Source organism: Doryrhamphus excisus, linkage group LG12, assembly GCF_037039965.1.
Source record: "Doryrhamphus excisus strain RoL-2023G ecotype Guam linkage group LG12, RoL_Dexc_Guam_v1.1, whole genome shotgun sequence".
Taxonomy (NCBI): Eukaryota; Metazoa; Chordata; class Actinopteri; order Syngnathiformes; family Syngnathidae; genus Doryrhamphus; species Doryrhamphus excisus.
The window spans coordinates 2,335,227-2,445,706 of NC_136368.1; the positions used below are offsets into that span (position 1 = coordinate 2,335,227).

The 110,480-nt window shown below is 43.5% G+C and overlaps 7 protein-coding genes across 22 annotated transcripts; 3 read left to right on the top strand and 4 right to left on the bottom strand.

Annotated features, from left to right (window-relative positions):
- Nucleotides 1-528: 528 nt before the first annotated feature.
- On the bottom strand, nucleotides 529-4,511 carry bbs5 (Bardet-Biedl syndrome 5). 2 transcript variants are annotated; one of them, XR_013629584.1, is made up of 13 exons: nucleotides 4,327-4,511; nucleotides 4,128-4,210; nucleotides 3,986-4,051; nucleotides 3,848-3,897; nucleotides 3,416-3,543; nucleotides 2,322-2,457; nucleotides 2,119-2,214; nucleotides 1,855-1,917; nucleotides 1,615-1,749; nucleotides 1,469-1,552; nucleotides 1,060-1,083; nucleotides 817-969; nucleotides 529-694 (listed from the first exon to the last, which is right to left on the bottom strand). XR_013629584.1 is itself a non-coding variant. In XM_058081997.2 (12 exons), exons 1-12 carry the CDS (start codon nucleotides 4,386-4,388, stop codon nucleotides 868-870), a joined length of 1,029 nt encoding a protein of 342 aa, XP_057937980.1. In that variant the 5' UTR covers nucleotides 4,389-4,511; the 3' UTR covers nucleotides 529-867. The 2 variants fall into 2 exon arrangements, 1 of the variants encoding a protein (XP_057937980.1); XM_058081997.2 differs by having other exon boundaries at nucleotides 529-969.
- Nucleotides 4,512-5,034: 523 nt separating this feature from the next.
- Nucleotides 5,035-22,005, bottom strand: col28a2a (collagen, type XXVIII, alpha 2a). Of its 2 annotated transcripts, none has more exons than XM_058081849.2 (37): nucleotides 21,892-22,005; nucleotides 20,868-20,944; nucleotides 20,615-20,752; nucleotides 19,041-19,615; nucleotides 18,924-18,944; nucleotides 18,760-18,819; nucleotides 16,377-16,430; nucleotides 15,748-15,792; nucleotides 15,630-15,656; nucleotides 15,507-15,551; nucleotides 15,039-15,083; nucleotides 14,573-14,626; nucleotides 12,610-12,678; nucleotides 12,445-12,513; nucleotides 12,272-12,340; nucleotides 11,527-11,595; nucleotides 10,884-10,952; nucleotides 10,735-10,803; nucleotides 10,589-10,657; nucleotides 10,189-10,260; nucleotides 10,038-10,106; nucleotides 9,890-9,961; nucleotides 9,522-9,590; nucleotides 9,355-9,423; nucleotides 9,177-9,245; nucleotides 9,027-9,095; nucleotides 8,804-8,872; nucleotides 8,479-8,547; nucleotides 8,324-8,392; nucleotides 8,174-8,254; nucleotides 8,047-8,082; nucleotides 7,945-7,981; nucleotides 6,992-7,549; nucleotides 6,553-6,827; nucleotides 6,243-6,471; nucleotides 5,978-6,169; nucleotides 5,035-5,414 (listed from the first exon to the last, which is right to left on the bottom strand). In XM_058081849.2, exons 3-37 carry the CDS (start codon nucleotides 20,745-20,747, stop codon nucleotides 5,410-5,412), a joined length of 3,651 nt encoding a protein of 1,216 aa, XP_057937832.2. In that variant the 5' UTR covers nucleotides 20,748-20,752; nucleotides 20,868-20,944; nucleotides 21,892-22,005; the 3' UTR covers nucleotides 5,035-5,409. The 2 variants fall into 2 exon arrangements, with proteins under 2 accessions (XP_057937832.2, XP_057937830.2); XM_058081847.2 differs by having other exon boundaries at nucleotides 5,035-5,417.
- An 880-nt stretch (nucleotides 22,006-22,885) lies between these two features.
- LOC131135706 (ATP synthase F(1) complex catalytic subunit beta, mitochondrial-like) lies at nucleotides 22,886-27,536 on the top strand. Its single transcript, XM_058081932.2, has 10 exons — nucleotides 22,886-23,069; nucleotides 23,486-23,659; nucleotides 23,751-23,925; nucleotides 24,640-24,761; nucleotides 24,855-25,039; nucleotides 25,490-25,648; nucleotides 26,583-26,705; nucleotides 26,772-26,984; nucleotides 27,056-27,257; nucleotides 27,327-27,536. Exons 1-10 carry the CDS (start codon nucleotides 22,964-22,966, stop codon nucleotides 27,422-27,424), a joined length of 1,557 nt encoding a protein of 518 aa, XP_057937915.1. The 5' UTR covers nucleotides 22,886-22,963; the 3' UTR covers nucleotides 27,425-27,536.
- LOC131135737 (coiled-coil domain-containing protein 89) lies at nucleotides 26,042-32,303 on the bottom strand. Its single transcript, XM_058081993.2, has 7 exons — nucleotides 32,044-32,303; nucleotides 30,586-31,058; nucleotides 30,379-30,509; nucleotides 29,235-29,371; nucleotides 29,089-29,165; nucleotides 27,761-27,860; nucleotides 26,042-27,680 (listed from the first exon to the last, which is right to left on the bottom strand). Exons 1-7 carry the CDS (start codon nucleotides 32,140-32,142, stop codon nucleotides 27,594-27,596), a joined length of 1,104 nt encoding a protein of 367 aa, XP_057937976.2. The 5' UTR covers nucleotides 32,143-32,303; the 3' UTR covers nucleotides 26,042-27,593.
- A 1,157-nt stretch (nucleotides 32,304-33,460) lies between these two features.
- On the top strand, nucleotides 33,461-90,816 carry lrp2a (low density lipoprotein receptor-related protein 2a). Of its 11 annotated transcripts, none has more exons than XM_058081820.2 (81): nucleotides 33,469-33,975; nucleotides 40,994-41,101; nucleotides 41,263-41,380; nucleotides 42,726-42,842; nucleotides 43,239-43,349; nucleotides 44,516-44,629; nucleotides 44,716-44,832; nucleotides 46,503-46,646; nucleotides 46,726-46,845; nucleotides 46,912-47,040; nucleotides 47,460-47,629; nucleotides 49,189-49,412; nucleotides 50,077-50,283; nucleotides 51,756-51,958; nucleotides 52,037-52,177; nucleotides 52,260-52,463; nucleotides 52,973-53,165; nucleotides 54,031-54,156; nucleotides 54,260-54,390; nucleotides 55,295-55,432; nucleotides 55,502-55,783; nucleotides 55,853-56,092; nucleotides 56,395-56,514; nucleotides 56,809-56,925; nucleotides 57,071-57,451; nucleotides 57,634-57,648; nucleotides 58,745-58,993; nucleotides 59,405-59,616; nucleotides 59,753-59,937; nucleotides 60,010-60,238; nucleotides 60,907-61,084; nucleotides 61,184-61,312; nucleotides 62,416-62,591; nucleotides 63,190-63,333; nucleotides 63,400-63,509; nucleotides 64,496-64,673; nucleotides 64,742-64,955; nucleotides 65,539-65,778; nucleotides 65,929-66,117; nucleotides 66,494-67,414; nucleotides 67,512-67,677; nucleotides 67,766-67,924; nucleotides 68,004-68,293; nucleotides 68,366-68,566; nucleotides 69,548-69,562; nucleotides 69,653-69,688; nucleotides 69,770-70,012; nucleotides 70,524-70,649; nucleotides 70,804-70,923; nucleotides 71,904-72,035; nucleotides 72,552-72,753; nucleotides 72,833-73,128; nucleotides 73,220-73,886; nucleotides 74,666-74,836; nucleotides 74,919-75,142; nucleotides 75,274-75,451; nucleotides 76,310-76,506; nucleotides 76,576-76,821; nucleotides 77,124-77,252; nucleotides 78,318-78,437; nucleotides 79,752-79,868; nucleotides 80,897-81,013; nucleotides 81,093-81,230; nucleotides 81,299-81,421; nucleotides 81,491-81,619; nucleotides 82,673-82,804; nucleotides 83,360-83,491; nucleotides 83,567-83,710; nucleotides 83,772-83,937; nucleotides 84,759-84,887; nucleotides 84,955-85,178; nucleotides 85,246-85,425; nucleotides 86,329-86,448; nucleotides 86,600-86,690; nucleotides 86,765-86,832; nucleotides 87,708-87,825; nucleotides 88,327-88,447; nucleotides 88,598-88,708; nucleotides 89,070-89,186; nucleotides 89,252-89,323; nucleotides 90,150-90,816. In XM_058081820.2, the coding sequence occupies exons 1-81, from the start codon at nucleotides 33,658-33,660 to the stop codon at nucleotides 90,357-90,359; spliced, it is 14,319 nt and encodes a 4,772-aa protein (XP_057937803.2). In that variant the 5' UTR covers nucleotides 33,469-33,657; the 3' UTR covers nucleotides 90,360-90,816. The 11 variants fall into 11 exon arrangements, 10 of the variants coding, with proteins under 10 accessions (XP_057937803.2, XP_078651574.1, XP_078651575.1 ...); XM_078795447.1 differs by having other exon boundaries at nucleotides 33,470-33,975; nucleotides 62,416-62,582; XM_058081813.2 differs by having other exon boundaries at nucleotides 33,470-33,975; nucleotides 41,258-41,380; nucleotides 90,150-90,815.
- rdh1 (retinol dehydrogenase 1) lies at nucleotides 90,324-94,864 on the bottom strand. 3 transcript variants are annotated; one of them, XM_058081998.2, is made up of 7 exons: nucleotides 94,693-94,864; nucleotides 94,430-94,558; nucleotides 93,196-93,231; nucleotides 92,788-93,118; nucleotides 92,317-92,575; nucleotides 91,968-92,131; nucleotides 90,324-91,903 (listed from the first exon to the last, which is right to left on the bottom strand). In XM_058081998.2, exons 2-7 carry the CDS (start codon nucleotides 94,430-94,432, stop codon nucleotides 91,683-91,685), a joined length of 1,014 nt encoding a protein of 337 aa, XP_057937981.2. In that variant the 5' UTR covers nucleotides 94,433-94,558; nucleotides 94,693-94,864; the 3' UTR covers nucleotides 90,324-91,682. The 3 variants fall into 3 exon arrangements, with proteins under 3 accessions (XP_057937981.2, XP_057937982.2, XP_078651578.1); XM_058081999.2 differs by lacking the exon at nucleotides 94,693-94,864 and having other exon boundaries at nucleotides 94,430-94,602; XM_078795452.1 differs by lacking the exons at nucleotides 93,196-93,231; nucleotides 94,693-94,864 and having other exon boundaries at nucleotides 94,430-94,602.
- Nucleotides 94,865-97,084: 2,220 nt separating this feature from the next.
- abcb11a (ATP-binding cassette, sub-family B (MDR/TAP), member 11a) lies at nucleotides 97,085-109,980 on the top strand. 2 transcript variants are annotated; one of them, XM_058081843.2, is made up of 28 exons: nucleotides 97,085-97,094; nucleotides 97,624-97,679; nucleotides 98,380-98,395; nucleotides 98,478-98,535; nucleotides 98,743-98,984; nucleotides 100,672-100,756; nucleotides 100,832-100,965; nucleotides 101,043-101,214; nucleotides 101,292-101,416; nucleotides 101,484-101,658; nucleotides 101,725-101,838; nucleotides 102,218-102,328; nucleotides 102,396-102,521; nucleotides 102,613-102,816; nucleotides 103,009-103,179; nucleotides 103,249-103,438; nucleotides 104,800-104,881; nucleotides 104,956-105,064; nucleotides 105,132-105,299; nucleotides 105,372-105,476; nucleotides 105,567-105,728; nucleotides 106,784-106,987; nucleotides 107,063-107,304; nucleotides 107,407-107,563; nucleotides 108,416-108,613; nucleotides 108,686-108,892; nucleotides 109,223-109,369; nucleotides 109,597-109,980. In XM_058081843.2, exons 2-28 carry the CDS (start codon nucleotides 97,634-97,636, stop codon nucleotides 109,795-109,797), a joined length of 3,951 nt encoding a protein of 1,316 aa, XP_057937826.2. In that variant the 5' UTR covers nucleotides 97,085-97,094; nucleotides 97,624-97,633; the 3' UTR covers nucleotides 109,798-109,980. The 2 variants fall into 2 exon arrangements, with proteins under 2 accessions (XP_057937826.2, XP_057937829.2); XM_058081846.2 differs by lacking the exons at nucleotides 97,085-97,094; nucleotides 97,624-97,679; nucleotides 98,380-98,395; ... (5 more) ...; nucleotides 101,292-101,416; nucleotides 101,484-101,658 and having other exon boundaries at nucleotides 101,821-101,838; nucleotides 102,218-102,272.
- Nucleotides 109,981-110,480: the final 500 nt, after the last annotated feature.

Consider the following 110,480-nt stretch of genomic DNA (forward strand, 5'->3'; position numbering starts at 1 on the left):
TGTGTGTAAACAAAAAAAACTACCAGAAGAGACAAGTGCATGTCAAGGCCTCTATGGGAACAGAAATAAAGAAAATAAGCAACAAAAAAGCCTAAATTAAAGCTGTTGTTCACACACCCAGAATAAAAAAGGACAACATGATGGCCTTCTGGTGGATACTTCTGCTGACACTCAGTGCAATGTCTCCCTCTAGCGGCAATGCCTGGTACTGCAGCACCCATCTCTTTACGGTAGTCTTGCTTATGCTTTGCAGCATTTATAAAAATAATCATGTCAACATGCAATATTGTATACTCGTGTACTGTAAGTCATACTACGTGGAAGTATGCTAATATTTATTTCATTAATTAATTTTCATTGATGTAGATTGGCCTTTTCCCAGAAAGTCAACCTTTCTAGCAAGATGATATAAGAATATTCGTATCTGCATAAATGGACAAAAGTGAATTTCCCCACTCCCAAGCACTGCTGAAGTGCCTTTGAGTAAATCCTAGTAGGATGCAGACCCCGAATTCAAACACATATGACTTCCGATCCCAATTCTGTGTATTTCCATACATCATACTACATCTTTTTTTTTTTTTTTACAATAAAACAGGCCAGATTCATAATTACTATAATAAAAGCTATCATTGCTATGCAAAATGTTTGTCCTTTATCATCACAGTACCTACAAAGAGCAGGCATGGGAAGTCCTGCCATATGAGCAAACTAAAAAATAAATATATTTTCAAAGTTGCTAAGGAAAACTCCCGCAGTCACTTTATGAGGGAGTTGAGGAGGCCCCAAAAGTGACACTCTCAGAAAAGAGGGCACCCATTGAGTGGTTCCCCACCCCAGGAGATGGAATGAACACTCCCAGTCATTTCAGCTCATGACTTCCCAGAGTCCTTGAAGAGTAAATCCATCCTTCAGCTTTTCAATGGCGAGGCCCAGCTCCTCGGAAAAAACTGGTTCTCGGTCTTGTTGCTTAAAACACCAAAGGACACACTTCCACATTAGTATGACATCCTGTACCACAGCACATGAATTATTACCGCTGTTGTTGCGTGACCTCACCTTGTTGCCATCAGCAAAGTAGGCCTGTGCGCAAGCAACGACATGTTTTAGTAAAGGAAAAGGAAAGCATACGGATACACTTTAAGGCTGTATGAAGTCATCATATTACGAGAAGGAAATTTAAGAAAATGGAAATATGAAAAAGAAACAGTAAAAACGGAGCAAAGAAGAGAGCAAAGTTCGGGGGGAGCGATCTGGAATATTACGTTTTCACTTCAAAAATGTTGATTTGGGGGGACAAGTCATTTATTTAGGGGGGAGTGTTTGCCCACCCCCAGGTTGAGTTCCCATTACGCGTGAAGTGACATCAAATGTGATGGGACAATGAATACAAAAATCTACATGCTGGTTCAGATGCTCATATTAAATAGAGGTTGCTGGTCAGATTGCCGAACAGAAAAACACTCACAGTGAAAGCATCCGTCTGCTCATCAGGCTCAATTTCCACGTCATCAGGAGGCTGATCCAGTGTCACTTCTTCCAGCGGTAGCGGCTGCAATTAAAACAATAATCACTATTGCAACCATTTTTTGTTTATAGTTTATATTTCATAACCTTTTCTTCCATTTCGTAGTCCACTCCAAAGATGGGGTTGGCAGAGAACACCTTATGAAGAGAGTTGATTTCTTTGAGAGCATCCTGAAGCTTGTCCACAGGGTCGATCTTAAACCCCAGCACGTAGCCGCCGCTCTATGAACGTTACATACAAGTACAGTACAGTACAGTACAGTACAGTTTATTATCTACTAGCTAGACAACAAAACAGGCGAACCCGTCCTTGAAGCAAAAACTCACCTGGCGGGAACTCTCGATCACCAAAGCCAAGCCAAATTTGGAGTCTCTTATTCGGATGGACCACTTTCGGCGTACACGTTTGAACAATAAATACAGAAAAAAAATCCCAATTAGAAAGAATGACATTATAATGTTGTGAAATTACAGTATAATAAGTACAATAAAGTATAATATAAGGTTGAAGCATTTCTTTAGTTGTGCTCCTTACACATGTCACATTATGTAAGTAATGTAAGTAGTGTAAGTAACCACAATCACACGTACAATCTGGAGGTAAGGAATGCTGACATTGAAGCTCTCGTTCATGTTGGCGTGCCAGACTATCCGCACGTTGGTGATGAAGAAGGTTCCCAGGTTCCCCTAAAAGATAGCATTCAAACATTAAAGCATACAATGATTGATTATTGTAATTCTGACATAGGCTAAAAAAAAAAAGTGAACATGCATTTCAGGGTTAAAACACGTACCTGATCGCTGGACAAATTCCAGACACCGTTGATTTTGTCATAAACTTGCTCCTTCGGTAAGAGTCTCAGGTTTTTGTTTTGAATGAGCGCTGCTCGCAATTTGAGGTCTCTGTACATTTTAGACGTTTCATAGGCCCTGGAAGAAAAACACCCCCGATTAAAAGTATGGTAATGGTAATGGTAATGGTAATGGTAATGGTAATGGTAATGGTAATGGTAATGGTAATGGTAATGGTAATGGTAATGGTAATGGTAATGGTAATGGTAATGGTTTTATTTCATTTGCATCAGATTACAATTGAGTGCATCCCATAATCAGTTCCCAGTTCCACATATCCAAAAGGAGTAGGAAGAAGCAAAGCTTATTAAATCCTACCCCTCCATCTGGTACTTTTACAATCAGTGACTGTTACATTTGTTCACTTCCTGCTTTCCATAATACAGTTAGTTTTTTTTGTTGTTTTTTTTTAAATAATGACCATACAATGACATTATGTGTACCATAGTAAGTGTCAATATAGTGATATATAGTATGTATTTGATATGGGGAATTATGACATCATACCTATGAAACCAGTCAAATTAAAAAGATAATAATAATTTTAATGTTCTGATGAGGTGAAATGACCCATACTGTGCAGGTGAGCAATTCAAACGCTCCTATTTCTTCATCCCTGTGACTGGAACAGACTGTTGTAGCTTTCCGAGGAAGACAATTCACATGGTAATTACGCCAAATGTTCCGTGATGAGAGGGGGGAAAAAAAAGAACACCCTAAAAACCTCATCAGCCGCCTGAAACGGCAGCGACGCAACATTTGAAAAGTGCAGGTTTATCGGTGACCTTTGTGGCGTTACACAGTGTCTGTCCTAACACAGTGCACCTCGCTGGGCCACACCGGGTGGCTTCTCCCACTCTATACTAAGCTTTTCCTGATCTCCGTAGCGGCACACTGGGCGCTCAGAGCATGTGTCCAAATATAGTGCATGTTGCTGGGCTACAGGATGTGGCTCCCTCTGCTCCATGCTCTTGACAACTCATAGCTATTATGTGGTAAGCTAAATCATCTGTGGAGCATTCCCTCGCTGGGTTACCTGTGCACAGCAATGACGGAAGTAAAGAGCCGAGGACTTCCTGGAACCACATTGGTGAAGATGAACTCAAATCTGGTGTTGTTGGACTTGGTCAGGATGTACAGGGCTTCGGTTTGGCCTCTGAGTTTCTGGAAAAAAGATTGCAAGTAAACGTCAGCAAAACAGCAAAATGGGATTCACCAGAACCAGGCAACAAAGCTCAAAGACTGAGCTCAAAGTCTGCCCAGCGTGATGCACTTTTTATTTTCCACAAGAGAATATTGGGGTTTTTTAAAATGGTTGCTTAAAGTAGCCAGTATCATAGTTTGGTCCGGAACCACGTGACCACCATGAATGAAGGATTAGTGCGACCTGGTTCTACAACGCATAAACGTAAGATTCATTTTACAGTATATACATTAAATAAATTAGTCTAAAAATGACAGAACTCACCGAGTAGGCTGTCCTTGTTGTGATGTTTAAAATGGAGTTGTAACCTACAGCTGCAATGAAAATTAAGTTATTGATCGTAGTGATTAAATCCAAAAGAATAGATACCTGTATTGCTTTTTAAAATGTAAAACTACTCACACAAATTGACTCTAGGTAGCGCCAATGAGTGCCAAATAATCCTCAGGTTTGTCACCAAAAGTCGTCCTAGGAAAATCTAATTAGCATTTTTGATAGACATGTAAAAAGTTAACAGTAGTTTATCGTTTGAAGCGTTGACTACCTCGATCGCCGTTATTTCCTTTCGTGTCCTCGATGGAGTCCAGGCAGTCGATCAGAACTTCTCCGGGTCGATTTTTCATCTGCCTGTATGAGAATTGGAGTGATATTTCAGTGTAATATAAAATGTGTATTAAAAAGACCGACGAGCTTGGCTAATACTTGGTGGGCTAATGGTTAGCTAGGCTAGGTGTGTAACCTACTGAGCTGTTATGTCGAATCGAACGTCTCTGTCCTCCCAAAGAGCATCTAAAACCGATGCCATGACCGAAAGTTGTCTCTCATACGAACGTTGTTTAGTGTGGATAAAAAACAACTGTCTAAGTCTAAACGGTCTAAGTCGCTAGCAGATCTTATTATCTGAGAAGCTTCTACTGAGCTACAATCCCCATGGCAACCAGTATTGTGACATTCACGAACGAACCGGTTCTTTTGAACGACTCATTTGAAATGAAAGATGGAAACCGAGTCGCAGGTGGGAACGCCCCCCCCGCCCCCCCCGCCCCCTCCGTCTCCCCGGCGTGGTGCTTACATAAAACGAGTTAAGCCCAGGCCGACTTCTTAAATATTAATAAATATAAAAATTAGCCAAATGAGCCAGTTTTCTGAACGGTTCTTTGAAAGGAACGGTTCACCAAGATCCGGCTCCTCTCAAAGAGCCAAAAATCCCATCTGTAATGGCAACAGACGGCAAAGCAGGAGGACCAAATTTAAGGAAGTCGACGGCTGGAAGTATTATGGCATATTATGGCATATTGTTTTCACCTAAGATGATTGAACGTATTCTTTTTTGGGGTGTTTGGAGGATATCATTGGTGTCCATTTCCACTCAAGTCAAAATATGCAAAATGTGCTTATTTGCCTCATAAAATCTATGGAGCTGACACACAAGAAGGAGATGCAAATCAACACAAGTTTTATTCTTTTATTAATAAAAACAGACTCATCATTTATTCAAATACAGTAGTCACAAACAGCCAATTCTGATTTGAAGCACTTCAACTTCAGTAGACGGTAGAAAAGGTCTTGTAGCTGCCAATGAAACTTGTCTCAGTTCAAGAAAGATCTCACTCACAGATTCAGTCGATGTAGATGTTGTACATTACAGTCGATGTAGATGCTGTCCATTACACTGCATGGCGGTATTACAAAACCGGTCATTTATTTGGTAGAAATATTTGACATGCTTTTAGGATACTGCTGTTTCCCGACTGCTTTGAAATGGAAAAATAGTAATGCTACAGATTTGGTTATAATCTTGAATGCTCAGGTTTTGTCTTCTTCTTTTATCCTGCTGGGAACAAAACAGAACATTACTCAAGCATCATCATCATCATCATCATCATCATCATCATCATCATCATCATCATCATCGGGTCTGTGAATATTCACAGGGCACTGAATTAAAGCAACTGGACTGTAAGGCCTCGAATCCAGGCAGGCTGCATCAGTTCATGTTCTTGTTCAGCTAACTAGTCTTTGCTTGTAGACTAGATAGGCTGGACGGACCAGGGTTGTTCAGCTAACTAGTCTTTGCTTGTAGACTAGATAGGCTGGACGGACCAGGGTTGTTCAGCTAACTAGTCTTTGCTTGTAGACTAGATAGGCTGGACGGACCAGGGTTGTTCAGCTAACTAGTCTTTGTTTGTAGACTAGATAGGCTGGACAGACCAGGGTTGTTCAGCTAACTAGTCTTTGCTTGCAGACTAGATAGGCTGGACAGACCAGGGTTGTTCAGCTAACTAGTCTTTGAGCACCAACTGGTGAAACCTGCTCGGATGAGAGGAGAAACAACAGTCCAGCCGTGATGCATTCACTGCCCTGACGATAAATCCGATAAAGAACCTCCTGTACCTGTTCTCAATCGAACACAAGTCTTCTTGCATTCGTCTTCTGATTTAAAACGGTTGTCATTCCCGGCACAGCCTCCGTACCAAAACTGTGCACAGGCGTTAGCCTGCTTATCGTAGTACCAGTGGATGCTGTATTCCCTGCACGTTCCTTGGTCTAAGCTGAGGTCACAGCGGGAATGGCGAAGGGAGACCTCTGAGGATGAAGTACGCGTTGAGATGCATTGCATTCAAGAATTGCATCGACTGAAATGAATTGCATGCCTTACTTTCACTTTCTGGCGGGACTGCGGGCTTCCACTGATTGGCGTTTAGGGTGGGACCAGAACCCGGGACGGATGAGGATCCTGTTGATGATGATGATGATAAGACGGCCTCATTGGAGACAGAACTTTCCTTCACATGCAACAACGATGTTTTGTTCACGACAGCCACAGTGCTGCCGGCCCTCACGTGGGCTCTTAAATCTAAATCGTCCCCATCCTCATCTTCCACCACCTGAAGTGATACAAGAATAAAAAGAATATTACTCTAGTATATTTTATATATATTTATATTTCTATGTGAATAGTGAAAGACCTGAATCGGGAGTGGATCAGCACTGATGGGCAGCGTAAAAGTGTCACCGCGGCCTCGGCTATTGGTCCTTCTCAGACTTGTTACTTCCTGTTGGTGCGTGTTACCATTGGTTCCATAAGCATTAGGATGGTACCCGTTGCCGTGCTCTCCGTTCCCATTGTTCCCATTCCGACTTAGCCCATTGTGGCCATTCCAGTGGCCATTTGCTACTCGATTGTAGATGAGGGCGCCGTTTTCATCCTCGCAGAACTGGCTGACCAGTTTAGACTCCAGTGCTGAAATTAAAAAATATATATTCAGAGTCAAAATAGGTACTTCCCATGATGTGCATTGTAGTTAGCTTATATTGACTTGTTTTCGCAGGGAAAGAAATATGTGTTCATGTTTCACATAAGGATTGGGAAAAAAAGTGCAAGTCTGATGATTTGAACATTCTCACCTGGTAAGGTGTTGAAATCATCAATCAGGTACATGTGTTCGCTGTCAGGGTCCGACGCAATCAGGTCGAGTTCCCTCAGAAACTCCGCCTGCGTTGGATCGGAAGAGTTGACGATCCCCAGCGCGTACATCTCAATATTAGCAGCATGAGCCTCTCTCACGGCTATGTCAAGTTTCACTGGCTCTCGCTTGTCCGTCTGGCCGTCGGTGATGACGATGGCGACCTTCCTGACTCCAGGCCGTGCGCTGAAGAAGGCCTCTTGGGTGGCCTTCCTGATGGCGGTGCCAGTGTAGGTGCCCTCCCCCATGTAAGGAATCCTTCGGATCGCCTGCTTCACGTGTTCTTTGTTCATGTAGCGGACCAAGTTGAACTCCAGGCGGACATCCAGGCTGTAGAGGACCAGGCCGATTCTTGTTGCGTTGCGTCCCACTGTGGTCCCGTCAACCAGTCGGGTGACAAAGTCTTTGATGATTTCAAAGTTGTCAGGACCGACGCTTTCGGAGCTGTCGATCACAAAGACGAGTTCCATTGGCCTTTCTTTGCACGTGACACCACATCCTGGTGACACCAAAACACTACATTTACCACTTTGATACTCCTTTGTGTATTCATTAGTGCAGACGCTGCCTAAATAGATAGATACGTCTATGCTAAGAAGTTCGATATATTTCAAGAACAGGTGAAAAAGCATATTATTTGAATCAACTTCACTCGCTCCTGTTTTTCCCATTTATTATGTTTTTTTTTACATTTCTATTTCTATTCTATTTCTACTTCAATCTTCTTCTTGGAATTTTGACTTTATAATTATAATATGACTTTATTTTCTCATAATGTTTTTCCCAAAACATGCTAGGTTAATTGGCCACTCCAAATTGTCCATAGGTATGAATGTGAGTGTGAATGGTTGTTTGTCTATATGTGCCCTGTAAAACAAAACACTTTGGACTTACCGCATATTTCTTTAATGAGCTTTATAATGTCCTCTCTCTGAAAAACACGCATCATTTAGACAAGCGCCGTTACAAGGTCGATGTTCGATTCAAGGATCTTACCGTGAGGCCTGGTTCTCCTTTTGTTCCTGCTCTTCCCTGTTATTTGATGAAGGGTCAGTTTGAATTATTTGACGAGACTCCATACACCATCATGTTTATTATCTTGCAAAGGTGTATTTTCACGTACTGCTTCACCAGGAAGTCCAATATCTCCTAAATCTCCCTTGGCACCTTTCACCCCCCTCTCTCCGTGAGCGCCACGGTCACCCTAGGACATGTTACATAACTCAACTCCAATCAGAGTGTTCAAAGATGAACGTGTACTTTACTGTCTTACTTTAGCTCCTGGTAATCCATCTCCCGGTGGCCCTCGATGTCCAGTCATACCTTGGGATCCTGGATCACCCTGAAAACAAGTAAGATTTTCAAAAAATGACATTTTCATAAGTAACAATAACTCCTGGGAAGGTAAAGTGATGATGAAACTTGTACCTTGGGTCCTTGAATACCCTCTCCTGGAGGTCCATGTGGGCCAGCAGGTCCTGGTCTCCCAACATTACCCTTCAAACACATTTTCAGTCAAATCACTGCTGTAATGATTCATATGCCTTTCATTACCTTCCAGAAGTGCCAGGCAGAAAAGCCCTGGAGATCTGGCATTTATGACCCGGAAAATCGTGGATATTTGGTAAAAAAAATGTATGGGCGTATTAATTACTCACATTTTTTTCACCATTTCTTCTTGTTTTGTTACAAAACGTTGACATTTACACATTGCGAAGAAACTGTGTATGAATTAATATGGAAATAATCTCACTGGGGGGCCTTGTATTCCCTCTCCAGGTGGGCCGGGCAATCCTGGTAATCCCCTAAAGCCAATGTCACCCTGGAAAAAGACACAATGGTAATGGTAATGTGACAAACGAGTACCAGGATTGTTTTAAGTTTCAGCATAAAACCCTGATCAGAGCATCCTGACTTTCAACACAAAGTCCAAAGAAAAACATGCAAATTAAGCATCATAAATACAGTAGAGGAACCTTAGGTCCTGGGATTCCTATTCCTTCTGGTCCAGGCTCTCCTGGTAAACCCGGTAAGCCTGGTTGGCCCTGGAAAAGAAACATGTTAACCACTTAACAGTTTAAAGTAAGAGGTTGCTTATTTTCCGGGTTCTGGTCGATGGTACAAACCAAAGGACCAGGGCTGCCTTCGCCTTTTGGGCCAACTGGACCAGGTGGACCGCTAAGACCTCGATCCCCCTGGAGAACCAAAGCACAGGCATGGTCATATCAACAACCTGGGACCCTAATGAGGATAAGCGGGATAGAAAATCGACAATGGATGGACTGGGTTCTAAATATAGTTTACCTTTGGACCTGGAAGCCCAAGGCCTGTTTCTCCAATTGGTCCAGGTGGACCAGAAGGACCTAGATCCCCCTGAAAACAAAACAGAGTGATGATTACTAGTTTTGACCAACGTCTTGTTTAATTGTCTGTTAATCCAGTAGAGTTTTACTGTATGTTGGGTTATTCACCTTTGGGCCGGTTATGGATCGTCCTGGCTGCCCTGGATTGCCCTGTAGACCTGGCACCCCACGTTCACCCTAGAAAGGTTGAGTTTGCATGTGGTTATTCATGAAAGCATCATCATTTGATCCTTCCTACGAGGTATGAGCCAGATACTCATTATTATGCATGTTTGCCGCAAACGAGCATGAAAATAGTACAGCTCGTCATTATCCGCAACCATTTTGAAAGGAAATCCTCATTGGTGCGTAAAACAGGTGTTCTACCTACAATATAAGAATTTTGTTAATATTCAGTTGGCAGTTAATGTTGTGACTGGCCACAACATTAGGTACACCTGCAAAGCTCCAAGTACTCGCTCATCCCTACTTCCTACCTTTGGTCCAGATGGTCCTGAGATCCCTGGAGGTCCATGTAACCCACGAATGCCCCTGAGACCCTGGTCTCCCTACATGGGAATACCATAAACGGAAAAAAAACTTGTTAAAAAAACCCTGCAAACTACCAACGAAGAAGATGCACACCTTCTCTCCTTGAGTGCCAACACCTGGAGGTCCCTCAGAACCTCTTGAACCGGGAAACCCAGGCTCACCCTAGAAGAGGAAATGTAATCTTTAGTCGCTTGATTCAAGTCAGGCAGATAAATTTTAGTTTTGTTGCTGAAAGGTTCTTTACTTTCTGCCCTGGGGCCCCATCTTCTCCTGGAAGACCCGGCAAGCCGCCCAAACCAGCAGATCCAGGTTCTCCCTGTGCCCACACAGATCCATATTTTCATACTGATAGACTCATGAAGTATGGGCTAAATAATTCATATTACACCCTAAATGCTCAATAAATCTATCATAGGCTTTGGGTAAAGCATCACAGTATTTTGGTTCTGTTGTGCAATATACTTGTACACATTTTCTACTGCCAGCCAATCACAGGGCACAGATAGACAAACAACCATTCACACTCACATTCATATATTCACCCACTTCAAATAATTATTAGAGTTGAAATTTGGGAACGAGCAGCCCCTCTCCACTTACCACCTGCTTCTACTTAAGGCTCCGCCCACTTTGCGTTATCTCACCTTTGGACCCGGTTCACCAATGCCTCTCTCTCCTGGAGATCCTTGCTCTCCAGGTAAACCTTGGTCCCCCTACAAAGACATTGTAACACCCATGACTGTTTTCCTAGCAGGCAGTAGTTTCTATAACAAGAATGGTTTCCACCAACCTTCGGTCCTGGCAAACCTTCTCCTGGGATCCCTCGTCCTCCTGGCGGACCCCTTGGACCTTCCACTCCCTGTACAGTAATATGGATCATTCCAGCGATAACATCTGCAATGTGCATGCGTTATGGTGTGAAATGATGAAAATGGAAACCTTGTCGCCCTGGATGCCCACTCCTGTCAGCCCAGTGGGTCCTGGAGGTCCTGCAGGCCCTAATTCACCCTAGAAGCAAAGTATTGAAGACACATTATCATGTCAAAAGAGACACACTCAATGAATAATTCAGTCGGCCTCTTAAGGATTTACCTGTGATTGCCCATATTTCTCGGTTTTGGCATGCACAGAAATATTAAGCGGGCATACATTCACACACGTCATGCATTGGTTGTTAGCTGTGTGTCATAAAATAGCCTCATACAGATTTGACCTACCAACCAACAGTTATATTAATCTTTGTTTTGCTGGGTCTTTGCTCATTTGCATACTAAGAGTGATTGGATGTTTTTGGACGATTAAACATGTTGTTTGTGTCACCGGTGAACAACAGCAACTGAAGAGAAAATGTTTGACTTTGAACGTGAGTTCTGGGGTGGCATCTAATGGTTTTTATTGCAAATGTTGATCCAAAATCAAATGAAAATATCAATGTCAAGCTAGCATTAGGTTTTGGAGGGAAAAGGAGTCAAAATTTAAAAATGAATATGTGTACAAATTTACAGTTTATTGTCATTCACCGATGATTCCGCAGGACGTAAACCCCCCACAAACGATTTAATGGCATTCTGATGATACTCACCCGTTCTCCTTTAAGTCCGACCCCCTGCTGTCCTCTCGAGCCCCTAGGTCCAGGCAGCCCTCGATCCCCCTGCGAAGTCAAAGTATGTCTCGTTAGTTGCCTGGTTGGGTCTTTGCCAAGTCCATATTGTCATCAATGGAGACGGTTTTGAAAAGGAGCGTGTTGGCTCCTGTTACCCACTTACCATTTCATGAGTGGGCCTGAAAGGAATGGAAGTACTCTATTTGTTTTCTTAAACTGCAGTGGGCTTTTTTCCAGTGACTTGCAGCGTTGTCAAACTAGGGTCAAAGTGATTCTGATACTCGCTGGAGTATCTCCTTTCATCTCTTAACTAAGAACCTCCCAGTATTGAATGCCAACTCAGGTGATGGCAACACAAACTAATAAATTTTATATATTTCTAACACTAGAAACCAAATGGTTTGACTCGCTGATGGGGAGGAGGGGGCTAGTTTTAGCTAATGACCCATACCGAGATGCAAACCGTATACTTTTGTACTGTAAACATGGCAGTCATGAGCACACCACAGGAGTGTGATGCTGCAGTACCTTACCTTCACATCATTTTATTCAAAAGTAAAAAAGTAGTGACACAAGTAATTACTCAAGTAAGAGCAAAGAAAAAATATTTTAAAAAGAACAATTTGGTTCAGGTTTGTGTCGTGACATAAATTATGTGAAACACAACATGAAATGTTGCAAAACATCCTGTTATTTTTTAAGAAAAGGGCAAATTAAATGATACCTTTGGTCCAGGAAAGCCCTCACCCTGAGGTCCCTTTTCGCCCTGGACACCTTGTGGTCCTTGGGGTCCCTGTAAAAAAACTAATTCATAAAGAACTGCATGCATACACAAGTAAAAGTCCATATTCATAACATTCATATTACATGACACTTCATTAAAGCATCCAAACTCACAGGTGGGCCGTGTTCACCAAGTCCTGGAGGACCAGGAGGACCTGGCCGGCCGTGGAATCCCATGTCACCCTGTACAATTTGACAAATGTAACGATGATGTGAATGCAGGGAAACCAATGCAGATAAGAAAACAGATCAAGCCAAAAATAAGACTTGGTGACATACTTTCGGTCCTGGTAGCCCAATGCCAGTTTCCCCTTGAATTCCTGCAGGGCCGGGTGGTCCACGTTCCCCCTGTCATCAAACGTAAGTTATCAGTGATCTCATCACAGGTCAGGACATGCTTCAGGTCTTCACATGTTGCAGTGTCTCACAGCTTATGCAACCTTGGCATAAAGAACAAAGCACTTTGCTCTTGAAAATCCTTTACCTTTGTATTCCATCCCACTGTCTTTGCAGTTTGACGACAGAGCCAGTGAACTGGACTTCCACTTCATTAAAAGAACTGTAGCCAACCCTACCGAACCATAATCTCGGATTCCCAATCCTAACCCCCTAAGACTTTCTACCAGCCAAAGAAAGAAAATTGCTGGTAAGTTACTATTGATGCCACAATGATACAGTATCATTTCTATTGTGTTTAAACACCATAGCAAGACTGTGGCAGCTTCCACTCAAAATTGATTTTGTGTTTCCGGATCCTTTACTGGTAGCTTGCAGCACAAAGCTGAACCCCTTTTAAGTACTTGCTAGTATGACCAACCACAGCAGAGGTGGGCCGTGGGTGAAATATATTAAAATAAACCGTTTTAACAGGAACCACAAAAGTGAAACATTACAGAAATGACCACGTTAAAAATAATGTTCAAAATTTAAAACTTTCTTATGCGTTTTAATCCATCCAATTCAGACATATTATATTGTAAAATTGTTGGTCTCGCTTAAAAATGCACTCTTTTAGTTGTATTCACTGTTAAAAATATGATACGGCTTTCATGGAAATACATTTCAAAATATGACACTTTCATGGCTCTTTTCGCCAAAAAGGTTCTCGACCCCTGTTATACATGACACCTGTGATCACTTTCATAGCAAGGAATCTGAACGAGGCCAGACCAGGTGATGTGGGATGATTTACGCCTGTGGAAATGTTGCATACATGTCCTCACACGGGCAAGACACAGATACTTGTCATGTACTGTGCTTTATGTAATACTTCAACTTGCTACAGACACTGCTGGAGGCACTTCCTCGAACAGACTAACTACCCCCCCACCCCCCTAAATATAAAAGCAATGCAAGTAACATGTCATTTATTGTGGAACTGTTACTTGGATTGCATTTGTATAAATTAGCGCTGTCAAAGTACGAGTTAACAGAAGTTTCCTTTTAACAGCACTCGATTAAAGTGTGCTGTAGTGAAAAGTTGGAACAAATATTGATGGGAAATGGAGAAAGAAAAGAGTATTTAGTTTGGTAAAGTTAGCTTCAAAGCTCTGGCAGATGGCTCTTGTAGCAAGACCAAAGTAATTTACTGTGGCTGTGTTTGACTTATCACGGATTACATGGCCTGCCAGAGACTGGAGCAGTGCAGGTATTGTTTTTATTGTCATATAAAGTGCTACCTTGGCATAAGAGTGGCCCAACTAACCAGTGGTTTCCACATTTTTACATCTCTATGATGATTTTTGCTTTGAACTGCCAGCTAAATTGGAGTTCCAGCTGCTATTGACGGGTTTTCAATGGCTGAAGTCCAGTGTTTTGCTTTCGATTTAGCATCGAACTAGCTAGGGGAGATTTTTATGATGTATTGTATAAAACTAAGCAGGAATAAAATCAAATGAATAGCACTAAACTTGTTGCACTTGTGCAAGTTTCATTGACATGTGTCAACGAGTACACTTAAGTTAGTATAAGAAGCCGAGTGAGTAAAAGGAATGGAGTTCGCCATCACTGCATCTACTGTGTCTTGCGTGGAAGTGCACGCAATCCACTGGAACATCATCAAATATTTCCCAGTGATGTTTCATTCTTTTGTTATGAGGATAATGACAGGGAAGATTTGCAAATGCTAACAAAGGGCTCTGTAACAAACTGCTTCCTGTGTTGATCATAAAACTGCGGCCTGTTTCAGTTATTATATAGGAAACATAAATTTGACAGGATGTGTTATTAACAAGACACTAACCTGCTTTCCCTGCGGGCCCGCTGGTCCGACGTCTCCATGTGGTCCCGGTAGCCCCTGCATAGACACAATAGACGCCATTCAAAACTACAAACTACAAAACTGAATGCCAAATAAGCCCCTCTACCTGCCCACACCCACAACCAAAACTTGAAATTATGATTATTTATTCAAAATTTGTACAAATTACTGTTTATGCTGTACATTGTCGTTCATATTTGATGTCATCTATTTATTCTCCACATTATTATTATTATTTATTATTATGTGGGAACATTTCGTTGGCAATTTCACTGCTATGGTCATCCAAATGGGAACACACTGCAGGCAAAATAGCAAACTCATTTTCCCGGGGCAAAAATAACACAACAAGTAACATATGTAACTGCACCACATGGACAATGCGGGTATTGAAATATACGCTTAGACAGTTTATTTCCCTACAATACTGTACTGTACAATGACTAACCTGTAGCCCCCTCAGTCCTCTTACACCAATTGTACCCTCAGGACCCTGCAGGAGGTCACATAAAACATGTTATGTGAAGCAAATGTATGGACCAAATGAAAAAAAAAACACTATACAGTGGTATGAAAAAGTTTGGGCACCCCTGACAATGTATGCAGGTCAAGGGTCAATACACAAATACATTTTGTGTTCCAATAATTAGTGTTCAATAAAACAAGGGTGCCCAAATGTAGGCACCTGTCTACTTTAGTTGAAATAATGATTGCACATTTTCTGTAAATCCTATAAAGTTCATTTCCTGTGTCATTTCACTGTGTTGGTCTGCTATATGAATGGACGATCCATCCCAACAAGCAGTCATTTACAAAGGAACATCTGGAACATCTGGAACATTACCAGGGGAGCCCAAACCTTTTCATACCACTGTATATACAGTATACTGTATGTGGTGGTTTAATGATGTTGTACCCTGTCTCCTTTGATTCCTGGAGTGCCGCATTCTCCCCTTTCGCCCTGTGGACATGTTGTCATTGAGTATTACCAGCTGTTGTACATGCATATCATAAAATGCAATATACATCATCGACTTACCTTATCTCCTTTATAACCTGGTTTTCCCTGCCCATGAACATCATTATTAGTGTTTCAAGTGTATAAAGAAGGAAGGTGCACTGTACAAACTTGAACTGAAAATGTTTGCTTTGATTACCTCAGCCCCTTGTTGTCCGGGTAGACCACCAAGACCTGCTTCACCCTGAAATGTGGCCAAGATACTGAGCTGTTAGACCAGTAAATACAAGTTCATCCAATCTTTAGTCCAGGGGTCCAACAAGGGCCACATACTGACAATGAAGTTTGTGTGTGGGGGGGTATTTGTATGTATTTTTAAATTTCCTAAAAAGTTATTTTTATGATGTATTTATTATTATTTTAATATTAACATAATAATTATAAAATTAGTATAGTTAATATTAATATTATCGGTAGTTAGTGTATTTTGTATATAGTACAGGGTGGGCCAAAAGTAGGGTTTACTCATATATTCAGCATCATTCATCAGCCGTAGAATTACAGCTAACCTAACTATACTATTATGTGTCATACACATCTGCAAGATGCCAAGTGGGGTACATTGTGGTTGCCTGCAACCATGCATTACATGATGTTATTGTGTTCTCTAGCCTGTATCTTCCTTAGAATTGACACATGTTGGTTAACCACATTCACGGTGAAAAATGGATGTCAGGTGTGGAACTCCCTACAAAGTATAAATCAGTTTTTATAGACCCTCTCAGCTACAGAAAAAAAGTCTAGCCATGTGTGTGAAAAGGTGCACACCTTCTGCCCTTTCTGGCCCGGGGCGCCATCTTCTCCAGAGCGACCTTTCTTCCCCTGGAGAATGAAACAGAATCAAAGGTTAAACTGTCTGCTCCTTCATGCATGAAACAATTCTAAGTGCATTTCAATGATGAAAGAACGTAATAAATGAACATTTACATAAGGTGACTTTTAACCTTCCTGTTTTGCTAGGAGTTATTGTATATGTTGAATTAAATGTTTCTCACTTCAATCACCCAAAATGGAGCCAAAGAAAGTTTAAAGTGCCAGTATTTTGAACATAAGGGAAAAAATACGATTGAATGGAATATAGTAACTTATGACAAAACAGGACGGTGTTCTGTCTTGCTGCTATTCCGTGTATTTGGGAACACTCACATCAACAACACATCTGAGGTCTTCAATGAAGGTAAATGTAACCTTAAATGGTCATTTAGATTGTTAATTCCTCATTCATATGCATTTATATACATACGTTGGGCTGGGTGATATTTTCCTGCCACAAAATAAGGATATGCTTGTTTATTTTCAAGTATATTTGACTTGTTGACATTTAAAAATGTCCTCTTAAACCAGGCATTCCTTCATATTTCCTTCTTGGATTGTAGCAGAGCTAAAGAGTTTGGTATAAAAATATTATATTTGATGGTGTCTATATTTATTTACAAAAGAATGGCCCACTTTAATGTAGCCGCTATTTTTAGATGCTATTTTTTAATGTGCATCTTGTATGAAGCTTTAAAATATAAAAGATTATTTATTTTGACCATCAACTTGACACGCACATTTGGCTTTATATCCATATAATATCCACATAATATCCACATTCAACCCAAATATGAGTATTTGGTCCGTGTCGCCCACATTTGCAATACAATACGCATTTTTCAGCCTCCCCCGTCCTTCAAACTAAGTGACGCCATCGCATTCACTTACAAAAACGCAAAGGCAAAAGTTGACATTGTTTACAGGCTGAGACGCTTTTGACAGAGGTTTTGGGGTGAAAGGTTAACGTGCTGACGCGTGAATGTGTGCAAAGCACTTAAGGACGATCAATGTCTATTCTGCTCACAGAGGGCATGAGTTGTCTTGCCCGCTGAGGGGTCGAGGGGTTATTGCGTCTGAGATGCACCTGGATGCGTCAGCGGCTGTCCTGCAGACGCCTTCATGACCATTTCACCAATCAGAGCAATTAAGAGAGCCTCCTCGTCTGAGCGTAAGAATGCAAAGAATCTCTCCGTGGAGTAGGCACCTGGTTAATAACCGCTCAGATGTCTGTCAGCACGGCATCATTATCTTCTAGCGCGATGGAATAAACGCCTGCATGGACTACCGGCCTGACAAATTGCAGATACTTATGCCGGGATGAAAGAAAAGAAGGGTTAAAAAATTTTAACAAAATAAATTTCGTATTTTGCAGCCCCGGGGGCGTGGCAGACGTTAATCTATAGACTGTAACTATTACGTACGGTTCTCTGATTGGTTTATTGCTGCCAGCATACTTACTGTATGTATTGTTCATACATTTTTACAGATTTTGGAACTCGGTGCACACATAAGGCGCATCATCAATTTTTTAGAAAATGAAAGGCTTTTAAGTGCGCTTTTAAGTGCGCTTTTAAGTGCGCTTTTAAGTGCGCTTTTAAGTGCGCTTTTAAGTGCGCTTTTAAGTGCGCTTTTAAGTGCGCTTTTAAGTGCGCTTTTAAGTGCGGAAAAATACGGTATAAAATGCACATACATAACATACAAAACACCCATAAGGCGCATCATCAATTTTTTAGAAAATGAAAGGCTTTTAAGTGCGCCTTATAGTGCAAAAAATACGGTATATAATGTAAAAAAACTGTTAAATAAAAAGAAATACATAAAGAAAAGTTACATAAATGAAAGCAAAGTAGCTTACCAAAGTAGCACAACAACATTTTTACAGATTTTGGAACTCAGTGCACCCATAAGGCGCATCATCAATTTTTTTTGAAAATGAAAGGCTTTTAAGTGCGCCTTATAGTGCGAAAAATACAGTATAAAATGTAAAAAAAACCTGTCAAATAAAAATACATACAAGAAAAGTTACATAAATTAAAGCAAATAAAACATTAAAATTTGGTGCCCCACTCATTTATGTTCTTTTTCTCGACAAATTTCTGTCACTGAAAATATATTGGTAAAAATAATCATGTCGTTATTAAACACAGCTCTTATTATCTCGTGAAGTGGAAGGTGAAAGAGGCATCGTTTGTGTGGAACATGCCTGCAAGCTCTAAAGGTGGGCAAAGGAGCATTTAAGCTGATCAGTCAAACGTGTGGAATTACTGTTCAAAGATTTTTCAAAAGCTATCCTGAGGACACGTCTACTGGTTGTTCCAAAGAAGTTTCCACTCACCGCAGGCCCGCTGGGCCCCCTCTCGCCTTTCTCACAAGTACATTTCTGAGCCAGAGGGCACTGAAAAAAAAAGAAAATGGACGTAGAATGTATGGAACTCAACCTGGTTTCTTCATGAGTGAATGTCAGCATGCAAGCTTGAACCAAAAAAAAGCAAGACTTACTCCTTCATCTGCCAGGTCACTCTGGAAAAAAAAGAGAAACAATATTTCATTGGATATACATATTTGTATATATATACTTTTACAAAATGAAAATGACCAAGAACTACTCATACTCACAATCTTGGAGGCCATTTTCTCCACTATGTTCGTGTCCTGCAGGTTGTGGAGGAAGTGGGAAGTAGGAGAGCTGGCGAGGAGGCGGAGCTGAGCCACATTTGCCGGCTCGTTGGCAGTCCGGGTGATACCAAGAGTGAAGAACTTAATCCCCTGGTTCTTGGCATCTGCGACGGCAGAGAAAATATCGGGGTTCCTCGGGTGGGCGGAACCGTCAGTGAGGAGCACGGCTATTTTGACGCCACCCGAGATGGACTCCTCCAGGTAGATCTTGGTCATGTTGGTGATGGCGTAGGTGGTGTAGGTGCCATGGCCGATGTAGACGATGGGAGCCACGTGGTTCTTGAAGTTCTCCAAGCCCCTCCAGTCGCTGAATCGTTGCTCTGTGATGACGTGGCTGCTGTACTGGAGCAGCGCCACCCGCAGGCTCAGTCTGCGGCCTGTATTTAGCTTCAGGCCGTGGAGTTTCTCCACCAAGTTCATGGAAAACTGCTTCTCCTGCTCGTGGTTGTCCTTGGCACTCTCAGAGCTGTCCAACAGGAAGGACAGCTCCAGGCTGCAGTCCTCATCCAGGATGGCTGTGTGGAGAAACACCAGGAGGAGGTTACCAAACACGACAACTCCTTGCAACGTTCAAAATCCATCGGACTTCAGCAACAAACTGTTCACATGTTCCATGTTTACAAAACACTGCCATATTTTCTCTTCCTGGCTTGGAATCTCTTTTGGAAAGTTAGCTGGAGTGTGAATGGTTGTTTGTCTATATGTGCCCTGTGATTGGCTGGCCACCAGTCCAGGGGTGTACCCCGCCTCTCGCCCCAAGACAGCTGGGATAGGCTCCAGCATACCCCTGCGACCGTAGTGAGGATAAGCGATAGAAAATGGATGGAGGTCACAAAAGTGGAAAAAGTTGTACTGTAATGAGAAATTCTTAATATTCTGAGAAAAAGTAATGTCATTTGAAATGCAGTTGAAATACTATAGAATTCATAATACTATGAAGAAAAAAACATAACAGAGTGGGCATGCCTGGAAGCGGGCCGTGGGTGGTATAAATCTATAAAACAGACCAAGCACAAATCCAGCTGGAATAGGTGCAGATTCTGGAATATCTCGAAAGTTTTCTGTAGGGGGGTTATTGTGTGTAGCTACTCTATGGGGGTCCACAACTCAATACAAAAGGGTGGAAAAATGAGCATAATAGGTCCCCTTTTAAGAAAAAATAAGTTATGTTTTAAAAGCTGTAATATTATGAGAGACAAACTAAACAAAATACACACAATATACAATACACCCGGCGCTACAGTAACATTACTGGCCCCTAGTGACCAGTGTACATTACTGCATGTCACAGCTTAGATGCATTTTTTTAATTAATAATAATTAGCTTTTTTAACAAATGACAAAGTGGAGATGCAGTTTTTTCTTGAACTGTATATAACTTTTGAGCATATCTACATGTGTTGCTGTAAGTTTCCAAAATATCCAAGCGGAAAAGTTGCATCTTTCAGTTGTCACCATGTGGTCCTGCCTACAAAAACATTTGGACAGCTGTTGCATTTGGAAATTGTTCTCACCTTGTCCATCGTAAATAGTTGCAGCCGACGGTTTTGTGCGAGTCTTTCTGTTGTCATGCAGGTCTTGGGCCCTGCCCTCACGAGTCAGTGCTGCGGCCAACAGTACGGATGCAAAAGAGATGAGCATCCTCATCTCCTCTTCCAATGAGAAAAAGCAGCAAGGAACAAAGGAGGTTAATTATTTTCTACTAACAAGTCAAAATACACACATGCAATATTTACAACTGCAGTTTGTAGTGTTTTGCTTCCTTACTGGTGATAGATTGAAGGTGGCGACCTGCAGAAGGACCAGCTGCGGTTATCTCATTGATGGTGTATCAGCAGCAATGTCTGTGAGGAGCAGAGAAAGCGAGAACTTGGAGCAGTCGGCTCGTCTTTTATAAGGTGGAACCACCCCACCTCGTTCAATGGATAGACTCCCTCTTCAGCCTCAGGGCTTGTGAAGACGGGAATATCTTTCCAAGTTGGAATGTTAGGCCCTGCAAATGTTGCTTTGCAACTTTGTGGTTTTACACACACACACACACACACATTGTGAACGTAACATTGCATGGCAGAAAATGCTCTTCCTTATTTTTGAATGCAAAAGTGCAGAAAAAGGGTTGGTAGAAACCAGGGTTTTCAACATATAGTTCAACACGAATGGCTGAATTATTTGCAATTATTTTAAATCATGGCAGAAACCCAGGAGGAGGCTGTCAGCACATAGCCAAATAAAGGTGTAATTATCACAATTTTATAGACAAAATGATACTATTTATAGATGTGACAGAGAGTTAGGGCACGATTGTATTACAATTAATGGAATTGTATTATTTGTACACTGCATCCAATCGTTCTATTTTTTAAAAATGTTAAAAAATGTCATCCAATACTTCTCTACAAGAGAGGAGAAATATGATCTCAGGGAAGAAGTACATTTGAAACACTTATATGCTAGGTATAAGTGCTTCGGTACGAGGTGCATTATTTAAAAAAAAAACAAAAAACCTTAAACTGTATTATGGAAAGCAGGAAGTGAACAAATGTAACAGTTTCTGATTGTAAAAGTACCAGATGGAGGGGTAGGGGTAAGTCTCTCTTATTTTATATTATATTTATAATATTCAGAGCCTGCCTGGGAAATGGTAGAAAATAATTTGTACATACTGCAAATGGAAGCTGTCAGAACTGTTCTCTTAAATGTCGAAAACAAATGACACATTATAAGAATTTGGCAAAATGTCTCAGTGGTAAAACTTGACTAATTAGAATCGATGCATGCATACGTTCCTCACCTGTGAGAGTTGGGGGTTCAAAAGTTTAAAGGCCATAATGGCAATGACCTTTGCATTCCAAGATGACCTCTGCTGCCTGGAGAAACAAAGTGACAAAGTTCATTGTGTTCATGAAAATTAAATTAAATCATGCTGGTCTTGAAAAACCAGCATAGACCAACTACAAGCATGACCAGCAAGACCAGCATATGTTGTGTTTTTATGTTGGCCACTCCAAATTATCCATAGGTATGAATGTGAGTGTGAATGGTTGTTTGTCTATATGTGCCCTGTGATTGGCTGGCGACCAGTCCAGGGTGTACCCCGCCTCTCGCCCGAAGACAGCTGAGATAGGCCCCAGCACCCCCCTCGACCCTCGTGAGGAAAAAGCGGTAGAAAATGAATGAATGAATGAATACAAAATGGGCCTAACACCTGACCCATGTGGAAACCCCCTCAAGACCACCAAACATGTTGATGAGGACCTTCCCATCTGGACACACTGTGATCTATCTAATCATTTTTCAACCAATAAAAGGCATGTTTTGATAAGCCAACTTTGTGTATGTTGTACAAGTAGGCTATTGTAATGTAATGTAATGCAAATGTAGCAAGTAGGCTAATACGCTACACACACTTTCTTTAAATCCAGTGCTTCAAACCTTAAGGTTTACTTTAAGCTACTATGTTTGTTTCCTAAAGCCGGTTTGGTATCTTGATAAGGAGAAATCCCATTTTTAAAAACCTGATGCAGTAAAAGAGTTAAAAGTAAAATTGAAGAAAGTAAAGGATATATAACTTTAGTTTTTCACAAGGGAATGATAAATACCGTTAACTTCGACACTTCCGGTCCTTTCCCTCCTTTTTTAACCTCACCTGAGCCACAGGAATGACAGCAGCATATAGGAGTCTCTCTCTCACCGGAAGCGAAGCGGTCCAGTCTTGTAGGTTGGTTCTTACCGCCACCTTGTGGCCGGAGTGGCCATGCACACAGGACACACTGCGCATGCTCAGGAGTGTCTCCCCGTGAGTCGAATCTGTCCTCTAGCGGCGTCACTGTCCTTCAGCCATCTTAATGCAATAACTAAAAACAATGCTGGGCGCTGTGGGACGCGGCTGTAGTGGTGCTCTGCAGGTTTTTAAGCCTGTTAGCAATTCATTCAAGACTTTAAGCGGTAGACATGTAAGCCTAAATTCGGGTAAGTTGATGTTTTTCTACCGCGGTGGAATGTCATTGCTAAATGTCCTGTGGACAGGCCTCTACTTAGTTACTAACTTATACTGGGATTTTTATTTGGCGTGAAACACATGAATTATAATAGCCAACATTCGTCTTAACGATGGATAAGGACATTTGGTGACGTTATTGCATGTCTGCCTCAATGACCTTTCATTACAAAGTTGTCATTCTTAATGATTGATTGCCTGGGACACTTGTCCAATTTAAATCATGTAAACCGTGTCATTAATTAGGCCTTGGAGGCCAACCAAAAGTTAGTATCACTATATATATATTGCAATATTGTTTTTGTGCAGGTATAATTTGTGACAATTCATCCAAAATACAAGCATGCCACATGGTTGAAATAAAAAGGTTTGATGCCATCCTTTTCAGGGCGGGGTTATGCGAGCCCAGCTGCTCAAGCAGCCTTGGCCAACGGTCGCATCGTGGCTGTGATCGGTGCCGTGGTGGATGTCCAGTTTGACGAAGGCCTCCCCCCCATCCTCAATGCACTGGAGGTGGCAGGCCGTGAGAGCCGGCTGGTTCTTGAGGTGGCCCAGCATCTGGGTCTGAGGCTTTCCAACATGACACTTGAAACAAATGAAACAAATCCCCAAATTCCAAGTTCCTTTTTAATCCGTCCTGTGTGCTTCCTTAGGTGAGAACACTGTCAGGACAATCGCCATGGACGGCACCGAGGGTTTGGTCCGTGGCCAGAAGGTTCTTGACACTGGGGCTCCAATCAGAATCCCTGTAGGTCCTGAGACTTTGGGCAGGATCATGAACGTCATCGGAGAACCCATTGATGAACGCGGTCCGATTAGCACCAAACAGTATGTTTTCAAAAAAAACAGGAAAAAGTTTTTCTTTTGTTTGTGGCCTGGCCATCTCTGTGTGGAGTTTGCATGTTCTCCCCGTGTATGCGTGGGTTTTCTCCGGGTACTCCGGTTTCCTCCCACATTCCAAAAACATGCTAGGTTAATTAGCTAGAAAATTAATTGCCGCTAACCACTCGGCCCAAAATATTGTAATATTCATTCATTCATTTTCTACCACTTTTTCCTCACGAGGGTCGCGGGGGTGCTGGAGCCTATCCCGGCTGTCTTTGGGCGAGAGGCGGGGTCCACCCTGGACTGGTAGCCAGCCAATCACAGGACACATATAGACAAACAACCATTCACACTCACATTCATACCTATGGACAATTTGGAGTGGCTAATTAACCTAGCATGTTTTTGGAATGTGGGAGGAAACCGGAGTACCCGGAGAAAACCCACGCATGCACGGGGAGAACATGCAAATTCCACACAGAGATGGCCCAGGGTGGGGAAAGACAAAATAAGAAGCCAAAAAGTTACCACTTCCACACAAAACAGGAGGAGAACTCATATATGAAAGGAAATTTACAAAGAGGAAGATTAAATACTTGGGTGATACTTCACAAAACATGAGAAAGTAATCAGTGCAGGTCAACACAATAATGTAGTAGTTGTAGTTGTACTATTATTAGTATTTTTAAAATGAAACTTTTTGCTTGCTTGTTTCAGGACTGCACCGATCCACGCTGAAGCTCCCGAGTTCACAGACATGAGTGTGGAGCAGGAGATCTTAGTCACTGGGATCAAAGTTGTAGATCTGCTGGCTCCCTACGCTAAGGGTGGAAAGATTGGTCAGTAGCTCATTTCACCTCCAGGACGTTCTTCAGAAGGCGTTGGAGGAGCAGCAGCAGCATCTCATGGTTGTTTCTACTGTTCCCCATCAGGTTTGTTTGGAGGCGCCGGTGTGGGCAAGACTGTGCTGATCATGGAGCTGATCAACAACGTGGCCAAGGCTCACGGGGGCTACTCTGTGTTTGCGGGAGTGGGAGAACGCACCCGCGAGGGCAACGACTTGTACCATGAAATGATTGAGTCTGGTGTTATTAACCTGAAAGACACTACCTCAAAGGTAACGCCCATCATGCTAGCGTACACTTGCGCATTCTCTCCCAATACAAGAACTCAATCAATACTGCATTTTAATACTTACAATGGATACATAAATATTACAACATTACTAATAGCTACCAGGAGAACCACAGTAAAGAGCGAAGGGAGTTGCCTGCCGTGGTCCGGCAAGGTGCACTGTATTCAAACACATGCCCAGAGCAGCCGGTGTGACACCATAGATATATCTAGCATTCACTAGCAAGATCTCAAGCAAGATCCTTCATGGAGCATTTGATCCAACGTCATTCCTCTTAAAGTGAATGTTTGTTTACAAGTGAGCAGCAGGTCGTTAATGTCACAGGCAGGAGAAAAAATGAGTATAATTGCCGATATTTGCCAGATAATTATCATGCACCCATAAAGTGAAGTGCTGTCTTCTCAGATTGTCATGTGTGTGTGTTGTACGTAGGTGGCGCTGGTGTACGGTCAGATGAACGAGCCTCCGGGCGCTCGTGCCAGAGTCGCTCTCACCGGCTTGACTGTTGCTGAATATTTCCGCGACCAAGAGGGACAGGATGTGCTTCTGTTCATTGACAACATCTTTCGGTTTACCCAGGCCGGATCAGAGGTATGAAACACTAAACGTACATGTACAGCCGACAATTCAGCTTTTTCATCAAATATTTGCTTTAGTACTACAGTCGTGTTTCACTACTTAGCACTTAGAATGTTGCTCCCTCACTCATCACTTTTTAAAAACATTTATTAGTTCATAAAAATAGTTAATAGTCGCTGTTTCGTGTTTTCGATGGCCTCTTAGTGAAAAATGTAATCAAATTGTGTCTTTTTTTTGCTGCATTTTCAAGCAGAAAATGTCTAAATGACGTAAAACACAAATACAGTTTAAGTCATTAAGACCAGCATTCAACTTGTGAATGTAGTATCCTACATCGGGCACTAGGTGTCAGTAATTGTTGGTGAGACAAGCACTGGTGAGACTTGATCCCTGCAACAACAGGCTTTTATTGCAGCTTTAGATGATCTCACAACGGACACAATAACGATAACACAGGCGACTAAAACTCAACTCTGAACCCCTAACATCACTTCCTGTTTGCTACCCATTCTACTCCCCTACAAGGACTTAAATGGCTTATGTTCTGATTATATCTGCTGTATTAGGTAATATAAATGTAAAGGTGACTATGGGGGTGTTATTATATGTCTACAGGGCTCTAATAAAGTTTTCTATGTCATAACTACAGAAATATTCCCTTAGTAAAGAAGTAATGCTACTTCACGAAAATGTACTTAACCCAGGTAGGCGTGGAACCTGTGATTGGCTGGCCACCAGTCCAGGGTGTACCTAAGACAACTGGGATAGGCTCCAGCACCCCCGTGACCCTTGTTGAGGATAAGCGGTAGAAAATGAATGAGTGAATGAATAATAATAAGCAGCAAGTGACAAATTCTATTATCTTTACAGTTCAAAATGTGTAAACTTGTGTGCCCTGTGATTGGCTGGCAAATGAATGAATGAATTTGTCGGACTGTCTTGTCAGGTGTCTGCGCTGTTGGGTCGTATCCCGTCTGCTGTGGGGTACCAGCCCACCCTGGCCACCGACATGGGTACCATGCAGGAACGAATTACAACCACCAAGAAGGGTTCCATCACCTCGGTACAGGTAAGGAGTGAGTGGGTGGCAGTGACATGGAGGCTTCCCCGGACTGATGAAATGTTTGTGCTGAAGGCCATCTACGTGCCCGCCGACGACTTGACCGACCCTGCTCCTGCCACCACCTTTGCTCACTTGGATGCCACCACCGTGCTGTCCCGTGCCATCGCCGAGCTCGGCATCTACCCCGCCGTGGACCCCCTCGACTCCACGTCCCGCATCATGGACCCCAACATTGTCGGTGCCGAGCACTACGACGTCGCTCGAGGTGTACAGAAGATCCTCCAGGCAAGACTTGTCACGTCAGCTTTTTAAGAGCGAGTCAGAACCTGCTCTAACGACTCGCATCGTCGTTTCAGGACTACAAATCCTTGCAGGACATCATTGCTATTCTGGGTATGGATGAACTATCTGAAGAAGACAAGCTAACCGTAGCCCGTGCTCGCAAGATCCAGCGTTTCCTGTCCCAGCCGTTCCAGGTGGCTGAAGTCTTCACAGGCCACATGGGGAAGCTGGTACCTCTGAAGGAAACCATCAAAGGCTTCCAGAACATCCTTGGAGGTAGTGCTTCACCTTCACTGGAATACTCACAGAATTTTCCTGGTAAAATGTATTTTCCCTCCTGTCCAGGTGAATATGATGCCTTACCTGAGCAGGCTTTCTACATGGTGGGTCCCATTGAAGAAGTGGTCCAAAAGGCAGAGAAACTAGCAGAGGAACACTCCTAAACGCTGACGTGTGGAAGGCTCCCGTAATTGTACAGTCTAATTGCTATTTGAGGAACTCGGGGTGTGTTTGTGTTGCTCTGGATGGAGATTAAAGAGGCTCATGGTTTGTGCAGGTTCTTTCTAATTTCAACCAATCGGTGAGATTGGAAGATTGATCAAATCTGCAGGTTTAGCTCCTCAAGTGTCGCAGTATCTTATTTAACTCCCTTTCCTTATGAAGGAGACCACTGCTGTGTTCTTTGAAGGCTTCAAAATCCTGCAAAATATTCATGTCAATGTTCAATTGCTATTGAACTTCTTGTTTACATTTTTTTTTTTAGCATAACAAAAACAAACCTTATTGAGCATCTCGTGCTTAGTCCTGGCTTCTTCAAGAGCCACCTTAAGAAATTTCACTCTCTTATCTGCGTTCACTGTGTCCGCTTCGTGTTTAAACCTGACATGAGAAACAAATAGTGGCTTTATACAATTTGTCCACTCAACAGCACACGTACAGTACAGGTGGTCCTCAGGTTACAAACAAGGTTTGCTCCGCTTTCTTTCTTTACATTATAAAGATATAAAAGCAGCTAAAAAAGAATGCACCTCATGGGACGCACCTATTGCATAGGGTTGTGAACAATAATCGGATATCAGATATCTGCTTTAAGAAGCAAGAGATGTGGTTGCGGCAATAGAGGCCTCCTGAATCCGCCATAAATCCTTTTGATGAATGGTGTTTTTTTTTAATGGTAATGGTTTGAACATGCATCAGATTACAATTGAATGCATCCCATAATCAGTTCCCAGTTCCACATGTCCAAAAGGAGTAGGAAGAAGCAAAGCTTATTAAATCCTACCCCTCCATCTGGTACTTTTACAATTAGTAACTGTTACATTTGGGCGGCGCAGAAGACGAGTGGTTAGCGCGCAGACCTCACAGCTAGGAGACCAGGGTTCAATTCCACCCTCGGCCATCTCTGTGTGGAGTTTGCATGTTCTCCCCTGTAGGGTTTTCTCCGGGTACTCCGGTTTCCTCCCACATTCCAAAAACATGCTAGGTTAATTGGCCACTCCAAATTGTCCATAGGTATGAATGTGAGTGTGAATGGTTGTTTGTCTATATGTGCCCTGTGATTGGCTGGCCAACCAGTCCTCTCGCCCGAAGAAAGCTGGGGTAGGCTCCAGCACCCCCGCGACCCTCGTGAGGAAAAAGCCGTAGAAAATGAATGAATGAACTGTTACATTTGTTCACTTCCTGCTTTCTGAATATAGTTTTTGTTTTGTTTATGAGGTGATATGAGCATCCAATGACATAATGGGTACCATAGTGTCAATATAGTGATATATATAGCACATCATGGCTTTTTAACGTAGTCCTAGCATAGAAGTGTTTCAAATGTACTTCTTCCCTGAGATCATATTTCTCCTCTCTTGTAGAGAAGTATTGGATGACATTTTTAGCTAATTGGTTATTTTTAGCCTTATGCATTATTTTAGCTGTTTGAAGATGAACTATATCAGCAAGTTGAAGTATTTGTGATTTTAGAAATAAGGAGTTAGTATGTTCTCTGTAGGCGGCATTATGAATTATCCTTAATTTTTAATTCATTTACAGGAGTGTTTAACTCCAAAACGCTGTAACCCAAGGAGCGCCTGTATTTAGAAATGGAATCACATTTTACTTTTCCTCTGCTCGTGTCCGGGCTTTCTTTTGCTCCTTATATTGCAACTCCAGACGTCTGAGTTCCTCATGCTTCTCCTGTGGTTACACACATGGGTTGGTGTGAAACGGTGGCTACAGATACACTGCTCCTCGTCACCAACGTACCTGGATGATGTTCTCTCTTTCCACAGAGAGACGCAGAAGTTTGTCTCGCTCTTTGGTGAGGCCGATGATGCTTTTGCTCATGGTGCTTTCCTTCAAAGTGTTCTGCTCCTCCGCTTTATGAAGCTTCAGCTTTAAGTCTGGTGAAAAAGACAATGGCGTACCTCAATGCTGGGTGGAACATCTGGCAAAACTTGGGACTCCTACTGCCCTTACCCTAGTGATGATAAGCAACATAGAAAACGGATGGATATTAGCACGCCTCCACTGTGCTAAGATATTTTAGACACACGCACTACATGGTGGCGCTCTTAGTAACTGTAACTGTAAACCCGCTGTTACTTTAGGGTGTTTATTTCATCCACAATCCTTATGTAAGACCTGAACACACCTGTCTTTCTCTTTTCTGTGAAAAAAAAAGAGGTTGGCTAATTAATGCACGTAATGGCTCACAATTTTTAAGTGCACTTTTCCCTAAAAGCATTCTCAGCAAAACCCATCCATCCATTTTCTACCGCTTATCCTCACAAGGGTCGCAGGGCTGCTGGAGCCTATCCCAGCTGACTACAAGAGAGAGGCAGAGTACACCCTGGACTGGTGGCCAGCCAATCACAGGGCACATATAGGCAAACAACCATTCACACTCACATGGACAATTTCGACTCCAAATTAATTAATTTTTTGGAATGTGGGAGGAAACCGGAGCACCCGGAGAAAACCCACGCATGCACGGGATGAGAACATGCAAACTCCACACAGAGATGGCCGAGGGTGGAATTGAACCCTGTTCTCCTAGCTGTGATGTCTGCACGCTAACCACTCGACCGCCGTGCCTATTGGCAATAATGTATAGGACAATTAAAAAAACCCACTTTTTAGTTTTTTATAAACATTTATGTTTCACTGAAAATGGATTTTCCTTATGTGTTGGAATTTTGTACATTCTTCGGGGGTCCTTGAACAGACCATAGTTGCTGCGAGACCCAAAAGTGCAACTTTATATATACATTTTTTTGAAAATGTTGATCAAAACTCAGGGGAGAATGTCAATGTCAAGCTCGCAAGGCGTGTGTCAAAATTTTTTCACATATTTTCACTCTAAAAATAACGTCAGTGTAAAACAGGGATCTCCCGTCCTGACATTTACCTTTGCACATCTGCTCTGCGGCTTCATGCTGCTGTTGAGACACGTGCAGTTGTTCAAGTAGCGACGCCACTCTGGTTTGATGCTCGCTTAATTGTACATGGGATGCCGTTTCCATCCCTGCAATTTTCTCCCTTTGAAAGAAAGTCATGATCATTTGGACTGCTTGGCACAACTACTGGTTGCTGTTAATCAGGTCAAACGTCTTACAGGTAGCCCTTCTCCTTGTTTGTAAACTTCTCTGTCAACATCTTGACTTCCTGTGTAAGTCGCTCAAGTGCCACCTCTTTATCGTGTAACTTCTGCGAGAAGAGCGAGTCGTTTTCCTTCTGCAGCTCCACGTTCACCAGCTTCAGCTGAGCATTCTGATGTTTGTACTCTTCCATGAACACGATGATGGCTCGACTATTGGCGTCTAAATCCATGAAGCGCTTTTCCACCACCTCCGCTCTCTCCCGTTTTTGCACTACTTCTTTCTGACAGATCTCAAGTTGCTTCTCAAGCTGCGTCTTGGCCTCCTGCAGGGTTTGAGCTTGGAGGAACAGCTCGTCTGATCTGTCCTTCAGCAGGCAGATCAGATTGGCTTGTTCTTTGACTCTGGACTGCAGCAGCAATGTGTCTGTTAGATCTTCCGCAGAGAGGGTATTGCATGCGTCCAGTGTCTTCTGGTTGATGTCCATTAGCTGGAGAGAAAAAGGCAAAACAAGGTGATAGTGGTAAGTGCACAGTGCGCCGCATATCCACACCAATCACAGTCCCATGAGAATTTCACCATACGTTTACTTCACGGTTACATGGCACTTGTGTTTAGGCTTGTCAAGATAGCACATTTTGCGGGTTGATAATTGTGCAATAAATTATCACAGGTGATCAATAATTTCTGCAATTTTTAGACCAATTTATCATTCAGATTATCATCCATCCATCTTTTCATCATTTCACAGAGAAAAGCACTGCCAGGTTTTCATAAGAAGATATACTGAGGCGATTTGTATTTGTTTACATGCTTGCCCGGGTATTTTAAGTTGAGGTGCTGTTTGTTTTTAATATTGCATTTTTATTATTCTAATTTAATATTTACCAGAATTTATTGCATGACGTGATTGTTGAAGCTACCTCACAAGTGTTATGTTATATGTTATTATAAAAGTATCGGATCGCGTATGATACTAGTAATTAAATTACTCGCACTTGGGGGCGGATAGGAACATTTTTCTGTAATACATTTAGTTATTAACTAGTGTAGTGCTTGGTTACCGGAACATAATTCATCCCGGAACGATCGATAGGGGAGTGGTTGCCACCCGGAGGGGTGGGCGCGAGGGACAGGGTTTTTTTCTGCTTCTTCCTGTTGTGATTGCGAGACGACGTTCAGGTCTCGCGAAGCAAAGAGTGAAAGTTAATGTTTGTGAAGCGAATAAAGTCTTCTCCAAAATTCGACACTCCGCCTCAGACTCCAGTTCTTCGGCGCTTCACTAGTTAATTTCGAATAACAGTTGCACCATTAATGTCGTGTAACCTGCTTTGCTTTGTCATTATGCGAGGGCATCTGGGTAAGTGAACGAGTTAACAGAGACCAACACCCGCGAGTCAGACTTCAGTAAAAAAAAAAAGTCAGGAGTTTTGAACAACTCGGTTAATACACGACCATATGAAAAAAAAACTTACGGCAACGTTGAGTGTCAGACCGGAGATGAGCAGTTTATCCTCGGACTTGGAGTACATTTTCCTTCTCACGATTTCGGACTTTTTCCGTTTTGTCGTCATTTTCTGGTCAAGATTTGAACGGGACGTGTGCTACTCTGAAACTAAACCTCCCTTTTCACTAGCTAAAAGTCGCTATCTTAACTCGATGTTTCTCTGTAAGTATGCTAGGTTCGTATAACTTTATACTAGCACACTTGTACCCTTGCACCCTGGTAGTGTGTACTAATCAGGTTTCCCAGGATGCAAGGACGCCTAGCAGACGTCATGACGTCACCGGCTCGTGCCAAAACTGTCCAGTTCTTTGTATGACGTCACCAGTCTGTATCAATACACGTTCATACCCGTATTTACTGTATATTTCTTACAAAAATACACTATGTGGTAACTCAGCACATATTATGCCTGTATTTTACAGAATCAGTGTTTTTATCATGTATGCTATTACCTGCTGGTTATGCTAGGTTACAATGCTCCACCAAATATACAACAGAGAGATGTACAGTGTCTTTTTTCCAAACCCATACCAATAACTACTTCTATCTACTTTTTAAATATATATTTAAATGTATATTTAACTGTTTCCCTACACCTGGAGGTAAGAAGGACTGGAAAAAATTAGGATTTGACCAACTGTACTTGATTAGTCCTAATCAAATATCACAGCATTACTGCTATAGCACATCACCACTACCAGGAGAACCAGAGTATAGCGCGGAGGGAGCCACTTGCTGTGGCCCAGCACGGGGCACAATATTCGGACACATGCTCAGAGCAGCCGGTATGCCGCTACAGCAGTCAGGAGAACCGGAGTATAGAGCAGGAGGAGCCACCTGGCGTAGCCCATCAATGTGAGCTCTATTCAGGCAACTGCCGGTGTGACGTCACGGAGGTCTCAGGCAAACTTTAGGACACAAAGGGGCGGTAATTGCTTTTTTTATCATTATAAATATTATATATATTTTTTATCTTTGTCAAAAGGCTTGGTTCTGCAAAAAGGTGACGTTTAAGTTTCCATATTGACATCTCCAATACATATCCATTCAATCATTATACAATATTTCTGCTTATTTACTCATTCATTCTAAACAGACAGCTAATGTTACTGAGACATGGCGAGTGGATCAAATCAACTTTTGCTTCTTCCTGCTCCTTTTCGGGCATGTCAAAGAAATCCCATTTTTTGTTTGGTAGAATTTGCTAACATGTATATGTTTCTGCAGTTTATGCCAAAGCACCCTGGAAGAAATCGCCAAGACCACACAACCAGTGATACGTTTGTGTTGCTTGGTTGCCATTGGTAACCATGGCCGGGCTGCAATTGGTTTTTCAGTCATGGCATCAAGTGGCATGCAGTATCAGCTTTTGGCCGCGTGGGGGCAGTGTTGAACGTTGTATATACACACACAGAAAGGACCAGCACGTAGTGACGAAAATAGTGTTTATGTTTCATTCATCTTCTAACTTGTTCTAGACGTCATTTGATAGTGATTTTTTTTAACCAAAACCTATAATCTTAAAGTTATATTTATAAGAAAATATAAAGGTGATTGTGTTGTATTGCGTGCGTCAGCAGTGATGCAATGTTTGCGGGCAAGGGGCCGAATGGGAGGTGCTTATGATTATGCAGATTCCAGGGCCCGCCTTGAGGGATTTATCCACAGGGCAGATCTCGGGTGTAGGCGGGAGGGTGAACTTGCACACGCCCCTTTTGATCAAGCAGCGGGCCAAGAAACCAAGTTAGAGGAAATCCAACAGCATCCAAGACCCCCCCAAGTCCCTTCAGCTCCTCCATCTGCACACTGGAGCTGGACGGACCAGCCAGAATGTGGAGCCCAGTACCGCTTCAACTCTTCCTCCTCGTCTTCTGCTGGCTTACCTGGTGCCAATCACAAGGTTAGTGTCTTCATGACCATTGCTCTGCATATACAATAGCTGGTGACGTTTCAATTGGTTGATAGTGAAGATGCATTAAGGTGCATCTGTTCTTGTCAGCTGCATTTGGCCAACAACCAAAACAAGTTATGTATGATGCAAGTACGTAAAAAAGTATAAAAATACTATCTTTTTGCCACTTAGTGTTGAGCACAAAGCCCCCGCTCAGAATGGAAGTTCTCCTGGAGGAACTTTTGCCTGAGCTTTACCGTTGCTAGGTAACAGAGAGGAGCATGTGACTTACAATCTGTAAGCACTGAGAGGTACTGCTTCAAAAAGCTCATTTCCCTCTGCAGACGTCACCCTGCAAACCACAAAACTGGACTCTGCCTCCCAGAACCTTTCTGATGAGAGAGAGAAAGAGACACAACAAATGGTCAAATGTTACTTTTTTTTTTTTTTTCGTTCGTCTCTAATGTTTGCAGCCCAGCTAGATCCTACTTCTCAAATTGTAATCTGCTTTCTTTTTGCTCAACCCTGAGGATGTAAGCTTCTTAGTGTGAATGTGGCTACTAATTACACTGCAGCTGCTGCAGAATGCAACCATTTCCACCTAAGTAAAGCTTGGAGAGCCACTGTGTGGCTTCCAGGTCCCAAAACACACAACAAATCACTTATATGAGATCTTTAGCACATATTTTGCCTTGACTAAATAAAGTAAAGCAACAATATATTGATTCTTCTAGCTAACACATTAAACAAGCAGGTGCTTTCTAATATTTAGTGTTTACGGAGAGTCGAATTTGTAGCTACAATTCTCCATATGACCACTATAGCTACAATTACATATTGCTAAATGAATAACCTCCCTGGCCGTGTCAATAAAAAAATGAGCATTGTTATTTTTGTGATGTTTGATATGGATCCAACACAACTACAACATAAAAAAAAAAACCTCTGGAATTGAAAGATGAACCAAAGCTTACAAAAGGCAACAAGGTGTACTTAAAACATTCAAAAATAAAATAAATGAAACATAAAATAAATTCTTGACTCAATAAAAAAGATTCAATATAATGTCGATAACATTTCAGTAAATGTATTGAAGAGGTAGTAAGATATTTTGTGACGTAAGTATTCGATGGCCAACACCCATATTGAGCCGGGAAAGGATGCATTTTGGCGCGATCATCAACATTAGTCTGTAAAACTTCAATGGTTTCAGTTTGACAGCTTGACACAAACCTTGCCAATACACGCCAACGTGTTTGATATCTCCCTTATCAAACCTATCGTTCTTACTTAAAACATTAAAAATAAAACAAATGAAACATAAAACAAATTCTTGAATCAATAAAAAATAATCAATATCATGTAGATAACATTTCAGTGAATGTATTGAAGAGGTAGTAAGATATTTTGTTACGTGCTTATTGTAGTTTGTGCTTTTTAAAGTATGGGAACTAGGGATGCTCCGACTGATCCGCCACCCAATAGTCTCAGACTATTACCCCCCCGCTTGTGATGTGTCACGTTCGATGGCCAACACCTATATTGAGTCAGGATGCAAGGATGCACTTTGGCGCGATAATCAACATTAGTCTGTAAAACTTCAATGGCTTCAGTTTGACAGCTTGACATAAACCTTGCCAATACACGCCAACGTGTTTAATGAAATAAAACCATTACCATTACCAAATTAAATTCAGGTTTGCATTAATTAGTACAAAAAACAATGTGGCCACAAGTTTTTACCGGGGGCCCTTGGAATTAATGGCTAATGTCTAATGGCACCCCCGGCGAATGAAACCCTGATGGGAGCATCCCTGATGGGAACCATGGATGCGTGGTACATGACAATGCTCTGGCAGTAGTATGTGTATTTATGGTAGTAGTATGTGTATTTCAGTCAGTTTTGGAAGGAAGAGTGATCACACGTTTGTTAAGCGATTAGCAATGTCATTTGTTTTGCTGTGACAGCAGGGGGTACTTTCTCCAGTCTGGCATTGCCCCCCCCCCATTCCCCTACAAAAACAAGGCCCGATAACCTCCAGTAACATATTATCCAGGCCCCGTAAAGCTGCAACATGCTGCTATTGCTAATGCAGTGTCTTACAAAGAGCCAGTCCTTTAACTCTCCACTTGCTTTTTTGGGCTGTTTGGACAACTTTTGTCAGTAAACAGCAATTTCATCGACATTGATTATTGGCTGTTTAATAACCAGTCAAGTACACCGTAAGCGCTTGATGATGTTTCAACATGTTTTGAACAGCTTGTCGTTTGGTCCATCGGGAGACTTGACTGGCCTCCTTGGATTGATTAAAAACACTTTTTGTTGTGCTCAAACTTAGACAGCACGTGCATGTTAAACCTTACCCCTTCCGGCGCACCGGCCTAAATCCTTGCACAACAAGAACGTTGGCACACATGCTGGCCATCTTTTCTCCTACACACCGCAGGGTTTGCTCATTCCGGTGTCGGGCAAATGACTTACAAAAGTTATTCGTTAGGAGTTGCTAGTAGTTACTAGTTACTTTTCCACACAATTAATTGAATTAGCAACTGAATTAATTTGAGACATAGACATAGACTTTCTTTATTGTCATTGCACAATAACACAGCAGTGAAATTGCCATCGAAATGTCGTTGCCTGGCTCCCGTGTAATAATAAATAATAAATAATAAATAATAAATAATAAATAATAAATAATAAATAATAAATAATAAATAATAAATAATAAATAATAAATAATAAATAATAAATAATAAATAATAAATAATAAATAATAAATAATAAATAATAAATAATAAATAATATTATTAGTAGTATATTAGTAATAGTATTGCATTGGGGTGTTGTTAGGGCGTGTAATAATCTATATACAGTAATCCCTCGTTTATGGCAGACCCAACCATTTCTGCTAAACGAGTGTCCTGCGGGCCACATTTGGCACGCGGGCCACGTGTTTGAGACCCCTGTTGGTGCGTTGGTTTTTGAAGGTGGGAAGGTCGGGGCAAGCGCGGAGTTAACGGGGCAAAGAGAAGGCTCCGTCTCCCCAGGTTGGGAGCTCGGTCTTACAGAGGAGTTCCAGGAGGTTGGAGTCTGAGGAGCGAAGGGGACGCGGGGGATTGCGTGGATGGAGGAGGTCTGTGATGTATGGAGGGGTCAAACTGTGGAGAGCTTTGTAGGTATGCTGAATTCAATTACCCGTTCCTAGAAAATGTTACCCCCAAAGTGTGGGTGTCGAACTGCCTCGTGACGACTTTATTTCTGATCATCGTCATCACAAATGTTTTTTTTCATTGGCACGTCCCAAAAGAAAAGAAAAGATGATGTTGAGGATTTTCCAACCAAACGAAGGCTTTAAGTCCACGTTCCATTCAGTGCCCCCACGCCGGTGCCAAAAGCCCCCTCGGGCTTTTCACTGTTTTGTTTGTAGCACTAAGCGCCAAAGTCACTTGTTTGGCAATTGAATTCTGCTGCACGCATTTCCATATGAAACGGGCCACTGCACTTTGCTCAACCAGCAGGGACAGCTCCGGCGCTTCTTGCGGCCAGCAGCTGTTTACTCGATGTCCCCCCCCCCCCCCCCCCCGGTCTGTGTGGAGGTCGGTGCCAAAGCAAGCTGCCATTGAGGAAAGCTGCCATCTTTCAAGGCACCGCACGTGAAAGGGGTCAAGGTGTGGATGGTCCCGTATTTAAATCCACCCTATACCCTCTTCTTCTCCATCCAAAGTGGCTTTTCAGGGTTCCACTTCCACATTGAGTTTCCATCCCTACTGGCGCTTCTTTTGTGCTATTGTGATTCCACAGTGGGGTTTAAGACATACTGTATGTGGGGCTTCATTTGAATGAAAATTCCTTTACTCTTCTTCTCTCTTTGGACAATAGCGAGGCATCCTAGTCCAGGGCAGTGTCCTCTCCTGCTGTGGGTTTAGGTTGCAATAAGAAAAGACAAGGACAAACAAAAGAGAAAGGAAAACACTAACTTACACACAAATGCTCCCACTGGGATTGCTGATGTGGTGGCGATGCCTCTTCTTCAGTGGATGATGGTCTTCTACAGTACTCCATATTGGTATTCCCTATTCGGGGTACCCTCAGGTGACTGATGACACTTTGAAAGATGCTTCTGCAGATGGGTTCCCTGTGGTAGAGCTAGTCTCCAGGATGTTGGGATGCCTACTGCTGTTTACTGTACCTTGGTATCAGTTAGGATGTTCTTCAGAATCTCAATCTGAAGGTTGGACTCCATCGGGGCTGCCCCCCTTTGTCGGCCATTCTGTTCATTACTTTGATGGACAGAACTTCCAGACGCAGCCTGGCTATGGGGTCGGACCTCGCTTGCTTCAGCGAGCCGTGATCTTCAACTCTCACTGGATTGTTTCGCAGCCGGCTGGGATGGGAAGGCACCTTCAAAAGGCTTTATAGGCGGAATAGGTGTGTCCCATTATGTGCATTGCTCACTGCCTCTTTTTTTTTTAGCAGTTTTTATATCTTTAGAACTTACAAAGAAGAGAAGGACGTGTGTTCATGTCTCACATAAGGATTATGAATGAAAAGTGCATACCTCCTTTAAAATGTTAAGAGAACCAAGAGGTCTCCCCAGAACGGAGGTCCAATTCCATTCCAGACCAAACACCAGCAGCGTGATGCATTGATTGGCTGTCAGAGCTTCTCTGAATTGCACATTCTTCTTTGGAATGTGATGGAGTGTTCTGCCGCTCAGCTATGCTGCCTGAACCAACCCAATCCCCCCCCCCCCCTCACTCGCTCCCTCAGAAGATATCAGTGATGGTAGCGTGGTGGTACCTTATCTCCACAGATGACCCTCATTGGGAACATCACGAGAAGAGGATTGTGTAACGTCTTGGCACGCATGTCTCCAGTGGTCCATCAGCAATGCTAACAGCGCATTTCATCACACTCGTTACGACATCTTTTTGGCTTCGCCCTCAATGCTTTGTACTTTTCTATTTATTCCTCGCTACGTTTCAATACCCCGTCTTGATTTGTGTACATGGCACAAGTTTAGACACGCTTCCCTTTGCCACTGAATGAGATGTTTGTTCCGGAACAAGGCCCCAATCAAACAGCCCCCCACCCCACCGCTGCTGTACGATACGAGTCCCACCCAATTTCACACCTCTCCATCTCTAATGCTTCTATGAAAAATAAACATCAACAACACGTTGAAGAGGTTTCACTCAGCACCGAGACATTGGTCTCAGCACTGAGACACTTCATAGAATAACGGAGAGCAGAGTGAGACCTCGTTAGTCATACAATCTTATATACCAGGGGTCTCAAACTCACGGCCCGTGTTGTAGTTCCATGTGCAACTACAACGATAATTACATCACATTTTATATAAAAGGATATCAATTTGGGAACTATGGGCCATTATTTAAAACAATACAGTCAGCAAGCATATTTTTGTATGACTATTTTTCTTTATTATTAGCATATTAGCTCTTAAACTCGCCCACAAACGTTCAGCAAATACAAAATGTGAGCAAATGAGACCTCTCACTCTGACATGTTTTTGTTTATTTGTGTCAGCTCAAAATAAGATTTGTTTATTTATGATACTGGTTTTAAATGTTAAATGTTTGTTAGTAAAAAGCCGATTTAGGAACATTCAGAAAGGATTATTACTAAAGAATTGCCTCAATGCACCTTTCTTTCATAAAATGTACAAATGAAAATACCTAAAACACAGGGCAAGAGTCATAAAACATTTAATCGAAATTGGAAACCTAATGTTATTTCGTTTCTCTTTTAAAAAACATTGAAATACATAGAAATGAATCATTATATTACAGTACATATTATTGTATTGCAATACCTTTGGATGTTTAATGCTATTTGCGATTTGTCCTACTTTTTCGACGGTCATGGAACGCACCGATGCACCGTTCTCCGACGCACAGAGGGCTGTATGGATGTATTTGGATGTATTTTCCCCTTTTTTCTTTCACCTCATACTTGCTCCCGAATGTTGATACTATGCGGGAATGCATAAAGGTAAGATTTGATGACTTTGAGTGCTAATGTGCATCATTGTGGTAGTTCGATGTTAAATGGCTAACGCTTGCTAGCAAAACACTGGACTTCAGCCACGGTCATCACATTGACAGCCCGTCAATAGCAGCTGGAACTCCAGTTTAGCTGGCAGTTCAATGCCAAAATCATCAGCAATGTAAAAATGTGAAAACCACTAGTTAGTTTGGCCACTCTTATGCCAAAGTAGCGCTTTATATGACAATAAAAACAATACCTGCACTGCTCCAGTCTCTGGCAGGCCGTGTAATCCGTGATAAGTCAAACACAGCCACAGTAGATACAAATAACTTTGGTTTTGCTACAAGAGCCATCTGCCAGGGCTTTGAAGCTACCTTTACCAAACTAAATACTCTTTTCTTTCTCCATTTCCCATCAATATTTGTTCCAACTTGTGGCTACAGAGTTACATGCTTCAATCAAACTACGGTGGGGGCCGAGGGTCAAACAGGAGGAGAGCACGTTCATCGTGCATCAAAAAGATTTGCGCCTTTAAAGGAAACTTCCGTTAATGCGTTATTAACGTGTTTACTTTGGCAGCCCGAATAAACACCAAAGTATACATCCAAGTTTGCAAAGCCTGTTATGTTGAATGAAAACAAAAAAGGGGACGTATTGGAATTTGTGGAATCTGTTTGACACATACCTGCATCCACGACTCAAAGGTGGCCACAAAGATGCTACAAAGTCCAGAGCATAAAGTATAAATGCTACTAAATTTTCTCTCAAAATATTACGTTATTGTTGTAAAATGACAAAGAAACTTTTTTCCTCCTAATATTTTGACTTTATTGTTGAACTGCTGATTTTCCAAATGGACCCCAGGTTGCACTTTGACATAATTTAAATGAAATAAAACATTTTCAAAACTTGCAAGGGGCCTCGTTACTCTATTCCATATTCCCTGGTACTGCCAGCTGTACTTCCTTCATCCTTTGAGTACTTGATGCTAAAATGTACTGTGTGTGTGTGTAGGGTGTGAACTGGGGCAGTTCCGCTGCGGGACGGGGCGATGCATCCCGTGGGACTGGCACTGTGACGGGACGTCGGACTGTTCGGATGACTCTGATGAACACGACTGCCGTGAGTTGCTCTTCCCAGCCTGGCAACGCTGTGTTGGAGAGTAGTGTTTACTTTGGATACTTTAACGTTGGTAGTTCTGCATTAGGCCTGAAAATGGCAATAATAATAATAATAAGTGGCTGGTGATACTGAATCTTATTTTTTGGTTCCATTCAGCTCAGGTAACATGCGATGACAGTCATTTCCAGTGTCTGAGTGACGGCGAGTGTATTCCAGATGTTTGGGTGTGCGACGATGAGGAAGACTGCGAAGATGGCTCTGACGAGAGGCAAAACTGTCGTAAGTGCATTGTGCAGTATGAATCATAGTTATTGCAGTTATTATTAATTCATGTCTTACTGCGCCTCTCTAGCCACAGGAATATGTTTGTATTTTACAAATCAACTTCAAATGTTTGCTTTAGAATATTAAAAAAAAACATGCTGAGCAAAAAACACCATAATGTAAAATAACAAAAATATGTTTTCATAGGAGCCTTTTAACAATATAGTTTAAGTAGAAAATTAAAGAAAAAAAAGTGAAATAACAAAAATATGTTTTCACAGGAGCCTTCTAAAAATATCATTTAACTAGAAAATGGAAAAAAACAAAAAACATCAAAATGTAAAATTTACATTTACATTTTTTTTTACAAGAATAAAATCAAATTATTATGAGAAAAAAGTTGTAATCTGACAGGAAAAATTATGAAGAAAAAAGAATGTCATTCCAGTAGGATAACGCTGAAAATACATAATTTTTTGTCATAATAGAAGGAACAAACAAAACGTTATTTTTTGACAGGTTGGGAAAAAGTTATAATATTATGGCAATAAATACAAAACTTTCTAGATCTTCCAGAATCTGTACCTATTCCAGCTGTATTTCCTTGGATTTCTGCTTCCGCCAAATTGGTCTGTTTTAATTTATTCCTCCCACGGCCCGCCTCCGAGCACTGCCACTGCGCTGTGATTGGTCACACTCCCAAACTACTTCCTGACTACTGTGATCCCACTTTCTAATATGGTGGGTGTGTTCAGTGTTTAGGAGCTACTAGCAGCTCAAGATCTACTGGCTGGAGACCCCTGACTTACCGTGGATGAACTCAAAGCTTGTGCTCACTTTTGGCTCACTGTGACATCATAAAGAGGCAGTGTTAGAAAAAAAAAATGAAACCGAGCATTCAAGCCATCCCTTTTCTGAGCAGCCGGTGCGACGCCATGAAGATCTCTGGCAAAACTTCACTTTTCCAACACTGCGGGGTTGCCGTTTTAGGTGGCAGATTTTTTGTGTGCTCGATGGGTTTTGGTACAACTAGCAACTTTTTTTAAGTGAGTTATGACAGGCAGGAGAAAAAAGGAGCATTTGATTTGCTCATCTGCACAGTACGGCGGTCTGGCCTCATTGAAACGTTTCTAACTGGTCAGTCGTCAGTTAAGGTGGGAGCTGGATTGTTGTGATACCATTCCCAGGATAGCAACGGCCTGCAGGGAGTCCAGTTTAATAAGCCCTTTCCTCGTTATCATAAGCGTGATGATTTGATGCAGCTCTTGCAATGGATGTTATTTCATTGTGGAGGTGTAACACACAAATGATTATGTTCTTTCCATGTGCTTATAAAATGTACCTAATGATCTGTCCCCAGCCGGGAGGACTTGCACAAGTGGACAGTTCAGCTGTTCCAGCGGGGCGTGCGTCCCAGCGGAGTACAGGTGCGACCATCTTTCCGACTGCACAGACGGCTCAGACGAGAGAAACTGCGGTAAGTCTTCTTCGCCGAGGTGCTTTCCCCCGTACAGTATTTGCAGTCAGACTCGTGTGGCATTTTAATCAACCTGTTCAGATTAAGAGGCTCGCTGACGGACACAAAACGAGCCACAATATGCTCCTTGTCGTCAGAGGTTGATTGCAGATTCCTGGCTGGATTAGTTAAGATGAAGTTCAGTGTCTTATCTAGCCAATGTCCAAAAAAACGGCATGTTGTACCCACAATGCTACTTTGCACTTTAGGAATTTCACAATTGCAAGAATGCTGCAGCCGTCTGTCGCTCAGCGTTAAAAGTGTCCCGGCTTATCCCTCCCATGCGCCGAGCTTTTCACCGGCTGTCCGGCTGGCATGTGTGCATTATGTTGCTCAGATGATGATCTCATCTTTCAGATTACCCCGAGTGCACAGAGCTTAGATGTGCTAATGGCGCCTGCTACGAGCGGACCCAGCGATGTGACCACATACTTGACTGCCGTGACGGCTCCGATGAGGCAAATTGCAGTAAGTCCGTTTTAGACCTTCAAACAGTCAAAGGTTTTCTGTTGTTTTTTTTTTACATTTACAAATGTTTCTACTTTTTTCTTCATTTTTAAAAATTTTATTTACAATAATATGACTTTAATCCAGGCGGCACGGTGGTCGAGTGGTTAGCATGCAGACCTCACAGCTACGAGACCAGGGTTCAATTCCACCCTCTGCCATCTCTGTTCTCCCACATTCCAAAAACATGCTAGGTTAATTGGCCACTCCAAATTGTCCATAGGTATGAATGTGAGTGTGAATGGTTGTTTGTCTATATGTGCCCTGTGATTGGCTGACGACCAGTCCAGAGTGTACCCCGCCTCTCGCCCCAAGACAGCTGGGATAGGCTCCAGCACCCCCCGCAACCCTCGTGAGGAAAAGCGGTAGAAAATGAATGAATGAATGTGAGTGTGAATGGTTGTTTGTCTATATGTGCCCTGTGATTGGCTGGCCACCAGTCCAGGGTGTACCCCGCCTCTCGCCCCAAGACAGCTGGAATAGGCTCCAGCACCCCCGCAACCCCTGTGAGGAAAAGCGGTAGAAAATGAATGAATGAATGTGAGTGTGAATGGTTGTTTGTCTATATGTGCCCTGTGATTGGCTGACGACCAGTCCAGGGTGTACCCCGCCTCTCGCCCCAAGACAGCTGGGATAGGCTCCAGCACCCCCCGCAACCCTCGTGAGGAAAAGCGGTAGAAAATGAATGAATGAATGTGAGTGTGAATGGTTGTTTGTCTATATGTGCCCTGTGATTGGCTGACGACCAGTCCAGGGTGTACCCCGCCTCTTGCCCCAAGACAGCTGGGATAGGCTCCAGCACCCCCGCAACCCTCGTGAGGAAAAGCGGTAGAAAATGAATGAATGAATGTGAGTGTGAATGGTTGTTTGTCTATATGTGCCCTGTGATTGGCTGATGACCAGTCCAGAGTGTACCCCGCCTCTCGCCCCAAGACAGCTGGAATAGGCTCCAGCACCCCCGCAACCCTTGTGAGGAAAAAGCGGTAGAATAGTCCACACAGAGATGCCCCAGGAGGGAATCGAGCTCGGGTCTCCTAGCTGTGAGGTCTGCGCGCTAACCACTTGACCTCCGTGCCGCCACCCCAACATTACATTTAAATAAATTTCTCTTCCTGTGTTTTCTTTAGCACAGCACTGCAATACGGGCCTGTTTCCCTGCCGTAATGGCATGTGCGTGCCTCAGCGATACATCTGCGACCATGACGACGACTGTGGCGATGGAAGCGATGAGCTCAACTGCAGTATGACAGCACTTCTATTTCCTACTGTCATACATCAGTCTTTATTGTTTTTTTTCCTTCTTAAACGTGTCCTCTTCATTTTGCAGCTTATCCTTCGTGCAGGGGCAATTACTTCACTTGCCCCAATGGCCGCTGCATCCACCAGGTATGGCTTTGTGACGGCGAGGATGACTGTGAGGACAACGCCGATGAAAAAGGCTGTGGTATGGAAATACACTACACCACGTGTGTCCAAAGTGCAAAGTGTGGTAATAGAATAAGAATAAAGTAAAAAAAAATACTGTATGAAGAAAAATAAGTTGTAATCTGATGAGATCATAATATGATTATGACGTAACCCTAACCAAAATAAAAGCAAGGCATGCTGCCTGGCTAGGGGCTGCGTTGCAGCATCCCCAGGAAGTGGAGTGGAGGGCGGTGGTCTCCTCGCCATGTTTGATGGCTGCGTCCCAATAACGGTGTTGGTTTAAGCTTCCTGTGAGAAGCAGACACCTTCAGCACTAAAAAGAGTTTATTTCCTTCTCCGTATGCTGGGTGCTTCCTCGCAAGCTGCTTCTTCTTTTGCTGCTCCAAGTGCATCAAATTGTTCAAATAGCTCTTTGTGGGACAAGATTGGGAAAAAAATCCCCCACCCCCTCCCAGCAAAGGGCTTTAGAATTCACCCACATGGCTGTGAAGAGTGGTGCTTTTCGAGGATGGGTTGTGGAAGCCCCCCATGACCCTCCTCACGGTCCCATCCACTCCCCTGCATTCATTCCAAGCAGGGGTGTCCAAACGTTTAGGGAAACATGAAGGGATGCCACGAGCTAAGGACACTCAAACTTATACATATATATGTATATTATATAAGTTTGATATATAGTTCTTCTTACATAGTTCATATAGATTATATATTTCAACTTTCCTCCAAAATTATTTAGTACATTTTCTTGTTGTAATATTTTGCCTCCATTCCCATAATAACCTATACATAATAACCTTTTCCCCAACCTAATTTGCCCCAAAATTACAACTTTTTTTTTTGTTTCTCTATTGCAACCTTTTACAAAAAAAAAATATTTTTTTCTTTAATACTTTAACTCTATGCGACTAAAATTACATCTTTTTTTCTCTGAATATTTTCATCTTATTCTGGTGAAATAAAATTTTCTATTTTCTGAATGAATTTTTTTCAGCTTATTATGACATTATTTCCATAATGGTATTGCACAAATTACAACCGTATTTTGTTTTGTTTGTTTTTCACAATATTACATTTGCTAATAGAACATTTGCTTTAATATTTCAACCATGAAATGACATTATGTTTATATAATATTATCAGATTATTCTCATACAATTGCAATTTTTGCTCTTCATATTTGGACTTTATCCTCATAAAGTTACATCCGTTTTTTTTTTTTCATTTCTACTGTTGTTTTTTTTAGATTTTCCAACTCTTTCAACTTGAGTCATGTCAATGTTCTTCTCGTAATTATTAATTCCTGTAATATTTTGATTTTTTTCTTTGTTACATAACCCACCCCAAACAAAATTTCCCAAAATTTATTTGCTGCTTTGTTTCTCTTCGTATGATTTTTTAAAATTATGCCTTTTCCTTTAACGTTTAAACTTTTAAATGACATGTTTTTTCATATTACGCTATTCTTACGCTATTTATTTCTTAGTATTTTGACTTTATTCTTGTGAAATTTATGCAGATTTGTCAATTTTGCTGTTGTTTTTGTTTTTTTCTTATTTAATGTAATCATTTTAGAATGTGCCACTAGGCTGCACTTTGGGGGCCCCTGATTTAATGTGACATTCGTAAAAATGAGTGATTCATTATGTGCTGTATTCATATAACAGTGATGATTTATGTTGATATGAATAGATAATGCCCGGCAGGAGTGTCATCCCGGAGAATGGCCATGTCCTTCCTCGGGCGTGTGCATTCCCCTGGATCACCTGTGTGATGGGACGCCCCACTGTCCTGACGGGGAGGACGAAACCAACGCCACTGCTGGACACAACTGCAGTTAGTAGCGTTGTTTTCTATGTTGTGTCTGTTTATTGCTCCATCGGAAATTGCACGGGCTAGCATTCATTGTCGTCAGGTATCTGGAGATGCTCCTCTTTGAGCTGTGAGCATCGCTGCCTTCCCTCTCCTGACGGAGGAACCTGTTCCTGTCCTCCTGGATACATTGTCAGCAGCAACGACAGCCGCTCGTGCGAGGGTACGTCACTCCTCCTCACTTCGCCAAAGCTCGGAATCACGTGTGTGTGATGTTTTCCTTCTTAAGATTTTGACGACTGCTCAGTGTGGGGAGTGTGCGACCAGCTGTGCGAGGACCGCATGGGTTCTCATCATTGCGGCTGCAGAGACGGTTACGTCCTGGAACAGCACAGATACTGTCGAGCCGACGCGTCCAGTAAGTGTGATGTTTCCTATTGATTCGACATACAGTGAGTGAATGTGAATGAAGCATGCTAACAATGCCAATTAGCGTAACCCCCCCGTGGCTGCTTTGCTGTCCTTCCTGGTTGATTCTTGCTTGTGGTTTGTTTTTTTTAGCCAAAGTCTCTTGGCTTTGTGCAGCTGAGAGGCTGACCTGACCTCTCTGCTTCAGTGAGCAGAGCATTGAAAGTACTTTACCTTGCTGGGACAGCCGTCGTCCTAAAACCTTTTCCACCGAGGGCCACACACTGACAAATGAAAGGATGCAACTGTGCCATGTTGATATTTTCTAAAGCATCTGTCATTTTTCTAGTCGTTTATTGATTAAAGGTGGTTCATGTCCAATGAATAGCTTGCCAGTTTGCCAGTGATTTTATTGTGCCGTCTCTGCAGCCGGGGTGCCGTCCTTGGTGTTTTCTAATGGCAGAGACCTGCTGGTGGGCGACATCCACGGCAATGATCTGCGCACTTTGGTGCACTCACAGAAAAGAGGAGTCGCAGTAGGAGTTGACTTTCACTTTGACCTCCAAATGATCTTCTGGACTGACACCGTACAGAATAAGGTACTCCGGTGGTGACCGTCCTGTCATGTCACAATAATGTCACAATAATGTCCTTGGCTTGCCTGGGGGCCGAACAGTAGTGATGTTACGAGTGGGCACTTCCGCGAAGCGTGTACCGAGGCTTGATTCATTGTGGGTCGGGGTCGGAATTGATGACGTCCGAAGCCTCGCTGCCCGGCTGTACCACGTGACGGCTTCGGGAAAAGGTTTAGAATTTACCTGTCTGTCACGCAGCGATATAAACCCCTCAGGCTTAAACATTAAAATGTGGGGTTTTGTGGTGAGAGTCAGTCAGCTGAGCGTGTGGATAGTGTTTGTCGATGGTTTGGTTACTATACGGTTATGTTAGTTTTGGAGTTCAGAGAGAGAAGATATGGAGCCAGCTACACTTTGTAGATTAATCATTTGGTTATACAATTTTTTGTAGTACATAATCATTTCCAAGAGCCAAAACAGATCAGCATTCAATGCATCACACATGAAGATACATCCGCCTGTAATTGTATCCAAGGCCAGCTTCAAGAAATGAATCCATTCTCGAACCAGTTCGAAGCCTCATCGGGCTTCATCTCGCCATCACTACCGAACAGCACCGAATGAAATGGAGCTGCAGAGACAGGGGTCCGGGCTTTGCTAAGATAAGTCAAAAAGACGTTACAGCGTAGACGCGGCAAATAAAAATCCCAGGAATGTTCTCATGTGGACAGGGCCTAAGCCAGTGTCCCCAGACGTAAGAAGACAAAGTAGTTGCAATACAATCAAGGATTTCACACTTTCATGACTTAGCAATTTTGACGCCACTTTTGTTTGCATCTTCTGTTGTAAATGCAGATTGCATTGTTTCTTAGTGACGTTACTCCTTCTACGTGTTATTTACCTGTTATTTCATTATTTGAGTCATGCACCCGTGGCTGAGAAGCAATCAATGATGGAATAGTTATGTTGGATAGGAGTTATCACCGAAAGCATCTGCAACGTTGATACGATAATTCAATGATGGCCGCTGGCAACCGGGGCGTGGGATCATAATGAAGGGGAAGCACTGTAAGACGTGAAAGCAAATCCACGTGAATTATCCTTAGACCTATCTGATAGGCAGCTATGACGGCCACATACCAGTGTGCAATTTATGTAAGGCGAGCTTGCAGAAAGTAATCACGCTGTATTTGTTTTCTACGGCACCGTCCCTCTAAACACATTCTTTGCCCCGCTGAAATTGTTCTTCTGTACCTTCCCGGGGCACTTCTCTTACAGGGGATCTTTGTCAATGAAAGGCCTCCGTAGCCGCACGATGAAAGCAGACAGGGAGCAATAAGGGAATGTGACTGTAAGCAGAGAGGTTATACCACCACATATACGGTTTCTCTTGAAGCGGCTCAGCAGAAAGTCCCAAAAAGCAAAGCTCTTCTAATTAGCTGCAAGTTGCCTCCATATTACTTCCTGAGGCGGTCACTAGCTTGATTCATTCCCCCTTTTTAATAATATTGTCTCATTATTTCTACAAGCAGTGACCACCTAGGAGCTAATTTCCCGCCAACAATGCCATCTTTTGTGTACAGGTGTTTTCTGTGGACATGGACGGGTCCAACATGCAGGTGGTTTTAAATGTATCAGTTGACTACCCTGAGAACCTGGCGGTGGACTGGGTGAACAATAAACTGTATGTGGTGGAGGCCAGTGTCAACAGGATCGACATGGTGGACTTGGATGGAAATAACCGGGTCACGCTCATCACCGAGAACCTGGGAAACCCGAGAGGACTCGCGGTGGACCCCACTGTCGGGTAAGTACATCTCCCCGTTCTTTTTTTGTGCTCCATTGGCACAGGATAATGGGTGTGTGTGTGTGGGTGTGTGGGTGTGTAGGATTAGCAGATTGCCCGCAGTGGATTAGCGGGAAGCAATGTAAGTGATGACCCTAATTGTAATCCAATTCAGGGGCGAGGGGGGGAGCCAGGTGGCTCCAGCTAAATTGTTTCTTTCCAATGACTAGGAGGTGAGATGGGCAACCACCACCGACATGTCTTCATGGTCCCAACTGGTGTGTCACAGACAGCAAGTAAAACAAGGCATTAAAATATGTAAACATACAGTATGTACGTAATATACAACTCCTGTCTGTGATATTGATATCTTTTTGATATTGAATTTTAATGTATGCATTATGCGTGTTTTTTCTCCGGGTACCCCGGTTTCCTCCCACATTCCAAAAACATGCTAGGTTAATTAGCAACTCCAAATTGTCCATAGGTATGAATGTGAGTGTGAATGGTTGTTTGTCTATATGTGCCCTGTGATTGGCTGGCAACCAGTCCAGGGTGTACTCTGCCTCTCGCCACAAGACAGCTGGGATAGCACCCCCACTAGCCTCGTGCCATCACGCTCATTTAGCATGGGCGTTAACATTAGCCTAGTCACTTTGCACTAACTGAAATGTCCCCTCCACAGCTACATGTTCTTCTCAGATTGGGAGGCCCTTAATGGTCAGCCGGGTCTTGAACGAGCCTACATGGACGGAAGCAACCGTTACGGCATCATCAGGAGCAAACTGGGCTGGCCAGCTGGCATCACGCTGGACATGGAGGCCGAGCGTGTTTACTGGGTGGATAGTCGCTATGATTACATTGAAACCGCCACCTACGATGGTCTTCACAGGTAAATGACATTTTTAAATGATTTTATTTATTTGGGCAAATTTCTCATGATTTTGAAATAAGCGCATGGCATAAATATACATTTTATTTATGATCCATTTTATGGGTTTTTCTATTCCTATCTGTCCTTGCAGTTTTTAACCAATCTTCAAATAAGTTTTGTTAAGCTATATCTGAGCAAGAACACTATTCATTTTGACAGTGACATCTGTGTCAATGAGATACCTTATCATGTCAAGACATTTAAAGAATGCCTCCTCTGTATGAGTAGAAAATTATTATAAATTATTATAAAACTATAACCAAAGAACATGCAAAAACTGTCAAGAAAATTCTTCTAAAAACATAGGAACCGGAGGCCAAAATGCTTGTTTGGGAATTTACCAGACATCGACTCCGCAAGAGGACAAACTGTGCATATCTTTTTAGAAACACTAATAGAAAAAGCCACAAATATATGCAGCGCCACGCACCCACGCCTCTACTCTTCCCACCGGCACAAGTGGCGAAGAGGGAGGAGAGAAGGCGTGAGAGGGTTTAACACAGCCAAGTGTCATCTTAACCAATCAAATGAACACTTCTCAATGCCTTTAAATGCCTAGGGCCCACTGGACTGTGCATCAGAGGCCACAATTTGCGTCACCATGTAGTCCACCTCTGTTCCCGACAGTCACATTAAACACAGCAGCAGGCTAATCCGGGCATCGTGCTTGTAATCCACCTGGAGAAACTTTCATGGTATATTCTCGGGAACTCCTCTCATCCGCCGTGCATGGACTCCATCTTTTCAGATCAATCAAACAATAAAGATCGGGACCAGCTCTATACAAGGGGAAGGGGGGACAACACCCACTTAATGAATGGCTTGCTCCCCCAAATACAAATTTTAGAAGTTAAAACTGACACATGACAGCTCCACTCATCTTACCTCTCCGTGGCGTTATCTGCATGTGTCTTCGCCCTTCGCGCCTCACTGTTAGTATGCAAACGAGCAAAGGCGCCACAAAACAAAGAAAGGTTGGTTGTGTGAGGGGGCGGCACGGCGGTCAAGTGGTTAGCGCGCAGACCTCACAGCTAGGAGACCAGGGTTCAATTCCACCCTCGGCCATCTCTGTGTGGAGTTTGCATGTTCTCCCCGTGCATGCATGGGTTTTCTCCGGGTAGTCCGGTTTCCTCCCACATTCCAAAAACATGCTAAGTTAATTGGTGACTCCAAATTGTCCATAGGTATGAATGTGAGTGTGAATGGTTGTTTGTCTATATGTGCCCTGTGATTGGCTGGCCACCAGTCCAGGGTGTTCCCCGCCTCTCGCCCAAAGACAGCTGGGATAGGCTGTGAGGAAGACTCCAGGAGAAAATGTAAAAATGATATTTCTATTATTGTTGCTGTTCTACAGAGCAAGTACCCTGCTGGTTTTAGTTCCCCTGTAATGCCCAATGCCCAAAATATTCTGTCACTTTGTCCACTAATAGGAAGACTGTTGTTCATGGAGGTGCCGTGGTCCCTCACCCATTTGGCATCAGCCTCTTTGAGCACAGCGTGTATTTCACCGACTGGACAAAGATGGCGGTGATGAAGGCAAACAAGTTCACAGACGCCAGTCCCGAGGTGGTCTACACAACGTCACAGACGCCACACGGGGTGGCGGTGATCCATCATCTCAAACAGCCACACAGTAAGCCTGATGATCCACGTGATTCGTGCAAAGAATGGCGTCTTAATGACACTTGATGGTGCTTGGTTTCGTCTTCAGTGGCAAACCCCTGCGAGTTACATCGAGGTGGGTGTGATCACATCTGCGTGTTGAGTCACAGGAGTGACAACGGGGGGTTGGGCTACCGCTGCAAGTGTCGCATAGGCTACGACCTACACACAGATGGCAAAAGATGTTTGGGTATGAGAACGTGTTTCCCGTCTAATGATCAAATATGATCACACGGCATTTTTTTCAATGTGGTGTTTCTTTTGGTTTCCAGCTGTTAGGCAGTTTCTGCTCTTCTCTAGCCAACTGGCTGTGAGAGGGATCCCCTTCAACTTCTCCTCTCAGGAGGACATCATCCTGCCCATCACTGGATCACCTTCCTACTTTGTTGGGGTGGATTTCAGCGCTGAGAATGATGCAATCTTCTTCTCGGACACAGGCAAAGACATCATCTACAAACAGAAAGTGGATGGGACCGGTGAGTATTGATAAGTTTGATATGGACGCTGTATGGTATCATGTACCCAGAAAAAATTATTACATTTGATTAATGTTCACGTTAAAGGTTAAATAACTGTTAAAAGTTATCCTCTCTATCCGTGTGGAAGTGGTAAGTTTTTGGCTTTGTTACGTTTAAAGGAAATAACTTGAAGGCTACCGTTTAGGTCGCTAGATCTCTAGTTTGCGAGTTAGCATGTGTCTCAAGACCCTGCAGTTGCGCAATATGTTGTAAATAAAAAAAGTATAAATGTGACTATGGTCGTGTTTTGTCATGTCTACAGGGCTCTAATAATGCTTTGTTCATTTTAATCTGAAAAAAATAATTTGTCTACCCACCAACTATATGTGGTTTCTTAAGATTTTATTTTTTATTTTGTTTTGGAGCAGCTCTAGCTCTGCCCCTCCGGTCCACTTGTCGATACTGCATGCTGATGTTCACTTTCATCTCTGTGCTTAAGAGAAGTCTCACTGCTTTCCTGTGCGCAGGCAGGGAGGTACTGGCAGCCAACAGAGTGGACGGCGTAGAGGATCTCGCTTACGACTGGATTTCTAAAAACCTCTACTGGACTGACTCACGATACAGGAGCATATCCGTCATGAAGGTCGCCGATAAGTCCAGGAGGGCCATCATACAGAACCTCAACAACCCAAGGGCCATCGTGGTGCATCCTCTGGTCGGGTACATCATCATAAGAAAACACATCAAATCATACCTGGGGAATACTCTCATTCATCCAGGTCATTATATTCTCAGGGCATTGAATTGATGGCAACTGAAATGTCCAGACTGTCTTAGAAGATCCTGCACCATCCCCTCAGACTCAAGCTATCCTGTCTGCTTGGATGAGAGGTGATAATGTCTTCTAAGACAATCTGCACACTCCAGTTGCGATGGATTCTGATTGTCAGGTGTACACAACCATGAGTGTACCATGTGTGTACCATGTGTGTACCATGAGTGTACAGTGGTGTGAAAAAGTGTTGGCCTCATCCTGATTTATTTTTATTTTTTCCAATATTTACTTTTTGTTTCAGATCATCAAATAAATGCAAATATTAGCCAATGACAACACAACTGAACACATAATGCAAAAATGCAAGTCCATGTAAAACAGTAACCGCTAACACAGGAAAAACCTACAGTGTAGGTAAATAAGAGGTAAAAAAATATGATATATATATATATATATATTTACCTACACTGTAGGTAAGTATAGGTAAATGTAGGTAACCGCTGTTTTCTGAATTTTCATTTTCATAGTATTTCTACTTTTTTCAGAAATAATGTTATATATATATATATATATATATATATATATAACAAGCTGAGATGCAGTTTTTCCATGAAATATATATAACTTCTTAGCATATCTACATGTGTTGCTTTACAAAATATCAACGTGGCAAAGGTGCATCCTTTCATCTTTCACGATGGGGCCACGGCTGGATAAACATTTGGACAGCCCTGGTCTGTAGTGTTCATTTAACTCTTACTGCTAACCTGCTAATTACAGCCTGTCTTGTTTGTTTTTATGCTTTCCCAGCTATATTTTTTGGACAGACTGGTACCGGCCAGCAAAGATTATGAGGGCTTGGAGCGATGGCTCACACGCCCTGTCAATCGTGAGCACCACTCTTGGTTGGCCTAATGGCCTCGCGATTGACTGGAGGTGAGTCACATGACTATTATTAATATTATCACAGCAACATTATTTGTTTTCTATGAAGTTTATTGGATTATTGGAGCTTGCATTTTATTTCATCTCCATCAAGCTCCATGCGTTTGTATTGGGTGGATGCCTTCTTTGACAAGATCGAACACAGCAATTTTGATGGACACAACAGGCTTTCTTTGGACCGCATTGCTCAGATGTCGCATCCGTTTGGACTCACCATTTTTGAAGGTAATAATAGCTCATTAATAATAATTTGTCATTATTACTTCTTCAACTTTTCAGCATATCTACATGTATTGTTTTACAAAATATGTTCACTATGTGGCCCTCACATCCGATTAATCCATTCCAAACAGCTAAAAATATTGGCAAAAATACATTTTCTAGAGAATATATTATCATTTGTCTTTTTATTATTCTTGCCCCCATAATATGGCATAGCCCAAATCCATTCACAAACTATCGTCGCCCATCTGTCTAGTGTCTATGGTTTGGATTTGGGCTCATTTGGTCAACCTCAAACAACTGGTTCTGACCAAAATACTTAGTTTCCTGTGTCTTTTCCTCTAGTTTTTTTTGAAGCTGTAAGTTTTTTATTTCCCTGATGCCCCTGCAAATGTTGCTGAGTTTTTGAGAATGTTTAGTACCCCAAATGGGCAAGGAAAGACAGAGAACAATGAACAGATACACAGATTTGTTGAGTGCAATACAAAATCCCAGGCAAAATTTTGGCAAAAATGTTTGACCATGATCCTTAAGGCGTACGAAAACCGAGGTTGGACTGTTGGGATGGAGTACTGAGACAAGACCGCAGTTTCCATTCTTTTATTCAACCGCAGTTACTGTATATAGGACTCAGAACTATAGCAGTGATGCAAAATGATGGAACTGTTTACATTTTTGGTTCTACAGGGTGAACAGCACTTATATCAAACGATGCAAAATAGTCAAAATAAGTGTATCCCAATTACAGCATTGTAAGCTTGGGCTACTAACTATAAAAGCAATCTTCACTGGCTAAATGTACCAAAAAGGTCAGTCAGGATAATCCATAATGGCGCCTATAGAGAACATACTAACTCCTTATTTCTAAAATCACTAATACTAAAACTTGCTGATATCACTCCCCAAGGCTATGCCTATTTCACTGACTGGCGTCTGGGTGGAATTGTCCGTGTACGCAAAAGCGACGGTGGCGAGATGGCGGTCATCCGACGAGGAATCAGCCACATTATGCACGTTAAATCCTTCAACTCCAACTCTCAAATCGGTGAGTAACTTTAACGGCTTCATTCTATCACTTCCATCCCTTACCTGTCTTGATTTCAACCCGTTTCAGGTTCCAACCTGTGCAGCCGCCCCACGAATCCAAACGGAGACTGTAGCCACTTTTGCTTCCCGGTGCCTGACTCCCAGAGGGTGTGTGGGTGTCCGTACGGCATGAAGCTGGCCCCCAACCGGCAGACGTGTGTGGAGGACCCCGCCAGCGAGCCGCCGACCCTGCAGTGTGGCGCCAACTCCTTCTCCTGCTCCAACGGCAAATGCGTCCCCAGCAGCTACCGATGCGATGGTGTTGACGACTGCCACGATGACAGTGATGAGGCCAACTGCGGCATCAACAGTAATACTTTGCCTTCGCCGTCAAAAGCCTTTTCATCTTTTCCCGCCTAAATATTTTATTTTTTCCCAGACAACACTTGTTCCCCGTCTGCATTCACGTGTGCCAATCAGCGTTGTGTGCCGGCTGCATGGCGTTGTGACGGACACAACGACTGCCTGGACGACAGTGACGAGTCTGCCTGCCCGACACGCGGACCCGGAACCTGCTCAGCCAATCAGTTCACCTGCGCCAACCACCGCTGTGTCCCACTGACCTGGCGCTGCGACACTGATAACGACTGCGGGGACAGCTCAGATGAAGCCGACTGCCGTGAGTTCGAGTTCCACCACTAAAACCTCAATAGCCAAAAACGTACCACTTCCACACGGATAGGGAGGATAACTATTAACAGTTATTTAACCTTTAACATGAACATTAATCAAACGTAATAATTTTTTCTGGGTACATGATACCATACAGCATCCATATCAAACATTAAACTTTCATATCAAGGCGGGGGCCTCAAACTAATGTCCTGCGGGCCACATTTGGCCCGCGGGCCGCGTGTTTGAGACCCCTGGTCTAGAGAGTTGATCTCTTCCCAGGACATGACGGTCAACATGTGTCCCCAGATGTGAGCAGTACCTGCCTTCCAGACCAGTTCCAGTGTCCGGACCACCGCTGTATCGCCCCCAGCTACATCTGTGATGGCGACAGGGACTGCGTGGACGGGGCAGATGAGCAAGGCTGCAGTAAGTAACATCTCTGTCACGTAGAGTGGAAATATATATTTTTTGTGTGTATTTGGTTGCATGCATTATATTGTAAGTGAAATGCATGGCACCACAAATCAGGTTTGAGCCCCAAATATATCTCATACACGTATTAAACATATTTCAAGTATAAAATGTACAGCTATACACAACTAATGAATGATAATGGAAGATGATGGATGGTCGTCAGGCTAGATCGGGCAAACACTTTTTACACCGCTGTATAGAAGACAAAAAACCCACACATCTCATGTACTCTGCTGTATTACACAGTCTACAACTGCACGGGGAGCGAGTTCAAATGCATCCGCGGCCACCAGTGCATCAACTCCTTCTACCGTTGCGATGGCGTCTTTGACTGCACTGACCGCTCAGATGAGCAAGGCTGTCGTAAGTATTTCATTCTTACACCTGGAATGCAGAAACGCAGCAGCTGCATTAAGATTAAGGCTCTTTTCCAGAGACGTAACGATGCGTTTAATTGTTGCTTTTGTAAATGATTTATGTTTTGCTGATGTTCTTGCGTGTTTCCCAGCAACAAGGCCTCCAGGCATGTGCCATCACGAGAGCGAGTTCCAGTGCCAGTCGGACGGCAGCTGTGTCCCGTCCACGTGGGAGTGCGACGGACATGCCGACTGCGAGGACGGCAGCGACGAGCACCAAGCCTGCACGCCGCGCACATGCCCGTCCTCGCTCTTCCGCTGCGACAACGGCAACTGTGTGCTGCGCAGCTGGCTGTGCGATGGCGACAACGACTGCAGAGACATGAGCGACGAGCGGGACTGTCCCACGCCGCCTTTCCGATGCCCGGGCTGGCAGTGGCAGTGTCCCGGATATAGTCTTTGCATCAACCTGACCTCCGTGTGCGATAACGCTCCCCACTGCCCTAACGGTGCAGACGAGTCTCCTCTCTGCAGTAAGTCCCCACAGAAGGGCTTCCTTAACTTCCACACAGTAGTAGCATCACCATCCCACAGCAGAATGGTGCTCTTTGTCTGTCTCTGCACTGTGTTCAGATCATGCATGTGTCTGATTTGACTTTCCATAACCTGACAATGATTTGTGATTTTCCTTTTTTGCTTCTCTCACAACTTTCAGATGAGCCTTTGCCAGGTAGGAACAAAAACTCAATCACTTGGTAGAAATGCTGCTAACTTTCAGTGAACTGATTTGATTCATGAATATTTTAATTAGGGGCGCACGATAAATTAATTATGGCCATTATGATATCATACTCGTAAATTCTGATGTCATTAAAAATAGCTCAGATGACCGATAATTTAAAAAAAAACGCTATCATAAGGCGAGATTACCAGTACTATGTGGGTCACCAAATCAATTTGCTCCTTTCTCCTGCCTGCCATGTCAACGGCCTGCCATAACTTCCTCTGTGCTGACTTGCAAACAAACATTCACTTTTAGAGGACGGACGTTATAGCAAATACTCCGCAATGAGGGGAAAAAAAATACTCGATACTCCGGTTCTCCTGACCTCTGTAGCGGCACACCGTCTGCTCGGAGGATGCGCCCGAATACAGTGCACTTTGCTGGGCTCCCTCCGCTCTATACTCTGGTTTGTAAAATAAAGATAGTGTGCATGTCTCATTTCAGCATATGTCTTTGTTAATGGTAATGGTTTAATTTCATTTGAACATGCATCAGATTACAATAGAATGCATCCCATAATCAGTTCCCAGTTCCACATGTCCAAAAGGAGTAGGAAGAAGCAAAGCTTATTAAATCCTACCCCTCCACCTGGTACTTTTACAATCAGTAACTGTTACATTTGTTCACTTCCTGCTTTCCATAATACAGTTTAAGGTTTTTTTTTGTTTTTTGTGTTAAATAATGTACCTCGTACCGAAGTACGAGGTGATATGACCATACAATGATATTATGTGTACCATAGTAAGTGTCAATATAGTGATATATATATATATAGCACATCATGACTGGTTCAAGACTCTTCATCCTTCATGCTAATGGTAGCAGTTAGGATCAGTTAGGATCAAATAAACATAATCCCAGCAATAATAAGATGGAGACTTTAGTGCTTAATTGCTGATGATCATTTCATGGCCATGTAGAAAAACTAGACGAAAAGAAAAGTAGAAGACATTTTCCCCACTAAATCGTTGTATTTGATATTACTTTTTCTTTTGGATGTTTGATGTCCTGATGAGCTTTTTCTCCTTTTTCTCCAACTCAGACCAGGAGAGCTGCTCCGACAACAATGCTGGCTGCACCCACGGTTGCATCCAAGGGCCCTTTGGTGCGCAGTGCACCTGCCCTGTTGGCTATCAACTGAGTAACGACTCCAAAACCTGTGAGGATGTGGACGAATGTCACCCTCCGGGACGATGTAGCCAGCATTGTTTTAACGAGAGAGGCTCTTTCCGCTGTCACTGCCATGATGGTTACTCCCTCCAGGAGGACCAGCGGACCTGCAAGGCCTCAGGTGATGAAGCATGAACCTCACATTACAAGTTGGTTTTCTCATGTTTGGGCTTTGCAGGAATGAGCGATGATTAAAGGGGCGCTTTACCCCGCTTTTCCCGCTTGTCTCCCCCTTGCTGCTCAGATACCTGTAGATAAGATAACATACATGTCAACCGCTGGCATAATTAGGATGTTATCACCAACAAAAGGCTGTTTATGGGGAGCGTGCCTCTTGCACAGATAACCCCTTGAAAGGAACTGCAATACAATAGCCCTCATTATTTGCACCAAACTGCATTCCCCAAGGATGGCTGTTCGAGAAGGGTCTATTTACCCGCCCTGTCAGGGGTTGAGTGGTCACACACAAGCCAGCAAGCGCTCCCATTAGCATGAGAACAGACATGAGAAAGTATTCCATGTCTGCTAACAGATTCCCGTCAAGCCGTCTTGTTGGTGGCCAGTCGGAATCAGATTGTGCAGGATGACATCACGGCTCAGCCCAAAGTGGTACAGTCACTGGTCCGGGACGGACGCAACATCGTAGCCCTTGACTTTGACTCGGCCTCTGACCGTGTGTACTGGTCGGACACCAGTCAGGACAGGATTTGGAGTGCACACAAAAACGGCAGCGAGCGAACTGTGGTGAGTTTGCACAATGATTTAAAGCAGGGGTCTCTAGTGTCATGCGGGCCACATTTGGCCCGCGGGCCGCGTGTTTGAGACCCCTGATTTAACGCAATAATAGACATGTTGCAAACATGTTGCCTTTGATTGGTAGGTGTTTGACAGCGGTGTGACAGTAACTGAGAGCCTTGCGGTGGACTGGGTGGGCAGGAACCTCTACTGGAGCGACTACGTTCTGGAGACCATTGAGGTTTCCAGACTTGATGGTACTCACCGAACCGTGTTGGTCAGCGAGAATGTCACAAACCCTCGAGGCCTGGTGCTGGACCCAAGAGACAGGTCAGACTAGTACTGCATGGTATCATCCCAGTGTGTCGTTATCCCAATGGAGCTAAATGTTTTGTCTTGCAGTGCTCACCTGATATTTTGGACGGACTGGGGGAGGAACCCTCGCATTGAGCGGGCAAGCATGGATGGAAACCTGAGAACCGTCATCATCAGCAACAAGCTGTACTGGCCAAACGGTCTCACCATAGATTACCCCAACAACTTACTCTACTTTGCTGATGCCTATTTGGACTTCATCGACTACTGCGATTATAACGGCAAGAACAGGAAACAAGTTCTGGCCAGTGACCTGGTGAGTGAATGACACGTTTGTACAGTACATGATGTAGACAAAGGTATTGGGCCACGCCTCGTGATGTACTCAGGGCCAGTGGGATGCAGCACATCAGTTACACAAATGTATTACCAAGTAGATGCAGAAAGGAAGCAGGAAGGACCCACATCAACACAGGGGTGTCTGAAATTACATTATTATTTTTTCTTTAATATGTGATTAAAATTACCTTATTTTTCCTCATAATATTATGACTTTATTCTTGTAATCTACAACTTTCTCAATAGAAGATTCCTTTTTTTCCTATTTTTGTCAAATTACAAATTAAATTATTTTTTCAGAATATTTTCAAATTTCCTTTTCCTAATATTAGGACTTTATTCCCATGATATTGTGTCTGTTGTTTTATTTGGACTTTGTTTCTCATACTATTGAAGGGGATTTATTATGCTCATTTTTTGGACTCCTACTCCTACGATGACCCACACAGAAAACATTCAAGATCTTCCAGAATCTGCACCTATCGGCATGAGTTTGACACACCTGCTTTAGAGTCTTAATGAGATGTAATATGGGCCGCTGTACTTTGTTGTTAAGTCATTCAAACACTGTGTAACGTGAAAAGAGATTGTCGCATGTTTACGAGACTGTGTGTTTCTGTTTCTTCTGCTGCTCTCTGTGAAAAGGTTCTGCAACACCCCCACGCAATTACCATTTTTGAGGATTTTGTCTATTGGACCGACAGATACATCAACCGTGTGATGAGAGCCCATAAGTGGCACGGGGAGAACCAGACAGTGATGCTGTTCAACCTCCCTCAGCCCATGGGTCTGGTGGCTGTGCACCCAGCCCGGCAGCCAGCAGGTACGGTGGAGTTCTTGTGCTGCAGCAGTTGTACCAATCTGCTTTCTATATGGAATGTGTCACATTGATGAGTGTGGCTGTTCATTTGTTCATTTGTAGGAACCAATACCTGCTTCCAGAACCCCTGCACTCACATCTGCCTGCTGTCAGCTGTTGGACCCGGTTATTACTCATGTGCATGCCCCTCGGGGTGGATGCTGGCGGCAGACCAGGCGACCTGCACCAGAAGTATGTATGCTTTCTAAGTTTTATGTGCTTCTGGTTGTTGTCTTGTACTCATACCAAACTCTACCGTGAGTATATGCAGACACTGATACTGTATATAGTACTATTACAAGTACTACTAGTACCACTTTTTTCCCATTGCTGCTTATTTCTCACTTCATAATTCCTGATGGAGAACATTCATTCATTCATTCATTTTCCTCACGAGGGTCGCGGGGGTGCTGGAGCCTATACCAGCTGTCTTCGGGCGAGAGGCGGGGTACACCCTGGACTGGTGGCCAGCCAATCACAGGGCACATATAGACAGACAACCATTCACACTCACATTCATACCTTTGGACGATTTGGAGTGGCCAAATCATGTTTTTGGAATGTGGGAGGAAACCGGAGTACCTGGAGAAAACCCATGTTTTTGGTGGAATTGAACCCTGGTCGTGAGGTCTGCGCGCTAACCATTCGACCGCCGTTGGTCCAAATGTTTTTCTAGTGAGGGCCACATAGTGAGAAATGTAATTTCTAAAGCTAGCTTCTTTGTTAGAAGCTAAGAAGCTAGGGACATTTTGTGATAAAACACAGTTGGATTCAAGCAGTAAAAATAATAATCACCATACGATGTATTGCATAATGTATGCTAACCGGGAAATATACATACATTTTACCAAAACTTTATGATGTTAACTTGAAAAACAAGCTAAATGAGGTTCCACTGTATTTGTACTTTCTGTATTGTTTATTTCTTTCTCACATATTTTCCATCTTAGAGTCTCCTGGTTTGTCCTTCAGGTCCCCCTGCCAGGAATGGCGTATCAAGAATGATATAGTCCTGCCTTTCAAAGTCTTAAGAAGACAATGAGTCTTTAGTTGAGGGTCTTGAGGAGTCTCTCTTGTGTCCGCATCTCAGGTTTCAGCACATGAAAGCCAACACAGTCATGCCCACAGGCAATGATTATCCAAGAATGAAATTGCGCCTCAACCACTGATTGTAATCTCTGCTGACAAAGCAAAGCACATTATGGAGCAAACTTTCACTCATCAGTTGATGATAACGCTCATGGAACATATGTACCACATCAATGACTTTCATGCAATCTTCTTTCTGCTCGTAGTCGAGGATCCTTTCCTGGTGGTGGTGAGAGACAGCATCATTTACGGCATTCCCTTGAACCCAGAAGACAGAAGCAATGATGCCATGGTGCCGGTGGCCGGGCTTCAGAACGGCTACGACGTCGACTTTGATGACAGCGAACAGACCATTTACTGGGTAGAACACCCAGTAAGTCATGTACGACACATTAAACAGTAGCAAAAGGGACATACCAATGCATTTCACACAGGGGTGCGTTATAGGATCTTATAGACCCTGTGCTGATTTCTCCTGAACATTCATTTTCTGTGGAAGACATTTAGTGTGCTAGCTTGTTGTTGCTGGTTGTTCCGCGATCAGTGAGGGAAAAAAAAACCCACCCATGAACCACGACAAGAAACACTAGCACCGCGGTGTTTGAAAAGTGCAAAACATTTGCCTCTGTGACCTCCGTGGCATCACACCGGCGGCTCAGAGCTTGTGCCCAAATACAGTGCACTTTGCTGGGCCACCTTAGGTGGCTCCTCCCCCTCTACTCTGGTTCTCCTGGTAGTGGTGATGCGGTCGTAGTCAGGATATTTGATTATGACTAATCAACAGGTAGACTTGGTCACATCCTAATTTGCTCCAGTCCTTCTAACCTCGAGGTGTACAAAACAACAGTTACAGCTAAAGATTAAAAAGTTATAGGTACCATATCATATATGATGTATCATATATACCATATCAGTCTTGAGTGGCAGAATGTTACCGTGTCGGTTTCAGATACAAAGGTGAGTGTGTTTTTGTCTTTCAGGGTGAGATCCACAGAGTAAAGTCAGATGGTACCAACAGGACCGAGTTTGCCCCTGCAACCATTCTGGGGTCCCCTGTGGGCCTGGCCCTGGACTGGATCACAAAAAACCTCTACTGCACCAATCCCGCCACACAGTCCATTGAGGTATTTCTTATAATGATACTCAAATAAAAAAAAAAGGATAAAGCAGAGCTGTTTGTGCTTGGGCAGGTGATGAGACTGAGAGGGGGGGTTCAGTACCGTAAAACTCTCATCACAAATAAGGGCTCTCCAACTGGAGCTGGCAGTCCTGTTGGCATTGCTGTGGACCCAGCACGTGGGTAAGCCGTGTTTGACACCTTATAAACGTCTTTCTCTACTCATTATTGAGCCTTTTATTATCTCATTGAGATGTTGGTTATTATCATTTTATTATTATTCATTTTATATTTAACTATCATAATGTTTCTGACAAATTTGACTCCTTTGGGTATTTACTGGATGTATTCTGTATTGGTGAAAAAGCCAGGGCTATCCAAAGTGCGGCCCAGGGACCATTTGCAGCACATACTAAAAAACAAGAACAATAGTAAAAAGAGAAAAATGAGATGTAATTTGACAAAAACGAAGTCCAAATATTAGGATTGATGGGTATGGATGGATGGAAGGATATGGATGGATTGGCGGATGGATATTAGAAGAAAAACAATGTCATTTTAGTTGCAAAATGTCGAATATTTGTTTACAAGTGAGCTCAGGGAACGTTACGACCGGCTGTAAATGTCACAGGCAGGAGAAAAAAGGAGCACTTGATTTGCCCACTCGCACAGTACAGGTAATCTCACCTCATTGGAGTGGTTTTTAATTATTGATTATCGGGACAATTTCTAATGTTATTGGACATGATAATTTCCTCATATCCGTCAGATAATTGTTCGGTCCAGTAATTATTGCACACCCCTTTTTGAAATCTTTGGAAAATTTGTTGATATTAATAATAGGCCTTTGCACCTACAGTATATGCCAAAGCTGAGATGCAGTTTTTTCTTGAAATACTGTATATATAACTTCTTAGCATGTCTACTACATGTGTTGCTTTACAAAATATCAAAGTTGCATCCTTTCATATTTTGCTATGTGGACACCAACGGAATAAGATATGTATAAGTTGCATTATTACACATTCTTTATCCTTCCTTTATCCTACTCCTCTTCGGACATGTTGAATTGTGACGTACGCCATGTTGAAGTCAACTTAACCCCCCACCATCAGCTGTACGTTTAGCGTAGGACCACTTCACCTTCACCTACCACTTTTGTTTTGAAGCAAACTGTATTGGAGCGACCAAGGGACAGAGAGCGGCATCCCTGCCAAGGTGGCATCTGCAGACATGGATGGCATGAACCCTGTCATACTGTTCACCAACAACCTGGACCACATCGAGTTCCTCACTCTGGACATTGAAGATAACAAGCTCTACTGGGCTGTTAGCAGCACCGGAATGGTTGGTCTTCATCAGATATCATCCTGTGATGCCTCCATGTACAAACACTGATTACTGGATGTCCACAGATTGAACGTGGAGATCCTGATGGGACCAACCGGGTCACCATCGTGTCGGGTCTGGCTCATCCCTGCAGTGTTGCAGTCTATCAGAACTTCCTCTACTTCACTGACCGCGACTTTGAGGTCATCGAGCGTGCGGACAAGTCCACGGGGGCCGACCGGATTGTGCTACGCGACAACGTGTCTGGGCTCAGGGTTCTGAAAGTCCATCATCGAGAGAGTGAGCATAATGATAAATATTACCTGCACCTGCACCTGCACAAGCTGATCTGCCTTTCTTTTTAAACCGATACCGATACCATGCAACCGATAACCCATACATTTTTCATATCTACTTCTTAAATGAGATTTAACTGAACTGTAGCGTGTTTGCGCACCTGGATTTATCCGAGCAGCCAGTGTGATGGCAAACCTTTGGCCAGAGATTTGCGTTTCAGGTGGCTGATAAGGTTTTTTGTGTGTTTTGTCTTCCTCGGAAGGTGCACAAGTGAGCTCAGGGGAAGATAAAACAAAAAAAGGAGAAAAAAGGAGCACTTGATTTGCATCAATGTAGCATTTTTTTTAATTATTTGTTATCTCAGATATTGTTAATGTTATCGGATTTATTGGTATGACATAATTCCCTCATTTCGGCTCGATAATTATTGACCTGATAGTTATCATGCACCCCTAATAAAGATATACAAATGTCAAAAATATTTATACAAATAAATTCTAAATTTGAGCAAAGACATTGTAAGGGACCACAAATTCATAAATAAAAAAAAACGAACTCACTAACTCTCACTAACTAACACTTGTAGCCTCTGCAGGCACGTCCAACGGCTGCACCAACAGCGAGGCTGCGTGCGAGCAGCTGTGCCTGCCTCGGCCGCAGGGGGCGTTCACGTGCGCGTGCGCCACAGGTTTTAAGCTCAACACTGACAACGCAACCTGCGGACATTTCCAGTCCTTCGTGGTCATCTCGACACTATCCACCATCAAAGGATTTAGTCTGGAAGGGGAAGACCACTCAGAGGCCATGGTGCCAGTGGCCGGACGAGGTTAGTTGAGATTACGAGATTATCATCCTGCATTAATAGATGCTAAATATCATATAGCATCCCATTTTTTCATGTGATTATAAAATGTATGGCTTGATTGTTTGTATTTAAAGCGACAGTAATGGCACCTAATGATTTTTTCCCTTCCAGGTCGCAATGCTTTACACATTGATGTGCACGTAGCATCCGGCTTCATCTACTGGTGTGACTTCAGCAGCACCGTTGCCGCCCAGAACGGGGTCAGACGAATCAAGTCGGACGGCTCAGGATTACGTAGCGTCATCACATCTGGAATTGGTCGCAATGGGATACGTGGGATAGCCGTGGACTGGGCTGCAGGTATGCCGCTCACCACTGACTTTTTGTAAACTAGCATCAGCTATCATCAGCTCATCAATTATCATGACACTACTAGCGCATCGCTACTATCAGGAGAACCAGAGTATAGAGGGGAGGGGGCCACTTGCTGTGGCCCAGCACAGTGCACTATATTTGGACACACGCGAAGAGAGCTGCTCTTCGCGTGTGTTGCCACAGAGGTCTCTGGCAAACCAATCATGCTAGGGTTTGCATGCAGAGTAGCATTGCTTGCAATGCTACTGCGTTAGCATAGTAGCAAACTTATGAAACCACTTAGCGCTATCATGCTAGGTATCATACATATGTTCATTTCATTTATTTCATTTTATTTTGATTCACTTTAATTGATCCCCAGGGAACCTTTACTTCACCAACGCTTTCCTGACGGAGACATATGTGGAAGTTCTTCGTCTCAACACGACTTTCCGAAGAGTGCTATTGAAGACCCAGGTGGACATGCCACGCCACCTTGTGGTGGACCCAAGAAATAGATATCTATTCTGGGCTGACTATGGTCAGAACCCCAAAATTGAGCGAGCGCTGTTAGATGGAACCAACCGCAGCGTTTTAGTATCATCAGGAATTATCACCCCACGGGGTCTTGCTCTCGACCAGGAAACTGGATTTGTCTACTGGGTGGATGACTCTCTGGATATGATTGCTCGAATCAGCCCCCAGGGAGGGGAGATGGAGGTAGTCCGGTATGGCGGGCGCTATCCAACTCCTTATGGAATTGCTGTGTTCGGAGCGAGTATCATTTGGGTGGACAGAAACTTGAAGAAGGTTTTCCAAGCCAGCAAAGAACCCGGGAGCACAGAGCAACCCGTCGTCATCCGAGACAACATAAACATGCTGAGAGACGTCGCCATCTTTGACCAGCGCACTCAGCCCGTGATAAACAATCACCCCTGCCTGGAGACCAACGGGGGCTGTGCCCACTTTTGCTTTGCCCTGCCAAGCACCCACTTAGAGCACCCCTCCAAAAAATGTTCCTGTGCATTTGGGAATCTTGCAGCAGACAATGAGAGCTGTGTGGTGTCAAAGGATGACTATCTCATCTACACCACGGAGAGCACGGTGCGGAGCTTGCGCCTGGATCCTGAAGACCACAGCGTGCCGTTCTCTGTCATCAACGTGCCACGGACTTCTGTGGCGCTAGACTTTGACCTCACTGACGAAAGGATCTACTTCAGTCAGAGCTCAGGCGCAGGGGCAAGCAAGATCAGCTACATCAGCCTCTCCTCTACTACGTCAGCTCCAGTACTGGTGGCCTCAGGTATCGCATACAGTCTTTCTCACTTCTGTTCAATGTCTACGTCTGATGATGAGTTTCTGATGCCTCTGAATAACATTCCATTCTTACGATGTGGCAGATTTAGGGGCACCGGATGGAATTGCATACGATTGGATGAATAAACGCATTTACTACAGTGACTATGCCAACCAGAGCATCAACTCCATGTCTGTGGATGGGTCTCAGAGGACTATCATTGCCCATGTGTCCAGACCAAGGGCCATTATGTTGGATCCCTGCATGGGGTAAGACACCAGCACACACACACACACACACACACACACACATTGTTTTACTTTAGTATTTTGATGTGCTTGCTGTCTTCTTATACAGATACATGTATTGGACAGACTGGGGAACCCACGCAAAGATTGAGCGTGCTACCTTAGGCGGGAACTTCCGGAAGGAGATTGTGAATAGCAGCCTGGTGTGGCCCAACGGACTGACCTTAGACTATGAAGAGCAGCGGCTGTATTGGGCGGATGCCAGCTTGTAAGATTTGACAACAGGGTCTGCTCTCTCCGGTTCAAGTATTAAATTGTTGTTGTTATCATTTCTTCTCTGCCACCAGACAGAAGATTGAGCGGTCCTCTCTGACAGGATCAAATCGGGAGGTCATCGTCAGCACGGCCATTTACCCCTTCGCCATGGCCATGTTTGGACAGTTTATCTACTGGACCGACTGGAACACACGGAGTATCTACCGCGCCAACAAACACGATGGTTCCGACCAAACGGTGATGATTCAGAACCTTCCATCTCGGCCGATGGACATCCACGTTCTGGCCAGCGGGAAGCAGCAGCAGTGTCTCAGTCCCTGCCAGCAATTTAATGGAGGCTGCAGCCACATCTGCACACCAGGTACCTGCACCTCCTTCGCTTTCCCTGCCAATATCACATGACATAAATGCTCAGGCAATGTGATCTTGTTAGGCCCCAATGGAGCTGAGTGTCACTGCCCATCAGAGGGCCTCTGGTATCTTGCTGACGGTAAACATTGCATCCCTGATAATGGTACCCGCTGCCAGGCGGGACAGTTCAGCTGCCTGAATGGCCGCTGCATCCGTGCCCAGTGGAAGTGTGACAATGACAACGACTGTGGAGATGGCAGTGATGAACTGGAGAGAGTCTGTGGTAGGCAAGCGTCCACCCTTTGCCCTTCTTAGTGTGGGGGTGTCCGAACTTCAGCCATGCTGCTTTTCTTTACTCACCTGCGGCACATTCTAAAAAACTAACAAAAAACAGCAACACACATATACAACATACAATACATACAAAATCCTGTCCTAGCTTTCTCTTCATTGAATACATTAAAAATGGGCATATTTCACACACAGTTGCTAATAGGGATTAACCATGATGAATTTGTTTAAAAACTGTGATTAAGCTGAAGCCAATTTGTCATCCATTTGATGGTGCTAATATTTTGTACCGTAAATAGAGAGGAGCTTAGGGTAATAGAAATATGGTAATGGTTTAATTTCATTTGAACATGCATCAGATTACAATTGAGTGCATCCCATAATCAGTTCCCAGCTCCACATGTCCAAAAGGAGTAGGAAGAAGCAAAGCTTATTAAGTCCTACCCCTCCATCTGGTACTTTTACAATCAGGAACCGTTACATTTGTTCACTTCCTGCTTTCCATAATTTTTGTTTTGTTTTTTTTGTGTGTTTTTTTGTTAATAATGCACCTCGTACCGAAGTATGAGGTGATATGAGCATCCAATGACATAATGGGTACCATAGTAAGTGTCAATATAGTGATATATATAGCACATCATGACTGAACTATATCTATATAGTTTTTATATATCTATAAAATGAACTATATCAGCAAGTTGACGTATTTGTGATTTTAGAGTTAGTATGTTTATCTGTAGGCGGCATTATGAATTATCCTTACCGACCTTTTTTGCAGTACATTTAGCCAGTGAAGATTGCTTTTATAGTTATTAGCCCATATTTATATCAAATATCAAAGTGGCAAAGTGGAACAATGTTCGGACACCCCTGACTTGTGTACCTGCATTGCTGGTACAATCATCCTAACGCTATCCTGATACTACTTTTACTAACAAGCTCTCTCTTTCGCTGTGACCACTGACATTCTAAGGAGACAACTCATTTGGTGTGTATGCTTCTTGATTAAAATCCACTCATGACAATTTTTCCCTGCAACCAACCCAAACTAACACATGGACAATATTCTTGCATGCAGTCCCTCAGCTGCTGTCATCATTCATAGATTTGTCAGGTAACGTCAGCATCCAGTGCAGGTGTGCACAAAGTGGAAATGCATTTGGATGAATTGTTACGTATTGATTCCCTCCGTCAGCCTTCCACACCTGTGAGCCCACCGTGTTCACCTGCGGCAATGGGAGATGTGTGCCCTACCACTACCGCTGTGACCACTACGACGACTGCGGCGACAACAGCGATGAGGGGGGCTGTCTGTTCAGACCGTGCGACCCCAACGCCGAGTTTGCCTGCAACAATGGCCGATGTATTGCCAAGGATTATGTTTGCAATGGCATCAACAACTGCTATGACAACGGCACGTCCGATGAGCAAAACTGCCGTGAGTAAAATGCACTTCAAGCTTCCATTTGATTCTCAGAAGGCCCACAATGGAGCCCTCAGACTTGATTCCCAGAATATTACAACTTTATTGCTTGTTTTGTTGATTACAGTTTGGTTCTTTAATATTGAACTTTATGCTTTATACTTGATGCACATATGACATACTGTACAATGAAGCAATGGGACAGGACGACACAAACCTGAGCAGCACTCGCCCACCGATAGATGGAGTTCCAAGTTTTATTTGAATGTGTAGCGAAGCCTGACTTTATACAGAGCTGTTCTCCTTGAAGTGGACCTGGAACTTTAAAAGCTTTTTTTCAAGGTGTAGTAAACAAATGAGAGAGGTGATACATTTTTTATGTGTCTATGGTGGACCTGGACTCAGGGGGCAGGTCTCAGGACTGTTAGGACTGTCATGTTGCATACCGGAGGACCTTTAATTGCGTAAAATATTTTACAAAATATTATGATATAATCTATGTTTCATGTTTGAAATGCCGATATAGCCGAGAGAACCTGCCAGCCGGAGCACACCAAGTGTCAGTCAACCAACATTTGCATCCCTCGTTCCTACCTGTGTGATGGAGACAACGATTGCGGAGACATGAGCGACGAGAGTCCGACCCACTGTGGTGAGTTGAACCAGCTAACTTGGTTTTAGCTGCATCAGATACGGTGGCTGTAAACCAAATACAAATCAGTAGACCTTCTGATATGTGATAATGAATGTGTGATGTTTGTGAGCATCAACCAAAGTGATGTCATGCCTTCATGCCTTCCACACAGCAACGTCCACGTGTTCCCAGAGCGAGTTCCGTTGTTCCAGTGGTCGTTGCATCCCAGCCCACTGGTACTGTGATGGAGGGGCCGACTGTGCCAACGGCTCTGACGAACCCCTCTCCTGCAGTGAGTGTCACGCAGCTCTTTTACCCCAAATGGCCTCTGCTGGCTTTTTGTGTCTGAACCCTCCCCCCTCCCCGCTGCTTTTTGTGGGCCGGTGCCTGTCCGCCCATCTGTGAGCGTGGTGAGTGATGCGCCCGGGAGTGTGAGTATGAGCGGTGTGTCTCTTTGTTGACAAGGTAGTCAGCCAGGCCTCCTATTGTGTTTTGGATTGGACCGCGGTGCACCCCCTCTCCAAACTCCTTTTGTCCTGCAGGGGTTCCAGACCCGCACTTTGGCTTTTGTTTCGATAGCTCGACATGCATGGGAATTTGCGCCTAGCAAGACTTTGGTGCTAGTCCAAAGCTGCTAGATTGTTACCAACACACACATGGGGCTGTCATTTTTAGAAAGGCTGCAAATATTTATGACCAAAGCGTTTAAGGGGCTTCGCACGGTGGAGGAGTGGTCACCATATTGGCCACACAGTCAGGAGATGGGAAGACCTGGGTTCGAATCTCTGGTCATGCATCTCTGTGTGGAGTTTGCATGTTCTCTCCATGCGTGGGTTTAATGTATCATCTTCATAATGTGTGTGTGGTTTATTTGTTCATAGAACACACACACAACAATGAACAACTTGTATCTGTCTCTTTTCTTCATATTATTATAATAGTATTCATATTATTATCATAGTATCAAGTGGCTGAACTTTGCTAAGAAAGGTGATAAACATACGGTATCAAATTAGGATGAAAGATAGCGTGTGTTGAATGTAAAGGTTCCTACTGAGCACAGGTTGGAGGGGGAACGGTTTATGGTAGACAAACAACAGCATTTGCGATTTTTGTTGGACTTTTTGGACCCAATGAATGACAAAAATCCAGGGTTCCACTCTGTGTGCCTCATGTTAGCCACCCTCCCGCCCAAAGTCAGCTGGCATAGAAAAGGAATGAAAGAAATGTTGAGTAAGACCAATGAAGATGGATTATATTTGCTTTGTATAGCCACGCAAGCCAGAACCTGCAATGCAGACCAGTTCCGTTGCGATGATGGACGTTGCATCGCCTCCTCCTGGATCTGTGACGGAGACAATGACTGCGGTGACATGAGCGATGAAGATCAGAGGCACAACTGTGGTATGTCGCCTTCAGAAACGTTCTCTATTCTTTGTCTGTGTCAGCACGTTTCAGTGGATACGTCGCAACATATGGGGTGTTGTTTTGGGAGAAATGTCTATGTATTTCTCTGTCTAAATGTTTTTTGCCAGGTTTCCTTGTCCTTTGTCTCAAAGTACAGTTCTGATGCACACATGTAGCCCTTTGAATGAATGAATGTATTTGCTGACTATTGTAGCAGGCCTAGTGCCCACAAGACTTTTTCTTTCTGAAGGAGAAATGTAACGTTCCAGCTATTTCGGATATCTAGTACACATTTCAGTGTCCTTTTTGTACAAGCAGCTCACTCATCACTTGGGGGCTGGAGTGTGTGCTGCACTCTCAAAGGCTTCCTGCCATGTAGGAGACTTTAAACAAAACGGATCCACTATGCGAGCCGAATAAAGAATTAGCAGTCACGGATGAATTTTTATTGAAATCCGGTTTGGAATGTTCGGACTGTGACACCGGGTCATCTTCCTGTCTGATTGCATCCAGCCAACCGCACATGTTCCGGTTCAGAGTTCACCTGCGAGAACAACCAACCTCCTCAGCGCAAGTGCATTCCTCGGGACTGGTTGTGCGATGGCGATGCGGACTGCACCGACGCGTTAGATGAGCATCAGAACTGCACCCGCAGATCCTGCGGCATCAACGAGTTCACGTGCAGCAACGGCCTCTGCGTACGTTCTTCCTACAGGTCAGATGAAGCTCACTCTTCTGTATAAACAACGTTTGTCTGTCCAGTCTGGCTCCATGGCGTTGATGCTTTCAATCAGGTGTGACCGACGCAATGACTGCGGCGACAGCAGCGATGAACAAGGCTGCATGTACCAGCCGTGCCAGCAGCATCAGTTCACCTGCCAAAATGGACGCTGCGTGTCACATGACTTTGTCTGCGACGGGGATAACGACTGCGGGGACGAGTCTGACGAGCTAGAGCACATGTGCCGAACCCCGCCACCCACATGCCCCCCAGGAGAGTTCCGATGTGACAACGGGCACTGCATCCCTCTGAGCCAGGTGTGTAACCGGGACGACGATTGCGGCGACAACAGTGACGAGAAAGGATGCGGTAAGTGTGACGAGGATTCATCTGTTGCATCCCTGAACCTGAGCAGCAGCAGTCGGAATCAGTCAGGACTCCTGCGTGTCTCTCACTAAAGGTATCGATGAGTGCACAGACCCATCCATCCATCGCTGCGACCACAATTGTTCTGACACGCCCACTAGCTTCATCTGCACATGCCGCCCCGGCTACCGCCTCATGTCTGATGCCAAAACGTGCGACGATGTCAACGAGTGCGCCGACACGCCGAGCGTATGCAGCCAAGTGTGCGAGAACACGGTGGGCTCGTACGTTTGCAAGTGCGCCCCGGGGTTCCTACGCGAGCCGGACGGGCGCAGCTGCCGCCAGAACAGCAACATCTCGCCGTACCTCATCTTCAGTAACCGTTACTACCTCAGGAACCTGTCCACGGACGGGCTGGCCTACTCGCTGATCCTGCAGGGCCTTACCAGCGTGGTGGCTGTAGACTTTGACCGTGTGGACAAGCGTTTGTATTGGATCGACGTCAGCCGCAGAGTGATTGAGAGGATGTCCTTCAATGGCAGCAACAGGGAGGTGGTGGTCAACGGGGTTCTGCATGGCGAGGGCCTCGCAGTGGACTGGATCGCCAGAAAGCTGTACTGGGTGGACAGTTTCATGGATTGCCTGAAAGTGTCGGAGTTAGATGGTCGGTTTGTGAAGAAACTGTCCGAACACTGCGTGGATGCCAACAACACGTACTGCTTTGAGAACCCCAGAGCCCTGGTGTTGCATCCCAAACATGGGTGAGTAAAAACAGGGGGAGGGGAGGGAAAGAGGACGTCTTGATTTGACATCAGTTGTGCTGGGACAATTAATATAAAAATGTACATGCTGGGTCAGACGGTGGTTGCTGGTTGCATTGTAATGTGCCTGACACCTTTAGAAACATGTTGACATGTCCCTGTGTGCCTGGCAGCCGGTTTTACACTGAATAGACCAGGTCAGCCTGCACCGCCTTGCACTGCGCCATGAAATTAGAGCCCATATTGGATGAAGTGTCTGAGTTTGTCTTGCAACCTGAAAATGTAAGCGCCTGCGGAATTTGTTTGACATGACAAAGAACCTCTGCGGCCAGTCTACAGATGAAAAATCAACATGTCATTGCACACCCTCTGTGTGTTTCATGTAGACCGGCCATAGGAGCATGTAGGGCCGGGTGGGACAGAGGCTTAACGAAGGTCACCTGCAGAGGAAATACGCGCAAATGTGGTCACGATGTACATTTCCACGTTTACCAAAAGATGTCTTATGTATTGGCCAATTCTGTGATCCCATTAATGTGCAAATAATCGGACCCGATATCAGGTATAAGAAGGATGGCTGATTGTAATGGCAAACAGGAGCGTCCTATGGTATCACCCACAACCGGAGCGCAATGATCTAAATAGGAAACATACAGACAAATAGCATTTCTGACATTGCTATGGCAACCCCCATCGCCTGTTTCAGTGGTCTTATTCTGCACACATTTATCTTATTTACAGTATCCCTAATGTATGCTCACATGTTTCCTCTTGCTTAGATATGTCTACTGGACTGACTGGGGAGAAAAAGCCTTCATAGGTCGAGTTGGAATGGACGGAGGCAACAAAGTTGCCATCGTCACCACCAAGATCGAGTGGCCCAATGGTCTCACCATTGACTACACCAATGACAAGCTCTACTGGTCTGACGCACATTTGAACTACATTGAGTGAGTACATCCCGTCTGTCTGGAGTTCTCTTACAGTAATGACTGACACAAGCATTTTCATCCATCCGTCTTGTCGTGTCAGATACTCAGACCTGGACGGTCACCACAGACGTACCGTGTACGACGGAGTCTTGCCTCATCCGTTTGCCCTGACCTTGTTTGAAGACACACTCTACTGGACCGATTGGAACACACGCACAGTGGAAAAAGGCAACAAATACGATGGATCTGGTCGCCAGGTCCTGGTCAACACCACACACAGACCTTTTGACATCCACGTGTTCCATCCCTACAGACAGCCAATCGGTGAGTAGCAGTGCTCTCTTGTCAGTCAATCATCTCATCCTGTTTACTTTGCTTTAAGAACAGCTTCAGGTGAGCTGCCTGTGTTTGCCCAGCGATGGTAAACCCAGATTGTTTGCCCCTTCCTCTGCTAGTAAACAACCCCTGTGGGGTGAACAATGGAGGCTGCACTCACCTGTGCCTCATCAGTCACGGGGGGCGGGAGCACACCTGCGAGTGTCCCGACCACTTCCTGGCAGTGCAAATAGGAGGTGTGGCCAGATGCCTTCCCATGTGCACCAGCACGCAGTACCGATGCACCAACAACGAGCGGTTTGTTGTCTTTCTGTTTTCGATCCGATTACCTTGGTAGTCTAGGTGTGGTAATGTTGGCAACGTTCATGCTCTTCTTTTATAGTAACTAATATGCACAAATATGAAGCAACCAAAACAAGTAACATCCTGTAAAACATTTCGACATTTTAATGCAACCTCTGCATCAGACTCTAATTGTCATGTAATTCATTCATTCATTCATTTTCTACCGCTTTTTCGCAGTAGAAAAAGCGGAGCCTATCCCAGCTGTCTTCAGGCGAGAGGCAGGGTACACCCTGGGCTGGTTGCCAGCCAATCACAGGGCACATATAGACAAACAACCATTCACACTCACATTCATACCTATGGACAATTTGGAGTGGCCAATTAACCTAGCATGTTTTTGGAATGTGGGAGGAAACCGGAGTACCCGTAGAAAACTCACGCATGCACGGGGAGAACATGCAAACTCCACACAGAAATGACCGAGGGTGGAATTGAACCCTGGTCTTATAGCTGTGAGGTCTGCGCGCTAACCACTCGACCACCGTGCTGCCCTCATGTAATTCAGCAACTTGAAAAAATGCGATTTCCCACCAGCTGAGTACCTGAAAAAAAGGTAAAAAATTGACCTGTTGGAGAACTTATTGGCTATGATGACACTGTCATCCTGACTGAGTGACAATAACGGAAAGGAAGCTTTCTAAAAGCAGGGTGATGCTGGAAATCTTTGTTTTTCCTCTGTTAACCACGGTTACCTGCAAACATCACATGCAGTCATCAGTCCAAAAAGGGCTTCTTCACAGACAAGGATATTCTTGCTCGTAACATTGCACCTAAACCAACCATTAAATGTCCACCTTGGTACTCCGACAGTTGCATTCCAATCTGGTGGAAGTGTGACGGCCAGCGAGACTGTAGAGACGGTTCAGACGAGCCGCCCACCTGCCCCCCTCACCACTGCAGGCTGGGCCATTTCCAGTGTCACGACGGGAACTGCACTAGTCCGCACTTCCTGTGCAACGGCAAACAAGATTGCCACGATGGCTCTGATGAAGATCCTGTCCTGTGTGGTTGGTTGTGCTTTATTTTTAGTCTTCATGTGTCTGTCCCGTTCTCACGTTTACTGTTATTTCCCCCAGCGACACACCAGTGTGAAGCTCACCAGTGGCAGTGTGGGAATAAGCAGTGCATCCCTGAGTCGTGGCAGTGCGACGGCGAAGAGGACTGCACCGATCACTCCGATGAAGACCCTTCCCATTGTTCTACCAGGACTTGTCGCCCCGGACATTTTAAATGCAGAAACGGGCGCTGCATCCCTCAAACCTGGAAATGTGACACGGATGATGATTGTGGGGACAACTCTGATGAGCCTCTCGACGAATGCAGTAAGTCATGTTTCTGTATCTACTCCTTGGTTAAGTATTCCATCCTTCCATCTCTTAGTGTACACGCAAAACGTGTACAGCGTTTTCATATACAATACTGTTGCTGAGATGCTGTTTTCTTTCTGGAAATATATATAACTTCTTAGCACAGCTCCATGTGTTGCTTTATGAAGTAGCTTCCTTTTACTTTGCTTTGTGGCCCTGACTGGAAAACGTCTGGACCCCCCTGATGTAAACCAGCCCAAGCATCGTGTTGTCCTTCACACACAGTAAAAAGTGCCTTACTTTGTTTTCTTTCCAAGTGGGACCAGCGTATCGATGTGACAACCACACAGAGTTTTCCTGCAAGACGAACTACCGATGTGTGCCGCTTTGGTCCGTGTGCAACGGACACAACGACTGCAGAGACAACAGCGACGAGGATGGCTGTGGTGAGTCGTCCCGTGTTCCCAGTGAAGCCGCTTAAAAACCTCCTGCCTGCACTATCAGTCGCTATCAGTCACACGTGGAAAAACGGAGTGTGTGAATGCCAATGAATCTTCTCCTCACAGCAACCCTTCACACTGTGATGTAATCCAAATTGTCAACAAGAGGCTATCAGCACTCCCACATTTACGAGCTGTTGGATTAAAACAGGTCTACATATCTGTGTTGTTGGTCTGTCCGTGCATGGGGGCAGGGGTTTGTACAGGGAGCTTTGTAGTCTACACACACACACACACATACATGAGCCGTCACCCTCCTGAGTCTTATCAGAGGCCCTGGCTCCATTAGTGCCATGCCCGAGTAAGAGGGAGAGCAGTGCTAATCTTCCTGTAAGAATGCAGCAGATGGGCCAGGTGGAAGCTCTATCTTTCACACCCAGCACCGTGTGGTGGAGACGGCTCACACCAGCTCCCCTCCACTAACCCCTGCAGCCTTATCCACACACACACACACACACACACACACACACACACACACACTGGCATGAATGGAGGTCACCCATCTGTCTCAAACACACTCCCCTACTCCCTCCCTGCACTTTCATTATGAAAAGATACCTTTGGTTTCAAACTTTCAGCATGACTTAATACCCCCAACGATGAAGTTATGAAAGCAGCATCATGTGGGCCAAAACTCAACCTGCCGTGTAGACCCAGGTAGAGCATGTCCGCTCATAACATGGTGAGAATAGGTTTCAGCCATGTCTAAAAGATCTTATGAAAACAAGGCCCCTCACCTGCTCATACCTGCCGCATTCATTCAAATTGCATTCTTGAATCTAATACAACCATCCATAGGCTGATTCTGGCATAATCACAAGAAAATACATAAGAACTATAAAGCCTTCACACATACTCCTATTGTAAAAGGTGTTTTTTCATTGTTATATTATTCCATCCATCCATTTTATGTGCCGATTATTATTAGTAGTATGCTGGAGCCTGGCACATATAGACAAACAAGCATTCTTATTATATTTGTTTGTAATCTATTTATCTATTTCCTTTCAGATGAGGTGGCCTGCGACGCCAGTGGAGATTTCCAGTGTGACAACCATCGCTGCATCCCGCTGCGCTGGCGCTGTGACGGCGATGATGACTGTGGGGACAACTCTGATGAACACAGCTGCAGTGAGTGTTCCTCTTTCTCTAACCAGTTGCTGTTTGTCTGAGGGACACAGAAAGCCCCCCCACACACACTGTCGAATGAAACCTAAAAAAGTAAACATCATCTCTTCATCCCTGGTCTACAAATCCAAAGAACCACCAGGGTCTCGAATTAGCACCATGTCAAAAAACATGAATGGCTGTGGCTGTAGGTAACCTCCTGATGTATTTTTTATACAAATGTTAGGAGTTGCATTTGTATCAGTATCAGCATCCACAGTACCTCTACATGCATTTGAAAACAGTGATTGTGCCATCCCAGTTACAGCCCTAAATACTGTATGTCTCACACACTTAAAAAAGACAGTTCAAGTATAAAATGTGCATCTACTCACCACTAGTGATGGGCAATACCGCTGGTTTGGTTCCGATCCAATACTGAGTAAAATTCAGGCTGGTATCACTGATGACTGAAGTATCAAAAGTATCGATATTTTGAATTTGAGAATTGATTTCAGAGCATGACGAACCGGTCCTGGAAGTATTGATATTTCAGTATGGATTTGCACATCACTGTGGAAGATGGAAAACGGAAGATGAGCCGTGCCTGACGTTAGTATGGTGGGTTCAAGAACCGCTGAACAAAGTGCAAAATTGTGACAAATTTGCTTTTTATGAATTTCAGTCTCTGCCGGCCTAAACACAACAAATTTACAACTTGAATTGTAGCATTTATTTTATGAAACGTGTGTGCCTTCCAGTATTCCTGAACCTTGCCCCAGGGGGCCATGGAAAGGGACACTTTTAAGCTTGATACGGATGGGGAGTAGGATTAAATATGCCTTGTTTCCTCCTCCTCCTCCTCCTCCTCCTTTTGGGGCATGTGGGATCAAACCATCATCATCATTATCAACCTCTAGTCAATTGGCAAATAGAGACATCATACATCGATACATGAATACATGAATATCATGACATTGTGTGTCATAAAGTTATATTTGGAAGAATGCCAGTCATTGTTTTCTGTTGTGCTTTTATCAGAGCTGATATTTTGCAAGACCAGCAAAGCTTATCGGCATTTTGAGAAACAGACTGTCCTGAGGAGGGAGGGAATGTGTCACCCTCTGACCCCACAGAATCCAATGTCGGCTTCATAAGGAGGAAAGAAAAGTGTCTTTCTGGTCCGGCCAATGGCTGGGTCATAAAAAGGAGTACAATCATAAGGAGGCCTTGAAAGCATGTTGACTTGTTCCCTTGGGGTTGATAAATGCGTCTCAGAGGAGGGAATTTGTGAAAATAAGCATCTTTAACTCCTCACTTTTCCTGTTTCCCCCACAGCACCACGCACTTGCACCGAGAGCGAGTTTCGCTGCGATAATCTGCGCTGCATTCCCGACCGTTGGGTCTGTGACCATGACAACGACTGCGAGGACAACTCGGATGAAAGGGACTGCGGTGGGTGGAGGCTCTTTGTTTTGGCTGGGGGTCTGTCTGCCTGTTTGTTAGGAACTGTGGACCACCGTGCCAAGACGCTGTAAAACTTGGATTTTTCTGAGACAGGACCACCTGCGGTCTTTTATTCAGGCCAAATGAAAGCTTCCATGCATGCAGAGCTAGTAGAGTCGGGAGAATAGATGGCCGTGTTCTCTCTCAAACTTGATTATACAACATAATCAGGTCCATAAAGTTACTAAAGCAGTAGATCCTTGTCTTTTTGGGAATGATAAAAATCTGCAAGGGGTGGATACACCAGTAAAATGACCCAATGACACACGAGCCGTGTGTCATTCTCCTCCCCCTCCAGACCCACTTGTTGGCTTGATGTTTACATTTGCTCTGATTTCAGATCTACATTTGTAACAAATGTGACTTTAATTTTTACATCGCCCCCCCCCTTCACTCTTCAACTGCCATTTTTGCGTCTCAGAGCAACTGAGTGTGTTCAAAGTGCGAAATCTCTGTCTATACACTTGACCAAAAAATGTCAGTCAATGAAACAAATGAAATCAGCATAAAGATGTAAATATGTCAACAGTTGTGGCTTTCTATTAACTGTGGGACATATTTACCTGTATTGTCACATATTTACCAATTATTATCCAGTTATGATCAATTCCAATTGGAGGGAAAAACATTTTTCCCCCAAAAATCACTGATTTCTTTTGATATTTTTTCAATTAAATTGGTTGACTGAATGCAGAATATGGTGCCAGAAAGTCACACATTTCAGTATAACATTTTATACATATAATTAAAAGTTATATTTTTCCCCAAAAATCACTGATTTCTGTTGATATTTTATTCAACTAAATCGGGTGACTGAATGCAGAATATGGTGCCAGAAAGTCACACAGCTCCACATATGTTATGTCTTGTCAATTAACAGTAATTAACATCGCCATCATAGTAGAATGGCAGTGTTACACAGTATTTGTGAGAAAAGTCTTGAAAAGAAATTAGGTGACCCTGTTTTTGTCTTGCAGAGCTACGAAGGTGCCACCCAGGTTACTTCCAGTGTGGAAGTGGACACTGCATCGCCGATCGCTTCAAATGCGACGGAAACGCAGACTGTGTGGACTACACGGATGAGTCGACGTGTCGTGAGTGTCTGCTTTTGTGTCTTCAACACGGAGCTCCGGTGTGCGTCCCTAATTTGAACATTCTGCTTCTGACTTTTAGCGCCACGCTTTCCAAACGGCACATACTGCCCACACTTCCTGTTTGAGTGTAAGAACCACGTGTGCGTCCAGCCTCACTGGAAGTGCGACGGAGACGATGACTGCGGAGACAACTCCGACGAGGAGCTTCACCTGTGCCGTAAGACGCCCCCACACAAAGTTCTGCATTGCACACACCCGGGTGACACCGAGTCTTTCCTCCCTTAGTGACGTTGCCGTGTGAGACGCAGTTCCGCTTCCGCTGCGACAACAACCGATGCATCTACACTCACGAGCTGTGCAATTCCGTAGACGACTGTGGGGACGGTTCGGACGAGAGACAAGAAAACTGTAAGTAGGACACGACTGTCATGGATGATCTGACCTTGTTCTGTAACTATCCATGATGTTTGTGTCCAGGCCAAAGTCCCACACATGGACCCTGTACAGATGAGGAGTACAAATGCAGTAATGGCCAATGCATTCCTCTCCAGTACGCCTGTGATGATTATGACGACTGTGGCGACCAGTCGGATGAATTGGGCTGCCGTAAGTAACATGAAACACTTAACTGGTAGAGGTCTTTTATAGCACTTTACTCTTAGAAACCAGGACGTGGTTTTACCTTGAGAGATTGACCCTAATCTCCTGCAGTGGTGTTGGTCACACCTAAATGTTTCACATCATCAAATGTAAATATTAGTCAATGACAACACAACTCAACACAAAATGCAGTTTTTAATTTTTTTTTTTGTTATTAAGGGGAAACTAAAACCAAAGCTCTGTGTGAAAAAGTGATGGCCCCCTAAAGCTCAGAACTGATTGGGCCACCCTTAGCAGCAACAACTGCAATCAAGTTTGTAATGTGGCGGAATGTTGGCCCACTCATCTTTGCAGAATTGTTGTCATTCAGCCACATTGGAGGCTTATTTTGGAGCATGAAGCCTTGGACTTGGGCTAGGCCACTCCAAAGTCTTCATTTGGTTTTTCTTCAGCCATTCAGAGGTGGACTTGCTGGTGTGTTTTGGATCATTGTCCTGCTGCACAACCCAAGTTGGTTTCAGCTTGAGGTCACCAACAGATGGCTGTTCCATTTATCTTAGCTTCCATTTATCACAGCAAGTCTTCCAGGTCCTGACGTCTGGGATCAGTCGTCGCTGCGCTCTCATGGTCCTTTTGGTTGGCCACTCCTGGAAAGTTCACCACCGCCCCATTGTTTTCTCTATTTGTGGATAACAGCTCTCACTTTGGTTGGCTAGAGTCCTAAAGCTTTCATAACATTTTCCAGACTGATAGAAGTCAATAAATATGACTTTTCCACACAGGGACATGCAGATTTGTATGTTTTTTATCCCTTATTAATAAAAAGTTTAATTTAAAAACTGCATGTTGTGTTCAGTTGTGTTGTCATTGGCTAATATTTGAATTTGTTTAATAATCTGAAACATTAAAGTGTGACAAACATGCAAAAAAAAAAGAAACCAGGAAGGGGGCAAACACTTTTTCACACCGCTGCACGTGTATACTGTAGCATATGAAAAAAAGATTTGGCATATAGTGTCCATGTAATGCTTATCATATTGTTGCATGTGCTGATGTCAGACCAGCACAGTGGACACGCCTGCAGTGACCACATGTGTGAACACAACTGTACCAACCTGACCGACGGAGGCTTTCTGTGCTCCTGCATGCCGGGCTACCGGGCCAGAAGCACCGAACGACACAGCTGTGAAGGTGGGGTACACTTTTAGAAGAATGATAAATTGTCATTGAGTGTTTTGTTTAGGATGTTGAAGCTATTATTTACGTTAATAAGAAAATAGTAGACTATTCCAGTGTTTATAGCACCCACTGAGCTCATCTGTGTGCTTCTCACAGCCACTTGAAATTATACTCTGTGTAAATGCATGCAACTTAAGACACTTTGATACGCTAAGTACAGTATTCACCCAAATATAAGACAATATAAAAAATCTAAAGGATCATACAATAATCCCTCATTTATGGCGGACAATTGGTTCCAGACATGATCATGATAGGTGAATTTCCTAAAGTATGTTTACTTCTTTATAAATTGATTATTTGTGTAATTATGGCATAGGAAACCTGTTTATCATAATAAATCATAAATATGTTTTTAACATGATTAGAGCCTACTACACATGAAATAACTATAATCAGAATCAGGTTTATCGCCATGTATAATTCACACAATACAATGATTTGTTCTGGTTGCTAAAGGAACTCCCATTTGTGTTTTTCTACACTGACTTGACACGTTTTTTCAAGATATCAATGAGTGTGAGGTGTACGGGATTTGTCCACAAGAGTGCAAGAACACAAAGGGAAGCTACGAGTGTTTCTGTGCCGAAGGCTTCGTCTCCTTCGGAGAGCCGCACGGCACCGAGTGCGCTGCCCAAGGTTTGCACTTTGCGAAGACACATTACTTTGATGTTCAATTAAAATAAACATGAACATCTGCCATACATTCAAAAGGAAACCCACCAGTGCTTCTCCTGCCGGATAATGTGCGCATCCGCCGATTCAACCTGTCGTCGGAGCAGTATTCCGACTACGTGGACAATGCAGAGCACATTCAAGCGCTGGACTACCTGTGGGACCCGGACAGACAAGGCCTGAGTAAGACTTTATCATAATCCTCGAAATGTTTTGCTGTATTCTGACTGATGTTGCGCTGTAGGTATCGTGTACTGGACAGTTCTTGGTCGGGCGTCTCAATTTGGTTCCATCAAACGGGCGTACATGACAACCTTCAACGATCAAGGCAACAACCCCGCCAGGGATGTGGACCTCAACCTGAAATACGTGGCCAATCCTGACGGCATCGCTGTGGACTGGGTTGGCGGGTAACGTCCCAGGAATTTTTTTACTTTTATTCAAATGAATGTACAGTCAGCCGTCCCTCGCAATAATCACGGTTTGAACATTGCGCCTTCACTGTTTTGTGGTTGGATACGGCCTATTATTTGGGGAAAAATGGAAATTGTCCTTGGCCTAAATGAAGCATTTTCAAGCATAAAATGGCTAAATGAACTACAATACAAATACAAGTATTCTCATCATGAGTATAGTATTCTGCATTGGCCACTAGGTCAGTCATTTGTGAGGCAGGAACCGGACTCCTCATTAGTGTTCCCTGGGGAACACATCTACTGTGACGCTGCTTTGGCAGGAGTTTTATTTACTTTTTCAATGTACACTTACTTTGCCTACTATATTGGGTAATACGAGTGGAAAATCATTTAAAACCACCGTTACAGTACATTGATGTATTATAATGACACAAGCACAGTGGTAGCGCGCTGTCCAGAAAAAAATAACAAGAAACCACGAATGTGTGAGTCTATATAATCTTATTTATGTCTTATTTTCTCTCACTATATCTAGTATATCGGTAATACAAATGTAAAGGTGACTGTAGGGGTGTTATTTCATGTATTGAGGGCTCTTGTAATGTTGAAAGTCGTATTTATAAGACTGTAAACAGGTTTTCTATTTTGAATAAATAAATAATAATTAATTCTAAATAATTAGATAATAAATAATAAATAAATAATAAATAAATAATAAATAAATAATTCTCATTGGGTAGCAGACACTTGTCATAAATGATATTAAAACTGACTTTGTGATTTTGGTATATGGGTAAGATGTTGTGTCCTTCCAGGCATATTTACTGGACCGATGCAGGCACCAATCGCATCGAGGTGGCCAAATTAGATGGGCGCTACAGGAAGTGGCTCATCCACACGGACCTGGACCAGCCTGCCGCTATTGTTGTCAACCCAGCACTCGGGTATGTCTGTATACAGGTTGTGGTGGTTGCACACTGTGTTCTACTAAGCTAAGCGTTGTGTCTGCAGGACCATGTATTGGACAGACTGGGGAAGGAGACCCAAAATCGAGTCAGCGTGGATGGATGGCCAGAACCGGCAGGTTCTGGTTAGCCAAGAAGACCTGGGCTGGCCTACCGGTCTGGCTTTGGACTATCTGAATGGGAACAGGATCTACTGGTGTGACTCCAAAGAAAATATCATTGAGTCCATGAAGCCTGATGGCACAGACAGAAAGATCATCATATCCGGAGGTCAGAGATGTCTTCTTCAAAATAAAAGCACAGCATCCTGACACTCTTGTACTGTTTTGCGATCCAGACATTGGGAATCCGTACAGCGTGGACCTGTTTGAGGGCCATGTGTACTGGACCACCAAGGAGAAAGGGGAAGTGTGGAGGACCAACAAATTTGGGAAAGGAAGCAAAGTCAAAGTTTTAACCATCAACCCCTGGCTGACGCAGGTCCGCATTTACCAGGAGCATCGACACAACCTCTCAGGTCAGACCTCCATCACACTAACATCTTCATACCAGACACCAACGCATTTTGTCATTTTGATATTTTGTATTAGAGATGCACACCAATAACTTTCTGCCTGTTAAGGCTGAGATGGTAAAACTTACTTTTTTATGTTTTTTAAATTAGATATAAGTGCAGTTTGTGCCCACCTGGGGGTAAGAAGGACTTGAACAAATGAGGATGTGACCAAGTGTACCTGTTGATTAGTCCCAATCAAATATCATGACATGACTACTACCAGGACAACATAGTATAGAGGGGGAGGAGCCACATAGCCTGGCCCAGCATGGTGCACTGTATTTGGACACACACTCCGAGTTCTCCAGCAAACCTTTTTTTTACTTTTCAAATTCTGATAAAGTTCTCTGTGTGCTAGATTTATTTTTTCTGTCATCACAGAGCAATTGGTACAACTAGCAACAACTTTCTTCCTCAAAAAGGGAATACTTGCTTACGAATCGGGTAATGTTGCCTCATTGGAGCATTTTTGTAAATGATTTCTACAAAAAATGTGTAATGTTATGGGATTTCTTTGTTCAAATTATATTTTTAGAATGTCACAAATGGTCCCACACTCATGGATGATGTAAAACAAGGTTTTTATTCTATTTTATTATGATCAAAAATAAGTTATATTCAACATTGCAAATAAAGAAAGAAAAGAGAAAGCCTAGATGTCGTCCACCAGACTATGGTCTCTCACACCCAAAGTCTCCTTAAAGAAGTGTCAGTACAGTAATTATGAAGTAAAAAAAAAAAAACAAGAGTTGCCATCTAAGTATTGTAGTGAGTACCTTCCTAGGTACTAAGTCCCTGAAGAGTAAAAGGTTATTGACGATGTTAATTGAGTGACAATGAGTGATTGTGCTCCACCCTCCTCAGTGCCCAACCCCTGCAAGAATGTGTGCAGCCACCTGTGTCTCCTCCGGCCTGGGGGGTACACCTGTGCCTGCCCCCAAGGGTCCTCTCCAATGGATTTTGACTCCAGCGAATGCGACGCGGGTAAGCTTCCATCGTGATTGCATGACTGCATCACTACCATCGTCTGCTGCATTGCTTGCCTTGTGTCTTCGTCTCCCTTTTGATTTGATGTTTGCCGGGCTTCTGCCCCCCCCCCCACCCCACCTCCATGTGCACCCCCAAACCACCGTAGCCATTGAGGCGCCTGTTGCAATGCCGCTTGCATGCAGATGCATGAATGGTGGGACGTGCTACACTGATGAAGGGGGTCTGCCCAAATGCAAGTGAGTGTACTTCCAACTGTTGTTGACCAGAAGGTAAATATTCACCGACTAAAACCTTCCCATCTTCTGCTAAGGTGCCCCTACGGCTACGTGGGGAGCTACTGCGAGATGGGCAAGTCACGAGGCGCCCCTGCAGGAACAGGTAACTGTTGCAACTGAACCTTTCATTATGTAACATCAGTACAGACGGGGAGATGCACCCCCACAATCTGATGACCCCCAATCAAAGGTGGACACATTTGCCTATAGAGCAGCTACACACAATAACCTGCACACAAAGCTTTGTAGACCATCCAGTTTCCATACATTTCCATAGATAGAAGTGTGGTATCGCTGCATTTGAAAAGTACAAAAGGTTCTCCAGGTAGTAGTCATGTGGTCGTGGGAATCATCAAATCCATCATACTGGATTTGATGAGGACACATCAGCAGGTACACTCGGTCACATCCTCATTCTGCCCTCCGAGTGTGCACAAACTATACAATATTATATATACTGTAATTATATTTTTAAAAAAAGTTAATTGCTATCGGTTCCATATCAGTTTGACAAAAAGCATTTCTAATAAATACTGCATCAAAGATAAATAGTTGTGATAGTTCTGACCACAAAGATGCTAAAAATACACCTATATTTGCTATGAATATGATGGTGATGATGCATAAAAGACCTGTTTGATGCTTATGTGACATGCGTCATATGAAGCGAGGAGCTTGTCTCGAGTTCTCCTCGGTTTTGTTCGACAACAAAAGATCAGACGTGTCAGGTAGCTTGTTTAGTCCGACCAGTATTTTCATGATATTCCTCCGTCAGTCAAAGGTTATTAGCCTCATTTTAAAAAATAAATTTAATACCTGTTATATTTCTGTTTTTCCTGAGGTTTATTTTTTAGAAATATTAGTATAGTATGTTAGTATAGTATAAATAAAGTGGTATGGGATGCTGCTCACATAAATAATCCAACGCATATCTTCTCTGTCCATATTTTCCATATCTTCCACCGTTCCCGTCTGCAGCTGTGGCCGTTCTACTGGCAGTCATCATCATCATCATCACCGGAGCGTTGGCAGTCGGAGTTTTCCTCAACTATAAACGAACCGGGTCCTTCATCCCGTCCATGCCCAAGCTGCCCAGGTAGAAAAACATGGATGGATGGCTGATGGGTGGATGCATGATGGATGGATGTATAGATGGATGGTTGTATGGATGGATGTGTAGATGGATGGGTAGATGGATGGTTGTATAGATGGATGATGGATGGATGGATGTATAGATGGATGGATGATGGCTGGGTGGCTGAATGGATGGATGGATGTGTAGATGGATGGATAGATGGATGGTTGTATAGATGGATGATGGATGGATGGATGTATAGATGGATGGATGATGGCTGGGTGGCTGAATGGATGGATGGATGTGTAGATGGATGGATAGATGGATGGTTGTATAGCTGGATGATGGATGGATGGATGGATGGCTGTATAGATGAATTGATGAATGGATAGATGAATGGATGGATGGATGGATGGATGGAAGATGGCTGGATCCTCCAAAAAGGCCGCTACTGGAGGGGGGATGTCTTCCTGTGAGTAAGTTATGGAGTAATCTGAAATATTATTGTTTGGTTTTCTGCAGCCTCAGCAGTTTGGTGAAGTCCAGCGACACAGGAAATGGAGTGACCTTTCACTCTGGCGATAATGTGGATCTCGGACCTGCGCACATCGGAGTGTCGTTCATTGACACCACCATGCCGATGGTGAGTTGAGATGGAAACGCTTGTTTGAAAAACCAACCTGCTGTCGAGCTGTGACCTGAAGCACGGTCATGGATGCTGAGGTTGCACAGCAGCATCCTGCCGGCAGAGGGCGCTGCAGTACATGAATCTGATGGAGCAATGTCACCATAGGATGATCATGTTGCCATGGAAGCTGCGAGGTATCCTGTCACGTTTGAGAACCCGTTATATGCCAACACAACCCCCGTGTCCACCGACCCAGCTGTCATCCACGCCTCTCAGGTACACACACACACACACACGTTATAATTTGTTGCATTTTGGCTGGCCAAGTCTCAGCCACATAAGGTCAACCATGAACCTTTCATAGGTCAATCATTACATAATACATATGCAACATGAATATTTATTATGTACAAATTATTACCACAACTAATTGATGCCATAATTTTGGAGAAAAAACACATTTTCATATAAAAAATCAACTTAAAAGTGAGCATGCATGGTTCCTTACCCAATAGCGGTAAAAATAAAGAACACACTTGCATCATCACTCAGCTCAACTCTTGAGCCATAAAATATGAGCGTCGCTCATTTCATCCATAAAGAGGATGAGGAAGAACCCCCTTTCCTTCATCATCAGGTGAGCGTCAACGTGACTGGCGAGCAGTTCCACAACAACTTTGTGAACCCGGTGTATCGTGGGGAACAGGGCGGCATTCCTGTGGACGCCACGTCTGGCAGCACCAAAGCAGCTGAGGTTGGTGGCTTCTCTTTCTCTAACGCTGCACCGACCAATTTAAAATTTTGTGTTGGCATTTTCAGGAGTCAACGTGGAAATTATTCAAACGCAAACTGAAGCCCGGCAGCTCCTTTGAGAAGCCATCGTACTCCAAGGTAGGCTGGATGCTTAGGAAGCACAAAAATAGGCTTTTACACAAGACAAAAGTTTGGGGTAGTGTTCGAGTGGTTAGCGCGCAGACCTCACAGCTAGGAGGACCAGGGTTCGATTCCACCGTCGGCTATCTTTGCATGTTCTCCCCGTGCATGTGTGGGTTTTCTCCGGGTACTCCGGTTTCCTCCCACATTCCAAAAACATGCTAGGTTAATTGGCGACTCCAAATTGTCCATAGGTATGAATGTGAGTGTGAATGGTTGTTTGTCTATATGTGCCCTGTGATTGGCTGGCCACCAGTCCAGGGTGTACCCTCGCCCGAAGACAGCCGGGATAGGCTCCAGCACCCCCCGCGACCCTCGTGAGGAAAAAGCGGTAGAAAATGAATTAATTGTTAATATTATCATTGTAATATTATTATCATTATTGTTATAATCTTTATCATTATTACCATTATTATTATTATAATCACCATTATTATAATCATCATTAATATTACCATTTTCATCATTATAGTTGTAACCATTTTTGATTTTTTTTTTATTATTTAATTTTACAGACTTCATTGCTTCTTCTAGAGTGCTGTATCATTCCATCTGTTGTTTTCTGAAATCCGCAGTATTTATGCTTTTATTATCAATTTATTAGCCCACTTTTTCCCCTAAGTGTAATATTTACATATCATTTTCTGGATTGCATGTGTCTAATCTTGAGCATTAAATATTGTCGTCATATTTGGGTGTCTTCAAGGGAATAACTGACGTCCATTTACTTTCATCACACCTTATGAAGGAACCAGCGTTTAATGTACTTTCCAATATTTGCCAGATGAAGGATGAGAAGGCCGCAGAAGGCGACGGAGACACTCGGGGACCCTCGCCGCTTGCCCCGCCCACTAAACCTCAAAGAAGCGATCACCCCCACCACCACCACCACCACCATCATCATCATCACCATCATCATCCCAGCTCCTTTTCACCAACAGAGGACACTTTCAAGGACACCGCCAACCTGGTCAAAGAGGACAGTGACGTATAGCCCCGCCCACAATGATGGCGCTCACACTTTGCACAGAATTTATTTTTTTATGCAGCCTGGGGGACGACAACACATGTTCAAGATAAACGCTTGGGATGAAGAAATCAAGTCTATGCCTTGTGAGGATTCTCCTGCCAATCCTTGTCTTTATTGTGAGCTACTTTACAGGTGTGTATATCTTTGTGTATTTGTACAGGAAGCTCTGACGACAGTATTCCTTCGTCGTGTAGTCGTCATGTTTCATGCTGGAAGGTGAAAACAAATAAAAGGCTAAATGATGTCAAATACCAGGAACCAGAACCACATTCAAATGGAGAATGTAGTACTGTACGTTGGTCACTAGGGGCCAGTATTTGCTGGCTGGTGAACAACAGCCTATAGTAAACAATAGTAAGAATCATAACGTTGGGGCCGTAGACCAGCTCAGACTCAACTCTGAATCCCTGATGTCACTTCCTGTCTGGGACACATTGATTGCTGCCACAACTCTTATGTGAGACGGTTCTAAAGATATAAAAAACATGTCAAACGAGGCAGCAAAAAAGTACAAAAAGCACCAACAGGGGTGTTATTTTATGTCCGGAGGGCTCTAATGTTATATTTGGAAAATAGCTTATTTTCTCATGTCTTCTATATTGGGTAATGCTAATGTAGGGGTGATTATAGGGGTGTTATTTTATGTCCGGAGGGCTCTAATGTTATATTTGGAAAATAGCTTATTTTCTCATGACTTCTACATTGGGTAATGCTAACGTAGGGGTGAGTATAGGGGTGTTATTTTATGTCTGGAGGGCTCTAATGTTTGGAAAATAGCTTATTTTCTCATGTCTTCTATATTGGGTAATGCTAATGTAGGGGTGACTATAGGGGTGTTATTTTATGCCTGGAGGGCTCTAATGCTATATTTGGAAAATAGCTTATTTTCTCATGTCTTCTATATTGGGTAATGCTAATGTAGGGGTGATTATAGGGGTGTTATTTTATGTCTGGAGGGCTCTAATGTTATATTTGGAAGATGGTAAACATGTTTGGTATATGGCAACTGGAACCATTTAACCGTGATAAATGAGGTCAGCATCAGAAGGATGGAAGAAATGAGGATGTGACCAAGCGACGAGTCCTCATCCCAGATCACGACTTTGAGGATCCACCTGCTGTGGCCCAGCAAAGTGCACTGGACTCGGGTACACACTCTGATCAGCCATCATGACAAAAGGCGATTGATTTGCCGCCGTTGAAAAGTGGCCATGAGTCCACATCTCTGATCACGCCGTAGATGTGAGGGATGCGTTTGATTTAGTCTTGAGCATGTGGAAGTGGTCTTCATGCTGCAGCAGCGGGGGCGGGGAGAAGGAAGCTGACGGCCACATCGGAAACGCAAGAAGGGAGGTAGGACAAAGGAATCCACAGCAGCTTGGCGTCCCAGCCGGCGCTGTAGCGCGTACGAGGGAAGCGGGAGGTCAAGGCCTTCTCCATGCACCTGGTTACCATGGCGATGCGTGGACTGCACAGCATGCTCATGGACAAATCCTGGGCCTTCAAGTCTGAAAGCAAAGGAGAGAGAAAGCGCGACTCTTCACTGCTTTTCCGCCGTGCGCTTCTACTTACAGTCCGCTAAGTACGTGACGCCGTAGGAGCTTTTCACCTCCTGGGGGAGGCGGGTCCAAAGCCGCCTCAGGTCTGCTTCAACTGGACCGAGCTGGGTCAGGTTAGTCTTGAAGAAACCGGGTTCTATGATGCTCACTTTGATACCAAACCGCTTCATGTCCCGCCTGAGAAGAACAATAGTTGAGGGAAAAAAAACGAGGCATGAGCATCCTCCTAAGGTTCCTTCCCGATACGCTGAGTGAGATCCAGACTGGTATCGGCGATACCAATGTGATACCGCTGGATATTAGCGAGGCACTCTTAAAAACCAAGTGAGTCAAAGGAATGGAGTTGGCCATCTGATGCTGACCTGAGGCAGTCGGAGAAGGCCTCCACCCCCCACTTGGACGGACAGTACCCCCCTCCAATGATCCCCAGGCGGCCCAGGACGCTGGCCACGTTCACCACCCGCCCCTGAGCTTTCTTGAGGAGCGGCAGAAAGCGAAGCGTCACCTCGATGACGCCCAGCAGGTTGACGTCTAAGACCTTGGTGAAGTCCTCCAAGGACATCCAATCACACGGGCCGATGGGTGTGGACCTGCCGGCGTTGTTCACCAACCCCCACAAGCCTGCAAGACAAGGAAAGGAGTACAACTGAAATACTTATTTTTTGGTATTTTTGTTGCATATTAAGATTTAAAGAATATGTTTTAATTGGCATTTTGATGCACTTTTATTTTGAAAGTGTATTTTGAAATGAATTCATGTCATTATAAAGATGGGATGTGAAAAGTAGTAGGATGATGATGATGACGGTGCAGGCTGGAACGAGGACCATCACCTCGCTCTCCCACCTCCCTGCTCACAAAGCGCCACGCCCTCCGGATGCTCTCACTGTCCGTTACGTCCAAGAGGAGCGTCTTCAGCCTGGGGGAGGCCGAGCGCTCCAAGTCTTCGCAGCCTTCCCGGGTGAGACAGGCCGCCATGACCCGGAAGCCTCGGCGAGCCAACTGCCTGGCCAGCAGGTTCCCAAAGCCGCTGTCGCATCCTGTGATCAGCACGTGCTTGAGGCTGAAGGCCTCCACCGTGGAGGAGTCTCGGATGTACCAACATATGGAGGACACGGCGGCCAAAAGTAAGGCGAAGCTCGAGACTGGATATGACGCCACGGCCTAAAAAAACGCAGCATTTTCAAAGCATTCATTAGCAAACGCAAAACTCCACCCACTTTCAGCAAAACTCCACCCACCTGCAAGAGCTGTGACGTCAGTCCTTCAAAAATCACCTGAGCAGACAAATAAAAGACGGCATTCAGTCTTCTACAAATGTGAAGTTCACAAACGAGTGGAATCTTTTGAACACTGAGAGTCCTTTGGCATCAGGAGCCGTTTGGTAGCGAACGTTGCTGTATGCTAATCTATGATAGGCCACGGCCTTTACGTCACGTGAACGACTAAGGAGACCCCCGGAGTTCGAGTCGTTCACAGCATGCTCCATTCACGTGAGCGCAGTTCTGAAAGCTACTGTGTGTGTGACCTGCTAACTTACAAGGTTGAATGAACCATTCGTTCATGAATGTATTCTATAGTATAGAATTTGGAAAATAGCTTATTTTCTCATGTCTTCTATAGTATAGAACACACTACGAAGCACTGTACTGTATAGAATCTGTACAGTACAGGACTTCGTAAGGAAATACAATTTTAGCAAAATGTAGAACAGCACCTCTCTGTGGCAACCATGGGTATTGCACTACTACAATCACAGTAAAAGTCAGGGTAGTATGGCCGATACCAATACTATGTGAGGAGTAGTGTATATCATATCATTGTATAAAAAAATACAATGCATGGAATGAAGTCCTTAAAATATTGATTAAATGTATTATATCACAATCATTAATTTATTTTAAAAAATAACAGTTAATTGAATTCAACCCAGTGCTGCATGGCGGTGGAGCACAGGCTAGGAGTTCAATTCCACCCTCGGTCATCTCTGTGTGGAGTTTGCATGTTCTCCCCGTGCATGCGTGGCTTTTCTCCATGGACTCCGATTTCCTCCGACATTCCAAAAACATGCTAGGTTAATTGTCCATAGGTATGAATGTGAGTGTGAATGGTTGTTTGTCTATGTGTGCCCTGTGATTGGCTGGCCACCAGTCCAGGGTGTACCCCGTCTCTCACCCGAAGTGACCTGAAGTATATTGAGTGATTTCCAGTATAGCCCAGCTATGAACTGATATGAACCAATGTTGCAGACAAACAACACGATAAAATCATCTAAAATGTGTGAAAATTATGTTTTGAATCATAAAGAAAATGAGAAAATAATAAAAGCATTGAGCATTGGCATTGAGCATTGGCTATTTACAACCTTCTCAACAGACAAACACGACCTGAAAAGACGGAAGTGTTAATCAAAGTATCAATCAGCAGACAAACAAACATAGGATACATACATAGAGTACAACAACAACAACTCACCATGTCTGCACAAGCCGCCGTGTCGGTGTTGCCTTCATGAGCAGCGTTGACAAATGCACACAAGATCCCTTTAATGTTTCACAAGCAGGGTTGTGTAATACACAATGGCACATGAGGAACACACAAACACTGAAAAACAAAAGCAGGCTTTAGTGTAGTGTGTTATGAACATGTTCCATAGTCAAAACAACAACAATAATAATAATAATAATAATAATAATAGCTACATGGATTCTCTGTGATACAAACAGGGTTCATTTTACCCTTCCCAAGTCTTCACTGAATCAAAGTCCAAGAAGAAGAAAAGCCAGTTGAAGATTAACACCATGCGATGAAAGTTCACAGACCCTTTTGGGTCTGAGAGTGAATGAAGACAACGGCGCACCAACACTTCAGTCTACCTTGCTGGGCCACTGGTGTCTCCGTCCACTCTCATAGCGGCACACTGGCTGCTAGAAAACGCTATAGACGTATATTTTGTTGACGTGTATCTTTTGTCTGTGAGTCTTCCGCAGTTCCAAATTTCAAATTCCAGAGCCGCCTCATCCGTCAATAATCATGTGGGATGGGATGGACAACATCCAAGTTGGGATGTTTGGTCTGAAATTGTTCCATTCTTTACAAACAGTGTGTACTAACGTAGTGCATTTTGGGCTATTTTGTATAAAAGTTTCATTTGCAGTGTCGACTTTTCCATATTTGTGGAGGGTTGTTTTATATTGCCGCTTCATTGTGTCGCGTACGCTGACTGTTGCCCCCTGCTGGGTGGCGGAAGTACTGCATGTGGAAGTGCTTCTCCAGTTATGAATGTTTCGTTAGGTCTCTTCAATGGCTATTTGGCTAAATATCGGTGTGTTTTTGTTGTGTTGTTGAAATATCTTGTATTTATTATACTATAGATATTGTTTCCAGTCAATAGCAGTTTTGTTGAGTGTATTTTGCTGAAATGGTATGGCATAATACTATACATTGGCGTGTCAAATATTGTTAAACTGTTCACAAATAATACAAATATTTATATATAATTATTTATTGTATTCAGTATTTACATATATTTTTATTTATGTATTCTTCATATTTTGATTTCACGCTGATGTCTTCCTTTGTTAAGTAATATTTCTTTATTTATTGTAGCAATTTATTGAAATGTTTTTATAATTTTTTTTACTTTATATTATTTTAAATATTTTTTAAACCTTGAATTGAGTGCTTGTGTATGTTGTGTATGTGTATCATTTGGTATATTCTGGTTTATTTAGTCTTATATTTATCTTTACATTAACATTTTTATTTTTGTCATTTCTTTTAAGATTTTTTTTTTTTACATTTCAGGTAGTGTGGTCTGTTTTTACTTGGTATCAGATCCATACTAACATTTGAAGTATGGCCCATCTCTACCCTGAGAAAGAGTGGAGGCAGAGCCCCCTGCTGGACGTGGTACGACATTGTAACACAATCCTAAACACCTAAAAAAAACCATCAAAACCATGTTTATCCCAAGGGAGAGGTTCCCAAAATAGCCCTCAATATGGACATAGAGTGTGTACCCTTGAATGTCCGGACGCGGGGAGAGGCTTGTGTTTGTTACATGCCAGCCTATGCACTTGCTGCACATGCACCTTCATTGCCCAGCGAGAGCTAGCAGCACGGCGTCACACCATTTCTAAAGCTTTGGGACTCCAGCCAACCACAGTGAGAGCCATTATCCACAAAAGGTTAAAAACATGGAACAGTGGCAAAGCCAAGAGTGGCAGGCCAGCCAAAATTCCTGCAAGAGCGCAGCATAGACTCATCCCAGAGGTCACAAAAGACCCCACAACAACTTCAGGCCTCACTTGCCTTAGTTAAGGTTAAGATTCATGAGTCTACCATAAGAAAGACACTGGTCACAAATGGCCTTTATGGCAGAGTTCCAAGACTAAAACCACTGCTGAACAAAAGAACCTTAAGGCTCATCTCATCTCAAGACCTCTGACCAGAGCATCATAGCAACAGTAAAATATGGTGGTGGTAGTGTGCTGGTCTGGGGCTGTTTAGCTGCTTCAGGACCTGGAAGACTTGCTGTGATAAATGGAAACATGAATTCTGTTGTCGAGAATCTGTTGGAGACCCCAAGCTGAAACCACCTTGGCTTCTACAGGAGGACAAAGATCCAAAACACACCAGCAAGTCCACCTCTGGATGAGCGTGGACTGGGAGCAGCGCCACCATGTGGTGTATTTCTCCGAAAGATAATAGCCAAGCCACAGAGGAAGGGATATATTACGCCAACACATACACACAGTAGAGTCATGTGACTTATTAGCGTGTACCATTCCGAGTGTAAAACTACCATCAAACATTGATCTATGTGGCGTGAGTGTGCTGGATAAACAATAAAAGACAAGAAAGACAATGATTTGCTGTTAAATGGGAAGGACTCTCCCAAAGTTGATGCTGCATTCCAGTGGGTACACTTCCTGTTCTAACGCACTTGACCACAACTAATGGCCTGGCGGTCATTAAACCCATTTTTACAATCACTCCTGATAAGGTGTAAAATGTTGAATACCATCATGGCCTTATCAATGAGCTATAGATAATAGATAGAGGAGGGGCGTAGGTTGCCTATTTATAGCTGGGATTTATGATGAAACTTCACTGAGAGCTGAGCTCCGCTCTGCAGGTAAAGTACATTTTATTTTTCTCATCAGGGTGCCTTCTTGAGAAAGAACATTTTGTGAACGCAAGCTCATAACTAATCTACTTTATATAAGACAAAAAATGGAAGCAACGTGGTCAATTAATGACCACAAGCAAAGGAGGAGCCTTTAAAAAGGCAGCCCTGTTCCTTGCTGAGGCGCGGAGTGCACTTGCTTGGTATTTCAGTCTTTATTTCACTATCCGGCTGTCATTTATTTTCTATTTTGATATATTTTACAGATACTTTTGCTCCTGTGTGTTTGTTTTAAGCTGCTTTATAAACTTGTATTGAATTCATCCTTTTTTTTTAACAATAGTGATTGTTTTTGTTCGTTTAAGTGTTTTTTATTATCAATTATTGGTGCTTTTTTTGTTATTGAAGTTATTGGTTTGATGTCATAATTCCCTCATATAAGCTCAATAATTATCATACACCCCTAATGAATTATTGCATGATATTAAGTTGATATTTTATATTTAAAAAAAATAAACACTTTTACTTTCTTATTCAGGACAGAAAACATGAAGAAAACAATAAAGTTTACGCCATCGCTCATTGCTGATGAAGGTGAGTAACCTTGAATTAAAGCTAAAAAAAAAATTGCTGGGTTTCAACCAACTTTGGGACGCCCTTATTTTGTACGACGACAGGATGCGCTGTTATTTTGAAGGCCGGAAGTGACATTGCTTGATCACCGCGAAACACTGGATAAAAGTGGGATAATGTGAGACAAAGAATAAACACAGCATAATCTATTATTCACTATTAAATTATGCTAATTTAAAGTTCTCAATAGCCATTTTAATTAAGATGTTTTACTCACTTTGTTGTCTCTCCTAGAGCTTTCTCCTACAGCATTTTACAATATGATATGCAAATTAGACGACGGGAGCTACTTCCAATACAGCCAATAGCTACTTCTCTTACTGAAAGGTTGAGCGCCATAACCAGTTTTCAGCTGGATGTTACGCAGCAAGAGTTAGCTAACTAGCTAGCTAGCTAGCATTTCGATTTTCGATTTCCTCCTCCTTGTCTTTTTTCACGTTATGCTGGACTACGTTAGTACTAGCATTTTCCCAAATATATATTTGAACGATTACCACATGATTTTGCTCATATTTGACAAGACCTAGTTAGGAATACGCTTGTTTGGCCATCACTTCTTTGAGGCGGGGCTGACAGCAACATATGACGTCACGGGAAACCCAGCAATTCATGGATTTGAAATATAAAAACTAAAAAAAAACACTTTTTTTCTTGTTTCCAGCAAACCAAAAGAAATTGTAAGTTGACTGTGAGACTAATATTACAAACTGTAAACACCTCAACGTGCTCACTTGCTGTTCTAACTCCAATTCTTCTCAGGGATGAAACCAAGGAGGAAAAAAAAGATGGCAAACTCGCAATTGGATACTTTCAGCTGGTAAAAAAAAACACACCTTGTATATGCCAATATATACAGGAAATATATAGGAAAGTGAAAAATAATTACTAACTAATTTACTCACTAATTTACTGTAATTACTGGGCAATGTAATTTGGTGACTGTTTTTTTAGCCTAAAGTGTGTGAGAAGCATATGATCCCAGCTCAGATTATCAATATTAATATGTTAATGTTCTGCCATACAGTTTCGTTTTGCCACATGGAGGGAGGCTGTGATGATGGCAGTGGGCAGCGTGTGCGCCCTCATACACGGCTCTGCTGCCCCCCTCATGCTGCTGGTGTACGGGATGATGACCAACACCTTTGTGGCTTACGAGCTTGAGGTTGAGGAACTGAAAGATCCGAATAAAACCTGCAACGGGAACACCATCCACTGGACAAATGGCTCTATTTACCAACCTGCTGAAAACGTCACTGTTTACTGCGGGTGAGTCAACTTCATGATGATGATCACTTGCTAAGCCATCTTGGAATTTTGTTTGTTATTATCCCGCAACTTTCCTCGATTTTTTTTAAGGCTAAAACACACAAAAACTCACCAAAATTTGCAAGCATGTCAAGCCTTGTGACATTTCTTTACAGTTTAGGGGTTCTGAAACCCCCAAAACTCACTCTGTCCCCAGTCCCGCTGAGATTGGACTGTGACGAGTGAGCGTTTGTGCCACGCTTGAAAGGGGCATTGAGCACACTGATTTCAGCAGTGGTGCCAAGCTGACAGACAAGTCCCAGCATTTTGTCTCCTCTCCGGGCACAGAAGCGGGAGTTGGCTGCATCTGTAGTTCAGAAGGCAGCATAGCAGCTGGAGGGACAAAACTGCTTCTCATTCAGGTTTTCAGTTAATCATGTGAGATACCGAGCAAAAATGGCCTGATGATCCCCAAAACCGTTGGGAAAATACTCTGTGGTCTGACCAGACAAAAGTTGAACATTTTGGAAGGTGTGTGTCCCATTCCATCTGGTATAAAAGTCATGTTGCATTTCAGAAAAATAACATAATATCAAAAGTAAAATAGGGTGGTGGTAGTGTGCTGGTGTAGAGCTGTTTTGCTGCTTCGGGACCTGGAAGTATGAATTCTGCTGCTGAAGGAGAATGTCCAGCCATCTGTTGGTGACCTCCAGCTGAAACCGACTCGGGTTGTGCAGCAGGACAATGATCCAAAACACAGCAGCAAGTCCACCTCTGAATGGCTGAAGAAAAACCAAATGAAGACTTTGGAGTGGCCTAATCAAAGTCCTGACCTGAATCCTATTGAGATGCTGTGGCATGACCTTAAAAAGGCTTCATGTTGGAAAAGCCTCCAATGTGGCTGAATGACAACAATTCTAGAAAGATGAGTGGGCCAAAATTTATCCACAGCTGGAAGAGACTCATTGCAAGTTATCACAAATTCTTGATTGCATTTGTTGCTTTTAAGGGTGAGCCAACCAGTTATTAGCTTTAGGGGGACATCACTTTCTCACACAGGGACATGGAGCTTTGGATTTTTTTTTTTCAATAATAAAAATGACATTTTGCGTTCAGTTGTGTTGTCATTGACTAATATTTACATTCCTTGATGATCTGAAACATTTAAGTGTGACAAAAAAAGACATCAGGAAGGGGGCAAACACTTTTTCACACCGCTCTATATAAAACCATAGCATGTTGGAGTTTTAATAGCAAGCTTTCAAGGTGGAATAAGTTAGTCCCATTTTGTGCATTAATTACATGCCTCTTTTTTTTTAGCTCTTTTTGTATCTTTACAAAATACAGAAAAGAGAAAGACATGTGTTCATGTCTCACATAAGGATTGTAGATGAGGAACAAAAAGTGCACGTTTCCCATCAGTTATTAAGTGCACCTGAACATAAGACACACCCCCCAAATTTGAAGAGAAAATGTACTTTACACTTGTCTGTAAGCTGCAAATGTCTACGTTGTAACATTCTCTATTTACACAGAAAGACATACTATAAACCTTGCAATCACCTGGTGTTCCCAGTATCACTCTGGTGATGAGACGTGAGATGTTTTTCGGTGTCAGAGGTTATCAGCTGCTGCGGTCCAAACAGCATCAAAATCAAAGCATGTGAAAAAAGCATCGGCCTTTATGGGAATTGTGTTCTCTTGACAGGGTGGACATTGAAGGCCAGATGAGCCTGTTTGCATATTACTATATCGGAATTGGACTTGCAGTTCTGTTTCTGAGTTATTTTCAAGTAAGTACCATTGACTGCTGTGTTACTTTGCGAATCAGGCATTTGATCTAAACCGTCTTTTTCCCAATCCTCCAGATTGCCCTGTGGGTGTCGGCTGCTGCAAGACAGATGCAGAGAATCCGTAAGATTTATTTCCGAAAAGTAATGCAAATGGAAATTGGATGGTTTGACTGCAACTCGGTTGGCGAACTGAACACCAGATTATCAGAGTGAGGCATCACTTTGCACGTCAGGCCCAAGTCCGTGTGTGCGACGCTTCTCACAGAATAGTTGCGCTTTCTCTCAGCGATATCAACAAGGTCAACCACGCCATTGCTGACCAGGCATCCATCTTCATTGAGAGGATCTCCACCTTTGTGTTTGGCTTCATGGTGGGCTTCATTGGCGGCTGGAAGCTGACCTTGGTCGTCATTGCCGTGAGCCCCCTGATTGGTGTAGCTGCCGGACTGATGGCGATGGTGAAGTTGGCTCAAACGCCACGTAACTGATCATCTCCTTGAAATGTCTTTTGGTGTGATTGTTTTCTTCTTTGTAGGCTGTGGCAAAGCTGACAGGACGAGAGCTGAAGGCGTACGCCAAGGCAGGGGCCGTGGCTGATGAAGTCCTATCAGCCATCAGAACGGTGGCAGCGTTCGGTGGGGAGAAGAAGGAGGTTGAGAGGTACTTGGATCACTTCTTACCATCATCTTTTAAGTGCATTAGAAGTTGAGGAGTATAAACTGTCCAGGTATGACCAAAACCTTGTGGAAGCTCAGAACTGGGGAGTTAAAAAGGGTGCGATTATCGGAATCTTCCAAGGATATCTGTGGTGCATCATTTTCCTTTGTTATGCTTTGGCCTTTTGGTACGGCTCAAAGCTGGTCATTGACACCAAGGAGCTCTCACCGGGGACTCTGATTCAGGTGCGTCAAAGGAAAGAGAAATCTCTTTCCCAGGGACCCTCATATGAAGACTGTCTTTGTTTCCAGGTGTTCTTTGGAGTACTGATCGCAGCCATGAATCTTGGCCAGGCTTCACCTTGCCTGGAGGCCTTTGCCTCAGGCCGTGCAGCTGCAAAGACCATCTTTGAAACCATCGACAGGGTAATGTCAGCTTCCAGTCTGACAATCTGACCTGGGTTCAAATCTCCGTTTGGACATATCTGTGCGGAGTTGGCGTGTTCTCCCCATGCATGTGTGGGTTCTTTCCGGGTACTCCGGTTTCCTCTCCCAATCCAAAAACATGTTAACTTCATTGGCCACTCCAAATTGTCCATAGGTATGAATGTGAGTGTGAATGGTTGTTTGTCTATATGTGCCCTGTGATTGGCTGGCCACCAGTCCAGGGTGTACCCCGCCTCTCGTCCGAAGTCAGCTGGGATAGGCTCCAGCATACCCCTGCGACCCTCGTGAGGATAAGCGGCATAGAAAACGGATGTATTAGAAATATTGGGGAATAAATTCCATCATTTTCTGTTTGCAGGAGCCACAAATCAACTGTTTTTCAGATGATGGCTACAAGTTAGACCGAGTGAAAGGTGATATCGAATTCCATAATGTCACATTCCACTACCCATCTCGACCTGAAGTCAAGGTAACCGTTCTTTGAACCATGCAGCTGTGATGTATCATTTTTCTAAAGAGAGAAGCATTTTTTTCAGATTTTAAATGATCTAAGCATGCAGGTGAAAGCGAGTGAAACCACTGCTTTTGTCGGACCGAGCGGATCAGGAAAGAGCACAGCAGTCCAGCTCATCCAAAGGTTTTATGACCCAAAGAGCGGAAAGGTTAGTTATTTTTGAGAAATAACAGGCGGGAAATATAGCTGTGATGTAATGTAAATGTTTGAAGACAAAACATTGAAAACTTTGACTTCAGGTGACTTTGGATGGTCACGACATACGAAGTTTGAACATCAAGTGGCTCCGCTCACTTATTGGCATTGTGGAGCAGGAGCCGGTGCTGTTTGCCACGAGTATTGCCGAAAACATCCGCTTTGGCAAACCTGGGGTGACCATGGATGAAATAATCCAGGCAACCAAAGAGGCCAATGCCTACGATTTCATTATGGAACTTCCACAGGTATGTTTACATAATGTACATCCTCCTACCTTGGTAATTATGATGCCTTGTCACTCAGATGATTGAAAGATAAATCAACCTTTCAAAAGCTCCCTCCCAACATTGTTTATAAGTATTGATTGAAATGCACCTTTCAGTGTAAGTGGGTCTGCGTCTGCTGCTTAAAACATATGCCACTTCTTATTTTGACAGAAATTTGACACTCTGGTGGGAGAAGGTGGCGGTCAGATGAGTGGGGGACAGAAGCAGAGAATTGCTATTGCTCGAGCTCTGATCCGTAACCCCAAGATCCTGCTGCTGGACATGGCCACATCGGCCCTGGATAACGAAAGCGAAGCTGTTGTCCAGAAGGCATTGGACCAGGTATGCAGTGTCAAAATGTACTCACTCTGCAAACTCTAAAAACTCTACAAATCACTCTCTTTATTGCAGGTGCGTGTGGGCAGGACCACAATCACCGTAGCCCACCGGCTGTCAACTATCAGGAAAGCTGATGTCATCATTGGATTTGAACGTGGACAGGCTGTGGAGAAAGGAACTCACAACCAGCTCCTGGAAAAGGAAGGGGTCTACTTTACCCTGGTCACCCTGCAGAACCAAGGGGTGTCAAACACAGCTCATGGTAGAGAACCTTAAGATCCTAAAATATCACATTTCCTGGAAGTTCTGTCTGCTTATGTGCTTTGTGTAGTCCCTATCTATCCATCTCATCTCATCTCATATTTACCATTTGCTCTGTAATATTTTTCTTTGTTTCTTTCTCTTCCTCCGGAGTGGTGCACAGGACAGTATTATTTTCTAATATGGCCTTTATACCAGGGGTGTCAAACTCAATTTACCTGGGGGCCACTGGAGCTAGGGTCTGGGTGAGGCTGGGCCGCATCAGGTTTTCAAAAAAAACAACAAAAAAATGCATTTATTAAAAACAGGAAAATGAATAAACTTTGCTTTGGTTCCGATTTTCTACAAGAAAAGCTCTGATAAAACATTCCACTGTTCTCAAATATCTTCATTTTTATTTTTCTACACAAAATAAGATCAAGAATAAAGAGAATCAATCAATCTGTAATAAATAAATATAATAATAATAAAACTACAAATAATAAAAACTTAAGAAACCACATATAGTTGGTGGGTAGACAAATTATTTTTTTCAGATTAAAATGAACAAAGCATTATTAGAGCCCTGTAGACATGACAAAACACGACTATAGTCACATTTATACTCTTTTTATTTACAACATATTGCGCAACTGCAGGGTCTTGAGACAAACTCGCAAACTAGAGAGCTAGTGACCTAAACGGTAGCCTTCTAGTTATTTCCTTTAAACTTAAATAGCCAAAAACTTACCACTTCCACACGGATAGGGAGGATAACTATTAACAGTTATTTAACCTTTAACATGAACATTAATCAAACGTAATAATTATTTCTGGGTACATGATACCATACAGCATCCATATATATTACGTGCGCGGGCTGCACTAACATTAAACTTTCATATCAAGGCGGGGGCCTCAAACTAGTGTCCTGCGGGCCACATTTGGCCCACGGGCCGCATGTTTGAGACCCCTGCTCTATACCATCTTGTAGAACCTTTATATCGTTGCATAATTCTCTAGTCAAGAGATCAGTCGGACACACTTTTCTGTCTTTTCGATCTTTATTGAAGCAATTTGTCACAAAGCTCCATGTTGGAGCTTCAGTGTAAGAGCTGGAGGAGGAATCCTTAAATTAGGAAGTAACTGCTCCATATCCAATTCTCGGATTGGGGTGAGACCACTCCCCTACATGTATCATTGGTGTGGCTATGTGTCTGCTTCTACCTGGTTCCAGCTTGTGTGAAGGTTGTCAAGCAAACTGTTTGTAAAAAGTTCAAGCATAATTATACAGTGCTTCTATTGTTTAATACTAATCTCTAACATGCTGCATGGTTTTCTTCAATAAAATGAGTAAATTGATGACATATTCTCTCTTATCAGCTAGTGCCAGTGGTGATACTGAGGAAAACGTTGAGGTAAAAGTGAGGAGTTTTAGCCGAGGCAGCAGAAGGTCCAGTAAAAGGTGCGGTAAAATCAACAGAAAAGAAGAGCACACAATCAGGCAATGAATTGACACAATGTAATTTCTTCCCATAGGAGCTCCATTCGACTGCGGTCTCACAGCAACCTATCCAGTGATTATGGTCCTGACACAGTACCCAACAGCCTCAGCATCCTGTCCGGCCAGAAGATCCTTCCTGACACCGTAACCGAGCTTTGCGATCGCCCATTTGGAATCGGAAGAGGAATAACCTCGTGGGAATTTTTCACAGGCAGAGTCTGAGGAAGATGAAGACCAACATCCTGAGACAGCTCCGGTTACACGGATCCTCAAGTACAACAAGTCAGAGTGGCCGTACATGCTGCTGGGCTCTCTGGGAGCTGCCGTCAATGGCTCTGTGAACCCCATCTATGCCGTCCTGTTCAGCCAAATACTCGGGGTGCGGACGACTTGGATCCCTCCACGGCATTATTTCCTTTTGTTTGACATGGATGTGTTTTGGTGTGTGCAGACCTTCGCCTTAGGTGACGTGAACGAGCAGAGGAAACAGATTAACGGAATATGCCTTCTGTTTTGCGTCGTGGCAGTGACAAGTTTCTTGTCACAGTTTTTACAGGTTGGCAGAAACATTCTAAAAATTTAGGAGATTGGCATGGAAATATGCTGTTATCAAAGGACGGGGTTTCACGGCAGTTTCATGTTGCAGGGATTCGCCTTTGCAAAGTCAGGAGAGTTGCTGACACGCCGCTTGAGGAAATTAGGCTTCCAGGCCATGCTGAGGCAAGAGATTGGCTGGTTTGATGACCTCCGAAACAGCCCAGGTGCTCTGACCACCAGACTGGCCACTGATGCCTCCATGGTCCAGGGGGTGAGTAGCTCGGGTCCAGGTCTGCAGTGGTCAGTGGTCCCTCGTCTTTGACGGCGTATAGGTTCCCAAAATGGCACGCAATAAGTGACATTCACAAAGCAGCTAGCATGATTTTTTTTTACAATTCATTCATTCATTCATTCATTTTCTACCACGGGGGCGAGACACTCTGGACTGGTTGCCAGCCAATCACAGGGCACATATAGACAAACAACCATTCACACTCACATTCATACCTATGGACAGTTTTTGGAATGTGGGAGAAAACCCACGCATGCACGGGGAGAACATGCAAACTCCACACAGAGCTGGCCGAGGGTGGAATTGAACCCTGGTCTCCTAGCTGTGAGGTCTGCGCGCTAACCACTCAACCCGCCGGTGCCGCCCCTTTTTCACAATTGTTATTATGAAATATGATATTATTAAGGTCGTAAAACCCCTCACAATAAACTTCATACACTTTTCTCAGACAGACAATAATCTTAATATATAAATTATAATAAGATTTTTTTTCACATTTCTCTCTTGTTTCAACACTGTCAAAGTTCAAACCTTCATTTGAGGTTGGACACGTAAGAAAATATGAATGAACTCATTCGCTACCAAAAGTTTTTATGCACAAGAGGCACAAAGAGGTGATAATGCAACTGTACAATAGAAGAGACCATGTTCGGGGACGTTTAGTGGCTAAAAAGGTGAAAGAAGTGCACTTTAAAATAGCATAAAGGAGCGCTAAAATAAAATAAAATAATTCCTTAAGGCATTGAGCATTGTTACTGTGGTCGGGTAAAAACGTCATTTTTATTCATCCCTTTCATTCCTCATTTATATATTTGGAATTACTGCATGTAAAACTAGAATTGTAAAACCATATGAACATGAACTGCATTAACATTTTTGGCTTCCTGGAACAAATGAATCATATTTACCTTATTTATTATGGAAAACTACATTCAGTTTGCGTCTGCTTTGGATAGAGTTGGACCTTAGGGAATGAATTAATGTCGCCAATGCTTCCACTATACAGTTTTTGTTGTCTGTTTTGTGGTTCACAGGCCACAGGGTCTCAGATCGGCATGATCGTCAACTCCCTGACCAACATCGGAGCCTCTTTCATCATCGCCTTCTACTTCAGTTGGAAGTTAACGTTGGTTATCATGTGCTTCCTGCCTCTCATTGGCCTATCTGGACTTTTCCAAGCCAAAATGCTGACAGGTTTTGCAAATGAAGACAAGAAAGCCATGGAGGATGCCGGCCAGGTCCGTGTTCCCAACATGATAGCAAAGCCCAGAAGGAACTTCCATGCCTTTTTCCTAAGATGAAATGTTTGGCAGGTGTCTTCTGAAGCTCTTGCCAACATCAGAACCATCGCAGGTTTGGCCAAAGAGAGTTTCTTTGTGGACTCTTACGAGCAGAAACTTGAATCTCCTTACAAATCTGCCAAGAAGAAAGCCAACATCTACGGGCTCTTTTTCGGCTTGTCCCAGTGTGTCATCTTCATGGCGTACGCAGCTTCCTTTCGATACGGCGGCTACCTGGTTGGCTCCGAGGGGCTGCACTACATGATCGTTTTCAGGTTGGTTAGCATCACGTCTGCCCGTGTCACGCCCTGTTTCACATCTATGTGTGTCCTGTGGTGTGTGATGATTGACAAGTGCTGATATCTGCTTACTTCCAGGGTGATATCAGCTGTGGTGATTAGCGGGACTTCGCTTGGCAGAGCTTCATCCTTCACGCCGGATTACGCTAAAGCCAAGACCGCCGCTGCTCAGTTCTTCAAACTGTTGGATCGGACGCCGAAAATCAGCATCAGCAGCACAGATGGAGAGAAATGGGTTGGTCCATTATAATGACACGTGGGGAGCTCGTATTCATATTCACATTCACATTCACATTCACATTCACATTCACATTCACATTCTGATTCTGATTCTGATTCTGATACTTTCATTGTCACTTACATCAGGGGTGTCCAAAGGTTTTCTAGCGAGGGCCACATAGGCCCACAAAACTTTGCCACTTCGATATTTTGTAAATATGCTAAGGACTATATACTGTATTTTCTGGACTTCGAAGTTGGAGTTTAAGTTGCAAAACACCAAAAATGCATAATTAGGTAGAAAAAAAAAACGCACTGGAGTATAAGTCGCATTTTTTGTGGGTAATTTATTTATTACGTGAGTAAGGCAAGTTCCAACATTAATAAAAGAACAGGCTGAATAGGTAATATACGTATAATAAATATATTTACATAATAATTTACATAGTAAAATAAGATATGCTAACACAATAGTTATTCAGCTACACGAAACATAAACATGCGTCCAGCCTATTATTATTATTATCAATGGTGTTTTTTTTAATTCCTCATTTCTTCTGAAATCTTCATGTACGTTTCAAGAAAAGAAACTGCATGTCAGCTTTGTGATGGAGGAGAAAAGGCCTATTATTAATATCAACGTCACTCTTTGCTCTTTTGTTACATTTTTCAAATATTTCTAAATATTTCTATACATCAATTTTCTGGATTCCCGTAATATAGACACTTTATTCCCATATCCCAATATGAGAACGTTTTTCCTACCTAATTTTCTAAAAGGCTATATTTTGTTTGTTTTATATAATATGACAACTTAAAAAAAGAACCACTGGCTCAGCTTTTGTGATGATTTGTCTTCCACCATTAGGACGACTTCAAAGGGGAAATCAAGTTCGCCCGTTGTACTTTCACCTATCCGACACGCCCGGATGTGTGCGTGCTGAAGGGCCTGCTGGTTTCTGTGAAGCCCGGTCAGACGTTGGCGTTTGTGGGAAGCAGCGGCTGCGGGAAAAGCACCAGCGTTCAGCTCCTGGAGAGGTTCTACGACCCTGATGAAGGGCAAGTGGTGGGTGCATCCCTGGGAGCGTTCCTCTTAATGACGTGGCCTACGCCTCCTGATGTCCGCTTGTCTTTGCAGCTGATCGACGGCCGCCCCTCCCGGTCCGTCAACGTGCCCTTTCTGAGATCTCAGATCGGCATCGTGTCCCAGGAGCCCGTCTTGTTCGACTGCAGCATCGCGGAGAATATTCAGTACGGGGACAACACACGGCACGTCAGCATGGAGGAGATTGTTGAGGCGGCCAAGAAAGCCTACCTTCATGACTTTGTGATGACATTACCGCACGTAAGAGCAAACTTACCGCATGTAAGGGCGATGATTGAGTCTCGGTTTGAGAATTAATGACGCAAATGAATGCATTTGTTGTCTAATGCGCAGGGTGCTGTGTTGCTAATTGTTGTGATTAGCATTTTGAAGGAACGCTGTGCAAAAGCAACTTCAAATGCAAAACATTTTCCCTGTCATGGAAATACATCACAAAGATTCAGGACTTGTTAGCTTCTTGTTAGCACTGACTTGATTGTCCATATATGGCCATGGTTTCCTTTATGCGTCAACATTTTGGATGAATTCAGCATTGCAGCTGCTAACTGTATACTTTTGAACACCTGGCAGAAATATGACACTCAGGTGGGCGCACAAGGCTCACAGCTCTCAAGAGGACAAAAACAACGAATTGCCATCGCCAGGGCTATCGTGCGAAACCCCAGGATCCTGCTTCTAGATGAAGCCACTTCTGCTCTGGACACAGAGAGCGAGAAGGTAACACCCGTCATAATGCACAAAGGACACAACGCTAGAAATGAAATTTGGTTATAAATGAAAGCAGTCAGTGTACAGCTTTATAGCTTTCATACCGATTAAGTCGGAAACATTCAAAAAATGCTCCAAAGTTTCTATTCTGCAGTATTGTCCCTTGAGAAGATTGAGAAGAATGTGAGTGGTTCCACATCTTTGTGAGATAGGTCATGCGTGATGTTTCTCCACAGACGGTCCAGTCTGCGCTGGATGACGCCAGGAAAGGTAGAACGAGCATCGTCATCGCTCACCGCCTCTCCACCATCCAGAACGCTGACATCATCGCGGTGATGTCGCATGGCGTGGTCATAGAACAAGGAACACACCATCAGCTGATGGCCGAGACCGGCGCCTACTACAAGCTGGTCACGACTGGAGCCCCTATCAGCTAGAACCACAAGCAGGTGCTTCCTGTATGCTAACTACAGTTTTAGCATCAGTATCGTTATTTTGTTTAACGGTTAAAAGTATTTATTTGATCTGTTTTTTATAGAGCTGTCAAATGATTAATTTTGTAAACCAGATTAATTAAATCAAATTAATTAATCATGATTAATAATTAACTCATGTTTGAAATGTGCCCGTTTTTACCGTATTTTTATTGGCAAATTTAAAGATTTATATTGACATTTTAAAGAGAAATTGTAGGACAGGATTATGTATATTTGTATGTATTAACAGCGCCAACATTTTAATCAAATATAGAGATGGCACACATGTCTGAAAATCTGTTTACCTAACACTGCTTTATTTAATTCTCACCTGAAGTCAGCTGGGATAGGCTCCTGCATACCCCCATCCATAAGGTGGATGGATGGTTCCTAGCACTTAGCAACATACCATCTCAGCTATAAGCAGCACACTAAACACACTGAAATAGCAATGCTATCAATAGCATGAATCAGTGGCAGTGGCTAACTTGTAGTAGCATGTTTAATGTTATCTGACTTATTGATATGATATGTCTTAATATCCTCATGTCAGCTTGATAATTATTGCCCCCCCCTAATAAAAATGAATGCACCAGATCGCTAAAAATAAAGCTAACAACTGGTTGGCCCACTCATCTTTGCAG

Coding starts and splice junctions, on each gene's coding strand:
- LOC131135706 (XM_058081932.2), top strand. CDS start 22,964: ATGCTGGGCGCTGTGGGACGCGGCTGTAGTGGTGCTCTGCAGGTTTTT. Junction 26,985..27,055: donor GTGTACAGAAGATCCTCCAG/GCAAGACTTGTC, acceptor TCGTCGTTTCAG/GACTACAAATCCTTGCAGGA. Junction 27,258..27,326: donor CTTCCAGAACATCCTTGGAG/GTAGTGCTTCAC, acceptor CCTCCTGTCCAG/GTGAATATGATGCCTTACCT.
- bbs5 (XM_058081997.2), bottom strand. CDS start 4,388: ATGGCATCGGTTTTAGATGCTCTTTGGGAGGACAGAGACGTTCGATTC. Junction 1,918..2,118: donor GCATTCCTTACCTCCAGATT/GTACGTGTGATT, acceptor GTACGCCGAAAG/TGGTCCATCCGAATAAGAGA. Junction 1,084..1,468: donor AGCAGACGGATGCTTTCACT/GTGAGTGTTTTT, acceptor GCTTGCGCACAG/GCCTACTTTGCTGATGGCAA.
- abcb11a (XM_058081843.2), top strand. CDS start 97,634: ATGAAGAAAACAATAAAGTTTACGCCATCGCTCATTGCTGATGAAG. Junction 105,477..105,566: donor TCTTGTCACAGTTTTTACAG/GTTGGCAGAAAC, acceptor TTCATGTTGCAG/GGATTCGCCTTTGCAAAGTC. Junction 105,729..106,783: donor ATGCCTCCATGGTCCAGGGG/GTGAGTAGCTCG, acceptor TGTGGTTCACAG/GCCACAGGGTCTCAGATCGG.
- LOC131135737 (XM_058081993.2), bottom strand. CDS start 32,142: ATGACGACAAAACGGAAAAAGTCCGAAATCGTGAGAAGGAAAATGTAC. Junction 29,166..29,234: donor AAAGAGAGAACATCATCCAG/GTACGTTGGTGA, acceptor GTGTAACCACAG/GAGAAGCATGAGGAACTCAG. Junction 27,681..27,760: donor AGCACGAGATGCTCAATAAG/GTTTGTTTTTGT, acceptor AATATTTTGCAG/GATTTTGAAGCCTTCAAAGA.
- lrp2a (XM_058081820.2), top strand. CDS start 33,658: ATGCAATGTTTGCGGGCAAGGGGCCGAATGGGAGGTGCTTATGATTAT. Junction 63,510..64,495: donor GCTGTGGACCCAGCACGTGG/GTAAGCCGTGTT, acceptor TTTGTTTTGAAG/CAAACTGTATTGGAGCGACC. Junction 74,837..74,918: donor GCACATTTGAACTACATTGA/GTGAGTACATCC, acceptor TTGTCGTGTCAG/ATACTCAGACCTGGACGGTC.
- col28a2a (XM_058081847.2), bottom strand. CDS start 20,747: ATGAGGATGCTCATCTCTTTTGCATCCGTACTGTTGGCCGCAGCACTG. Junction 9,591..9,889: donor CAGGACCATCTGGACCAAAG/GTAGGAAGTAGG, acceptor CAACCTTTCTAG/GGTGAACGTGGGGTGCCAGG. Junction 8,548..8,803: donor AGGGAATACAAGGCCCCCCA/GTGAGATTATTT, acceptor ATGTGTTTGAAG/GGTAATGTTGGGAGACCAGG.
- rdh1 (XM_058081998.2), bottom strand. Junction 92,576..92,787: donor CAGGGAGGTGGGAGAGCGAG/GTGATGGTCCTC, acceptor CTTGTCTTGCAG/GCTTGTGGGGGTTGGTGAAC. Junction 91,904..91,967: donor CGTCACGTACTTAGCGGACT/GTAAGTAGAAGC, acceptor CTTTGCTTTCAG/ACTTGAAGGCCCAGGATTTG.